Source organism: Carcharodon carcharias, chromosome 9 (assembly GCF_017639515.1).
Source record: "Carcharodon carcharias isolate sCarCar2 chromosome 9, sCarCar2.pri, whole genome shotgun sequence".
Lineage (NCBI taxonomy): Eukaryota > Metazoa > Chordata > Chondrichthyes > Lamniformes > Lamnidae > Carcharodon > Carcharodon carcharias.
Window position 1 is genome coordinate 145,505,477 of NC_054475.1, and position 144,179 is coordinate 145,649,655.

The window sequence follows — 144,179 nt, forward strand, 5'->3', positions numbered from 1 at the left end:
AATCTCCAGAAGAGATGAGACCAGACAGAGATGTGAGGGTATGTGTGAGAGAGTGAGTGGTGTCCCTTGAGCTGCCAGTGAATATGTGATGGGCTTGAGTGTGTGAGTTTAGAGTGATGAGATGGCTGCCATGCCCTGGCTGCACAGATGAGATCATTCATCCTCTATCTGCATTGGATGGCCAACCTCTTCTGTGCAGCACTGGCACTGATCATCACTGCCACCAAGCCGGAGTGGAGAGATTGCTGAGCCTCCTGCAGCAAGAGCGGGGGTTAGGGGACAATACTGTGTCCAAAAGGCATTCCAAGGATGTGTCACTGAATCAGGGGGCTGCAGTCTTCTTGCCTTTCGGGGTCATGTCTTCTGAGCAACAGTCATGGGCTGGAAGCACTGAGAGGTGTGTGCACAGCTGCACTTTAAATATGACACCCGGCGTGAGGAAGTGGCGAGGTGATGGCGTGGCGGGCAAATGAGAGCCCACCCACCATCAAAATGCCATGTTTCCCAGGAATGAATGATTAATGAAGTGGGATTGGGATAATACAGCGTGAAAAGCTGTCATTGTGGCTGGTGGGTAAAACACTCTTTTTCCCACCCACTACTGCACTTAGTGCAAATCTAGGACGATTCTGCCCGGTGAGTAAGTTCACTTTGCCATGGGTAGGAAATGGGATTTGAAGCGATGAAGGTACCGCTTTTTTGGTGGAAGCTAAATCATATGAATTTGGTCTTTTCAATGTTCAATTGGGGTCACCATCAGTACAATAACACAGAAAAATCAAGCTACATAATACTACATTTTTTTGTAAACAAAATAGAAAAGATTCGAGAGCTGAGGTCAGATCTCAGGATTCAGAATAAGATTAAAAACTGCTTAATATTTACTCATTTTTTATATGGAATCATTCCCCACATAGCATTATCCAGGACACAAGAAGCATTCTGGAGTTCCCACATGGAAGAGGATGCGCACTCCAAGCAGACTGCCTGTCATAGCTCTACTTATTAGACACACTTTATTTATTAGGGAGATTAACTGAAAGCTTTTAATGTTGAACAGACATTTGTGTTTCCAAAGCATTTTTTTATCTTGTATTTATCAGGACAATAGCAAAAATTCTAAATTTCAAACAACCACAAACATTTATACCACAGGAGAAAATGGGTACTGATTGGTTGGCAAGTTGACTCTGACTGGCCAAGGCATTGCATTGGTGAAAGCTAGCTGTAGGCTCCCCAAACTTCCAGGTAATTAAAAAAAGGCTTCAACATATTCCTTTTGATTGTGGAGAACATGTGCCTGCATATGAATGTATGTCACTGCTCTCAAGTGTAAATGAGCCAGGTTACCAGCTCGACTGATTATCTTATATTGGTTGCAGGAACTGTCATCAACTGCAGCGGTTCAAGTTTTGGGTCTTAGAGCTTGAACTGCAGCTAGCATCACTGCAGAGCATCTGTGAGGTTGAGAGCTTCATGGACAGCACAATCATAGAAATGGTCAACCCACAGCTTAAGGGCACACAGGGAGAGAGGGAATGGGTGACTGCCAGCCAGTCAAGAAGGGCCAGGCAGGTATTGCAGGAGCTACTTGAGTGCATCATACTCTCCAACCATTTTTCAGTTCTGAATACTAGTGAGAGTGATGGTTCATCTAGGAGCACCACCAGAGCCAAGTCAATGGCAGCATGGCTAGCTTAGCTGTTCAGGGAGCATGAATAAGATTGGAAAAGCAATAGTGATCGAGGATTTGATAGTTAAGGGAACATTTCTGCAGTCATTCTTGTGGCCTCAGGCGTGAATCCAGTATGGTATGCAGTTCTTAGCGCACTCAGGATTGTTCAACAAGTGTTACCCAAATTGCAGAATCACATCTAGCAGTAGACATTTTGTTTTGGATTTTTCAACTCAGTCTCTGGCTGCTCATAATAGGTAGAGAACAGACTGTACTCAAGCATCCGCCACTTGGATGAGGGAACAGACGGTATTGTAGCCAGCAGGTAGTCTGATAGTCTATTCATTCTATATCTTATTTGCAGAATGGTGAATAAGGGACAGGGGGAGAGATAAAAAGAAAAGCTATAAGTTAACCATCTAAAACTCATTAGCGTATAACTTTTGCGAACTTCCCATTATTTTTAATTCAAATATGGAAAGCTGCACGTACATAACCTGGAGGTTGTAGGGCACACGGGGAATGACAACTGCGCCTTTGGCCACACATCTGCAAATGTGACTGACGATGCCCAAGGTTTTTAGGGCGTATCCCATTTGTTAAGGAAAATTATTTGTTCGGCGGACTCCAAATATCATTTACTAACATGCAGCATGTTGCGAAACACTTGTTGCTAAATGAAATTGTTTTGCTGAGCTTCGCATCGGAACATGGGCTTTTTGGTGCAGAACGAAATGGCCCTTCTCCTTCCCTCAAATCCTGGAGACAAACTATTTAATGCTGCGCCATGCCACAATTAGTTGAACACAATCGTTTTATTTTATGCCATGACACAAATGAAGTGGCTTTGCTCCAAGACAGATAACTTTCGCAGCTTTCGAGTTTGGAAACTGCGAATTGTGCATACAGTGGGTTACGTGCGGAGGGCATATCCAGGGAGTTACTAATTGCAGTCTGTCCCGGGTACTGTTAGTTAAAGCTCCAAAAACCCAACCTGCATCTGTTCTCTTTGTCCTCTCAGCAAAAATCCTAATTATTTGATTAAAATATGTTTTTATTGCATTTTTTTTATTGAAAACTTAGATTTTGTTGGCATCTGATCATTAATTTCATTACCAGCTTCTTTAGTGGAAGACGAGCTCCATAACTTGCATTCCGCTGAATGCATGATTTTGTTCTCCAGGGTTCTATTGTGCTAATTTAGCGTTCTGACTGTAAGTATTGAGTTGCAGCAAGTTTGCCAAACGAGAGGAAGTTTGTGTTTTCACGGTTTGTGATGCGCCCTCACTCCGCTGAGAGTCTCCAGCGTTCGTCCAGGCGTCTTTTTTCAGGCGGACTTATGTTGGCTGTATGAAATCTTGCCATCAGATCACATGAGTGAAAGGGGGCTTGACATGGGTGGTGGGTGGGTGGGGGGAGGGGGGAGCTGGTGGGAGATTAAAAATCACCATCCGTTCCCCAATGATTGATCCGCCCCAACTGGTTGCCTTCTGACTGCGCTTTGCAGAGAGTGTGTGGACAGAGCTGAATCCCGGACAAGACTTGTGAAAGGGGCAGCAGCCCAGTGAGGGTCGCTGCTGAGTTACTGTTACCTGCTGCAGCTCACTGGAGCTCGGCCACCTGAGGGATTTCAGAAACGCTAAAGTTACATTTGGGAGAAAAAAAATGAAAGTGTGAACATCAAACACTGAGGCAGTGTCTCCTCATCAGGCTATCAGAGAGGGTTGGTCATATGAGGTTCATTGTCTAACTCCAGCACTCTGCTGCCCAGAAACACACACTCTCTCTCTTTCACACACACACACACACACACACAGTCCGAATTGAACTTCTCATCACAAGGTGCTTATGTTGTTTTCTCTTTTTGTTTTAAGGGGTGGATTTTGAAAAAAAAAACAATCGCTCATCTACCAAAGTCGGATTTGAACACGCCAACTGATTATTTGATCGGAACTTAGCCTCCGTGCTCCGGGGTTGTTCCTCACACTTGAGCACGTTTGAAAAGCTGAAGGATTTCATCATAAATCACCGAGAGCGCATCGTATTAACCCGCTCGGGATCCTAGCCGGGCTCCAGTGCAGTTAGGGGGACCGCATATTAATATTCATCCAAATCCTGCGGCCTTAACCGATCCTGGTAAGTCATCCCTTATTGTCAATGAGACGAGATGTGGCCGATTTAAGATCGCATTCTCTTTCCTTGGCTGTTAGCGCTGTTAACAGATCCACTCGGACGGAACCGATGTCATGTGTGAACTCTTCTGGTATGGTCAGGATTGAAGCCGCGAGTAGGTAAAGAGATAGAAGATTAAACTATTCAGTGGCCAATATTGTGATTCGGTTATTTTGTGACATTAATGTAAAATTCTACATTGCATTTGAGAACTATTCATGACATGTACCTTTCTATATATATATATATATATAAAGCACGGATGACAAGCATTTTACCAGTATGTCGCTTGCAGGTTTTAATATTCAGAAACTAGAATAAGAGCCGGTTATCTCAGACCTTGGTCAGCTTTCGCCAGCGACACACCAAGAAAATACTGGATGCCATCTCCGGTAACTCAGGCTAAGTTACAACACACCAGGAGCAAAAGGTCCTCAATCGTTCACCGAAAGGTCGGTGAGATAGGCTTCAGGACTAAAATACTGTTCTGGTCAGCCAGGCGAATCTGTACTTTCCCGCCCATGTCAGGTCGAGCGGAGGTGGAAATCGCTGTAATTTAGGTACTTGGAATGTGATATCACACCCGAAAAAGATAAATACAGGACTGTAGCAAATCAATTGTGCGCATAAGTTTTGAAAAACACAATGTGTTTTGATTTCAAACACAATTAACGTCAATTGATCCCGAAAGTCCTGTCTGAATATTATCTGGACAGTTGAACAGGGAACGTGTATACGGGTATGAAAATGATTCCCTGTCTCCCTTTAGTTTAGGTGGGATTATAGATCAACGCAGTAAGTCAGGAAAGTAATTTTGGGGAAATTACATAAATTCGTTATTTCAGGGCGCAACTGGACTGACAATTGAAGTGTGGAACACACGGACTGAACGGAGTCTATTCTGAGAGAGGTGCGATGCATTCGAGACTGTGAGGAATATTGGGATCTGCAGTGATGTTTTAAAAAGTCCAGTAAATGTATAAAGCCAACGTGTTAATATATCTTTAAACTTAAGAATCCAGGACGATATGCGTAATAGCCTTAAATATGCCATGCGTGCATTTAAGTCACTGTTCCAGCGATGAATGTGCGGCAGGATGTGTGTGGAATGTGTTTAAAAATACGCAGTGATTTATTTTGGAATGAAACTAACGCGTGTCTGTGGGATTTGTTGCGCAGCTTGGGTGTATCTCTTCCCCGACCAAATAAAAAAAAAGGGGGGCAGGAAGGGGCTGCACCTCAAGTTTTAACTCAGTGACGTTTCCTTTTCGTCCAAAGCACAGATACCCCGTTTGTATTTTTTTCCAGAGTATCTCTGTTGAACTTTCCCTAGTCGCGTGGAAGGATGAGAGCGATCTGGAGATTGGCGAGCAGAGAGGAACTTGGCCTCGTCCTTTACTGCGCTGTCATGTTCCTCAAGGTGGAGGCGGGCAAATCTGAGCAGAGCAGACGTAAGTCCGGATGAATACCGTTTGCGCTGGTTCTTTCACACTTTCCGCTGGGTGGCCAAGAAGCTCTTCACTCCAACATCAACAAAAGATGCAAGAGATACAGGCGTGTCCCCAAAGCAGGGTTCATGTCCGCACAGAGCTCACCCCCGAACTGCAAATAAGTTATTTGTTGTTTCAAAGATTACCTCCTGTTACTGTTTCATTCCGTCCTGAGACTGCACGGCGGCTGCAGGAGCCGGGGAGCCGGCTCCCAGTTGCTATGGCAGGATGGACACGGAGAAACCAAAGCTCATCACATTCTTCACCCTGGAGTGAGTCCATGGTCATGCTTCGTCTTAATTTTAGCCCCAAGTGCGAGCCCACCCGCTGTCCCCAAACCAACCCGGACCCCGCAATAAGACAATCCACTCTGCTGGGCCCAATCTCCAGGCAGTGCTCTCAGCCTTACCCGCTACCACACTGCAGGGCTAACGGGTTTCACTCGGGAACAGGTAGAAAGCTAACGGCTCGACCATTCCCATCTCAATCTACAAAGAATCCACCCCAATGGCCCGACAGAGAATTATCGCTTGTACGTGTCATAACTAACCCTTGACACACTAACCTTATGCCAAAGTGTAGGGCGATGTGTGCCTGAGAATCCCGGTTTGGGTCATCTTCATTGATGTTACGGTGAATGTACCACTTCGCCCTGTTCTAACTCACAGCAAAAAATGCAAAGTTACTGCTTCTGCTCCTGGGAGCCCAATCTCAAAGGACGGGTTCGGTTTCTAACTGGAACTAAGGCCCCAGCTCGAAATAATCCTACTTCTGCTTAAATTCGCACTCAATGTTAAATAGTCCCGCAGTTTCCCATAACCCTGGTCCGAAACCTCAATGAAGCGCTCCTTTCTACTGGTCCTAACCATGTATCTGATCCTAATCCGAAATAATGCTGCAATTTCTGCCAACTCGGATCATAATCCGAAATAACGGCTGCAGTTGCTACCCACTAAATCCCCAATCGCAGGTTTTTATGCGAACCCTAAACCTAAAGCAAACTATGTCAGTGATCCTTTGCAAGAATGACTGACGTTTGACGCCCAAGATGACTTGAGTTTTGAGTCAGGGGCTTGATTGAAATGTTCTCTTCTTTTCTAACAACAATTAAAACAGAATATAAACATGGAAGGGCGCGGGATTTGACATCTAGAGCACACTCTGTTTAGTCGCATACTTGTCTCGGGACGATGTTTTAACTGTACCAGTTTTGTGAGTTTGCCGGTGTGTGTCAAGCAGAATGACGGTATTCAGTGACACGAGTAAAACACTGAGGCTGCTGCAGCTGTCGGTGTTCAGGTAGTGTCTAGGTGTGCTGCTAAACCGATGCGCACTCTGTCAATAAACCGCAACCATGATTTGCTGACTGCTTTTGCCTGGCGAGTGAGTTGAGTGCATGTAAGCCTGTCTGCTTGTGGGTGTTTTGAGTATGTTTACTTGTTAGCTTAAAAAACCTCATTTTATTTAAAGGGTTATTCGGGGCAAAAGTTATTTTAACATTGTTCAATACCTCGGGAAACCGGGCGGGAAATGGAAGCGCCTGCCTGGGCATTGCGGAATGTTGTGAGTTGATGGTGCTGTCCATTGCTTCATTACACCTGACTGATGATGATCTCCCACATTTTACACTCAACAGTGCCTGACAATGTATGGTCAGATAGACTAGATCCGGCTCTGGGAATATCCCAGGTTGGTTTCTGTGCCTCTTCAAGGTCCTTGTGATTCTGTTCAGTGTTAATGAAATGTAGCCATCATCAGGTCGGTGTTTAAGTCGGTGTTTAACATGAAACAAGGCGTTGACTTGCCGGTTGTTACATTTCCCCCCAAACAGAATCCGACACATTTTGCGTGTTCCAAGATAAGAAGTACCGGATGGGAGAGAAATGGCACCCTTACCTGGAGCCCTATGGATTCGTCTATTGTATAAACTGTCTTTGCTCGGAGGTACATCGCCATCATCCTTTTCTTCTCTAGAACCGAAGGGTCTGGGAAGCTGGGAGGGGGTGGGGAGCCGTCAAAGGTAGCAAATAAATAACAAGTCAAGTTGAGAAAGTACCGGGTGGAGTGCTCAGACACTGCGATATGTGCAGCCAAACAGAAATAGCTCGAAGCCCAGTCACATTAGAAACCCCAGCCGTGTGGACTTTACAAGCTTGGCGATAGTTTAACCTTAGCCTCCTAACAGCTTGCAAATGCTATGTTATAAGTATAAAGGGTTTCCCCCTTTTCGTAGGCAAGCTGTGTTTACCAGTAAAATGATGTGGAGATGCAGCTTGAGCTAATCCTGGTAAAATCACTTTTAAAATGTAGTTTCCGGAGCCCAGACTTCCCTAATCCGAACCCTAACCCTCACCCCTTGATTGTGGTCGCTTTTGACGAAGTAAGAATTGATGAGACCAAGTGTCCAGACCACTTGAAAGTAACCCCCGGCATGTGCTGAGTCCGATTGTGTAAGTAGAGAGGTGCAGAGGAGCGTTCAGGCTCAGGGGTTTGAAACTTAATTCGCGAGCGCGCATCAGGAGCGCACCCGTACAACTGGGACGAACTTCACTTTGACAAAGGTTTTTTTAACAGATCACAACAGCAAAAGCGAATAAGTCGGAGATGAAAACATTAAAAGACAACGAGGCGAGTTGACAAACTAATAGTCAACTAATTCTGGAGGCTGCACACGAGACAGCTTCGTCTTTTAGATATGTTAGACGTTTATATGGCTTTTATGTTAAATTTTATGCATTAAGGTAATATTGCAGCAAAATAATGTTCTTAATGTGTGTTCTAAATGACTCCGGATGAACGCACCCTAAGCACATTTGTCACCCGTGACCCTTTAACTGGGAATCCTGGATGAGGTTGAATTGTAGATAACCCAATTCAAAGGCGCGTGAGCTTTTTTTTACGGTGCAGTCTCTGAATGTTAATGACTAACACGGGGTTTATGTTTCCAGAATGGGCACGTGGCCTGCAATCGAGTGAAATGTCCGAGTATCCACTGTTCCAGCCCTGTGACACTCCCACAGCAGTGTTGCCCTCACTGCTCACCAGGTAATAATAAGGACCCAATTCCCCTCTTTTCTTCCAGTCAGGGTTTATGCGATAGTGCGCGGAAGGGAGAAGCGGTTTGGAGTCCGATCCCCTGTTCGGTTTCATTTATATGGACCGGACGTTTGTGCGAGTTTATCAGTAATTTCTAGAAGATTGGCAGGAAACACTGCCTTTTAAAAACCTGCTGTACGCATCGATGTTTAGGACAATAGGATTAAGCTGTCATGTGAAGCAGTTTGCGGTGTGCTTCGATGTGAAAAATGGCAGTCTCCATCTTGGCCAATCCATGGCGCCAACACCCTCATCTCCAGATTCAGAATTTACATTACAAGTTTTGACTGATGAAAAAGTGTGTGGATACATTCTCCCACCACTTAGAATGTGCACGTATCCATTGAACAGCCCAGAAACTTAACACTTCGGATGGAAAGGTTCTCCTTTACTTTGTCACCAATTAGACAAGGTCAGTCTTCAGTATAATTCTAACCTGCAGCCTGCAAATTGGAACAGGTAGGGGCTAGTCCATATAGGTAGATGTAGTATAACTGTAACCTAATTACTAAATATACACACACATTTTATGGGGTACTTTTCCATTGTTGTAAAACTGCTGAAAATGATGGTTGACCGTGAAGTTTATCATACTTTAAGTGAAGATCTAATATTGTCACCTGAGCTTTACTGTCATAACTTTAACAAAAGACCCAGTTCATAGAGTTTTGTACCTTTAAGTATCCAGCCACAGGAGATATGATCATGCACAGACTGGACATTATTTTAGCAAATGTAGAAAGTACTGCCTACTATAGTATCACATTCATTAGGACTGTGGGAGGCCTGTTAAGGAATCAATACTTCATTTTGACTCACAATTATAGAGATCAGTATATTAAATAGCCACTATCAGAAGAATCACCATAGTCATAAGCAAATCATCTCTTTGCAAAATTCACATTCAGTTCTCTCCCAGTTGCAAGTAATAAGGAGAAATAAGATAATATTGACTGATGAGCCCAGATATATTTGGGTGAAAATCATTGCTGACAGCTCATTATTCTTTTGGAACAATATGTTTGAAGTGAGACCTGAATTATCTGTGCTAAGAGCTCTTTTACAATTATTTTAGTTAATCCATCAGGAGACATGCATTACATATGCACAGTGCACTGGACTCCAAGCACACAGCTTGGCACAAACAAACAGTAACACATGTACAGATAGATGCATATAAAAAGACACACATTTTAAAGGGTATAACTGGTGGATGTTGGCCTTTCGCCTCGATAGTCAGGATTCGAACTTAGCAGAATGACGGGATGAAAGTTGGTTCTGTATATTGTTTCACAGGCCCTACATTCAATGGGATTGGACAGTATCATTTTACCAGGTATGGGTCTGCAGCATAAAATCACCTCAGAATTCAGAAATCATGAACATTGGGTCAGGCGTTTTTCTGTGAAACTAATGATGTAGCGAACAGTACTCATTTTTACTTTTATATAAATTGGACAGCAATTTCTGGCAAGTGCACCTGGGAAGTTAGACGTGAAAATGCAGAAGTTGCTGTCTGAGATCAGCTCCTCCATAAGTTGTGCAAAAACAGCATCTCACTGCCAGGCTCACTATTCCAATGTATTAAACAACATGAAGTTACAGCATTGGCCTTGTAAATATGGATTAAACTCACCATGAAAAGATATGGTGGTAGAATCCAAAGTAAGTACCCTTTAACAGCATGTTAAGTTTTAATTAAACAACCTCTCGGACACTGATTGGAAACTTTACAAATGTGAAGTCTCATTGCTTGAGCTTTTAATTAATTAAAAACATCCATTTCTCTTATCTCTCTTGCTTAATACATTCTTTCTTTCCCTCCCTTGATTTCATTTTCTGTGCCTAATTTGATATTGAATTCACCATTCTAGCTTATATCTCCTGATTCTGACTCTGCGCTGTTCATTCAGTCTGGGGGAATATATATAAGCAAAACACTGGGCAATATTTTCCCCCTGTTGGGGGGGATGTGCAGGAGCGCGTGTGGGCGGGCAGGTTCCCGATCGGCGCCCCTGTTGGGGCGGGCACACTGCCATTTTATGTGGGTAGGCCAGTTAAGGCTCACCCAGCCTGACATCCGCTCGGAAGCACTGTGTGCTCCCTGTGTGGACAGGGGGGGATTCCCTGAGCTGGGAGTGCACTCTTTCGCGCAGCAGGATAGAGTGCATGGATCTCCCTGAGGTAAAGTGCCACCTCAGGGAGATCGCTGGAAGTTTCAAAAATTTTTAAAAATGTGAAAAAAAAATTCCTGGCATGTCCACTCATGTGTCACTGTCACATGAGCTGGGACATGTCAATTTCTCTTATTTCAACATTTTGTAAACATTTAAAATCCCTCATGAAACCTCATCTCGCCCGTGGATGTTTCATGTTTTTTTCAGAAGCCTGCCTGGGCTCCCGGCATGCCCGCCAACTTTAAGGTTGAACGGGTAGGTCCATTGATTACCTCAATTGCTTTATTAATGGCCTTAAGTGGCCTTTGACAGGTCGGCGGGCCCACAGCTGACTCGGCTCCGTGCGCCGACCTGAAAATGTAAATGACGTGCATTTTATGCATCAGTGAGCAGCACAACCCTCCCCCCCCTCCCGGCTTGCTGACAGGAAGATGCAGCCCTTTGGTTCTGGAAATGTGAAATAAAGACAGAAAAATGCTGGAATCATTCAGCAGGTCTGACAGCATTCGCAGAGAGGGAAACAGAGTTAACATTTCAGGTGGACGATCTTTCTGCATCAGCTTAGTGCAAAAATTTTTCTGAAGTATGGGGCAATTTGGTGGGCAGAAAGGTTCCCAAACATTTTTAAAAGTGCACAGGCTTGTGGATATTGTGGGCACCAGTGTACCTGGTCCATTACATATCACATCAAAAATCTGACAACTATACAAGACCTTTCTGCAACTTTACAGATGATTAAATGTTTTAGGAAGTGTTAAATACACTTTTCATATTTCATAGTTTATGAAAGAGCCTCAATAGTATATTATAACATGGGGTTTTCCATGCAATTTTCCTATTAGAGTAGCCATATCTGTGTGTTTCATGCCAGCGATTAAAGCACAGCAGACTGAGAAAATTAACACTGCCCAGAAGAAAAATATGTAAAATCAATCCTAAATGTGATGACATAAATGCGAGTGCAAGCTGGATGGACTGAATTTCCCCTGCTTATACCTAGGATCTTATATTCAAGCAGTTTTGAAAAATAGTCATTATTAACTTTGCAGTTTCAAGAATTTATGTTGCTTCCAAAGCTTTCTGGCCCAGTTTTGATAGCAGCTGATGACGTATCAAATGTCTTAAGGGGAATTGAAGGGCTCGACTGGGTTGGAACCTTGATTCTTGTGCTGACACAAAAATTAATCTCCTGTTCTCCATGTACAATTTAAATTAATAACCTTTCTCCACATGAAGAAATATAGTGACCCAATAGATGTTTGCAGATGACACCATGAAGTCAAGCTTTATGGTTCCTTTGGAGACAACAGAATGGTGCTAAGATGGAGGTAACATAATTGAAAGCTTTTGCTGCATTGTTGTAGACTTTTCAAATTAATTTCACATCCTGGCTAGGCTTGAGTACATACTCAGACATGCTGTTACAACATATATTACTTTTATCTTTGATGCAGAAGGTTGCTAATTATTGAATCGATTTTGAAGATTTTACATTGTAGTTAAATCACAAGGTACAGTAGCAGTGCACCCAAGCTGTAACCTCAGAAAACATCCACAACTGTAACATACCATACCAACCAGCCTTGTAGCTTTTGTGAGCCATATGGTGACAATTAGCATCAATTTAAAGAGTGATTTGTGGTGTAGGCCATTATAGATATTAGATAGTCAAGGCTTTCATGGTTTCTGTAGAGTGACGATTGCAAAATGTAATAATACCCAATTACTTTGTGTTGTTTAAGATAAAAATACTTCTGAATCATTAAGTACAATGATTAATAATGTATTAATTAGACATATAAACCGTATAGACAAAAGTGGCAGCATGTTTTGTAAGATTGCTACATATAGATAAAAATTAAATAGTTTTGGAATATCCTTCATCTAAAGAGGGAAAATTACTTGAAAACAATCTGGGTGTAGTAGGCTAGCATTATTAGTACAATACTAAATCAAAACATAGCATCTTATGAAATTGAATCAGTAAAATAAATAAATGCCTAACTAATTCAGAGGAAGAGAACGTGCTAGTTTAGCCTAGACATGAATGTGGTTACGCACTATCATGGTAAAATTGCACATGGGCAGGGCGCAAGAGGCAGAATCTCCTTTGCTGACTGCTATACAACATGCGTGATATTCAGTTCTAAGCATATGGGATGATTTCGTTTATTGGGTGAGGTGGAGAATACAAAAGCAGGGAAGTAATGATGGAACTGTTTAAAACACTGGTTAGGCCACAGCTGGAATTTTGTGTACAGTTCTGGTCACCACTTTATAGGAAGGAGATAATTGTTCTGGAGAGAGTACAGAGGAGATTTACATGAATGTTGCCAGGGTGTGAAAATTGCAGCAGTGAGGAAAGATTGGATAGGCTAGGGTTGTTAGAGCATAGGAGACTGAGGGGTGACCTAATTGAGGTGTACAAAATTATGAGGGGCCCAGATAAAGTAGACAGGAAAAACCTGTTTCCCCTAGCTGAGGGGTCAGTTACCAGGGGTTATGGATTTAAGGTGATTGGTAGAAGGGTTAAATGGGACATGAGGAAAAACTTGTTCACCCAGAGGGTGGTGGGGATCTGGAATTCACTGTTGAGGCTGAAACGTTCAACTCATTTAAAAGGTACCTAGATATGCACTTGAAGTGCTGTAACCTGAAAGGCTACAGACCAGGTGCTGGAAAGTGGGATTGAAACTGAGCAGCTAGTTTCTTTTTTCTCTTTTTATGACCAGGGCAGACACAATAGGCTGAATGGCTTCTTTCTGTGCTGTAACTTTTCCATGGTTCCACCAGTCTGCAATGGTTTGTAAGGGGCAATACGTGGTGTTGCAATGAATTAGGAATCCTATCCTAATTCAGAATCACTGAGTAAGGCAGTATCATCAGGGAGGAGCTACAGCTAGGATGGAAGTCAAGGAGGAAGAATATCTTTGTGAAGAGGGGTTAGAGTGGAAAAAGACTTCTCTGAAGGAGAAAACTGCCTCTTTGGAGGGGATAGGAGTTTGGGGAGAAAAAAAGTCCATGTGGGAACTGCAAGTAGACAACCCACATTGCAAGGCATATCTATTGCAGTACAAATGTCCAGTACCCACGATGGGTGTAGAATGCAGTGTGCAGAGGTGGCATTTCCTGGGACTGAACCTCTGTCCCTTTAATCGAGCTGCGACCAATGTCCTCACATGAAGATTAACCAGTGCTGTGGAGGAGGGTTTCAGGTCATTTAGTAGGGGGATGAGCAAAAGAGGAAACAATTTAGAGGAGAAACAAGGTGTACAGAGGACTAAGAAAGACAAATCATGCTAAGACAAATAAGAATTCAGAAATAGGAGGGTTCAGATGGGGCAAATGTATGTAGTCAAAGATGGATTCATGGGGTTACAGTTTCAGGATAAGGGGACCATCATTTAGGATTGAGATGAGGAGAAATGCCTTCACTCAAAGGGTTGTACGTTTGTAATTCTCTATCCCAGAGGGCTGTGGATACTCCATCACTAAATATAGTTATGGCTGGGGAACAGGCAGGAGAGTGGAGTTGATTCCAAGATCATATTGAATGGTGGAGCAGGCTCAATGAGCCATATGTTCTTCTCCTACTCATATTTCTTGTGTTTTGTAATTTTGTTTTTGGATTTGGAGTACATGGGCTGGATTTAACATTCCCCTGCTGTTGGATTTGAAGGGCAAGGGCCATGTTAAATACAGGAGGCAGCCTGCTGCTGCTTACCTGCCGCTCCTGTCCCCACTGCAATTATACCAGCGCTGGGTGTGGTGTCAGGTGACCTGCTGGCTAGTGGTCCAATTGAGACCTTTAAGTGGGCAATTAATGCACTTAACTGGTGGCAGAAAAGGCCCATGCCAAGCGACCAGCCTGGCTAGTTTCTCTGTGTGGGCTGGTGATGGGCAGGGGGAGTTTCCTTCCTTAACCAGCCCCCTGGGCTTATTGGAAGGTCCCCAAGTTGTAACACCTCCCCTCCAGGTTGCCCACCCATGGCCTCTCAATCCTGGGCTTCATAAGTAGAGACACAGAGTACAAAAGGAAGCTTTGATAAATCTTCATAAAACACTGGCTCAACCTCAACTGGAGTTTTTTTTAATCTAATTCTGGGCACTGCTCTTCAGGAAGGATGTGAATGCCCTTTAGAAAGGATGCAGAAATATTTATGAGAATGGTTTCAGGAGATGAGGGACTTCAGTTACGTGGTTAGACAGCAGGAGCTGAGGTGTTTCCCTTAGTGAAGAGAAGGTAGAGAAGAGATTTGATAGAGGCATTCAAAATCATGAGGAGTCTAGACAATGAAGATAGAGATAAACTGTTCTTACTGTTGGAAAGGTTGAGAACCAGAGGCCACTGATTTAAGGTGATTGGCAAAAAAACCAACGGCTGCATGATGAAAATTTTATTGATGCAGCAAGTGAATAGGATCCGGAATGCCCATCTAATATCAATACTATCTCCTCCCTTACTGCTTCATTGGCAGCACCTCTTCTCTGGTGAAGGCAGATGCAAGGTACTAACTTAATATGCAGAAAAAATGTGGAGGTAGATGCAATCGGCCTTTCGAAAGAAAATTAGATAAGCACTTTAAGGGGAAATAACTTGCAGGGCTTCGTGGAGAGGCAAGGGAGTGGAACTAGCTGAGCTGTACTTACAGAGGGCAAGCATGGTCTAGATGAGCTAAAAGGCCTCCTTTTGTGTTGTAACATTCTAAGATTCTAAGAGGGAGAAGATTTCCTGAAGTGTGTATTAGATGTATTCCCAATCCCATGAGGAAAGAAACAGCGCTGGATCTAATTATGGGAAATGAAGTGGGGCAAATGGGGCATGTTTCAATAGGCGACTATTTAGGGAACGATAATCACAATATCATCAGATTTTGAATACTTATGGAAGAGAACAGAGAATAATCAAATGTAAAAATATTTAACTGGAGAGGGATAATTACAGTGAATTAAAATGAGATCTAGTCCAGGTAGATTTGAATCAAACGTTGGTATGTAAAATAGTAACTGAACAATGGGAGGCCTTCAAAAAGGAGATAGTTCAGGTACAGAAATAAAATACTGCAGACGCTGGAAATCTGTAATTAAAAACATAAAATGCTGGAAATACTTATCAGGTGGAGAGAGAAATAGAGTTACTGTTTCAGGTTGAAGATGACCCTTCATCAGAATAGTTCTGCTTTTACTTTAGTTCTTGTACAGATTAGGCAAAAACCTACAAGTGGAGAAAGAATGACATCCAAATCTGGAGCTCCATGGATGGTTAAAGATATAGAGAATAACATGAAACAAAAAAGGTTTATGACAAATGTGAGGCTGCTAGAAAGTAGATAGCAAGTAGAGAACCAAGCTGAATAAAAAAAGTACAGAGTAGATCAAAAAAGTGTTATAAGAACGGCAGAGAGTATAAGAATAGATCAGCAGTAATATAACAGGGAATCCAAATGTCTTTTATATACATATAATTAGTAAAAGGATAATCAATGAATGGGCCAATTAGGAGCCAAAAAGGAGATGATCTTGTGGAGTCAGGGGACATGGCTGAGATACTAAATGAACTTTGCATCTAGCTTTACTAGTGAAGAGGATGTTGCCAATGTATCAGTAAAGAAAGAGGTGCTATTGATATTGGATAGGATAAAAATATTGAAGAGGAGGAACTTAAAAGGTTGGCAGCAATCAAACAGAAAAATCATCTACTCTAGCATCTAGGTTTCTGAAGGAGTAAAAGTCAAAATGGTGGAGGCTCTAACCACATCCTTCCAATCATTCTTAGATGTGGGAATGGCTTCAGAGGATGGCAGGATTGCAAATGTTACATCCTGGGTCAAAAGAGGGAGAGGGATATGTAATGTAGTGTAATGTAATGACATCCATCTGTCTCAGGAGACAATGGACTATGCCCAAGGCATATGTCACTTCTGGATTGAGCATTGTCTGCTGTGGCTAGAGAGGCCAATTCATGACTGGCAGTCCCTTCCGCATATGGCACAGATGAATAGCCTTGGCCCAAAGCCCACTGATGTTTTTCCTGCTGGTGGGCTCTCTTTTCCGTCATCTGGTTGTTTCCTTTACGTTTTCCTCTGCATTTTCCAAGCCCTTCCTCACTGCTTGCCTCCAGGCATTCCGGTCAGCAGCAAGGAGTTCCCATGCATCGACTCCAACCCTGGTCAACTTGAAGTCTCGCTTACAGACATGCTTGTATCGCAGACATGGGCGACCTGTTGGTCTTGTCATAGCAAGCTCGTCATAGAGCATGTCTTTGGGGATGTGGCTGTCACCCATTCAGCTCACATAGTGAGTCACTGCTGACTCAAGAGGGCAAACATGCTGGGGATCCCTGCACACTGGTGTACTTCCATATTCGGCACTGTGTCCTGTCAGGAGATTCCAAGTATTTTTCTGAAGCAGTGGCGGTGAAAGCTGTTCAGGAACTTTTCTTGACTTGCATAAGTTGTCCATGCCTTGCTTCTGTAAAGGAGGGTGCTGAGAACACAAGTCTGGTACACATGGAGCTTTGTATTTTCAGTTAGTTTGCTGTTGGCCCGCACTTGACTTCTCAACTTTGATGTGACAGCTGAGGCCTTGACAATTAAGTGCTGGTTTCAGCATCAAGGCGCAGGTTGCTGGTTATTGTTGATTCAAGGTATGAAAAGCTGTCGATGACCTCCAGAGTGGGTTGTCAATGTTGATGGAAGGTGGAATCTCTACATCCTGGTCCATAACTTTGGTCTTCCTGATGCTGATTGTCAGTGCAAACTCCTTGCAGGCCCAGGAGAACCAGTCTGAGTTGTTGCAAGTGATCTTCATTAGGGAGAGGGATAAATCCAGCAATTAAAGGCCTGTTAGCCTAATGTCGTTGGTGTGGAAAACTTTAGCGACAATAGTTCACAAAAGAATGAATTGACATTTGGAAAATTATTGGCACATTAATGAAAGTCAGTACAGATTTGTTAAAGGCAAATAATTTTTGACAAACTTGATTGAATTCTTTGGTGAAGAAAGGGCTGATGAGGGTAGCATAGTTGATGCTGTGTTTATAGATTTTCAATCAAGTATTTGATAAAGTACCACTGGATATCACTTAAGATTAACTTTATGCAAAATTAAAGCCTGTGGAATTAAAGGGACAGTGGAATGTATTTACAAATTGGCAAAGGGACAGCAATGCGGAGTGGTGCAAGTCGTTTTTCAGACTCGAGGAAAGTATACAGTGGTGTTCTACAGGGGCTGATATTAGGAATACCATTCTTTTGATATATATTAATGACCTGGACTTGAAATACAGGGTACAATTTCAAAGTCTGTAGATGCAAAACTCAGAAATGTTAGACGGGATTTTCTGGCCCTGACACCGGTGGACATCGTTACAGGCAGGACGGTAAAATTTGGACAGCCATTGACCTTTTATGGCTCTCCAAATTTTCCTGTCCTGCCTGTGCAATGTCCACTGGTGTCAGGGCTGGAACGTCCCGCCCCTAGTTCAAAAAAATGAGGTTATTAACCGACCTCAGGAGGACATAGCCCAATGAAATATGCAAAGGCAGATGAAATTGAATACAGAGAAGTGATGCATTTTGATAGGAAGAATGTCGAGGGACAATATAAACTAAATGATCTAAAAGGGAGTGCAACAACAGTGAGACCTGGGCATGTATGTACACAATTCTTCGAAGGTAACCCGTAAGCTGAAAAGACTGTTTAAGAATGCAAATTGAATTCTTGGCTTTATTATTAATGGCATGGAGTGCAAAACCATGGAGGTTACGCCAATACATTGATTACATCTCGGGTTGTGGGCAACACACTTTAAGAGTGGAGATTTTCTAAAATAGCACCAGGAACTAGGGACTTCAGTTACTTGGGGAGGCCGGAGAAGCTGAAGGTGCTCCTCTTGGAGTACAGAAGGTTAAGAGGTGCTGTGATACAGGTTTTCAAAATCCTTGGAATGGTTTTGATAGAGGAGAAACTTTCCAGTGGCAGAAGGGTTAGTAACCAGAGGACCTAGGGTTAAGAGAATAGGTAAAACAATCAGAGCGACAGGAAGAAGCTTTTTTTAACAGTGAGTTGTGATCTGGAATGTACTGTCTCAATGGACAGCAGAAGCAGATTCAATGGTCATATTTAAAAGAAAGAGGAATGGGAGTTTCACCAAAGAGCACAGGCAGGATGGGCCGAACGGCCTCTTTATGTGTATCCTTCTTTGAACCTGAACACTTTATCATTTATGTAACGCATGAAAAAATAACGTAGCAATTGCATTCAGACTAACACACAATTTATTCAACAGTCGTTTAAATTCTGCCACAGAGCTAGTAAAGCCGTCACAAAACGAATCGGATATAATAAATGTTGATTTTATAGGACTCTAATTTTTTGAGGAATGTGGGATGTGTTTAAATGTAGTATTCCTGCTCTCTGTTTAGTTGCCATCGAGAGCCGTATCCTGGCATCCGTGTTGGACGTTTCGCACCCGTTTCTAGCTGACTACACGTCGCACACCAATCGCGTTCGACTCTCATAACTCGTCTGATTAGAAACACATTGACGCTCACTCCCTCCAGGGAGAGGTACTTTAGAAAACATCTGTACCGCTCATTTAACAACGGCGCAGACGCTCGGTGCAGCGAAGACACGTGCACATAACATTGCAATGCGTCCTCACGCCCACCACCTTTTCGGAGCATTGCAACGTCTGGCGGCGAATCTAGACGAGTCTGCAAAATGCAGCAAATTCCGCTGAATGCGGCTGTTCCCTCCCCCATACACACACACACACACGCAGGGCGACCTCTTGAACGATTTGTGCGTGACATTTTTGCTTATATATAGCACCAATATATTCAATATCAATTCCGAGGTATATTCCAGTCCAACAGATAATGATTGGCCAATAAAACAGAGGCTGAATAATAAAATATAGGTATGTTGGAGAGCGTTATGCCAAGCAGCTAGACAGTGCATTTCGGGATTTGTAAGTATAACATACTTTGTAGTGTGGTGCACACTACTTATCATAAAGTAGGTGTAACATTGTAGCAGTGACTACACTTCCAAAGTAAATCGCTTTGGGAGAACTAAAATTGTGAAAGGCGCTATACAAATGCAAGTTCTTTCAATCTTTAGCACACACAGATACCACTGATGCAATGTGCAGGTGTATTTTTTGTGAAGACATATCTGAACCACATTGGATTAAGTGACTATTCATTGCTGGGTCTTGATTGATCCTAAATGATTTGATGTGGATATGTGCTATTTTTAATGTCATTTCCTCCCCTCTCCAATACAGAAGAGCATCATATTCCGGCAGCTGCTAAAATCATCGGGAAATCATGTGAATATAATGGCACCAGCTATCAACATGGAGAGATGTTCGTGGCTGATGGGCTATTTCTGTCCAGGCACCCAAACCAATGTGCACAGTGCAGCTGCTCGGTAGGTACCGATTCTGCCAAGGATCGCCACAGATGGATTGAAAACAAACCTTCATCCTGACCAGAGAACTCACACCATATTTTCGTTTACCAGCATTTTAACGCAATCTCAAGTAGTCTTTATACTTTTTATACATTTGCGCTTTTTGGAAAAAAAATCATTCATGGGATATGGTGTAGCTGGCTAGGCCTGATTGCCCTTGAGAAGGTGGTGGTGAGCTGCCTTCTTGAACCGCTGAAGTCTATTTGGTGTAGGTACAACCACTGTGCTGTTAGGGAGGGAGTTCAAGATTTTGACCCAGCAACAGTGAAGGAAGGACGATATATTTCCAAGTCAGGATGGTGAGTGGCTTGGGTGGGATCTTGCACGTGGCGGTGTTCCCATCTATCTGCTGCCCTTGTCCTTCTCGATAGTAGAGATGCTGGGTTGAAGTGCTTATGGAGGAGCCTTGACAGTAGGTAAAAAAAGGTAGAACACAAATCACCAGTCAGAATGATGATTTATCTTTACTGTGGTTCACAGTATCACGTTGAGTTTTGTTTGTAGTTAAAGCCTGTGTATCACAAATTAATTTGACTGCTGCTCTTTTAAATAATACCCGACCTTGTTCGCCATCGACATTACAATGGAAAGTAAGCATCTGAATCTTGAACAATTATATCTCTGTAGCTTGATTTAGTTTGAAATAACGGGATGTGGGTCTAGGTTTTTAAAAAACGAATAAAAACCTCAGAAACTGCTGAATAGTCATGTTGCACTTCCAGCCTGAGCAATCCCTTGCAGTTTTTACATGTTGAATTTTCGAGTCCCAGTACTACTCCCGCAATGAGGTGCCAAAACACACGTTGGCTTATGGAAATTTATTTGCGAGATTGTTTTTCACTCGCTAGAGTGTCGGGAATGCCAAATTGATGGCGCCAAATTAATAGAAACATGTCATGTTAGCCAAGCTATTAGGGCGGGCGTCGCACAGAGCTTTCTTTTTAGATTGACTTTTGCGCGAAAAAAAAAAATTGAGGGCATAAATTAACTCTGTTTACACCCGGACAAGCAATGGGAATCTAAAAGAAGCTGGTGGGAGTTGATTAGAAGTAAGTCGAACACAACGAGCAACTTTTACCTATTGGATTCACGTAACATTGAACGGTTTTCCTGCGTGGTAATACATTTTGTTGCAGGTGTGCTATTCTGTATAATGTCATCTATCAGGTACAATAGATTGCCTAAAACTTTAAAAATATGCTTGGCACAAATATTAAAAAAAAAGCTTATTCTTAAGAAAAACAAGACAAAAGAATGGAACATAGTTATGTTCAAATTGGCTCCAAGTCATATACACCACTGAGAATAACCTCTGCAGCAGACTCCACCTCTCTTCAGCCTGAGGTTAAATACTGCTTAACAACACAAAATAGAAGCCCAGTTTCTGCACAAAAGTATTACTCTTTCAACATTTTGAAGGTTTAATTACAATAATACATTTTCATGTGCAAGGCAAGCGATGATAATTCAGGCAATTGAAAGATTGTGGTCTCATTTTTTTGTGACCTAATGTGTACAATATTGTTCAATGAAATGACAGTCAACAGATACAAAGGGTTATGATTCTGACTCATATTTACTCAAAGAGATGCAGAATTTCTCATGCAGCAAAATCTAATCTATAACATTTTCTCTTAAATGGATATTTGAAGCAATACCTATGCAATATGTTGTGACCTGCAAAAGGATTACAGATAGCATTTTGGAGCCATACGCTGCTTTTTTGTTGTCCCCCAGTCTCTCCCTTCATCTTTTCTTGAAACCCCACTGACTCTTACTGGATACAGGCCCAGGCATGTGAGCATTTCTTTGATACCTTGCCCCAAAGGCAGTCATTGATGTGTGAGCAGACTATTTCGCTATATGGGGCCTCGTGCCAACTCTTATCCTGCCTTCATTTGGGTCACTTTTACACCTTTAGAAGCCAGTGATCTAATTGGTGATACTTTGCTTATTTTAACAGGAGGGAATGAAATTGCTAATTACTTTAGGTTTTTGTTTTGTGGCTGAGTTCATTCTATAAGCTCTTGTTAGGCCTGCCAGCAATAACCTGGCCAATCACAACCTGCTGGCAATAATGTTTTTTGCCTCTTGAGTGACTTAATGGCCACTTCACTAGAAGTAAGGATCAAGGATATTAGTCTAGCTCCAGAAAGTGGAAAGCTGTGGAAAAATTGACCGAGCAGTAAATTTGGACAGCTCAATTTCCTGACATGCCATTTTTAGATTTTGAAAGAATGATTTATGGATATATGGCAGTAGAACCAAAATATTTCCTGTTGTGCACACAATCAACTTCCATTGAATTTAGAAACAGAGAATCACCTATATTCAAGCTTTGAAGTGTTGTGCATGATCTGCATGTGCAGGTTGCATTGAAAATCATATTTAAAATAATTTATTAGTTAGTTCTGGCCGTTCTTGCACTTGTCTTAACTTAAAGACCCAAACTTTGAAGCATTTGAGTTCACACATGGGAATCTACGCTCCCAGACAACCTTCTCCCACCAACAGAAACAGTGAATATAACAATTGCAGCAACATTCATACTGAAAGGATACTCTGCCAGGGTAAATTAGCAGCTTCACTAAATTAACTCCAGCTCATTGGGTAACTTAATTGCTTACTACTTTTAAAATTCAATTACGGGATGTGGGTGCTGCTGGCTAGGCCAGCATTTATTGCCCATCCCAAATTGCCCTTGAAAAAATGGTGGTGAGCTGCCTTCTTAAACTGCTACAGTCCCTGTGGTGTAGGTACACCCACAGTGCTGTTAGGGAGGGAGTTTCAAGATTTTAACCCAGCGACAGTGAGGAACGGTGATATATTTCCAATTCAGGGTGGTAAGTGGCTTGGAGGGGAACTTCCAGGTAGTGGTGTTCCCATCTATCTACTGCCCTTGTCCTTCTAGATGGTAGCAGTCGTGAGTTTGGAAGATGCTGCTTAAGAAGCCTTGGTGAGTTTCTGCAGTGCATCTTGTAGCTGGTACACACTGCTACCGCTGTTTGTTGGTGGTGGAGGGAGTGAAGGTTTGTAGATACGGTGCCAATCAAGTGTGCTGCTTTGTTCTGGATGGTGTCAAGCTCCTTGAGTGTCATTGGAGCTGCATTCATCCAGGCAAGTGGGGAGTATTCCATTACACCCCTGACTTGTGCCTTGAGATGGTGGACAGGCTTTGGGAAGTCAGGAGGTGAGTTGTTCACTGCAGGATTCTGAGCCTCTGATCTGCTCTTGCAGCCACTACCTGGTTATTTTAAGTTCTTCAATAGACAACAAACATCTGGTTTTCTGAAAGCTCATTAATGAGATCTAAAAAGGGCTAGAAATAAAAAATAACCACCCAATTACACATTTTTAGATAAAAAACAGTTAATATTAAAACAGTAATGTTAAAAAATGTCAGCTTAGTAACTTTTTATGCCAATGACAATAAACAATTTCAGGAAATGTCTGCTCCCTCCAAGGTCAAGAATCCCTAAAATATGATCAGGAACAGGACCCCTAGCTGAGTTATTTTCTCTTCCATAGTTCCAGGAATATTAAGACCAATTGTAGGACCCGGACTCTTCTAGAGCAAAGATCAACTAAGTTAACAGAGAGCAGAATCAAATCTAGGATCTACTGTGTTTGTGTGGTTTAATACTAAAAGTGTTACCTTCACCCATGAGTCCATTTAAGGGATTTTTTATCATTTTGTTATTTATGATGTTTAGAAGACATTAACTGAGAAGAAAGACTCAAACATTCTGAATATTTTTTTCTCACAATAAAGCCGAGAGCTTGGAGGAAGCTCATGTGAAGCATAAACACCAGTATGGATCTGTTGGGCTGAATGGCCTGTTCCTGTGTTATAAATACTTTGTAATCGCTTTATAATTCAAGTGCTGACAAACAGTGATGATTTGATTGCTATTTCTAGATATGTGACTCTCTAATAGTTTATAAATAACTATGTTGAGTATTTAACACAGAATATTAAAACAAGTACTTTAAAACATAATATGATTTAAGAATAAGTGGCAAGTAAATTGATTGCAAACATTAATTTTTATAGTGAAGTATTAGAAAGTAGTTGCACTTGTCAACACATTGCATTGTATATTAAACATAGAATTCCAATATTTCAAAAATCACCACTAAATATTCTGTTTATATATATTTTACTTCTGCATAATATAAGATAAAAGATTCAGATATATAACATATTTGATTAATCCCTGTTGAGGAATAATGATGCCAGAATATCAGTTGGTTTAGAATCCTCATCAGATTGTGTGATGGTGCCTACCTCTCTCCCAAAAATGAATTTTGGCATCTTGAATTTTCTTTAGTGCAAATCAAAGACTGAAATCTATTATGTGGATTTTGAGGGGAGAAAATACATTGGATTCCAATATTATTAAACAATAATGTCTTATTGAATGATTTTATACTGTAAATTTAATCATAGTTTTTGCTGGCACTGAAGGATGCCATGTGGCCCATCAAAGCTAATAGCCCCCATTGTTGTCTTATCATGCATTGTTAACATAGACGTAAAATCCTGGTTTTATTACATGGGTTTTTATTGGTGTTTTGAGGATCACGTTCTACAAGTTTGTACACTAATAATTACGCCCAATTATTCAAGCACTATTTTTTCTTTACATTATATGGATCATGTGCTATGATTCTATTCAATTGTCTGTGAAAATCGTAATTCAGTGCATTTGCAGATGCAACAAAAAACTTCCATTTAAATATTGAAATCTGACTGGCTGAGTTCTAGTGAAACTGTACTTGTGATGTTCACTACTACTTTGACAGTGAGTCAGTGTTATAAAGTGTTTGTGCTGAAACTATTTTTCGTAACAGTGTAGGAATGCTCCTGTGGGCTTGAAAAGTTAATGGTTTCTTCTTTTCTTTGATGTGAAGGAAGGAAACGTGTACTGTGGCTTGAGGACGTGCCCAAAGCTGACCTGTCCATTCCCAATAACTGTTCCTGACTCTTGTTGCCAAGTTTGCAGAGGTAATTTCTAGAACTTTACATGTTTCTACTTATATATGCATATACATAAATTTTATTTAAGCATTTTGTCCATTTTGTACTCATTATGGAATGCAACATTTGTCCAACATTTGACACCTTGAGTCAGTGTCAAGCAATTTTGGATCAGGTATGACATGTACCAGATGTTGAGTAACATTCCTTCTACTTTGCCAGAACAGTGCTCAAAGTAAATCCTCAGACAATCTAAATCCTCAGATAAGCAACTCCAATTGTGCCTGTAAGCTCTCTGATTGAGATCACTAATTTAGTCTAAATTAGTAACAAATCATAGTGATTTTGTATTGTAGGTTCATGTCCACCAGGAACTGACCTAAGATTAACCTTACCTCATCTCATGTCTCCCTCCGGCCAGAATTTAAAGGGCCATCATTATCAAAAAGCATTTGAAAGTAAAGAAAATACTTTGATGAACAGAAAATGCAATGGAACTAATCAAAACAATGTACTCAAACATAAGAATCTTTGGAACTCTCTTTCCCACAGAGCAGTGGAGGCAGGGTTAATGAATATTTTTAAGGCAGAGATAGATAGATCCTTGACTAACAAGGGGTAGGTGGAATGTGGAATTGAGGCCACAATTAGATCAGACATGATCTTATTGAATGGTGGAGCAGGCTTGAGGGGCTGAATGGCTTATTCCCACTCCTAATTTGTATGTTTGTATAAAAAAATCAGAGCAGGAGTAAGCCATTTGGCCCCCCGAGTCAGCTCTGCCCGTCAATAAGATCAGTGCTGATCTGATTGTAGCCTAACTCCACTTTCCTGCCTGCCCACCATAATGCTCAACTTCCTTGTCAATCAAAAATCTGTCTAACTCAACCTTGAATACATTCAATGACCTAGTCTCACTGGGGAAGAGCATTCCAAACACAAATGACCCTCTGAGAGAAGGAATTCCTCCTTTTCTCTGTCTTAAATGGGAAACCCTTTTTTTTAAACTATGCCTCCAAGTTCTAGATTCCCCGACAAAAGGAAACATTCTCTCAGCTTCTACCCTGTCAATGTAATCACTTCTGCAAGCCCCTCTTAAAATGAAGAGAAAAGACTGGCTCATCTCCATCCTCAAAATGATTTGTCGCTCTTTCACAAAAAGACTAGATTTGTAGAAAATAAAGTAATATGTTTATTGACTAAATATGCAAACTCTGGGAGGTGGGAATTTACAATGTACATCATAATTGATCTCATAAATTACTGATGTCGAAAGTACTGATGAGTTTTCAGTCTGTTGGCACTTATTGCTTCTCCCTGTTGAATGCCTCCTAATGAGGCAGAGTATTTCCCAAAGAAATCTGTTAACTGGTGATTTACTCAAAGAGGCCAGTATGTTTCCTACCTCTGAAGATATGTACATTGTTGACAGGAGAAGGAGACTCTTCATGGGACACATCGGAGGCAGAGATATTCCGCCCAGCATCCAACAGGGAAGCGGTACGTATATGCTGTACACAGTTCCTAAGATGAAATTGGAGATGATGTTTCAAAACAATTAGCAGTCAAACTAACAAGCACCATTTCACACAAAACAGTAAAAAAACATATACAAGCCATACATACAAATATTTTTCTATTTAAGTATGCCACAGTATCACCTTCCAAGTCATTGATCTTAAGAATCAAGTGAAGTAAGCAGGTTACACTGATTCTCTTTGCATGGAGTCAATGTGTTGTGACCAATTTGCTATTGGCACACTTGTTTTGTCTAGTTTCGGTGTCTCAAAGGGACATAAAGATTTTCAGCACAGACGGAGACCATTTGGCCCAATGTGTCCATTCTGGATTGTCTCATTGACAACGTCTCTGGATTAACTGATGATCTAAGGTGGTTTAATTGTTGTTTAATCCACAAGATATTTTTCATCAAATATTGATACTGTGTTCATTAATCATTCAAAATGATTAAACTGGTATGTTCTTGTGTATACACTAGCAGCAATCATGGAAACTGGTCATTCAAACCAGTTCTCAGGGTTTCAATGATAGGCTTTAGGTTTGAACATTTCTTCAGAATCATTTCATGGCCTTGTTCCACCCTAGTTCAGTAATCTCTTCATACTGTTTGTACTCTCCACTCCTCTGAGACTTTATACCAACTCCCTTCACTCTGGGAAACTCTGAAGACCATGTTGCAGGTCAGGAAAAAATGTCAAGTCTTTTGATGCTAAAAACACTTTTTGTCAATAAACTTAGCTACATGTGGGTAGCTGGAACATAAATTTTAGAATTAATTTAAACTAACTGACAAGGAATGCAACTTTGGATCCTCCAATTGGCAGGTGCTAAAATTACCTTCAGTGCCCGTGGGGTAGAGAAAGGGAAAAAAATCAGTCCAGGTGCCTGATCATCATCCACTGATTCTTGGTGGAAAGTGTGCATGGATATGGTGAGCATATAAGTGGTCAAATTGACTCCTGGTATTATTGTCTAGAAACGGTTTTGGGCAATGTACCAATGTGCCATCTGTGAAACCTATCTCAGACTAATCGGTAATTTCAAAAAAGGAGGGATAAAAGACAAAATTGTCTAAAAAGGCAAGTAGGGTTATGATAGCTGTCATTCACTGCTAGAACAATGCAGATGTTCTACTGGTACTTACAGCAATCATGGCGGACTAACCTATGTTATTACGATCCCTGTAGACACTGCTAACTTTTAAAAGGATATATGAATTCCTAGTGACTGACTGAAAGGATCAAACAGAATTTAAAGTTTTAGGGCTTTTTATTATAACAAACAAACTAAAAAGAACATTGACCAAACACTATTTTTGTAGACAACTTTAGCTCTGAACTTAGAAAAGTCACCCATTTAAACTTTTAAAATGACCAGAAATCGGTGTCAATGGTTATACTTTACTCTGCCTCTTAGGTGGACATTTCATTCCCTAGGAACCAGTCCAAGGCTATTCTCAGCTCCCAATGGCTGCTTCCTTTTTCCTTTTCCAGTCAGGTAACTTATAATTCCTGACCTTCACGGCGATGGTTACCCTGGAAATTCCTCCCCCTAGCCAAAGCTAGGCAAATCCTCCAGCCTTATTTAAATACTCTCAAATTTGGCCTCTTCAATCCAAGTGCAAGCTCCAACCCACATTCTCTCGCTCTTGCTCTCTCTTTCTCCCCCCGCACCCCTCTACTCTCTCTCAGATTCTTGAAAACTGATCTGTCTGTGAGGTTCAGAGATACCTTAAGAAACCTGTAAGCTGATACTACAATGGCTTCTGATGGATTCTTGCTCTATCAAAGCCCATCTTCATGGCAATGTTAATGCCATGGGCCTTGTATCTAGGTAGAAATGCTAATTAGCTACCGTTTGACCCCCAACTCCATTCTAACTTGGAATTAGATAGACAGTTTAAAGTATAACCATTTACAAACCTAACATTCCTAACATCTCCCTGTGAGACTTGGAGACAGTCTACCCACAACTTGTTTACAATGTGAATGTCTAGCACCTTTTTCCCAGTAAGACAGCTTGCGCCCTGCTTTAACATTTAATAAACAAGCCAACCCAAAGCTTGTTGTTAGGCAGTGTTCAGAACAGATCACATGACCTCCTTCATTCCTTCATTTAACCCCAAATAAAAGAGACAGTCCAAAACATAATAGTTTTACCAATTTTATATTTGTAATAATATACCAGTTCCTTGCATTGTTACTGTTCTCCAAAGTTTAGATTGCTACTTCCTATTTGAATTATAAAAATACAAATATTAATACACATTGTTACAACTGTGGAAAATGTAAGTAATATCTCACCATCATGCTACATGAAAAAATGTTTTAATAGATTGCCTGTTGTACTGTCTACTTAATGATAGCCCACAAGATGAAATCCTATGTTATGCAATAACTTACGTTTCTACAGCACTCCTCAGATAAAGTCACCTCAAAGCATTTATAGTGAGAAGGAATGAAATAGACACTGAGCAGGTGGAGGAAAAGGGGAGGACCTGTGTGGTTGAGGCAACATGGCTGAAGTTTTTCCAAAGGCTTTTGAAAGCAAGACAGGAGATGATAGGGTTTTAGGGAAGGAATTCCAAAGGCTAGGCATAATGGTTAAAAGAGCAGCCACCAGCGGCAGAGTGAAGGGAATGGGCACAAAGTGTCAGAGTACTGGAAGGTACAAACAGCCTGAGGAAATTATTGAAATAGGGTGGAAAAAGGCTATGAAAGTGAAAATAAGGATAAAATATTCAATTACCGGTGGGACAGGTAAACAGTGGAAAGGACAAGGATGACAGTGGAACATGTGGGACTTTGTGCTGGTGAGGATTCTGCATAAGTTGTAACTTATGGTGGGTAGAAGTTGGTTAGAACAGTGTTTAAGGGTTAAACCACAATGCAATAAAGAATGAAATAGGAATTGCTGGCCATGGAGGGGAAGTGGCACAGGCAGGTAAATTGCAACGGTGAAAGAAAGTAGTTTTAGCAATGGATGAGGTGTAAGCTTAATTGCAAGCAGTATGCCATGGTTCCATATTTCCAGATTCAACCTGAGGTGGTAGCTGGGGAGATTAATGGACTTAAAGCTAGAGAGCTAGAGGCATATGTTTTCCAAAGAAAATTGGTTGGTTTTCTCACTAGGCTAGAGGATATTTTGACTTATCTTAAACACAGTTAATAAGAATAGCAGCAGCCTTGGGGTTGATGCAGAAAGCAGAGAGGTAAAGGTGGTGTTAGTGTAAATATGAAAGCTGACCTAATGCTTACAAATGATATCATTGAAGAATGGCACATAATAATCTTGAAGAGGAAACAAAAGTGATGAGATGAGGCACACCATGTACGCATAAGAAATGGAATGATTCAGAAACGTTGGCAGATATGATGGAATCAAGAGGATATAGGGCTATGAATAGATGTTGGAGGATGATAGAATTGCTGAAAGTCTCCAGGGCAGAAGATAAACCGTGGAGGCGAGGAGGCACAGAGAATTACTCACAAAAATTGCTTGAGAGAGAAAGCGTATGGGTGAGACAGGACAGGAAAAAGGGAGGCCAGGTGAAATAAGGTCAATAATGTCTAAGAGGTAGACTGAAGATGATTGTAAGTTTGAATGAGTGTGCGAGCCATGAGAGTAAGACCAGGGTGTAAATTAAATGCAGTGAGTGAACATGTTAAGAGTGAGTGAAAGATTAACAGATTGTAACATACAGTGAAAGTGAATTAAATAAAAATAGAAAATTATGGAAATATTAGACAGGTCAGGCAGCATCTGTGGGGAGAAACAGAGTTTTCACTGGAGCAAGTTAGCAAGAGGGCTATAAGGGGGTAGGCAGTGGGGCATGAGCTGATCCTGGGGCATGGAGGTGGCATGGGAAGTGGGTGGGGGAGTGACGAGGTGTGAGGAGTGAGGGCTAAAGGCCCTAAAAATTGACAACAAGTGTCGAAGTCCCAGAGGATAAGGCGGGCCTTTAAAAGACAGCCCTCCTCGGCACTTGGCCGCCCCTGTCTGCCTCTGACCTGTGTCCAGGGCGGGCGATGGGCCTGACTCGATCCCACCATTTGGGGGAGCTTCTGACGAGGATGTGGCAAGCTGGGAAATTTCCCGACTCGCTCTATCGGCCTCGCAAGCGAAAATCCGGGTCTGTTTCAGGTCGATGACCTTTCATCAGAACCCGACCTGAAATGTTAACTCTGTAGCTCCCCACAGTTGCTGCCTGACTGCTGAGTATTTCCAACAATGTTTTTATTTCAGATTTCCCAACATCTGCTGTATTTTGCTTTTTTATTAGTGAAAGTGAGTTGCAGCCCTCCTGTGCTTTCTCTCATTTACTTAACTTAAAATATGACCATCTGCATATTCTGTCATGTGAAAAATTAGATTACTTTTTTTTTCAACAATTATTATAATAGAAATCTCCAAGTGATAAAAAACAGCTAACATTTTAAATTTAATGGCACAAATCATATTTGAGTAGCTGGGTAATTTCACCTTGATTTTCAATTTCAAACAGAATCAAGCATTTGACTCAAAAGTGCAATAGTTGAAACTAATAAACAACAAAGAGAAGAAAAATGGAGACAGACAACGTCTAAACTTATTGAAGCTGAATTCAGACAGAGTTGCTAGTGCACCAAATTTAGAAGTAATGTAGGAGTTGCTTAAACAGAAAGTGTTCAAGCACAGGTCAGGATTTTATTAAATCAAACATATTTTTGGCAGAATACTGTACGAACAAAAAAAAGTCAAATCTTTCATAAGCAACACTATACACACACAAACTTTCTGGTAATACACCCCAGCACAAATCACTCGCAAAGCAGAGTTTTAAATTTATGTTTACAAAATGAACAAATGCTATTGAAAATAATTTAAACACTTGAAACTCCAGTTTTCTGGCACATTCTCAGTTTTGCACTGAGCAGTTGAAAGCTAAAAAGGGAAATCTCCAGTGAATGCACAATATTTTTTTTCATATGAACAAGCTTAGATAGTCACCAAGAAATAGGGAATTCAGAAGAAACTTTTTTATCCAGAGGGTGGTGAGAATGTGGGGCTTGCTGCCACAGGGAGTGGTTGAGATGAATTGCACAGATGTATTTAAGGGAAAGCTACATGGGCCTGAATTTCACATTTGCGTGCGCACCAAGTCAGCGGAGCGGAAGTGGATGTGGAATTCGCTCACAGCGTTGGTGGCATTATAAACGCAATTTCACGGCTGGATGGCGAATTAAGGTCCGCCCAGTGTGAAACGCATCTTCTCAGTGGTCGGGAAGGGCCGGGCGCTGTGTCCAATGGTTAAAACTGGTAGAGGCAGCTCCATGAAGGCTGCTAGGGGAGAATCTCTGGAGTCTGGCCAGGAAACCATTTCATTCGAATGATGACCTCACCAGCAGCTGGAGACGAAGGCAGGAGGGCCAGTCGGGTGGGCGTTCGGCCTCCCGTTTCTCGGACGAGTACCTTGCGGTCCTTGTGGAAGAGGTCGTTGTCAGGTGAGACATTCTAGTTCTCAGGGATGGCAGGAGGAGGACACTGAACCTGACCCAAAAATGCCCGGGAGGAAGTGGCATATGAGGTCAGTGGCCACGATGTTGTACACCGCACATGGGTGCAGTGCTGCAAAGGTTCAACGATCTGCTGGGCTTGGCAAAGGTGAGTACCGAGCTAGCATGGATCAGTGTGGAGAATTGTTAAGGGCTGGCCGTCCCCCCTCAGTGGAGCTCAGGGGGTAAGAGTCTGAGTGCAAACTGTCACTGACACCAACGCCGCACAAGGGGGTGAGCCTTGCCTGCTTGGCCTGAGTGCCTTGCGGGTCAAGGGCCACGACACGGATGTGCCCTGCAAGGTGTCCCAGAGCGGGGGGGTTTGTCAGGCTGCAATGGCGCTGCAGGTAGAAAGTGGACAAATCAATGCTCCTCTGTCATTTCAGGAGGAGAAGCCATAAGACCAATGAAAGAACTAAGGCAGGCAGATGACCCCAACCTCCTCATTTTGATGAGGTACAAGATGGATGCCTTGGAGCTGGCACTCCCCTCGATCAGCTGGTCTTGGAGAGGTAGGGGTCTCTGACGAAGGCACTCATACCTGTGCAGTGCACAGAGGTGAGAGTGTCAGATTGTGCAAACATTCTTGTGGAGTCTTATCATTAATGGGAGCCTCAAACCTTGAGGGCCAATGCAGTGCTCATGCTCCGCATGGACTCCTCCACAACAGAGACCATGGCACGCACACCCTCATGGATCTCCGTCAAATCCTCCCATACGTCCTGCTGGACATTCAGCATCCGCGTTTATTGATCATTGAAAGACAACAGTCCCAGGCTGGCAGATCTCCATTGTCTCACCAGGGTGCCTGGCATGCACAGTGACAATGTGATGACTTTAAATAATGACATGTCATTGTTCTCCCCTAGAATCGCCAGCTTGTCCATAAATGCAGGACTCTGACGAGCCACTCTTGACGCCAGAGAACCCACTGGACTTTAAATGCACTTGCGTCACACCAGCTCTCTGAACCAGGTACCAACGCGGATACCAGCACCTCGGTGGGCATTAGATCGTCAGCTAGAATGTCAGTGCAGAGCGGTGAGGGTATTTCAAACTCACTTGAGGTGCAGGCGGAGGCAGAGAGTGCCCAGGGGTTGGCAGATGGAGGGCTGCTGGAGATCAGGACGATACTGATTCAAAGGGAGATGATGAGCCTCTGGAGTTGTTCATTAGGTGGCATATGCTGGATCTGACTTCAATGTATATCACCAAGAGTGGCTGTGTAGCACCACTACTGACCGAGCTGGCTAAGTACTAACTGACATAGCTGCTAGACTGGGCCTGCAGCAGGTGGTGAGGGAACCAACAAGAGGGAAAAATCTCATCCTTCCCAACCTGCCTGTCGCAGATGCATCAGTCCATGACAGTATCAGTAGGAGTGACCACCGCACAGTCATTGTGGAGATGAAGTCACGCCTCCATCGTGTTGTGTGACACTACCACTGTGCTAAATAGGATAGATTTCCTAGCATCACAGTTGCCAGTCTTCAGCCAATTTGACTCATTCCTCGTGATATCAAGAAATGGTTGGAGGCACTGGATACTGCAAAGGCTATGGGCCATGACAATATTCCGGCAATAGTACTGGAGACTTGTGAACCAGAACTTGCCGCACCCCTAGCCAAGCTGTTCTAGTACAGATACAACACTGGGTTATGTGGAAAATTGCCCAGGTGTGTCCTGTACGCAAAAAGCAGGACAAATCCAACCCGGCCAATTACTGCCCCATCAGTCTACTCTCCATCTTCAGTAAAGTAATGGAAGGGGTCATCAACAGTGCTATCAAGTGGTACTTGCTTGGCAATATCCTGTTCACTGACACTCAGTTTGGGTTCCATTAGGGCTACTCAGCTTCTGACTTCATTACAGCCTTGGTTCAGACAAGGACAAAAAAGCTGAACTCCCAAGGCAAGGTGAGAGTGACTGCCCTTGAGATCAAGGTTGCATTTGACTGAGTGTGGCATCAAGGAGCCCTAGCAAAATTGGAGTCAAAGGGAATCAGGGAGGAAAATGTCCACTGATTGGAGTCATACCTAGCACAAAGGAAGATGGTTGTGGTTGTTGGAGGTCAGTCATCTCAGTTCCAGGACATCACCGCAGGAGTTCCTCAGGGTAGTGTCCTCAGCTCAACCATTTTCAACTGCTTCATCAATGACCTTCCTTCCATCATGAGGTCAGAAGTGGGGATGTTTGCTGATGATTGTGCGATGTTTAGCACCATTCGCGACTCCTCAGATACTGAAGCAGTACATATTCAAATGCAGCAAGACCTGGGCAATATCCAGGCTTCGGCTGACAAGTGACAAGTAACATTCATGCCACATAAGTGTCAGGCAATGACCATCTCCAACAAGAGAGGATCCAACCATCTCCCTTTGATGTTCAATGGCATTACCATCACTGAATCACCATTATCTACATTCTGGGGGTTACCATTGACCAGAAACTGAACTGGACTAGCCATATAAAACTGTGGCTGCAAGAGCAGGTCAGAGGCTAGGAATCATGTGACGATTAACCCACCCCCTGACTCCCCAAAGCCTGTCCACTATCTACAAGGCACATGTCAGGAGTGTGATGGAATACTTCCCACTTGCCTGGATGAGTACAGCTCCCACAACACTGAAGAAGCTTTACATCATCCAGGACAAAGCACCCACTTGATTGGCACCACATCCACATTCATTCCCTCCACCACTGACTCACATTGCCAGCAGTGTGTACCATCTACAAGATGCACTGCAGGAATTCATCAAGGCTCCTTCAACAGCATCTTCCAAACCCACGACCACAGAGCAGCAGATAGATGGGAACACCACCACCTGGAAGTTCGCCTCCAAGTCACTCACCATCCTGGCTTGGAAATATATTGCCATTTGCTAGATCAAAATCATGGAACTCCATTCCTAGCAGCACTGTGGGTGTACTTACACCACATGGACTGCGGTGGTTCAAGAAGGCAGCTCACCAACACCTTCTCAAGGGCAATTAGGGATGGATAATAAGTGCTGGCCAAGCCAGCAACGCCCACATCCCAGGAATGAATAAAATGAAAGTGTCATGGAAGCTGCCAGAGTACATTGCACAGATTTGCAGAATTTGCGACTTGTGGTCACAAACTATCTGGATGTTCAAGTGGAATCCCTTTCTGTTGACGAAGGCACGCAGCTGACCCGCTGGCACCTTGATGGCCACATGTGTGCAGTCAATTGCATCCTGGATGCTGGGGAACCCAGCAATTGCTGCAAACCCTCTGGGTCTCTCAGCCTGGCTGGCCTCGTCTGTACGGAAATGAATAATTACCTGTCTGAACAGAACATCAGTCACCAGCTTGATGCAACTGTGGACAGCTGATTGGGAGACTCCACAAGGATCCCCCACTCACCCCTGGAAAGAGCTGCAGGCATAGAAGTTGAGGGCCGCTGTGACCTTCAGAGCCACCGGCATGTGGTGTCCACCCACACCATTGGAGTTGATCTCAGACCCAATCGTCTGACAAACGGAAATCACAGTCTCCCTGGAGAGGCAGAGCCTCCTTCGGCATTGCACCTCAGACATAGTAAGGTGGCTGCATTGCTGCCTGTAAATGTTGGTCACAGGATAAAGGCATCTTTTGTGGTCCCTTCCGCCTTGGGCCACCTGCTAGCCCTGCACCTCTACTCCCACAGGTCGCTCCCATGGAAGCTGCATTGGGACACCCAGCCTCCTCTACCTTTAGCCACTCCTTCCTTCCTCAGAGCGAGAGCACATCCCCATTACCAGGGTAAGGGAAGGCTGTCTGGTGCCTGGAAGGATCCATATGGTCAAAATCCTCTGGGGGCCTTGGAGACATGATTGAATCCTGGAGAAGGAGGAGAGTGCGAGAGGAGGACTCTGGGACAGGCAGTCAGCAGCATCTAGAGGAGAAAGCAAGAGGAGGATTCTGGGACAGGCAGTCAGCAGCACCTAGCGGAGTCGGGAGTTGAAAAGCAGCGCGAGAGGAGCCGGGAGTTGAAGAGAAGCGTGAGAGGAGTCGGAAGTTGAAGAGAAGCTTGAAGAGCAGGGGTGACTGAGAGAGTTCGGTGAGGAGGGAACAAGGTGATACTTTGAGTACCATGAGTACAGCTGGGTAAGCATTTACTACTTTATTGCTGATAGTTTCTAAGGTCTTATTTTGTGGTTCATCGTTTGTAGGGAATATATTCTGTAACAACAAGGAGCAGGGAAGAAGGGCCCGAGAGTAATTGATGTTAAGTATCTTCCAAAAGGTTTAATGTAATTTAAAGGGGTAAGTCATGGCAGGAGAGCTCAAAGCTATGGTGTGCTCCTCCTGCTCTATGTGGGAAGCCGGGCACATTTCCAGTGCCCAGGGCCAGCATGTGTGCGGGAAGTGTCTCCAGCTACAGCTCCTGGAAGCCCGGGCTTTGAAGCTGGAGAGGCGGCTGGGGACACTGTGGACCATCTGCGAGGCGGAGAGTATCGTGGATAGCACGTATAGAGAGGTGGTCACACTGCAGGCTAAGGGTCCACAGGCAGGAAGGAAATGGGTGACCACCAGGCAAAGCAAGAGGATTAGGCAGGCAGCACAGGAATCTCCTTTGGCTATTCCCCTCCAAAACAGATATACTGCTTTGGATACTGTTGGGGGGAATGGCCTCTCAGGAGAAAGCAGCAACAGCCAAATTTGTTGCACTGCGGTTGGCTCTGTTGCACAGGGGAGGAGTAAAAAGTGAGAGATGCAATTGAGAATGTGTGAGAATAGGGGATTCAAATGTAAGGGGAATAGTTAGGCATTTCTGTGGCCGCAAACAAGACTCCAGGATGGTATGTTGCTTCCCAGGTGCTAGGGTCAAGGATGTCTCAGAGTGGCTCGAGGACATTCTGAAGGGGGAGGGTGAGCAGCCAGTGGTCGTGGTACACATTGGTACAAATGACATAGGTAAAAAAAGGGATGAGGACCTAAAAGCAGAATATAGGAAGTTAGGAAGTAAGTTGAAAAGTAGGGCCTCAAAGGTAGTGATCTCAGGATTACTACCAGTGCCACATGCCAGTCAGAGTAGAAATAGCAGGATATATCGGATGAATACATGTGAAGGGGAGAGTTTCAGATTCCTGGGGCATTGGGACCGGTTCTGGGGGTGGTGGGACCAGTACAAACTGGGCGGGTTACACCTGGGCAGGACTGGGACTGATGTCCTAGGGGGAATATTTGCTAGAGTGGTTGGGGAGGGTTTAAACTAAAGTGGCAGGGGGATGAGAACCTATGCAAGGAGTCAGAGGAAGGGGAATCAAAGACAAGAACAAAAGACAGAAAGCGGAATAAGAAAAGTGATAGTCAAAGAAATCAAGGGCAAGAATCAAACAGGGCCTCAGTGAAAAATAGTGGGAATGGGACAAGTAATGTTAAAAAGACAAGCCTTAAGGCTTTGTGCCTTAACGCGAGGAGCATTCACAATAAAGTGGATGAATTAACCGCGCAAATAGATGTAAACAGGTATGATATAGTCCGGATAACAGGGATGTGACTGCAGGGTGAGCAGAGATGGGAACTGAACATCCAGGGGTATTCAGTATTTAGGAACGACAGACAAAAAGGAAAAGGTGGTGGAGTTTCATTGCGGGTTAAAGAGCAAATTAACGCAATAGTGAGGAAAGATATTAGCTTCGATGATGTGGAATTTGTATAGGTAGAGCTGAGAAACACTAAGGGGCAAAAAATGTTAGTAGGGGTTGTATATAGACCCCCAAACTGTAGTGGTGATGTTGGGAATGGCATTAAACAGGAAATTAGAGACACATATAATAAAGGAACATCTGTAATTATGGGTGACTTTAATATGCATATAGATTGGGCAAATCAAATTAGTAACAATACCATAGAGGAGGCATTCCTGGAGTGTATACGGGATGTTTTTCTGGACCAATACATTGAGGAACCAATAAGAGATCCTCGACTGGGTATTGTGTAATGAGAAAGGAATAATTGGCAATCTAGTTGTGTGAGGCCCCTTGGGGATGAGCAACCATAATATGATAGAATTCTTCATCAAGATGGAGAGTGACGTAGTTGATTCTGAAACTAGGGTCCTGAATCTTAATAAAGGAAACTATGATGGTATGAGACATGAGTTGGCTATGATGGATTAGGAAACGTTACTTAATGGGATGAATGTGGATAGGCAATGGCAAACATTCAAAGAGCGCATGGGTGAACTGCAACAATTATTTATTCCTGTCTGGCGCAAAAGTAAAACAGGAAAGATGGCCAAACCTTGGCTTACAAGGGAAATTAGAGATAGTATTAGATGCAAGGAAGAGGCATACAAATTGGCTAGAAAAAACAACAGACCTGAGGATTGGGAGCAGTTTAGAATTCAGCAAAGGAGGACCAAGGGATTGATTAAGAAGGGGAAAGTAGAGTACGAGAATAAGCTTGCAGGGAATATAAAAACTGACTGTAAAAGTTTCTATAGGAATGTGAAGAGAAAAAGATTGGTGAAGACAAATGTAGGTCCCTTACAGTCAGAAACAGGGGAATTTATAATGTGGAACAAAGAAATTGTTGACCAACTAAATAAATACTTTGGTTCTGTCTTCATAAAGGAGGGCACTAATATCATACCAGAAATGTTGGGGAACACAGGGTTTAGTGGGAGGGAGGAACTGAAAGAAATCAGTATTAGTAGGGAAATGGTGCTGGGGACATTGATGGGATTGAAGGCCGATAAATCCCCGAGGCCTTATAATCTACATCCCAGAGTACTTAAGGAAGTGGACCTGGAAATAGTGGATGCATTGTTGGTCATCTTCTGAGATTCTATAGACCCTGGAACAGTTCCTACAGATTGGAGGGTAGCTAATGTAACCCCACTATTTAAAAAGGGAGGCAGAAAGAAGACAAGGAATTATAGACCAATCAGCCTGACGTCGGTAGTGGGGAAAAGTCTAGAGTCCACTATAAAAGATTTAATAGCTGAGCACGTGGAAAACAGTGGCAGAATTGGACAGAGTCAGCATGGATTTATGAAAGGGAAATCATGCTTGACAAATCTACTGGAATTTTTCGAGGATGTTACTAGTTGAGTTGATGAGGGGGAGCCAGTGGATGTGGTTTATCTGGACTTTCAGAAGGCTTTCAACAAAGTCCCACATAATTAAAGGAAATGGGATTGGAGGTAGTGTATTGAGATGGCTAGAAAACTGGTTAGCAGACAGGATACAAAGAGTAGGAATAAATGGGTCTTTTTCCAAATGGCAGGCAGTGACTTGTGGGGTACAGCAGGAATTAGTGCTGGGACCCCAGTTATTCAGAATATACTTTAATGATTTAGATGGGGGAATTAAATGTAATATCTCCAAATTTGCGAATGACACAAAGCTGGGTCGGAGGGGGAGCTGTGAAGAGGATGTAGAGATGCTTCAGTGTGATTTGGACAAGCTGAGTGAGTGGGCAAATGCATGGCAGATGCAGTATAATGTGGATAAATGTGAGGTTATCCATTTTGGTAGCAAAAACAGGAAGGCAGATTATTATCTGAATGGCTATAAATTGAGAGAGGGGAATGTGCAACGAGACCTGGGTGTCCTTGTTATCCAGTCGCTGAAGGTAAGCATGCAGGTGCAGCAGGGGGTAAAGAAGGCAAATGGTATGTTGGCCTTCATAGCCAGAGGATTTGAGTACAGGAGCAGGTCTTGCAGGGCCTTGGTGAGACCACACCTGGAATATTGTGTGCAGTTTTGGTCTCCTTATCTGAGGAAGGATGTAGTTGCTATAAAGAGAGTGCAGCGAAGGTTTACCCAACTGATTCCTGAGATGGCGGGACTGACATATGAGGAGAGATTGAGTAGGTTAGGATTAGATTCGCTGGAGTTCAGAACAATAAGGGGGGATCTCATAGAAACCTATAAAATTCTAACAGGACTAGACAGAGTAGATGCAGGAAGGATATTCCTGATGGTGGGGGAGTTTAGAACCAGGGGTCACAGTCTGAGGATATGGGGTAGACTATTTAGGACTGAGATGAGGAGAAATTTCTTCACCCAGAGAGTGGTGAGCCTGTGGAATTCGTTACCACAGAAAGTAGTTGAGACCAAAACATTGTATACTTTCAAGAAAGTGTTAGATATAGCTCTTGGGGCAAAAGGGATCAAAGGATGTGGGGAGAAAGTGGGACCAGGCTATTGAGTTGGATGATCAGCCATGATCATAATGAATGGCAGAGCAGTCTCGAAGGGCCGAATGGTCTAATCCTGCTCCTAGTTTCTATGTTTCTATGAATCCTGGAATGAAGCCTTGAAATGCTAAGAGTGAAGCTCAGAATGGAGATGAAGCTGTCAAGTTCAAATAAACAATCAGCAGCAAACTATCTCCTAAACTCCTCGCTACTCACAATAGTAATGCTGCTGACCCTTTTTATCCCACCCTTGGATGAGGTTTTGTTAAAAGTGGGCTTCTCTTCTGCCCGTTTTGCCCGTGTGACGAGCGCAAAATCACACATTGCGTAAAATTGAAATCAGTTGCTTTTTTAAATGACCTTAAGTGGTCCTTTAATTGTTGGCAGGCGTGGCTCCGACACCCACATGCGCCCACCGACGTGAAGATTTCTTGCATGCGGGATGATGTCGGGATGCCCTCCCGACGTCCTCTTGTGCTATTTCATGCCTATTCAGATTAGGCACATGCCCACCCGTGAGGTAAAATTCTGGCCGTTAGGAAGAAGGGAAGAGAGAGTTACGCGAAGCATTTGCTACAATCTTCAGCCAGAACTGCCGAGTGGTTGATCCATCTCGGCCTCCTCCGGAGGTCCCCAGCATCACAGATGCCAGTCTTCAGGCAATTCGAATCACTCCATGCGATATCAAGAAACAGCTAAAAGCAGTGGATAATGCAAAGACTGTGGGACCTGACAATATTCCAGCAATAGTACTGAAGACTTGTGCTCCAGAACCTGCCGTGCCCCTAGCCAAGCTGTCCCAGTATAGCTACAAAACTGGCATCTACCCGGCTATGTGAAAAATTGCCCATGTGTGTCCTGTACACCAAAAGCAGGACAAATCCAACCCGGCTAATTACCGCCCCATCGGTCTACTCTCCATCTTCAGTAAAGTAGTGGAAGGGGTCATCAACGGTGCTATCATGCGACACTTGCTTAGCAATAACCTGTTCACTGACACTCAGTTTGGGTTCCACCAGCGCTACTCAGCTCCTGACCTCATTACAGCCTTGGTTCAAACATGGACAAAAGAGCTGAACTCCTAAGGTGAGGTGAAAGGGACTGCCCTTGATATCAAAGCGGCATTTGACCAAATGTGGCATCAAGAAGCCCGAGCAAAACTGGAGTCAATGGGAATCAGGGGCAAAAGGGAAGGTTCACCTTCCGAATCCATGACCACTACTATCTAGAAGGACAAGGGCAGCAGATAGATGGGTGCTTGTTCCCCTCCAAATCATTCACCATCCTGACTTGGAAATATATCGCTGTTCCTTCACTGTCGCTGGGTCAAAATCCTGGAACTCTCTAACAGCACTGTGGGTGTACCTACACCACATGGACTGTAGCAGTTCAAGAAGGCAGCTTGGCACCTTCTCAAGGGCAATTAGGGATGGGCAATAAATGCTGGCCCAGCCAGCAAAGCCCACATCCTGTGAATGAATAAAAAGAAAGGTGAAGGGACAACACTCGATGCTGACCTCAAATAAAGCTTCCCAAAAAGATTTAGCCAAGCCTAGACGTTGATTTCCTATATTCTGATGTCACTTTGAATCTGGAACAATCTCTAGGGAATCTGTGATGCCCAGCAACAGTGAGATCAACATGCAGGCTGATCAGCAAATCAGACTTCAGAATTCTGAGTGCAAACCAGGCACTAAAAGGTAGAGGTTATGATTTACTTTTTAATGATTTCACAGAAAGTACAATAAAGATTGTGACTTACACATGGAATTATGGTAAAAGCTGAAATATCATAAGTAATGTTTAAAAATACTTAGTAGTTTGAAAAATCATATTATTTTTGAATGTTCCTCTGAGGGAATGAGACTCCACACTTCTAAAATCACTTTTTCAAGACTAGAGACATTGGTCAGCAATAATTATGACCTAGTATGCCATTAAAAACTCGTTCATCAATGCATAATATTTCCTGTAGTTTTTACAGCAAGAATAACGTGAGAAAAGTTTACGTGAAATTACTAATTCCCCATTGGCTTCATCTGCGAAGATTGTAACAGTGCAGCCAGTGTAGGAGCAGGGTATTACTGACCGCAGTCTCTGGATTTCTGGGCATGTGTGGAAGCCTGAAGTTTCTGTCAGTCTCATAGAGTAATGATGGCATGTACTGGCTGTCTTGCAAATTCCAGGCCATTATATTAACAAGGCCCAATTTTGTCATCCAAAAATGGTCCTAAAGGAATTTCTATGCTAATATATTTGACTTTGATTCACACTATTACCTTATGTAGTTGCAAACCAATTAAAAATGTTTTGTCAAACTTTCTCATGGAGGAAGTACCCTTCCAACTCAAAGCTATTGACATTCTTTTCTGCTTCTTCATTCACTGTAGTTCATACATGGCACTGAGCTTTTCTTTTATTTCAAAGGATGATTTTTATGAGCCCAATTGTCTTGTCAATGTTATGCCTATGCTGGTGGTTGTGGCACTATAAGCCTGCAATTTTTGCACTGTTGCCACATGACTTCAAAGCTATATTCAAGCAAAATCTGAAGATAAGTAGAAGCTAGAAAGCAGATCTGAAACTGTAACAGATGCCAGATAACACATACCCAGTCAATGGCCATCACAAATCCATTAATAAAATGCATCGTTCTGGGGGAATACTGAAAAGTTGAAAGCTTATTAACAAAAGCTGAAACAAAAAGTCACTTCTCACTTGCAGCAAGGCCTAATGCATAAATTCAGGACACATTATTTGTTGTTACGGTGCAACATGCACATTTGAATGAATGGCATTCTAACTTTGTTCAAACAGAGACATTCGTACCAGCGGACTCAGTATGAATCTCGGGGAGGCTTCGGGAGCACCATTGCCAATTTACCTAGAATGCCCAGCTCAAGGACTCATCGTGGTTTGCTAACTGACCCCCAGCAGGGATCTGGTACCATTGTGCAAATAGTAATCGACAAGCACAGGCATGGCAGAGGTAATGAAATTTTGCAAGTTAAGTGATAAGCTCACTTTCAATCAATTACTTTTGGATTACTGGTATTCCTTATACAATATGCATTACGGGAACTCACTAAGCCTCCTTAGACAGCACCATCCAAACCCATGACCACTACCATCTAGAAGAACATGGGAACACCACTATCTGGAAGTTCCCCTCCAAGCCACTCACCATGCTGACCTGGAAGTATATCGCCATTCCTTCACTGTGGCTGGGTCAAAATCCTAGAACTCTCTAACAGTACTGTGGGTGTACCTACACCACATGGACTGCAGCAGTTCAAGAAGGCAGCTCACCACCATCTTCTCAAGGGCAATTTGGGATGAGCAATAAATGCTGGCCTAACCAGGAATGACCACATCCCATGAATGAATAAAAAAAGTCAAATGTTCATAAAGAAGGGTGGGAAACAAATGGCAGGCCTATCAGTGCTCATCCTATTGATTATATGTTTCAATCCCGTGCACCTAACTATTAGTAATGCAAAATCCTGAGGAGGAAGAAAAGGGAAAAAATAACAGTGGCTGATTTCAGAAAAAAAGTGCAATAGTAAGCTCTGTAAGATAATTAGCAAGTTCCAAGAATCTGTTATGGATATCTAGCTTCCTTGAGCATTAACCTTGTTATGGGACAGTGGTACGTAACATGCCTGTCACTGGCCTGTTTAAAGGCAACTTTCTGAGAGAGGAGATACTTTCTGGCATCTAATGTGACTTTGACTATATATTTTATACAAATAGAATCCCGCTTCATTATTTATTTTGAATATTGTATATAAATCAACTATATTCAGTCCCTTCATAATTTAAAAAACATTAATCATATTCATCGAGTCTATGTTTCTGCAAAGCAAACAAGCCTAACTTTCTAGCCCTATTCCTTTTTAACTGTCAACCCACTTTCCCTCCTCTTCAAGCACTTTGAGATTTGCAAAAGGCCAGAATTGGGAGGCTTGATCCATTTTTAGGTTTAGGTTGAATTTTCATTTTTACAGTGAGCTATGGGTGCCAAACAGGCACTCTGCTGCAGATCATTAGCTTTTGGAACATAAAGCTGGATTTTATGGGGCACTATAACCTCTGTACCCTTGATCAAAAAGTCAGTCATTCGCCCACCCACCTAAAACCTGACAGCCCTGCAATGCTATTATGCTGGGAGCAGCCTTATTTGTTTCAGAGTGGGACTTCTGCCCCCATCTGAGAGGAAATCCCACCCTAGAGAGCTGCTGACCAATCTGATTGGCCAGCAGCTTTGTAGTCCCAGCAGCACCAGCTTTGAGCGGTGGCCACTGCTGTGACTACAGGCAGTTCCTGTGGACGATGGAGCCTGGACTTAAAGGTCCAGACCCCAGCAAAGGAAGGAATCAGGTGGGGTCTGGGTTTGAGAAGCCACTGGGGCAGGATTAAAGGAGAGCCCCTAAAGGAGATACCTCCCTTTCTGCCTGACAGCAGCCCACACAGTAAAAGTTGCCAGGCTACCCATCTTGCCTCCACCTTCCACTGGCGCACGTAAAATAGCAGCAGTGGCAGAATGAGTCTCTTAAGTGACCATTAGTTTGCTAATAAGGCTTCAGTAGACCTAAGGCTGGGCAGGCTGCCTGATGCTTTCCCCACTCACCATACAATGAGAGACAGGTCAGGGGTGGGGAGGAAGGCAATGAGAAGGCCATCCACTTTTCTTTATGAGCACCGCTCCTCCCCCCATCCCCCCCCCCAACCCTGTATTCAAGTACACTGGAGGCCATAAAAATCCAGTTCACAGGAATATAGAAAGGGGAGTAGGCTGTTTAGCCCTCTAACTTGTTCTGCCATTTAATGAGATTATGAACCAACTCCATGTACCCACCTTTGTTCCATATCCCTTATACCATTAGCTAACAAAAATCTATCAATCTCAGTTTCAAATTTAACAAGTGATCTGGCATCAATTGTCATTTGCAGTAGAGAGTTCCAAGCCTCTACCACTCTTTATCAGTGAAGTGTTTCCTAATTTCACTCCTGAAAGGCCTGGCTCTAATTTTTAGTCTACACCTCCTAATCTTAGATCCCTGACTAACAGGGGCTCTAGCTACCCTATCAATTCTCCCTAATATCTTGAAAACCTTGATTAAATCCCTTAGCCTTCTAAATTCCTGGAAATACAACCTTAGTTTGTGCAATCTCTCCTCGTAATTAACCCCTGGAGTCCAGTTATCATTCAGATAAAATTTACCACTAATGCAGGTTATCAAGCCCATGTCTCACACTCTGTTCTATTATACTTCATACTCCAAACACTTATTTATCTGATACTATAATCTCATGGCCCCAACTGAAGTTACACGTTAGACAATTTAGAGGAATTTGGATACTGATAGGATGTTGCAGTCCAATTCTTTGATCTTGCTCCCATGAAGTGTGCTCTTAGCACACGATTGTGGAATCATCTCCATGGGACAACTTTTGTTTTTTTTTCCACAAATAAAATCTTAATTATCCTTGTTATCAGCTGTTAATGTATTCATATATGTTTAAATGAATGAAATTATGGCTGATTTGTCAGCTATCAATTCATTCATTTGGGAGCAAGAATATTTTATTTATTCTATTCATATTTCAAAAAAAACTAATGCTTGTCATTGGTTCTCTATATGTGTCAATCCTTTCTACCTGTTAACAATGATGGTCATATAATTTTCAAATCTATTCATTGGAATAGGTTCACTGAGTCAAGAGTTAGGTCAGCTACCACCTGGGCTCAGGTTATGTCAGAACTATATTGGATGTTGAGTAGGGTACAGACTGCCAACTACTTATGGATTGGCAGCCACGTTACTCTAAAATGCCACTGCTTCTGTCATCTTAACACAATGTCCTTCATTTGCAAAGCTAATTCAGAGATTATTTTAAAAGCAAAAAAACTGTGAAAGCTGGAAATCCAAAACAAAAATAAAAATACCTGGAAAAACTCAGCAGGTCTGACAGCATCTGCAGAGAGGAACATCTGCTGAGTTTTTCCAGGTGTTTTTATTTTTAATTTTGTTTCAGAGATTATTTTCATTTGTTTATGGTTTATGTGCATCTCTGGTGAGTCCAGCATTAATTCTCCATCGTAGTTGCCCTTGAGAAAGTGGTGGTGTGCTGCTTTCTTGAACCATTGCAGTTCGTGTGGTTTGAGTGCACTCACAGTGCTGTTAGGATTGTGTCTATGAGTTCAGTCCTTGTAATTATCCTGTTCTGGGCAAAACTGCATGATTTGTTTTTGGCCAGCCAGATGTCTGACATGCACAGAAACACATTAGCATGTTTAATAGTGTCCAAACCAAACTACTGAAAAATCTACATAAGTGGAATTTCCTCTTGCTCGATAATGCTCCCTTCCCTATAGTGACACATTTATTGGGACTTAGATGCAGGTTGGCATGGAACCAAGGTATGTGCGAAAACGTTACTGGAATTTAACTGGCTAAAACCATGCAACTTACTGGCACAATTTATTCATACTGAGCACAAGCTAACTTTTACATTATTTGGCCAGCTAAATCTACATTACCAGTTATAGCACTGGCTAACTGAATCCTATTAATGAGTCAGACAGGCTGGAGTAATGCGGAACCCAGCCATTTTGACCTGTATTGGCTCAAAATTAAAACTCTTATCCTTCTGTTTACTCCCATTTTGACTTTGGCAATAATTGTCAATGAAAAGACAGGGGGGAGTTGCAGTAATAATAATCCCTACAAGTTATTAGCAATCAGATTCCCAAAATGAGGGATAAAATGTACTTGAATAACTGAATCATAATAGTCATAGTGTGAATATTTTCTACAATTGCACAAGTAACAGGAAATGTGGACAAAGCCTGGCAATTATGCAGACATCAAAGTTTATCATAGTTCAAGCAAAATAATAGTTTGTTAGAAACTTACATAGTACCATGTAAAAATGGTAGACAAACAATGAGTTGCTTTTCAAAAGATTGAGCTGCTCTTTCTTGTGTCCTCAGTTTGTGTCTCAAATGGGAAGACCTACTCACATGGAGAATCATGGCATCCAGTCTTGCGCCCGTTTGGACTAATGGAGTGTGTGCTGTGTACGTGTAACATAACCAAACAAGAGTGCAAGAAGATCCATTGTCCAGATCCCTACCCATGTAATTACCCACAGAAAATCAATGGAAAATGTTGTAAAGTTTGTCCAGGTAGAAATGATTTTATTTAATGCAATTTAGTTCTAATTAAACACTAATCATGTTTAGAACTTGTGGAGGATCAGATTTGAGACCCTTGTATTTTGCAATGGGACAAATACACAAATAGTTGCTCTGAATTTTGCATATTGTCTCTTACATTTGTTCGCCCCCAAAAATTGAAATTAACATTTTCATTTTATTTGATGGTTACATTCCCAGTTTTCTTCCTTCCCCTACAGCTCTGCCTCATGCTAGTATATAGTTCTATGGATGCCTCTAATAGTTGATGTTGTTTTGTGAATGTGTGCAGAAAAGCAATTTCTAAGGATGGCATTGCAACCATTCTGCCCTTAACTGACATTTTTGCATGTGTACTCTCCAAAGAATTCATTGGATGTTCATTGGGAGTGGAAACCCTGAATGATTTTCACACCCCCTCACCCAGGGGCACTGAGACTAACTATAGCACCCTTACTAATGGAGATTTCTAGGATATCGCTGATCTGTTGGCTCCATGTTTCACAAGCTACTTAACAACTGAACAATGTTACTTATCAACCGAACAACCAAGGACCTACTGTAACTAATGGAGTACTACAGGGCTCAGTGCTGGGGCCTCAATTATTTATGGTCTATATTAATGGTTTGGATGAAGGGACTGATTGTATTATAGCCAAGTTTGCATATGACATGAAGATAGATAGGAAAGCAAATGGAGGAGGATGCAAACGATCTGCAAAGGGATATAGATAGGTTAAGTGAGTTGGCAAAAAATTGGCAGATGGAGTATAAAGTGGGATAATGTGACGTTGTTCACTTTGGCAGGAAGAATAGAAAAGCAGAATAATATTTAAATGAAGAGAGACTGCAGAATGCCAGAGTACAGAAGGATCTGGGTGTCCTTGTATACATGAATCATAAAAAGTTAGCATGCAGGCGCAGCAAGTAATTAGGAAGGCAAATGGAATGTTGGCCTTTATTACAAGGGGGCTGGAATGTAAAAGTAGGGAAGTCTTGCAACATCTATACAGGCATTGGTGAGATTGCACCTGGAATGCTGCATACAGTTTTGGTCTCCTTACTTAAGGAAAGATATACTTGCATTGGAAGCAGTTCAGAGAAGGTTCACTTGGCTGATTACTGGGGTGAAGGTGTTGTCTTAAGGGCTTGTGGAAAGGTTGAACAGGTTGGGCCTATACTTATTGAAGTTTAGAAGTATGGGAGGTGATCTTATTGAAATATATAAGATTCTGAGGAGGCTTGACAGGGTAGATGCTGAGAGGATATTTCCCCTTTTGGAGAAATCTAGAACCAGGGGGCACAGTTCAAAGATAAGGGTTCTTATCCATTTAAGATGGAGATAAGAGGAATTTCTTCCCTCAGAGGGTCTTTAGTCTTTGGAATTCTCTTCCACAGAGACCACTGGAGGCTGGGTCATTGAATATATTCAAGGCTAAGTTATGCAGACATTTGATTGACAAGGGAGTCAAGGGTTATGGGGGATAAGCAAGTAAGTGGAGTTAAGGCCACAGTCAGATCAGCCATGATCTTATTGAAAGGCAGAGCAGGCTCAATGGGCCGAAAAGCCTACTTCTCCTTATTTCTTATCATTTTATGATTTAATCTTACTTAAGCAACGATGGTAGTTTCAATCCAGCAGTCTCTAGGAATTAGATAGCAGATAATGTTCAAGGAAAAAGAAACTAGAACCTACTGCTAATAAATAAAGATGCATTTGCGTTAAGAGTTTAGTTCTCCGTTTTTCTTCCACAGCACCAGGGATACCAGGGTTTTCGCAAGATGACAGTAAGGAAGTAGAATGCGATGAAGAGACTGTTCTGGTTTATGAATCACTCCTGGTCCAGGAAACTGATTCTCAAAAATACAGCAAGAAAATTGCCATAGAGATTGACAATCTTCCAGAAGTAGAAGTCCATGTCTGGACTCTAGTAAAAGGTGAGTTTTATACACCACAAAATTAAAGCTAATAATTGTGAAAAAGCCAAAATGTTGTCTTCACTATCAATCCATTTATTTTACCTAGTTAACAATCTACTTATCTATCTAAAAATGTATCCATTCTATCTTTATCTTTATATAATAGTTCCTGTGAAATGAATAAAAATAGAAATTCAAAGCATTAACCTGTTTTCCTCTTTCAGATGTTGACTGGCTTGTCATTTTTGGTTTAATGTTAGATTATCAGTGATTTTATTTTTAATTATCCTGTGAAGTGAATAACCTGCTTCCTCATTAAAAGGAGAAAATTACTGCTGGTGTGTTACCCTACAAATGTTTAACATGCCTGTACAAAATCACCGTCATTACTGTTTTAATGGCATCTTTAACCTTTTTATAACAAACGAGTTAACACCTCTCTAAAATGAGGGTGAAATTGCAATTTTCTAATTCAAAACAATTACACTAATATCTCTGACATTTTGTTTATCCACATAGCTTAGCACAGAAGCAACAAGAAGCGTTGAGCTGTGAGTAACAAAAAGAAGTCCTAACATATGATTGCTAGGGCTTAATTGCAAAAATCAGACTGGTGTCTACACTTTGCCAAGTCATAAAATCATTATGGCACAGAAGGAGATCATTCGTCCTGTCGAGTTCATCCCTATAGAGTAATCTAATTATTCCCATTCCCCCACTCTAGCTCCATAGCCCTGCAGGTTTAATTCGATCATGTGCCCATCCAATTTATTTTTGAAATCATTATTCGTCTCTGCTTCCACCGTCCTCATGGGCATAGAATTCCAGGTCATTGACACTCGCTGAGTACAAATATCCTTCCTCATATTTTCCCTGCATCTCTTGCCTAAAATTTTCAAATTGTATTTCCTAGTCCTTATACCATAAGCTAATGGAAACAGCTTTTCTTTGTCTACCTTATCTAAACTTGTCATCATCTTGTACACCTCTATCAAATCTCCCCTCAATCCCTTTTGCTCCAAGGAAAACAATCCCAGCTTCTTCAACATTACCTTGTAGCTAAAATCCCTCAACCCTGGAGCCATTCTGGTAAATCTCATCTACCCTTTCCAGGTCCTCACACCCTTCCTAAAATGTGGTGACTGGAACTGGACACAATATGTGGCCTAACAAGAGCTTTATAAAAGTTCAGCATAACTTCCTTGTTGTTTATGAAGCCCAGGATCCCACCTGATTTACTTTCCCGCAAACTATTTTTGTTTCAAATTTGTAGCAAACTCAGCAAGTCCCACTGAGAATAATTGTGACGTGACTCTTTGTTCTGCCCACAAGTGCTTTAGATTGAAAGCCATCTTTAAGACAGTTGGATTCTAGATTCATTTGTGGATTCCTCTTACTGTTTTTCTACTATGTATGGGTATGGAATACCACTGGATGTCACCTGGAATATTGCAGATTCCTGCTGGTTGGCTAGACCAGAAGAAAAAAATGTTGTTACCGGGGAAAGCATTGAGATTGGATGCCGGATAGGCATGATATTGGTGATGTGCCTGCCCAACACAGCAGGGAGGCCCAAACTACTTGCTAATGCAGGGTTCATTTAACATTTTTCGGCGAGCTGTGGATGCCAAACAGGCATTCCTTTGCCACTCAGTGTGCTTTTTAGGAAGTAAATTGGCTATCTATTGCACACAGCCAACCTGTAAGCAAGGCTGGGGAGAGAGCAGACGTTGAGGGGGAAGAACAGGCTGGAAGATTTTCGTGGGGCCTGAAGGGGCACTTCTCTTTCTCCAGGCCTCAGCAAAATCTTAAAAATTCCTGAAAACACAACAGGCAGGATTTTTGGGTTGTCGGGCGGGTGTGCCCAGGAGCAGCCAGGAAACTGTCCGCCACCTGCGATAGGCTCCCGACCACGATTTCACACCGAATGGCCAATTAATAGCCAGCCAGCATGGAAGGCTGAGAAACTCAGTGCTGCCGGGGTGCGGGAGGACTGTGAATGCAAAAGTCTGTGTATGCGGGGAGGAGCGCGGACTGAAAGCTCCCTGAAGCCCCCAAAAATAAAGATTCTGAAAATGTGAAAGACATGTCCCCACATTGGACCGCTCACATGAACATAAACATAATGAAAATTAGGTCAAAACGTTTTTTTAAAATTAATGTCGGAAACCTCATCCCTCATCGTGGATGAGGATTCCTAAAAAATCCAAAGGCCCCCTGGCCGATTCGCCTGCCCGCCAACCATAAGGTTGGAAAGGCTGTGAAAAATAGCTTTAAATTCATAAATTAATGGCCTTAATAGGTCTCTTAATTGTCGGTAGCTCGCTGCCGACGCTCGCGCACGCCTGCTGACCGAAATATCGCGCAAGTGCACGATGACGTTGGGACACTCGCCTGACGTCATCGTGCACTATTTTACGCCTGATCTGGTCGGGCATGTGCCCGCCCGCAGGAGGTAAAATCCTGCCCATCTTTTGGAAGAAGACTCCAAAAGTGTCTGTACCGATTAAGCTGCTCAATGACTGTAGAAAGTCAGACTTGCGCACATCTTGCATGTTTCACCCATTTTTGTTTGAAAGTTGCAATTGGAATTCTACATCAGGTTCAGTCCCCTAACATGCAAATTTCAGTAGTGTTTTTGGCTGTTCTGGATCAGAGTGTTGGATAACCAATGAAAGACCTGTCAGACAGCTGATTCAGGTTCCGATGAGTAAATGGAAACACATTGCTTTCAAAGAGAAAAGGCCAGAGCATGTATGGCACATGTCAGTGCCATTTGTCCAGGCTTTGGGAATTCCAACTGGCAATCCTTAAAAGGATGATCACCAGAAGCTTCACTGTCTTTGGGATACAAAGCAAAGTGTAGGAATAAAATATACTTATTCAGAGTGGCAGAAGGTGGGAAGTGGTGTTCCATGAGGACCAGTGTTGGTTTAGTTTACAATTTATGTAACATTTTAGTCTTTGGAATCAAAAACATAGGGCAGGATTTTACCCCCTTCGAGGGTGATGTTGAAGTGTGGGCGCACGGAGGTGGGCCTCCGATCAGTGGCCCCAATTGGGCCCATTTCACGTGGGCGGTCCAATTAAGGCCCGCCCAGCGTGACATCCGCACAGAAGCGCTATGTGCTCCCTGTGCGGGCAGGGGGGAATGCCTAAACCTGAGAGTGCGCTCTTTCGCACATGCGCACGAAAGAGCACACTCATTTCCCTGAGGTTAAGTGCTGCCTCAGAGAGTTCGCCTCTACTGTCAAAAATTAAAAATAGAGAAAAGAAAATCCCTGACATGTCCCCTCATGTGACACTGTCACATGAGTTGGGACATGTCCATAATTTTTTTAAAAACTTTAATTACATTTTTTAAAACCTACATGAAACCTCATCCCACCCATGGATGAGGTTTCATGCTTTTCATAATGCCCGCTAGGGCTCCTGGCCTGCCCGCCAACCTTAAGGTTGGACGGGCAGGTCCATTAATTAGTTTAATGACTCTGTCAACGGCCTCAATTGGCCATTGACAGGTCGGCGGGCGCACAGCTGCTTTTGCCGAGCCCCCACCTACCTGAAAATGTAAATGGGGCACAGTGACTTCAGGAGTTCCGCCCAACATCACCACGCGTCATTTTATGCGTCAGCGAGCAGGCCCCGCCCCCACTTGCTGACAGGAAAATCTTGCCCATAATTTCTAACTTTGAAGATGACACCAAATTTTTTTGGAGGGAGGGAAATAGTTAATACTGAGGTCAACTGTGACAAATTACAAGAAGATATTAAGAAGCTTGCAGACTGTGCATATAATTGGCAAATAAATTTCAACATAAATGAATGTGAGGTGTTACATTTTAGCAAGAAAATTAAGGTTACATATACTTAGAAAATAATAATCTAAATAGGGTACAAGAGCAAAGAAATCTGAGGGTATAAATAGACAAATCACTAAAAATGACACAGGTTAACAAGGTCATAAAAAAACAAACCAAGCACTAGGATTCATTTCTAGAGGGGTAAAATTGAAAATTAAAGAAGCTATGCTGCACTTGTAATGAGCCTTAATTAGGGCACACCTGGAGTAGTGCCTACAATTCTAGTTGCCATATTTTAAATAAGATACAGGGGCACTGGGGAAGATGGAATAAAGGTTTACAAAGATAACACCCGAAATGTGGGAGTATACCTATCAGAAGAGGATGAATAGGTTGGGTCTCTTTTCTTTTGAAAAGAGAAAGCTGCGGGGTGACCTTAACAGAGGTCTTTAAAAATATGAAATAGGATAGACACAGAGTGAATATTTCCACTTGTGGGGCAGAGCAAACAAAAAGGCCATCAGCAAAAGATTTTGAACCAGAAGTCAAAAAGGGCATTTGTGGGAGAGTCTAGGACCAGAGGGCATATTCACAGAGATGAGGAGGAATTTCTTCTTTCAGCGGGTTGTTAATCTGTGAATTCTTTACCGCAGAGGGCTGCTGAGGCTGGGTCGTTAAATATATTCAAGGCTGAGATAGACAGATTTTTAATCAGTAAGGGAATCAAGGGCAGGATCCTGCCCCCCCCCCCCACCCCCCCGTTAGGGGCGAAGTTAAAGTGCGGGCGCGCAGAGGCGCCAACTGGAGGCACGCCGCCTTTTTACGTGGGCGGGCCAATTAAGGCCCACCCAGCGTGATGTCCGCACAGAATTGCTGTGCACTCCCTGTGTGGGTGGCGGTGAATCCCTAAAGCTGAGGGTGCACTCTTTCGCACTAAGGGCTGCCTCAGGGAGATCGGCTCTACTGTCAAAAATATTAAAAATAGAAAAAAAAAATCCCTGACATGTCCCCTTATGTGACACTATCACATGAGTTGGGACGTGTCCATAATTTTTTCTAAAAACTTTAATCACATTTTTTAAAACCTACATGAAACCTCATCCCGCCCGTGAATGAGGTTTCATGTTTTTTCTAATTCTCGCAAGGCTCCTGGCCTGCCCGCCACCCATAACCCTAACCCTAAGGTTGGACGGGCAGGTCCAATAATTAGGTTAATTACTCTGTCAATGAGCTCAATTGGCCATTGGCAGGTTGGCGGGCGCGCAGCTGATTTTACTGAGTCCCCGCCTACCTGAAAATTTAAATGGGGAGCGGTGACGTCAGGAGTTCCACCCAATGTCACCACGTGTCATTTTACGCATCGGTGAATGGGCCCCACCCCCCGACTGGAAAATCCTGCCCTAAGAGTTATGGGGAAAAAGCAGGAAATTGGAGTTGAGGATTATCAGATCATCCATGATCTCATTGAATGGCGGAGCAGACTCAATGGTCTATATGGCTCCTATGTCTTATAGTCTTATGGTCCCTTTACCCAGAGAATGGTGAGAATGTGGAACTCTCTACCACAGGGAATGGTTAAAGTGAATAGCAGAGATGCATTTAAGGAGAAACTAGATAAACATTTGAGGGAAAAGAAAACAGAGAATTATGATGATAGAGTCAGATGAGGAAAGACAGGAGGGGGCTCAAGTGGAGCATAAATGCCGGCATGGGCTGCTCGGGCCAAATGGCCTGTTTCTGTGCTGTACATCCTGTATAATCCTTTACAAAAAATGGAAGGCTTTCTTTGTTGCTGTGTTGCTATCTTTGAGCCTCACATAATTGTCTGACTTGCTGTTGGCCAGTTCTTGAGCCTGTCAGCGCCTGCTACCCCAGCTCTCTTCTGAAAAACCTTACATGCTGCCACAAGACAATTTTCTTCATGTAGTAGGGTGCCCGTTTGGCGCTGGCAAAACGTTAATGAGGCCTGAACTTAAAAATGATTTGGGAAACCCAACTGGCACGTTGGTCGGGCTCCATGGAAGCACCGCTCCTAGTCTTCCTGTTTGGCACCCCAACTGGAATTCTCCCCCCCAATAAGAGTGAAACATTCAGAGGTGAACTGACCATTGTATAATAGACAAAATAAAGAATGACAAGGAAGTTTGTGATGGGAAAAGAGAGATTTGAGGCTAGAGATTGTCGGGTGACAATCATCTTATATCCTTAAGTACGAGAACATTTTTTGGAAAGCCTCTCCTAATAGGCGAGTTATAGTAAAAAGTTTAATCACTTGAGCTTTATAGAGAATTATTGGTTAATGAGAGAAGACAAATTTGATATGAGTGAGTAAACTAAGCTTCCCATAGATAGCTTTAACCAATGAAAGAGATATGGCAGTTCCGTTGTGACAATAGTGACGGCAAAAGTGTGATCAGATAAAGGAAGACTAAGTTGTGAACCATCAAAGCTAAGAATTGGCAGGAGCTGGTTAGGCACAAAGGAAATGTGTCTTTGCAAAATTGAAAGAAGTAAAATGTTGCCGTATTGAAGGGAATGGAGACAACCAAGATATAGTGATTCAGTTGTTACTTTCAGAAGACTACAGGTTGTGAGAACTGGGACTGTGATCAGAAGAAAATTGGCTATATAGACTGGAATCAATAGAATGAACAGGGATGGATGATCAGAGAAGGTAATAAAAAGAAAACTACAAAATGGGAGAGAGGATAGATCACAGAAGATTTCCCCCACACTCCCCAACCCACCCCCGAGCTCCCAGAGGAAATACAGCAAGTTATTTGAGAATGATTTAGATAGACATGAGCATTATCTTGATAGATGACCATGGTTACTCACAGAATACTAAACAATGCCAAATCCTTTAAAATACCTCATATGCCTTTGAGACAATTACAGATGATTCACCAAAAAGAGCAAAGCGGTGTAATGAGGTAATCTGTGGAACTGCTCTGCTGAAAGCTGTACCGATGATAGTGGATTAGAACAGAACTTTCAAAGTGATGGATAAGTTGAAAATTAACAGCAGCATCCGTAACTTGAAGAAGTATTGATGTTGTGGCAATGTGATAGTTTGGAAGGCGGGAAGAAATGTTTTTCTTAGAGATAGTATGAACAAGAGCAAACTTACAATGAGGAAAAACATTAACTGGGAGTAAGAGAGATTGAAGAGACGCTATAGCACAAGGAGAAGTTCAAAAGATCAATTTTTGAAAATTATAGGAGGTTACTCTCTGATTAAGAGGTCTTGTGGCACAGACAGCTGAGTACCTGCCTCTGAGTCGAAAGCTCCAGGTTCAAGTCCTACCCCAGGACTTGCTGGCCAGGGAAGGTGTGTTCGTAACGCGGCCAAACAGGTGGAGTATCAACCTGCAAATCCTTGCAACACTTGCCAATGGTAGACAGTGAGAGTGGGTGAAACTCCTGTCGTGGAAAGGAAGTTGGAGCCTCTACCATCACTATCAATAGCTTCAGATTACAACACACATGTCAAAATGCATGTTGCCACAGCAACTCAGGCTCCTTCAGTGAACTTTAACACATCACCACCATTCTAATTAATTGCACAGGCTTCTTTGATTGAAAATAAATCCCATAGCAACACTGGACACCATGGGCTAGATTTCCACTACTGAGGTGGGTAGCTTGAGTCAGGAAATTTCCCAACTCGGAGGATCTACCTAGGTTTAAAGAGCCCCATTATAACCAATTTTCATTCCAGGAAGGCGGGGAGATATAGAATTGGGCACATTGACTCCAGAAGCAGATCCTAGATGGCCAAGGGGGTGGGCAGGTGCCAAGGCAGTCTGGTTAGAGGGCCAACCTGGTTCTCTAGGACTTTGATAAGCTATTAGGACTGCTAGCCCTCACCCCTTGCATACCCTTCACCCACCACCCATTCCCCATCCCCCACCATGTCAACTAAAGTGCCCCATGCCCCTCACATGTCTCCATGCCACCTCCATAGACCATGGGCAGATCTCAGGAGCCATGTGCAGATGAAAAAAATAAACTTCTAACAATTTAATAGAGTTCTTCCTCATATTTGATAAAGAAAAAAACTCATTCATGAAACTCATGCAAAGAATAGAAATCTCCTCAATTGTTATAAAAACAAACAAACCTCTATTTAGTAACAACATCAAAGGCAGTTAATCCTTTAACAGCTTCTTTAAACTGTCAGTCAAAATGTGAACTCAGCCCCCTGCTAAGGTAAGTGCTTTTACAACTTTTGAAACTCAGCCAAGAATATATAATTACCTCAGCTGTAATGATAGTCATTTGGAAATGTCTGCAATGAACTCTATTGAAACTGCAGAAACATGTGAGTTTTTTTTCTAACCTACACCAGCAGTCCAGCAGCCAGTGATTTTTAACTCTAACTAACAGTTCAGCCTGATTTGATTTCATTTTTAAAGGGCTGGTGATTTAAATAACTTCAGATCATGATACTTGAACAGACCTTTTCCACCCTTCAACAGCATTTACATCCACTCCATAAATTTGTAACTCTCACGCTGCAGGTTTAAGTCCTTGAAACAGTGAAAATGTGGTCCGTTTGAACTCAGCACTAATTTCAGTTGGCCCTGCTAATTTCGGGTTTCTTGCCTGTGTGATTCATTCCCTGCCCTCTTCCCCCTGCCAGCAAAAATAGGACCTGTCAGAAATGGGGTGGGACTTCCACATCAGGGTCCTGTCCACTATTTTTAAAGGTCCCTGGAGTCTGGTGTCAGGTTGGGACCAGATTCCCAAGTTTACTGACACTTTACACATTAATGCACACTGAAAACCATTCACATTGACTTGAGAGTTGCAGTCTAACTGTAACATGGCAATTTTCTCTCGTGTGATAAATTGGCATTATCAGTTTAATGCTTAAACTATGGGAAGTGTGTAAAAATCTTACATGCCATACATTCTTAATATTGATACGCAGCCATTTTATTCCTCTAATTATAGCCAGATTGTAAGAAACAGCTGACTAGAACAGTCAGAGAAAGCAATGCAATGCTCCTAGTGCAACAAATATGTGCTTAAATTATTTTTATGACCCCTCGATCAGCATCTCTGCAAACAAAATGGGTTTGAAACCAAATCCTTCAACACACATAAATTTGTTTTACAATCTTGTAAAACCCTGGTAGTGAAAGACGGTGACATGCAGTAAAGATATCATTCCACATGGTACCACCCTTTGGATATGTTGCCAGATTAGTAGTGTGAGTAGCTGCACAGAAGCAAACTTTGACATGTATCCTTAAAATAGATTTATATCTAAATGGAATCTAAATGGAATTAAGATTATTTGATTCTGTATAATTTCCAATTGGCTTAAAATAAAACAGAAGATTATATCCATGCAGCATGCAAAAGTAGGAGCTATTTGCATCTGTACTATACACCTTCTGTACTAAAAGATTTATAAAGCAAGTCACCAAAACCATAAACTGACACAGTATGCCCATTATCAAAGCACTGTGCTACAGAGCTACAGAATGGGGTCGTTCTGCGCATTGTTTGCCAGGAGTTAAGTTTGGCTGTGCCTAGGGTCTTGTGAAGGCAGTAGTCAAAAGTGCAACACTTCACCACTATGAAAGGAGCATAATTGGATGAACTGAGTCATGCTGATTGAGTTCTCTCTGCTCTTCCGAGCAACTGGTTGCAGAGCAGGCATGGATCAAGAGCTTGCCTACCAGTCTGGTGTCAGGATGGGAATGATGCTTAGTGTTGAACACTTAGAATAAAGAAGAAAACATAACTAAATTAACTGTGCAAGAAAAACATGTAGCTTCTTGTTTATAGTAATTGTTGTCTTCTACACCCTGACACACTGATGTATTGATTCACCTCTATAATCATCACACTTTCTTAAAAAAAAATCTCCTTTGTTGTGGAATGAACCTTTTCAGTTAGCCTGCTCTCCCCGGTTTCCTCGCATGGTGAAGAGTCTATCATACTGTGCAGTCACTGCTCCTGCTGTTCTTTCAGCCACTGCCGGCTTTCCATGTTTGATAAACTGTGGTTGGAATGTACAATAGAAAATAGCGTGTGATACATTTATGTAACATGTACCTGATCACACAACATACTAATTTGAAATTGCAGTAGGTTTTGTCCATTGAGTCATAAGAGATGTATTAAAAGTTTTTTTGACACTTATTTATAGAACAAAAATGTAGAGATGCGCCAAAAATCAATTTTTTTTTCTCTCTGCATTTTGTTTTGGATATTTAGGTGAAAACACAGTGATAACTGACACTGCACTGTTATGTGCCTTGAAGTTAAGATTCTTTATAACCCCATGAACCTGATATCAGAAAGTTATGGGGATATTTTCATTTTTAAAAGGTGTTTCACAATATTTTGAACTTTAAGGCAGAACTTAGACTTAATAGATTACCCATATCTAGAGATGCATGCTTACATCTGTTTTCGTAGCTTGATTTTCCTGCAACAAATGACTAACATGAAGCCAAAGGCTATCACTTGATGGACGCCACTCTGCATCAAGAATGACCAGGGGTCCCTCCTGTTGTTACCACCTACTATAAGTTTGTTGGGAGGATTTGCAGATTGACAATCAACCTGTTTAGCAGCGTTATGAACGCACCTTCCGTGGCCATCATGTCTTGGAGTCGGACTCAAACCCAGAGCTTCTGGCTCAGAGGTGGGAACACTAACCATTGCACCACAAGATCTCTCATGTATAGCTTAAAGTAAGTTATCAAGTGTGTTGAAAGGCGTGTATTTATAATTGACACTCTGAATTCCAACTCCACAGCTAAATCAGAAGGAACTGCTTTTGAAAAATGAATTTGTTTTACAACAAGCTGGTATATTAACTTGGAAATTAGAATCCTTAATATAGCTGTCACTGTTTGCACGGCAGGTGTTCTACGCCACTTTCACATGGAGAAAATGTCAAGAAGAGACTTTGAAAAACAGGTTACCCTTGGATCTTTTAAACCACTGACACGGACCACTCAGAGTAAGTAGCAGCTCAGGGCCTGCAAAGCACAACAGTAATGGAATAAACTAGCAGGAACACATTATTCTTTGAAGAGAGTAATTTTATAAAATGTTGCAGGGATGTGCATACTGATTTTACCACTGTAATAACCCAATCCCAGCACACAGCCATGTTAGGTATAATGTGGATTAGGTGCTGTAAAACTCTACTCTGCTCCAAAAATATAGCTTAAGCCAACCCTTAGAATAAAGTGTTGAACTGCATGGTGATAGGATTATATTTCCGTTTCCCATACCAGTCATCCCCATGACTAATGGTAAGATTGTCAGTTTGTTGCCACATCGTGATAAATTAAGGAGCAACTGTACATTGTTGACGTAAAGCCACTCTGGAAACTTATATTTGATTCTTGGATTCTTAGTTTCTGTTAAGTTGCCTTTCAAGAAAGGTGGCTGGAGGGAGATCACAAGTTAAAATAGATAATGAAATAATCTATTCTATCGAGTGGCATAGTAATATTTAGCATTTTTTAAAAGAAATTTAAGCAGTCGGAGGAATTTTACCTCAAGGACGGGCAGGGAAGAGTTGGGTGATGGGTGATTAAATTGACAAAAATATGGAGCCGGACCCGAATATGCTGTAAATGCATTTGTTTTAACTACGTGGGTTTGGGAATGTTCAAGTAACCTGTTCTGGAGAGTTGGGTCCATGATTATAATGTGTTAGTGAGACGCTATTCCTCAAGTTTTGACAGTTATTTTAATTTAATGCTTGCCTTTTGGCATTCTGAAGGTTCAGGGAGCAACTAGACCCGACAGTTAAATGTTTTTTAGAACATTGCTTGTGGGCCAGGAGCAGGGGAGTTGCTTCTTCTGGTAGTTCAGGAAAATCATCTGCTCTGATTGGCCAACACAGTCCCGTCCCGTCCCGTCCGACTCCCCCCCGCCCCCCCCCCCCCGCCCAACGGATCACCTCCAGTGATCTGTCAGAGCTCCATAATCTGGCAATTCCTCCTCCAAGATAGTGAACTCGAGCCTCCCTCCACATGATCTTGCCCTCCCTCTCTCTCAATCGTTGGTTCAAAACCTCTCCCTTCTGACCCATGGTCTTTGCCTCTCCCCGCAATTTGCCAACCAACTGCACCGAGTCCAATCTTCTCATCCCTCTCTCCACACTGCCACACCCAAGCATCCCTACCATTCCTTGATCCTTTCTGATTGCCAGGGACCGTCTCCAGTAGTCTCCTGCTTCTACAGCTGGTTTCCTGGGGCTCATTTCTGGGTGGGAAATTAAGTTAAAAATGAGAATGATGTCCTGCCATTAAATTTATCAAGACCTCTGCATTCCCAGTATCTCACCAACATTCCCCCATACTCTCACCAACGTGTTCCCCTGCTCCACGCACCCTGTTTCCCATTGATTAAGTTCTTTCACACAAGTCCGAAGATAATATGACCCAGAAATTGCTGAAAAGATAATTACAAATGCACGGGGCTGAATTTAACAGCAGGGGCGGGGGGTGTTGGTGTGGGTGTGGCATATTGCTGGCAAACCAACTGACTTTAAAAAAGGCTACCTTGCATCAATATTACACTGTGGGCTGCCTTAACAAGCAAGAGAGTGGGACTTCCGTCCTTCAGTGAAAGGAAGTGTCATCCTCAAAAGCTGCCAGCCAATCAGATTGGCCAGCAGCTCTTGCAGTTCCTACACCATCAGAACTCAGTAGTGGGTTTCAAGCATCTCCACAAAGAAGACTGATGGGCTTGTTGGGTGGGGAGGATTTAGGCACTTTAGGGAGGGTTCATGTGGGGGCTGGAATATTGGAAGCCAGGCAGGGTCAAAGAGGTGTTGGGGGGGGATGTATGACATTAGTGAGCTGCCCTCAATGCGCACAGCATATTCCCCCCTCATAAGATTTTACCTCCCCACTCTTTCACCAACTTCAGTGAAGAAAACAGCCTTCCCACTCTTGCCCGCTTTCCATTGTCGACAATATTATGGCAATGGAGACAGATTGAGGACCTCAGTAGGCTGAAGGGCGGGTGGCTACTGGGTGCCTTACCAACCCCTGTATTATGGGGACCGGGTCAGAGAAGGCTAGCAACCCATCATATTAAATGTGCCCAACAGCCAAAAACTTATCTGGTACAGTGCCATAAGATCCACCCCACGGTGCCTGCCCTTATTAACGTGCCAAAAACCCATCGATTTGCGACCAGAAGGAAATACATGGTGATTTGTGAATCATCATTAGCACTGCAAAAACAGGAGATTGCCACCAATTTCCCCATGACAATCGAGAAATTGCTGGATTTGCGCTGTAATATGAATGATTCTCGCTGAATGAATTTAGCGCTTGCATCCTTAAAGTAGATTGGGTTTGGGAGCTGTTGTTGAAGAAGCCTTGGCAAGTTGCTGCAACACACCTTACATATGGGACACACTGCAGCCACATTGTTGAAGCAGTGAAGGGAGTGAATGTTTAATGTGGTGGATGGAGTGCCAATCAAGATGGCTGCTTTGTTCCAGATGGGGTCAAGCTTTTTTATTGTTGTCGGAGGTGCACTCATCCAAGAAAGATGGACAATATTCCATTGCACTCCTGACTTTGTGTCCTTTGGTGCTTTGATAGATTAAATTTGGAGAAGGTGGGCAGGATTCTTAATCGCATATGGGGTGAGCATTGGTGGGTCAACAGGCAGCAAGTAGCCAATTAAAGACATTGTATGGCCACTTAAGGCCTATTTTCAGGGGCCGATTGGAATTCTCAGCTCTTGGAAGGAACTCCTTCTCTAGAGGGGCTGCTGATTTTTATCTTTTAATTTAAAAGTTTAACTCTTAGGAACTTAGCTGAACGGTGGGCTTCAGCTTCTTCTGAGCTGGAGGGCTCCCTATTGGCTCTCCAGCTTTGAGACCCCATCATTAATTGGATGGCAAGCCTGCCCTCTAGCCACTGATGGGCCAATTGGGGGAAAATCACTGCTATGTGGCTGTTTCCCCCACAGTGCAGGGTTATGATCCCCATTTCCCCTTACTAAAGGGTCCCAAACCAAAGGACAAAATCTTGCCTCATATTTCCAATTGTAAGGAGTCCAAAACTAGACGCCTTAAGTATGAGATGGTCGCTCAATGAATCCAGTAAAGAATTCAGGAGAAACCTCTTTGCTCAGAGTGGTAAGACTGCGGAATGCATTACCACAATGAGCAGTTGAGGTAAATAGCATAGAAGTATTTAATGGGAAGAGAGATAAACACGCAGGGGTGGAAGGATTCGAAGATTATGTAGATGGGGTTAGATAAAGAGGGATGGGAGGAAACTTGTGGAGAGTTTTAAAACTGGCAATCACCATTTAGGTCAAATGGCTTATTTCTGTGCAGTAAGCTCTGTGCAACCACGGGCAGAATCTTTTCATCTCACAGGCGGGCGGTCGCCCAACCCAAACGAGAGTGAAATAGTGCGCAATGACGTTGGGTGAGCGTGCCAACGTCATGGCGCGCACTCGCAATCTTTCGATTGGTGGGCTCACGCGGGAGGCGGCAGCATGCCCGCCGCCAATTAAGAGACCTATTAAGGACCTTAAATAATTAATTTGTATTTTTCGCTGCCTGTTCAACTGTCCAGTTAGCAGGCGGATGAATAGGCAAGGCAGCCTCTGCATTTTTTACAAAACCTCATCCACGGGCGGGGTGGGGTTACCAACGGTTACTAAAAAAAAAACAAAAAAAAATTGTTTAACATCATTTTTTAACATGTCCCTCTTCATGTGACTGAGTCACATGTAGGAACATGTTTATCTCGTTCGTAAAATGTTTATTTTTCATTTTAAAATCCTTCAGCTCCCTGAGGCAGCGCTGTGCCTCCGCCCCGGCAGTGCTGAGGATCTTAGCACGCCTTTCACGCTGGCTGGTGGTTAATAGGCCAGCCAACATGAAATCGCGGTCGGAGCCCGATCGCGGGCGGCGGTCCATCTCGTGGCCGTTCCCAGGCCCGTCCAACGGGCGCGGCAGACGAGGGGAAAATCCTTCCCCATGTAAAGGGTTGGATGATATAAAAAATGTTCGAGTATTATTCTTTTGACTTATGATTTCATTTAAATCCTTTGATTTAATTCTCGCCTTGTACCTCACTAGCAGCTGTCTAGGCTGTATTCATTGAATGGCACAGGAAAATGCTGCACCTTATTAAATTTCATAAACGTTACATTATTTTTTTCCCTGTGTGCCTAGACCGATGGAAAATTTTCAAAGAGGGAGAAGCACAGATCAGCCCACTATGTATGAACCGAGGATGCAAAACAGAGTTGGAAGACTTGCTTAAAGTTTTACAGCTGAACAAAGCAGAAAAGGAACACTGCTGAAGTAGGAAGGGTGGTGGGGTGGGGTGCTGGGAGGAGGCGGGGGTTGGGGCACCATAATGTGAGAAGGGAAAATTCAGTTCATAAAAAGCTGGCCTGTAGCTGGACTGCAGTGGGACTCTGATGATAATCAAGAGCACCCCGAAAACCAAAATGTATACAACAGAAAAATGAACAAAGAAAAATCACTGTGTTAGCTTTCTTTATTACAAGGAAGAAAAAGTGCCTTTGGAGGCGTAAAAGAATGGAGTGGTCCTAATGTGTATTTATTTGTATTATAAAACACTATTGAAATTACTTATGTGATCTTAATTCTTAGAATACAATTAGCTTGTCAACATATGCATATTAATATTCAAGTCACATGTAATGCATATCTTGGTTTTATGTAAAGTTTCTTTCTTCATTGTATAAGCCTGCGGAATATGTTGACATTATCCTCGAAGGTATTTGTACTTTATTTATGTACTGACGGTGTTTCATCCCATTTTTCTTGAAACTAATAAACTATAGCCAGTTGAATAACATTTTGTTCTTTTGTCATTTCTTTTCTAGTGCCTCTGAATTAATAGGAAACTATATTCATCTAAATCTCCATAGAAACTGAACTGAGCCAACCATATAAATACCGTGGCTACAAGTGCAAGTCAGAGGCTAGGAATCCTTCAGTGAGTAATTCACCTCCTGACTGCCCAAAGCCTGTCCACCATCTACAAGGCGCAAGTCAGGGGTGTGATGGAATAATCCCCACTTGCCTGGATGAGTGCAGCTCCAACAAGAAACTTGACACCATCTAGGACAAAGCAGACTGCTTGATGGGCACCTCATCCACCATCTTCAACAGTCACTCCCTCCTCCACTGACACACAGTGACAGCAGTGTATAGCATCTACAAGATGCACTGCAGCAACTCACCAAAGCTTCTTCGACAGCACCTTCCAAACCCGCAAACTCTACCACCTAGAAAGACAAGGGCAACAGATGCACGGGAGCATTATCACCTGCAAATTCCTCTCTAAGCCACACACCATCCTGACTTGGAATGATTACACCATTGCTTTACTGTCACTGGGTCAAAATCCTGGAACCCCCTCTATAACAGCACTATGGGTGTTCCTACAACACATGGACTGCAGCGGTTCAAGAAGGCAGCTCACCACCACCTTCTCAAGGGCAACTAGGTTTGGTCAATAAATGCTGGTCTAGCCAGCGACGCCCACATCCCATGAACAAATTTTTAAAAAATTGTTAGCAGCATGAGTCTTTCACGTATCCCTTATTTTATCCTTTCAAAAGTGTTTAACAGTGACAATTTAGGATAGGTGCTTCAAGAAGCATTTCCCTCGCAATGACATTATATTTTATTCCTATGATGTCATGTGGGCTGTGGCAGTGCCCCTACCTCTGGGTTGAAGTCCCATTTCAGGACTTGAAGGCTATAGAAGGTACATTCATAATGTGGCTGAGCAGGTTGATCATCAGGCTGTAAATCCTTTTAATACGCCTGCTGGCAGGCGGTAAGAGCAGGAGAGTTTCCTGGTCAGCCATTACGCAGAAGGCAGTGGAAAACCACTGCAGTATTTCACCAAGCATAATCATGGATCAACACAATGAAAGTCCATTGTTGCCAATGCCTTCTTAAGGAATTTAGCTGTTCTCCAACTACATGCATCACAATGACAGGCCATCCAACAAAGTATTCCATTGTATTGGTGTGTGTTAACTTATCAATACTGACCAGTTTCTATCAAAGAATGAAAGAAGGTTATTCACAAAAACAGCCCTAGTGTCATACACAAACTTAGCAATATCTCTTTCTATCAACTCATCTGAGTATTTAATATGTGGTTAAAAACCTGAGGTCTCAGGACACATTCTTTGGGAAATTCCTGAACTGACAAAAAAAATCCATGATTTCCGCCTGGAGAAAGTTGGCAGAGTTGACTGCTAGAGTAAATCAAGAATGTTAGATGGGAGCCTGATAAGATCTCTTAGGGCAGCAGATTATCCACTGCAATGTGAAGTTGTAACACTATAGTCAATTTTCTACCCAAGGTGAAAAAATACCCAATTGCATACAATGTGTATGCCTGCACATACCAAATCTTGAGAAATTCACATAGTTCAATGGAGGTGAGCAATGACACAGAACATTGGAAGCAGGAGACAATTGAAGCAATACAGGTAAATTGGATGGAATCAGAATCAGGTCGAATGGGATGTTAAAATTTTTAAAAATCTCAAACCCAAACCCAACCCATCAAAAACAGGCATTCTTCTGGTTTTAATGAGGGTGTTGGGGAGGTTGGGAGTTGGGGGCGGGTGGGATGGGGGTGGGGCGGGGAGGGGGTGAAGTCAACTCGCTCCCAAGAAACGGATCACTGAGCTAAAATATTTATGAGGCTGCATGCCTCAGAGTTTCACCTCTCATTCAGCTTTAACACTGGACAGTCAGAATTCTTAAGCCTCAGGAAACAGCTAAATAAATATGCAAACTGCTGCATGCAACATCTAAGTGCTTTTCCAGCACTGCTTCTGGTCAGGGGGAGCAAGAATGTTCCTTCCAGAGGCACAGTATAACCTGCTTCCCTCCCACAATCAGAGGCCCCACCCAATTATCAATCCCCCATCATCACCGGTCACATAGGAACATAGAAGCAGGAATAGGCCATTCAACCTCAAAAGCCTGCTCTGCCATTTAACTGGATCATGGCTGATCCTCTACCTCAACACCATCTTCTTACACCACCCCAGGATCTCTTGATGTTATTGGTATCTAGAAATCTATTGACCTCTGCTTTGAACATACTGGGTCTCTGCTTTGAACGTAATGCCTGAGCCCTCATCTCTACTACCATTCTCTGCCCTTGATCTCTCTCCAATGTCTTTGTGATCAACTCCAAACCAACCTGCTTCATGATCCCCACCTCAGGGAGCAAGAAATCTACCTGCCCCTGGACTGTGGTTGCTTCTTCCTCCCTTCCAACAGGGAGCCAAGCTTGTCAACCAGGCTGATTTCTGGGTGGGGAAATTATTAAAACACTTAAACAGAAGGTTTAAAGCTCCTCAGCATTCGGGGAAACCCTGACAGAACTCCACTCAACGCCCGGAACTTCTGCCTGTAAACATCAGCAACCAGCAACAGCTCTCTTCCATTGTGTGCAGTTCCCCTTGTAGAGGGACAGACTGCCTTTAAGAGGAACATGCTGACTGCACCATGTACTATCAGCAGACTTTGTCTTGTTCCCCGATAAGCTCTCAGGCAGTCGGCAGCATGGGTCCCATTAGACTAAAGCTATGATCAGCTAAAATGAGGACATAAAATCAAGTTTGTGTGCTGGCTGCTGCAACAGTCAGAGATGTGAGCAGGTTGAGAACCATGATCCTCACACCCAAAAACTGGCCATAATGAATTTTTAGCCTGCATGTTTGAAAATACTATTCTCTGGATGGTATACAAAGGATTGGAGCATGGTAAGGTGCTGATGATGGCAATATAAAGTACATTGCCATCATTATTATTCACTAGCCTTTGGTCAGGAACAAATTGAGCTGGAATTTTGCCCACCACCAGAGCAAGATTCAGAGGCCAGCAAGAGTTAAAAATAGCACCAGTGGCCAGAAGCCAATTCCCCAGCTTCATCCTACTTCCAGGCCATTTTATCATTAAAACCTAATTGAAGTCAATTAATGTGGGGTGCCTGGAATTTTCCAGTCTACCTTTAGTTCCCACAGGCAGCAGGGGACAGTTTAGGTGCTTGGAGGTGGCCACCCATGGCAGGCGGGTACTCCAGGAAGGCTTGGAAGCTCACCATGCCTGCCTGGGTGCAGGAGCAATCACAGAACGCTCACCTCCCAACGCCCACACAATGGTGGCAATGAAAGGATTGCCAGGCTGTTGAGCTGTCTGCAGCCTCAATAGTCCTTTCATGGCCATAACCATCTTTATATGAGCTGATTGGGTGGCTAGTTCTGTAACAGGGTTTTATGGACATCCAGAAACCACAATACAGAAGTATTCCATTGGATGTTAGCAAAGAATTTAGAGCTGGAGCTCCAGTCTCCAATCACCAGCACTGTCTGGATTCAGGTTTGAACTCTGCACCTCTGACTCAGAGACAGGAATGCTGCTATTAAGCTAAATGATTGCTCTATTATGTTGGCTAATCAAAGGAACATATTGACTGCTGTTTCGTTGCTACTTATTATAACATTGCTTATTAGCATTTCTTGATGTACAGTTAGGGCTGATAAAGCCTCTCATCTGAATGACTTTGTCACTATAATATCTGGGTTTCTTTGAAAACGTTCAGAAGCGGTAGTCCAGGGAAATTACCAAGTTACATTTAGTAGCATCGCAGTATATTTCTAAGAGTTATCTCAAAGTGCTTCAGGCTACCTTTGAAGTCCATTGACTGGTGTTATGTAGATAAAGAAGGTAACACTTTTGTACACAGCAAGAGTTGAATAATTGGTTCATTTGCTTTGGGTTGAGGGAGAAATTTATACCAAGGCACCTTCTGCTCCTAATTCGTATATTCAAAATGTTGACATGAATCACTCAAACATGTAAATAGGGCCTTGATTTTATGGACTGTGATATGCTGTCAAAATAGCACCAAGGCTAACAGAATTATTGGATGAGAGAGGGTTGCATGGTTAAATTAGAAACCCAAAGGTTGCTATCGAAGATGGGCTGCTTCACTATTAGCTTTGTGAAAACACCTTCTTGCTGTCTGGTTAACCACTCACATTCAATGAATGGTATGAAATTGCTGTATTTATGGAGGAACTAAATTTGACACGAGAAGTTAAGTCCTGTCATTTAAAGCATAAATACCTTTTTAACAATGTGTGTTAATTACTGCCAGTCAGCACCTCTGGCACTGAAAATTAATCAATAAAAGTGTGACGTCTTATTCCTTCAGGTTTTTTTAATTGTTGCTGGAAATTTTAAAAATGCAAAATTTGAATTTTTTTTAACTTTGCCTTTTCCATCTCATTTTTCTTTCTTTCTTAATCTGCCTTTTCTTTCCCTCTGTTTATTTCACTTTCTGATTTGGCATTGAATTAACCCACTGTAATTTACACTTCTTTTTCTTTTTCAATCCTTGTGCTGTTAGTTTCGCAACCCTTGATTGGGTAAGAAGATGCACATTTGCTTGCCCTGTTCATTCGGGTCTCTGATGCTCAAAAACTCAAGCTGTGATGTTATCAATTCATACTTTCAGCACCTTGCCACACAAAAAATCTGAAGAGCTAAACGTTCAACAGCAAGTTTAACTAATGACAGATACCATTGGATCCCCTGCCACAGCAAATTATGGCCCAATGTCTTATCCGATGAACTGCATCTCCAACACCATAACATGCTTTTAGTACTGTAGTAGAGTGCCAGATTAGTGTATGTGTTTAAGTCCTGGAGTGAAGCTTGCACCCATTAGCTTCTAACTGCAAGATGAAATATTGAATATTCGGCCCCTGCTGAGCCTGTGGTTGGAGGTGGGTGGGAGCTAAATATAGCCCTGCTGGCCTATCCCCTGATCTATCTCACCTCCAGGCCATGGTTGAAGAGGCAGGATTTGGCTTCTGCTATGAGCCTGCGTGCAGTGGGTCACCAATCAGTCTCATTAAGAGCTTAACTGAGGCCAAATAAATAAAGCTAAGTGCAATTTTCCAGTTTGCCTGCCTGAGTGCAGCAGCAGCCATGGACTGCCCTGTAGAGCAACTTTCCTCCCCACAGTGTTAGCCTGACTGCAGAATCTATTTTTTAATTAAAGATTTAAAAAAGTTGGAGAGGTTGCCTCCATCTTGATGCGCCCTGTCTTGTACTTACCTTTCATTGCAGGTCTCTGTTCCTTTCAGGCTTGAAGGCCTCTGATGGGACTTCCAACTTTGAGAGGACACCCACTGTTCTTAATGGGCCAGCGAAATGACCATCTGGCCATTAATAGGCCGTCCCGGGGAAAAACACAGGAGAGTGACTGTTTCCCCGAGGGGGTGGGGTGGGGATTGGGGGTGGTTCATTCAGGGCCTTGAAATAATCTCAACTCCACAGGAAATTTTATTTTTATCAGTGGAGAAATAACTTTAAATACTGTTTTAATCTGGAAGAAAGCCGGCATTCACCTTGTGTAACTTGTTAACACAGAAAATGTTGGGATCGATTTTCCCATCCCCTTATATCTGGGCACCTGTCAGACACCATCCTTACTTGGAAATATGTCGCCATTCCTTCACTGTTGCTGGGTCAAAATCCTGGATCTCCCTCCCTAACAGCACTGTGGATGTACCTACACCACATGGACTGCAGCGGTTTAAGAAGGCAGCTCACCACCACCTTCTGAAAGGCAATTAAGGATGGGCAATAAATGCTGGCCTAGCCAGCGATGCTCACGTCCCGTGAATGAATAATAAAAAAAGTGCACTGATTTCGCCTGAACCCACTCGGACATAATGGTTTAGATCATTGACCTAGGCCCAAGAGCAAACCTTCCCTATGGCACCTGTGAAAAGATGTTGTAACACAAATGTCATTGCAGACTTGAGAAGCTTGAAAAAACAGGAATGATTACTGTTATGGAGGCTTCTGATTACTGAGGAAAACAGCAATCAGAAGGTATCCAGTGCTGATGCTTCTCCCAAACAGAGAAGGAAATTTGGCCCTCATTACCTTCATGTGAAAGTGTTGGGTCAAATCCTTGATTTTATTTGCTGCAATGATGTAAATCAATCATCACCCAAATAAATATAATGGCATTGTCATGAAAATAACAAGTGTACTCTTTTTTCTTCCATTTCAAATAATAAATGAACATATTTTCCAGATAAAAGTTCCTCTTTAATGAGAAGGTTTGAAGGGATGGAATGTCCAGCTTGCCTAGCTGTCTCATATATGATCTTATTGGTTAGAGGCTCTTAAAAATGATCTTTTTGTTGCCACCCATTGTACTTACTTTCTGCTACTTTGACCCTTAAGCTCTTTCTTCGGGAGTTACAACACCTCTGGAAAGGAACTTTAATATTTCCAACATGTTCACGTGGTCAGCCAGTTAATCAAATGTAAATGAGGTTTAAAAGTTAAAATAGCCCAGGTCTCAAATTGATGATACGGGGTCTGCTTGCTGCTCACTCCACTGTCTGCCTGCCTGAAAGGTACTCCTAGTTATATCTTCACCAGATCCTTTGCTTTTCCCTCATAGTTCCATCAGCTATTTTAAAGGATGAGTTTTGTGCTTTTTGCTTCACCACTTTCAGGACTTGAATGTCCTTGTGGCCATGAGCGAACTTATATGGGTTCATTTTCATGCCCCTCGCTCCCTTCTTCCACCACCACCACAGTAGTGGTGCACAACAGAAATCCATTCTGTCCAAAAGGCCAGTGAAGAGGCCATGTTTCTTGTACAGGCAACTTTAAAGGAAGGAGATGATCTGCCACTGAGCAGCGTGGAGCACTATTGGGCGCAGTTACATGATGTACAGATCACAGAGCTATTCAAAGTTCTGCTGGAGCTTAGAGGTGCTATGCTTTCGTGGAAGCTTTCTCTCCCTTCTTTTTTTCACCTGGTGGTTACAGATAACCAGAAACATGGAGCCCAACATTTAAAAGAAGCATGCTTTCAGAATGAAACATATTGTTGCAATCATTAGCGGAATGCGCACTGCAGTTTTTGGCACATGACAGTAAGTGTGGAGGAAACCACAACTCACAGCCACAGCACTGAAAGCAGACAGCATTGGAACACATGGTGGAATCATTAAACAGAAGAAAAAGACCAGAATGATATTAGGAGACTGGGTGATCTCAGCTTCTATGAAAAAGCCCAACTGAAAACAAGAGCTTACTGTGTGGGAAATCACATGGAAAATCTGTATAATTTATTCTTTCATGAGATGTGGGCGTCGCAAGCAAGGCCAGCATTTATTGCCCATCCCTGATTGCCTTTGAACTGAGTGGCTTGCTAGGCCAGTTCAGATGGCAGCTAAGAGTCAACCACATTGCTGTGGGTCTGGAGTTACGTGTAGGCCAGGCCAGGTATTGGGCACAGATTTCTGTCCCCAAAGAACATTAGTGAACAAGACGGGCATTTACAACAATCAATGATGGTTTCACGGGGCAGAATTTTACATTCAGCGTGTGGGCGCGCAACCGACATGCCAGAACATAATATAACTCGCGATGACATCAGGCATGTGCCCTGATGTCATTGCGTTGTCTCGTGATATTTCATTTGGTGGGCGTGCGCCGGAGTCAGCTGCGCGCCCGCCGATAATTGAAAGGCCTTTTAAGGCCATTAATGAACTAATTAATTTCAAATTTACACCTGCCCACACAGGTGGCGCTCTCGCTCATGACCCACACTACTTGGGCCTTAATTGGCCCACCCGCGTAAAATCGTGGTGGGGAGCCGATTGCGGGAGCCACTGAGCCCACCTGGCCAATGTAAAATCCTGGCCATGGTCACCTTTACTGAGACTTGCTTAATATGACAGATTTTATTAATTGAATGTAAATTCCACTAGCTGCCATGATGGGATATTAACCCATGTCCCAGAGCATTAGCTAGGGTCTCTGAACTGCTAGTCTGGTAACATTACCACTGTCTCTTCACATTCATACATACATGCGAACATATGAATTAGGAGCAAGAGTAGGCCACTCACTCTTCAAACCTGTTCCACCATTCAATAAGATCATGGCTGATTTGATTGTAACCTCCTAACTACCCCTGATAACCTTTCATCCCTATGTTTATCAAGAATCTATTAGCTCTGCCTTAAAAATATTCAAAGGCTCTGCTTCCATCATCTTTTGAGGAAGGGAGTTCCAAAGACTCACAACCCTCTGAGAGAAAAAAATTCTCCTCATCCCTGTTTTAAATGGGCAACCCTTATATTTAGACAGTGACCCCTAGTTCTAGGTTTTCCCACAAGAGGAAACATCCTCTCCACATCCACTATGTCAATATCCCTCAGTATCTTAAAGATTTCAACCAAGTCACCTCTTACTCTTATAAACTGCAGTGGATACAAGCCTAGCCTGTCCAGCCTTTCCTCATAAGACAACCAATCCATTCCTGGTATTAGTCTAGTAAACCTTCTCTGAATGGCTTCCAATGCATTTACATCCTTCCTGAAATAAGGAGACCAATACTGTACACACACTCCAGATGTGGCCCCACCAGTGTCCTGTACAATTGAAGCATAACATCCCTACTTTTATATTCAACTCCCTTCACAATAAACAATAGCATTCTATTAGCTTTCCTAATTACTTGCTGCACCTGCATATTAGCTATTTGTGTTTTGTGGACTAGCACACCCAGATCCCTCTGAATCTCAGAGCTCTGCTTCTTTTTTAAATTTCTTTTTTATTCTTTCTGCCAAAATGCGCAATTTCACATTTGCCCACACTATACTCCATTTGCCAGATATTTGCCCACTCACCTAACCTATAAGTCCCTTTGTAGCCTCCTAATGTCCTCTTCACAACTTACTATCCTGCCTATCTTTGTGTCACCAGCAAGTTTACCAATCATATCTTTGGTCCCTTCGGCCAATGCATTTTATAAATTGTAAAAAATTAAGGCTCCACCACTGATCCCTGTGGCACACCACTCGTTACATCTTGCCAACCAGAAAAAGACCCATTTTACCCGCTCTGTTTCCTGTTAGGCAGCCAATCCTCTACCCATATCAATATGTTAACCCCTGCACCATAAGCTTTCATTTTCCTCAATAACCTTTGATGTAGTACCTTATCAAATGCCTTCTGGAAATCTATATACCAGTTCCCCTTCATCAGTGGCACAAGTGACTCCTTCAAAGAACTCCAATAAATTGTTTAAACATGATTTTCCTTTTACCAAAACCATGGCCAGAAATTTACCTGTGTCGGACGGGCTGGGCGGGAGCGGGTGGGGATGGGCATGGAGCTGATCGCCACCCGCAATTGGCTGCATGCCACCATTTAATGTGGCCCGACCAATAAGGCCCGCCCAGTGTGACGCAGGGCCGGTAGCACTCTGCAGGGAGAGTCGAGGCCTGCCTCAGGGAGATTAAGTTACTTAAAAAATTTAGTTATAAATAAAGTACAAAATTATTTAAATATGTCCCTTCATGTGACAGTGTCACATGAGCTGGGACATGTGCTTATATTTAGGAAAATTTAATCATTTAATTAATAAAAGCTTTAGGAAACCTCATCTCGCTCGCAAAGGCCACTTGGGCTCTTTGCCTACCCGCCAACCTTAAGGTTGGATGGGCAGCATTGCAAACAACTTTAATTGGTTTCTTAAAGGCCTTAATAGGCCGTTGACAGTTCGGCAGGTGTGCGCCCGCCAAATGAAAGATCTAAATGGTGCGCGATGACGTTGGGACGCACGCCTGACATCATCTCGCTTCATTTTGCGTGTCGGTGTATCGGACCTGCTCCCTACATGCCAACAGCAATATTCAGGCCCATGTTGATTCTGCCTGATTATCTTGAATTTTTCTAAGTGTCCGGTCATGACATCTTTAATAATAGCTTCTAACATTTTCCCTATGACAGATGTTAAGCTAACTGGCCTTTCCGTCACACCACAGTGCAGCATATTGAGGTGAAAAACAGAGGTTGAGATCATTTCTGTGTTCCAAACCAGCCCCCAGGGGGAATAGTGATTAATAAGCAGAGGGCAGGTTTGCCATCCAAATTAAGGACAATGGGTAGTGAGTTCATAAAGCCTTCCAACTTGAAAGGCTACAATGGAAGATAAGTAAGAGAGGGAGAGAGAAAGAGAGAGCACTTCAAGATGGCGGTGCCCTCCCTCCAACTTTTAAAAATCTTTAATTACAAACAGATTCAGCAGCAAAACAACTCTGTGGGGAAGAGAGTCACTCTGCAAGGCAGCCTTTGGCTACTGCTGCATTCATGCAGGAAGACTTGAAAATTGTAGCCCACTTCCTTTAATTGGCCTTAATTAGCTTCTTAATGAGCTTAAAATATATACTGGTAGAAGGGGGTGGGACAGGAGAGCTCGATGGAGGGCTAGTGATAGGTGGAGGCCAAGAAGAGACTGCCAAAGATGTCACAGGCAAAAGGACAAAGGGGTGTTGATTGTGGTGATATTATAGGAAAGATGTGCTAATGGGGATCTAAATGGGTTAAAAGGTGGAGATGAAACAATAGATCTAAACATATTTAAAAATAGGAAGGAAAAAAATATATAGTGTAAAAAAATTATAAATTATTGGAAAAAGGGGATCAGAAAGGGGGTGGGGATAGAGGAGGGAGTTCATGATCTGAAATTGTTGAACTCAATATTAAATCCAGAAGGCTGTATAGTGCCTAGTTGGAAGATGAGATGCTTTGAGCTTCACTGGAACATTGCAGCAGGCCAAGGACAGACGTGGGCATGAGAGCAGGGTGGTGTGTTGAAATGGCAAGTGACAGGGAGGTCTGGGTCATGCTTGCGGACAGACCAAAGGTGTTCCGCAAGGCAGTCACCCAGTCTGTGTTTGGTCTCTCCAATGTAGAGGAGATTGCATTGGGAGCAGTGAGTGCAGTAGACTAAATTGAGGGAAGTGCAAGTGAAATGCAGCTTCACTTAAATGGAGTATTTGGGCCCTTGGACGGTGAGGAGGAGGGAAGTAAAGGGGCAGGTGTTGCACCTTCTGCAGTTGCATGGGAAGGTGCCGTGGGAGGGGGTTGAAGTGTAGGGGGTGATGGAGGAGTGGACCAAGGTGTCCCGGAGGGAACGGTCCCTGTGGAAAGCTGCCGGGGTGGGGGTGAAGGGAAGATGTGTTTGGTACTGAGATCATGCTGGAGTTGGCGGAAATGGCGGAGGATGATCCCTTGAACACGGAGGCTGGTGGGGTGAGGACAAGGGGGGCCCTATCATGTTTCTGGGAGGGAGAGGAAGGTGTGAGGGCGGATGAATGGGAGATGGGCCGGACACGGTTGAGGGACCTGTCAACCACCGTGTGTGGAAAACCTCGGTTAAAGAAGAAGGAACACATGTCAGAGGAATTGTTTTGGAAAGTGGCATCATCAGAACAGATGCAACGGAGGCGAAGGAACTGAAAGAATGGGATGGAGTCCTTACAGGAAGCGGGGTGTGAGGAGCTGTAGTTGAAGTAGCTGTGGGAGTTGCTAGGCTTGTAATGAATATTGGTGGACAGTCTATCACCAGAAGTTGAGACTGAGAGGTCGAGGAAGAGAAGGGAATGTCAGTGATGGACCACATGAAAATGATGGAGGGGTGGAAATTAGAAGCAAAATTAATAAATTTTTCCAGATCCAGACGAGAGCATGAAGTGGCACCAAAGCTGTCATCGATGTACCGGAGGAAGAGTTGTGGGAGGGGGCCTGAGTAGGACTGGAACAAGGAATGTTCCACATACCCCCTAAAGAGACAGGCATAACTGGGGCCTATGCGGGTACCCATAGCCACACCTTTTATTTGGAGGAAGTGAGACGAGTTTAAGGAGAAATTGTTCAGTGAGAGAACAAGTTCAGCCAGATGGAGGAGAGTAGTGGTGGATGGGGATTGTTCGGGCCTCTGTTCGAGGAAGAAGCGGAGAGCCCTCAGACCATCTCGGTGGGGGACGGAGGTGTACAGGGATTGGTGTCCATGGTGAAGAGGAGACAGTTGGGGCCCGGGAACTGGAAATTGTTGATATGATGTAGGGTGTCAGAGGAATCATGGATGTAGGTGGGAAGGGACTGGACAAGGGGAGAGAGAATGGAGTCATGATAGCAAGACATAAGTTCCGTGGGGCAAGAATAGGCTAACTGATCGGTTTGCCCATCCTGGACCCTCCACCCCTGCCTGTCCCTCTGTCCCCATCCTGTCTTCCAATCCCAGCCCCGGGCTCGTATTTGCCATACCCTCTGACCCTCCCCTCTCTGATACTGAACGTTCAGTGCTCAGCAAAGCTCTCAGTTTCATACCCTTATGCCCTCACCTCAATGAATTTTGGGCTCGGCACGATGCTGAACTCTTCTTCCGCCACCTTCGTCTCCATGCTAACTTCTTTGGGCAGGAGTCCTCTCCCAGCTCAACGGATCCTTTTACCCAATATTCTCCCTCCACCTGGACCCGTCCCTCTTGATCTTTTCATTGAGAATTGTCGGCGTGACATCAGTCATCTCAATTCCTCTGCTCCTCTCACCCACTTTAACCTGTCTCTCTGTGAACTTGCTGCACTCTGTTCTCTCAAGTCCAACCCTGACTTTGACATCAAACCTGCTGACAAGGGTGGTGCTGTTGTTGTCTGGCACACTGACTTTCACCTTGCAGAGGCTGAGTGTCAACTCAGACACTTCCTCCTACCTCCCCCTGGACCATGACCCCACCACTGAACATCAAGCCATTGTTTCCAGGACTGTCACTGTCCTCATCTCCTCTGGAGATCTTCCCTCCACAGCTTCTAACATCATAGTCTCCCAACCTCGGACGGCCCGCTTCTACCTCCTACCCAAAATCCACAAACAGGACTGTCCCGGGAGACCGATTGTGTCAGCTTGATCCTGCCCCACGGAACTCATTTCTTGCTATCTTGACTCCATTCTCCATCCTTGTCCAGTCTCTCCCCACCTACATCCGTGATTTCTCTGACACCCTACATCATATCAACAATTTCCAGTTCCCTGGCTCCAACCACCTCCTCTTTACCATGGACGTCTAATCCCTCTACACCTCCATCCCCCCAATGGGGTGGTCTGAGGGCTCTCCGCTTCTTCCTCGAACAGAGGCCTGAACAATCCCCATCCACCACTACTCTCCTCCATCTGGCTGAACTTGTTCTCTCACTGAACAATTTCTCCTTAAACTCGTCTCACTTCCTCCAAATAAAAGGTGTGGCTATGGGTACCCGCATAGGTCCCAGTTATGCCTGTCTCTTTTTGGGTATGTGGAACATTCCTTGTTCCAGTCCTACTCAGCCCCCCTCCCACAACTCTTTCTCCAGTACATCGATGACAACTTTGGTGCCGCTTCATGTTCTCGTCTAGATCTGGAAAAATTTATTAATTTTGCTTCCAATTTCCACCCCTCCATCATTTTCACGTGGTCCATTACTGACACTTCCCTTCCTTTCCTTGACCTCTCAGTCTCAATTTCTGGTGATCGACTGTCCACCAATATTCATTTCAAGCCTACCTCGACTACAGCTCCTCACACCCCGCTTCCTGTAAGGACTCCATCCCATTCTCTCAGTTCCTTCGCCTCCATCGCATCTGTTCTGATGATGCCACTTTCCAAAACAGTTATTCGGACATATCTTCCTTCTTCCTTAACCGAGGTTTTCCACCCACAGTGGTTGACAGGGCCCTCAACCATGTCCGGCCCATCTCCCGCACATCCGCCCTCACACCTTCCTCTCCCTCCCAGAACCATGATAGGGCCCCCTTGTCCTCACTTATCATCCCACCAGCCTCCGCATTCAAAGGATCATCCTCCGCCATTTCTGCCAACTTCAGCATGATGCCACTACCAAAAACATCTTCCCTTCACCCCCACCCCGGCGGCTTAACGCAGGGATCATTCCCTCCCTGGTCCACCCCTCATCACCCCCCAATACCTCAACCCTCTCCCACGGCACCTTCTCATATAACCGCAGAAAGTGTAACACCTGCCCCTTTACTTCCCCCCTCCTCACCGTCCAAGGGCCCAAACACTCCTTTCAAGTGAAGCAGCACTTCACTTGCACTTCCCTCAATTTAGTCTACAGCATTCACTGCTCCCAATGCAGTCTCCTCTACATTGGAGAGACGAAACACAGACTGGGTGACCGCTTTGCGGAACACCTTTAGTCTGTCTGCAAGCATGACCCAGACCTCCCTGTCACTTGCCATTTTAACACTCCATCCTGCTCTCATGCCCACATGTCTGTCCTTGGCCTGCTGCAATGTTCCAGTGAAGCTCAACAAATACTGGAGGAACAGCATATCATCTTCCAACTAGGCACTTTACAGCTTTCCGGACTTAATACTGAGTTCAACAATTTCAGATCATGAACTCTCTCCTCCATCCCCACCCCCTTTCTGATCCCCCTTTCTCCAATGAATTATATATTTTATTACACAGTATTTTTTCTTTTCATTCCTATTTTTAAATGTATTTTGATCAATAGTTTCATCTCCCCCTTTTAGCCCATTTAGATCCCTTCCCCCCACCCCACCCACACTAGGGCCATCGGCCACTAGCTTGCTTCCCTGAATGTCCCCGTTTGCACATCTTTTAGATAAATGCACCACCATCTACACCCCTTTGTTCTTTTGTCTATGACATCTTTGGCAGTCTCTTCTTGGCCTCCACCAATCACTGGCCCCCTATCGAGCTCTCCTGTCCCACCCCCTTCTTCCAGCATATATTTCATCTCATTTCTATATGTCTTAATTCTGATGTAGGGTCATACGGACTCGAAACGTCAACTGTATCCCTCTCCACAGATGCTGTTAGACCTGCTGAGTTTTTCCAGGTATTTTTGTTTTTGTTCTAGTTTTCCAGCATCTGCAGTATTTTGCTTTCTTCTTAATGAGTTTGATCGGCTACCCGCTGCATGCGGACTGGTAGCCCTGCCAAATCCTGATCCCACCTGTGTAAAATGTGGGCTGGAGGCAGGATGCAGGCTGATGGGGCCATTTTTAGTCCTGGCCCACTTCCCGTCCCAGCCCCAGTGAGGACCAAAAACCCAGTCACTTGCCTTGGAGTCAGAAGCTAATGGGTTGCAAGCTTCACTCCAGGACTTAAGCACATACACTAGACTAGGACTCCAGTACTGAGGGTATGTTACACTGTTGGAGGTGCAGTTCATTGGATGAGACATTGGGGGGCCATAATGTTCTGTGACATTGGATCCAGTGGTGTATGCTACTAGTTAAGCTTGCCCTTGACTGTAACTCTTTACATTTTTTTTTGTGGCAAGGTGCTGAAAGTATGAATTGATAATGTTGCAGCTTGAGAAACCGGGTATCGAGGACGTGAATGAACAGCTCAAGCAACTGTGTATCTCCTTAACCAATCAATGACTGAGAAACTAACAGCACCAGGACTGAAAAAGGAGTGTAAATTAGAGTGGGCTAATGCCAGGTCAGAAGAAGAAATAAACAGAAGGAAAGAAAGATCAGACTAAGTGAGAAAGAAAAATGAGGTAGAAAGTAAAAAAAAGGTTTCATTTTAGATTTAGCATTTCTAAATTGCCAGCAACAATTAAAACCTTTAGGAAATAAACTTCACACTTTTACTGATTAATTTTATGTGCCAGGGGCATTGATTAACAGTAATTCACACTTATCACATTGTAATGCTTGAAATGACAAGATTCAACCTTCCATGTTGAGTTGAATTCCTATCTGCTGTATAACGACAGCAACTTCACACCATTCAACGCAGGTCAATGGTTAACAAGACAGTAAGATGCCATTTGCTCAAAACTAATGGTGAAGCAGTCCATCTTGAACAGCAGCCTTTGTATTTTTACATTTAACCATTCATCTACTGCCACTCATCATATGCGTTGGTGTTATTTGGACAGCAAATCTGGTCCATAAATTCAAGGTCCAGTTTACATGTTTGAATGGTTCAAGTCGGCATGACAGTATTTTAAATAGTACAAGGAGGTATCCTGCTAGAAATTCTTTCCTCAACCAAAAGAAAGTGGAACGATTATTCAGCCCTCTTACTGTGTACAGAAGTGCTACTTTCTTTATCTGCATAATATCAATCAATGGACTTCAAAGGTAATGTGAAGCACTTTGAGATATTTCTTAGAAATATCCTGTGATGTTACTAAATGTAACTTGGTAATTTCCCTGGGCTATCACTTTTGAACGTTTTCAAAGAAACCCAGAAGTTATAGTGACAGTCATTTGGTTGAGAGGCTTTATCAGCCCTAACCGTACATCAAGAAATGCTAATAAGCAACGTTAACAAAAGGAGTAACTAAACAGCAGTCAATATGTCCCTTTGGTTTGTCAACATAATAGAGCAATCATTTAGCTTAATATCAGCATTCCTGTCCCTGAGTCAGAGGTGCAGAGTTCAAACCTGAATCCAGACAGTGCTGGTGATTGGAGACTGGAGCTCCAGCTCTAAATTCTGTGCTAACATCCAGTGGGATACTTCTGTATTGTGGTTTCTTGATGCCCATAAAACCCTGTTACAGAACTAGCCACCCAATCAGCTAGTATAAAGATAGTTATGGCCATGGAAGGGCTGTTGATGTTGCAGACAGCTCATCAGCCTGGCAATCCTTTCATTGCCTTGCAATGTTCTTCAAGGGAAGGTGTGAAAATCTGGAAAGCAAACAAGCCATATAATATGAGAGTGCTGGGGCATGTGATGTGCAATTATTCTGCCATACAACTTTTGTATGTGTATATAAAAGGAGAGGTGGTAAGTTCCAAATCAATTTGGCCTAGACAGCATTTTGCTTCAGAGATCGAAGCCAAATTCTTGACTCAGCTCAAGGCTCGACTTGACCTTGAAAATATCTGGCTCTTCCACCTCTAGTGATGACATCACCAAAATGTCAAAGGCATGTTTTTGGCAGTGGAGTCACTGCTAGCTGCTATGAAAACAAGTTAATAGTTTAGAGTGTTACCACAGAATGTCATGCAATTACTTTATTCACAACACATGTGTCAATTTAAAACAGTTGGAATAGAATCATTAATTACAGTGAATTGCTGTTATATGACTAATCCCAATTTGCCAAGAATTATATTAGTTTGAAGTTGAATTTAGGATAGATTTCAGTAGTTATGCCAGTTACACATGCTAATTTTGTAGATTTTAAAGTGACATTTCTAGACAACTGCTTTTAGACCTTTTATCAAATTTGCGATGAAAAGAAACAACATGGCACAAAATGTAGTGATATTCCAATTTGTTGTGCAACAGAAAGACAGGATATATCTTGTTGTGTGGTTTGTGCCTGCGCTCAATGCAGCTAGCCTCCAACTGTCGGCATATTGTCAGGGAAATGGCAGACAGTAAAAGCTAAACACTTTTTAAAAATGTATGACTTTAGACATCTCCTAATTAACAGCCTCAAGAATGATTAAAAAAAACCCTCTGAAAATGGCTGTCTGGCTATCTTCTTGCTGAGGGAGAGATACTGACAATGCTACAGAGCAATGCAAAAGAAATTATTCTTCAAATATCAGTTTTTATAGACATCATTGACCATTACCAGGCTAGGTTTGTTCTTGATCTGTTTTGAATAGTCTAATCTTAACTATAGCAAATGCTATAGTGCTATGTCTGTTATTGTTGTTTTGGTTTTAGAAGAGGCAGTCATGGTACTGGACTTACAGACCATGCTGGAGGCGATACTGTTAGCAAACTCCATCTTATATTGAACATTATACTAACTATTTACAAAGTAGACTCTGCAAGGGGCGCTACACAGAGCTATCTCACTCCATGTTCTATTATCATGTGATCTCACATCACTGATCTTGTAGACCATATATTTACACATTGAACATTAACCCTTTATACTACAATAACTAGCCTCAGTGACTTGGGCTAGGCAGGGGAATAACCTATACCCAATTGCTGTTCTGTGTCTCTTGCTGTAAAGTGTGTGCGCTTGGATGTAGGAACAGGCTTAGTTGTGATACCCTCAAGAACCAGAAGGCTCCTGAATTCACTGTCTAAGTGCATGCATGGAAAGTGGTCCCTAGGCTGAGATATGGTCCCCACTATCTTCTGACAATTGCCATTGCAGCAGTGGTGATTTTTCTGGGAAAGGATAAGTTTACTTAGTGATTATTTGCCTCGATATGTTGCCATATAACTCCAATTCTTTTCGCAGCTAAAGATCTGCCAAGCTTCTTTTATTTACACAAGTTCTCGCACACTGGCAAGAGACAGGAGAAAAGGTCAGAATGTTTTATTAAAAAATATAAACAAAAAGCAAAAAGAAAAAAAAGATTAAAATGAAGCAAATGTAATTTTTAATTGACAATTAGTTAATCTCTAATGGAATATTTAGAAAGGCAGCTGTTAAACTTTAAAAAGAAGCATTTTCGCATGCATTTCCTTTGTTCCTGTGGTGAGCTCCCGTGTCATGGTGCGATGCACCTGGATCCAGTGTCACAAGCGCTTCAATGACTTGTTGCGCTCTGGAAGGGTGAGGACAATGTTGGCATTGGGCACTTAACCCAGAAGGACAGCTTTCCCCGCCTGCTGACCTCCACCCACCCCCCCCACCCTGCCACCCCCCAACCCCCCGACTCCCAAGTCTGAGTTTAGTGACTGCATTGAATCATTGACGGCATATGTCCTTTGCTGCGTGGGCCAGCAGATATTGCCCATTCCGAGGTCAGCCTGAGAGGATGGTGAAGAGATGTGTTTTTCCTCCGCAGCATGTGTTACACTGAGACCCACATGGCTGGTTTGGGGGCAACCTGGAGGAGCTGCGACCAGGCGCTGTGCTTGAACTGCAGGACATGTCCAAGTCAGGGTGATGACATGCTGGGAGAGGACCTTCAAGGTGCATTGGAAACGAACCATCCGCTACCCCCTGTGCCCTATGTGCTTGCGCCTCCTTGCTATGAAAGGATATACCGTGTGGTGCCTAATGTGATGTAGGCAGCATGTGGCCGAGGATGGAGTGGTGGGGAACAGGCCTAGCATCTTTGTGTGAGTGTTTGGCAGTAGCAGGGTGAGGAGGCACTGGGGCCCTGATATGTCTCACTCTGTTTGGGGTGGGCAGTGCGTGAAGAGAGCCCATGTGCAATTTGCACAAATCAATGCTCTTCTCTCATTTTCAGGAAAAGAATGCTCATAATGCTGCAAAGTGTGTGAGGACTGGTGGTGGTCAGGCGCAGTTAGCCATTCTCATCTGGTTTGAGCAGGAGGCCCTGGATTTGGAGAGACACCATGCACCCACGTCCACCCACGGCCAGGTATGTATACCCAGCAGTGAGGTCAGCATTGTCCTCCCAACAGCCAAAGCATTGCTGAATGTTAAGTAATTTAATTTTGCAACATGGCTTGACCATTGCTTATGGAAGGATGAGTGGATGGAATTTGGCAGATGGAATTTAAGCCTGAAAACTGTGAGGTGATACACTTTGGAAGGAGTAATTTGACAAGGAAGTATTCAATGAATGGCATGACACTAGGAAGTTCTCAGGAACAAAGGGACCTTGGCGTGTGTGTCCATAGATTTCTGAAGGCGGAGGGGCATGTTAGTGGGGTGGTGAAAAAGGCATATGGGACACTTGCCTTTATCAATCGAAGCATAGATTACAAAAGTAGGGAGGTCATGTTGGAGTTGTATAGAACCTTGGTGAGGCCATAGCTGGAGTGTGCACTGTGTGCAGTTCTGGTCGCCACATTATAGGATTGCACTGGAGGGGGTGCAGAGGAGATTCACCAGGGTGTTGCCTGGGATGAAACATTTAAGTTATGAAGAGAGGTTGGATAGACTTGGGTTCTTTTTGTTGGAGCAGAAAAGACTGAGGGGTGACCTGATCAAGGTGTACAAGATTATGAGGGGCATGGACAGGTTTCTTGGACTCACTCAAGTTCTGTCGAAGGGTCATGAGGACTCGAAACGTCAAATCTTTTCTTCTCCACCGATGCTGCTAGACCTGCTGAGTTTTTCCAGGTAATTCTGTTTTTGTTTTGGATAGGGAGCAGCTGTTCCCCTTAGTTGAAGGGTCAATCACAAGGGGACATAAGTTCAAGGTGAGGGGCAGGAGTTTTAGGGAGGATGTGAGGAAAATCTTTTTCCCCAGAGGGTGGTGACGGTCTGGAATGCGCTGCCTGGGAGAGTGGTGGAGGCGGATTGCCTCACATCCTTTAAAAAGTACCTGGATGAGCACTTGGCATGTCATAACATTCAAGGCTATAGGCCAAGTACTAGTAAATGGGTTTAGGTAGGTAGGTCAGGTGTTTCTCACGTGTCGGTGCAGACTCGATGGGCCGAAGGGCCTCTTCTGCACTCTGTGATTCTGTGAGTGCACAATGATCCGGGGGACAGGGATGCATTTTGTCTTTGCCTCCACGTTAGCTGATCCAATGTCCTTGTTCTTCCTTTCAGCATCAGCGATGCAGGGCCTGAAGGACCCTGAGGGGCCTAAAGTCTCACCAGCGTCACACCATCTCTGCCAGGCAGGCATCAGCACAGATAATAGCCCTTCAGCGGGAATTAGAACATTGGCTAGTGTCTTGGGGTACAGCGGTGAGGGCACTTCACAGTTGCTGGCAGAGTCAAAGAGTCCTCATGGCGCCAGAAGACTGAAGACTACAGGGGACGAGGCACATGCTCAGTCGGTGCCTGACGATGTGCCACTGGAGTCGTCCGCGACGCAGCAGGGGCACGAAATGCAGCCGGATGTTTGGGAGCATCTGGGGGAGATACATGAGGCTATGCTTGGCTTGGTCTCTGTGGTGGAGGAGTCCATGTGGACGATCACCGAAAAAATGAGCCACATGTCCAACGGCCATGCATCCTCCGTGGAGAGAGTGGTGACTCTTGTGGAGAGGCTCCTCCAGGAGACTCATCAGGGCTTCCTGGGGATGCGGTCTGACCAGCAAGCCCTCACATTGGCATTGACCTCAGCTGGTCAGTGCCAGTGTAGGGGATGGTCTGTTTCCCAGCTCGGTGCCCATCCATCCACGGTGAGCAGGAAGGTCCGAAGCGACTTCACCTTGGTGCAGCAGCTGCCTGTCATCTCTGCGGGCACCTCTCAGGGCACTCCGAATGAGAGCGGCAGCTCCTCCGCCCATCTCTCAGTGACATCTGGTGAGGCTGCGACAACTGGGGAGATGCCAGCTGTGGAACTGGCAGCTCCCTCCCAGGTGGGGCCAGCACAGGATCCATGGGCCAGAGGACGCCCGCCAAGGTCATCAAGGCCAACAGGACAGCAGAGTCAGCAGGCTGTCTCAGATGGGGCAGCACCAAAACGTGGCACCCGGAAACAAAAACATAAGGCACCTTAGGTACACTACGGGTTTATCACTGGTGCTTTTGTGTTGGCCCAAGATGAGGTCCTTGTGATTTGCTTTGAATTGGGACACCATTGTTATTTTTTTTGCTTAAATTTCTTTGCTTGTGATATTAAATTCAGACATGTGACCATGGCTGAGTGTGCCTCTTTTCTTCTGCATGAGTATGCTTTCCAAAAATTTTTTGAATGCTTTGTTGGACATTCAGCTTTATTAACCTGGCCCTTGGTTACTGTTCCTAACCTGGCAGATATTGCACTTAGGTATCGAGTATGGAGCCGACAGCCCAGGCTTGTCCTGGAGGTCCATCTGTGGTGAGCTAGCTGAAGGCTCATTGGATTAAAGCCTCCCGGGTGTCCCTGCCTCCCAGGAGTATGCCTGGGTCAGTGTATACCCCCTCAGCATTTCCCTGTGCATGCTCATCCTCAGACTCACTGCTGGACTCATCGTGCGCAGCCGCAGCCACTGCGTCGACATCTTCATCGACCACTGTGTCCCCCCTTTCCAGTGCAAGATTGTGGAGAGCGCAGCATGAAACCACAATCGCTGAGACACGATCTGGGGGTTACTGGAGTGCGCCCCTGAGCGGTCCAGGCATCGGAAGCGCATCTTGAGAAGACCAATGGTTCTCTCCACCACAGCCCTTGTGGAGGTGTGGCTCCTATTGTACCGCTGCTCAGCTTCTGTTCTTGGATGGCGGAGAGGCGTCATGAGCCACCTTCTGAGGGGATAGCATTTGTCACCCAGCAGCCAACCATCCAGTCAGGCTGGAGCACTGAACAGACTCAGCACCTGGGAGTGTCTGAGGATGTAGGCGTCATGGGAGCTGCCTGGGTATCTTGCACAGGCTTGCAGAATCAGTATCTTGTGATCACACACTATCTGCACGTTCATGGAGTGGAAGCCCTTCCTGTTGACGAAGGCACCGGGCTCACCTGCTGGCGCCTTGATGGCTACATGTGTACAGTCTATTGCACCCTGGACATGGGGGAAGCCAGCAATCGCCACAAAGCCTCTGGCTCACTGTATCTGGCTTACCTGGTCCCAACGGCAGTGGGTGAAGTTCAATGCGTGCCTAAACAGAATGTCTGTAACCTGGTTGACATTAGTGTGGATAGCTGATGGGGAGACACTGCAAAGATCACCCACTGACCCCTAGAAGGAGCCAGAGGCATAGAAGTTGAGGGCAGTTGTGACCTTCAGAGACACTGGCATGGGGCTAGCAGAGATCTCGGGCCCAATCAACTGACAGATATAGTTGACTGTTTCCCTTGAGAGTTGGACCCTCCTTCGGCACTGTACCTCAGACATATTGAGGTAGCTGCTTCGCTGCCTGTATACCCTGGCAGCAGGATAGTGGCATCTTCTGCAGCCCCTTCCGCCTTGGTCTACCTCTTGGCCCTGCGCGCTTTGTGCCTGTCCTCCCAAAGGTGGCTCCCCTGGAGGCTGAATGTGCACTCCTGGCCTCCTCCCCCTTCTGGCCCTCCCTTCCTCCTCAGAGGAGGTGCATCCAAGTGGAGAGTTCAGCTCCCATTCCCAGGCTGAGGGAAGTCTTCCTGAAACCGGCAGGCCCAAAAAAAGATTCCTCACTGCAGAGTGCTGACCTGAAGGTTGAGTCCAGACTAAGCAGCTGGTTGTGCGTTTTGAAGTCTTGCAGATCACACAGGCAAGTATCAGAAACTTTGAAAAATCAATACTTGAGAGAACACACTCACGACCCCAGTGAGCCCTCTTACCCCACCCGTGGATGAGGTTTATACAAATGTGTCCTACCCGCCTGCCCGTTACGCCCATGTGCCGACCTGAAGATTGCACGGGCGCTGAAAAATCGTGGTTGATTGGAGCGTCAATGTCCTTAAGTGGCCCATTAATTAATGGTGGGCATGAATTGGAAAGCATCACGTGCCCGCCCAATGAAATATTGCGATGGCGCACGTTGACATCAGGACGCTCACCCGATGTCACCACGCGTCATTTTACGTGCGTGCAAGAGGGACCCGCCCCCGCATGCCAACAGGAAAATTCTACCCACTATTTTTACCATTTGTGATACCTCTTTTTAGTATCAAGCAATCCTAAATGAGGAACGACATTGGTGAAATTCTTTACTCTGCCTCCCATACCAAACACTGTGGTGTGGTGTCAACTACTAAATAGTACTTAATAGTGCTTTGGTACAATTTTAAAAGTATTAACCAATTTTCTGGGACCTAAAATCTTATTAGAAATTACTCTCCTTAGCAGCTGCTACAAATATCCTCAGAAAATGAAAAAAACACATTTTATAAAATACTAAAATAATATCAAATCTAATTGACAGTTTACAGTTAAGGTAAATCATGAGAACAGAAGCTATTCACACCCAATCAGTATGCAAATACTAATGTGTAATTTGTCTTTTTGAGCAGTTTTCTGTTCCTTTCACAGTGAACACAAGATTTGAAGTTGCAGTAATTAAATGTGAGGGACTAAGGCCTCACATTGTACATTTTTATAAAATATCTATATATATGCTCTTTGCTATTTCTAAAATTTTAAAATTGAACTGAGGCCGTCAAAATGGCTGAAGCTCCGTGACTCCTGAACAACAGAAGCTACCTGGCAGTTTCGGAAAACTCGTACCTCGTTTTCTCTGATCACCTGTGGACTGCACAACTCAAATTCAAAGAGAGCTATACAAAGGCCATCTGCATTTAATAACCCAGGATGGCGAACAGGAGATAGATTGTCTGCTAAGACAAAGGACCCGTAACCTTCTTTTCAATACCTAATGGCTGAGACATTTAACAGTCTTTTGAATCCAGATGATGGATACATCTTTGTCAAAGACTGGGTGGAGAGGTGGGAGTCACGTGATATGGGCCTCTGACTTGTGGAACAAGTAACATTGCCTTGCTGAACTGCATAGCTCAGTCTGCTGCTTACCATATAACTATCAGCCTCACAGATGAGGAACACTGTCCAGGTCTACACTGCTTCTGCTGGAAATTCTGCACTATCACCTACAAGACTGATTCATCTCTGCATGCACATCTCATTGTGTGAAGTCAACACCACCGGAAAAGTGAATTATCCAGCATAGATTTACAGCCCACTGACCTCCGTTAAGGAATACCTCAATGGGCTTTGATTCTGGAACTCATGTGAATCAATATTTACTTTTTTCTGTGGTCTCTGTACTGTAAAACCTTCTTTTCTCTATCCCTCTCTTTTCTGTCTGAGTGTGGAGGTGACATTGCCACCCTTCTTTTGCATTTTTGAGTGTGTGCAAATAAACTAACCATTTGAGTTCATCCTATCGTGAGTTTTCTGTGGGGTTATAGATAGAAAATTGGATCACACAAAAACCGAGGGGCTGGGAAATACACCACCGCTTATAAATTAAAATACCTTTCTGTTTAATAGCAGGTGGTGAGAGGAGATATTAGTGCTGTTTAAATTAATTCCCCTCTTGTCCATAACATAAAGCAGCTTAATATGTTGCCAATACACCATTTGATTTGTATAATCTGTTCACAGCAATTAGAGTGTACTAGCACCCTTTGGTATGATACTGATGCTAATGTAATTCATAGATTTGACAAGAGGGAACAGTAGAGCCCAGGGAATTATAGACCAGTCAGCTTAACATCAGTGGTAGGAAAAACAATGGAATCATTAGAAAGAAGAGAATAGAAGAACATCTAGAAAAGAGAAATATAATTAATGAATAATCAGCATGGACTTCAAAAAGGAAAATCTTGCTTTACCAACCTTATTGAATTTTTGAGGAGGTAACAGGAATAATAGACATTGGTAATGCAGTAGACGTAATTTTTCTAGATTTTTAAAAGGCCTTTGATAAGGTGCTCCTTAATAGACTAACAAATAAGGTTAGGGAAGCAAACTCGGGGTGACAAGTGGCAGAATGGATTGCTATCTGGCTTCAAGATAGAAAGCAGAAAGTGGAAGTAAAGGGTAGTTATTCAAAGTGACAGAAGGTGGGAAGTGATGTTACACAGAGATCAGTGCTGGGACCACTGCAGTTCATAATTTGCATTAACAATTTAGACTTTGGAATCAATAGGACAATTTCTAAATTTGTGGATGACACAAATTGGAGGGGTGGTTACTAAATCCTTAGGAGGACTGCAAGATATTAAAGGAGAACATTAATATACTTGCAGAATGGGCAAATAATTGGCAAATGAAGTTTGACACAGATAAATATAAATGTGAGGTAGGAAGCACAGGGAGGTCACATTATCTGAAAGGTATGAGTCTAGGTGAGGTAGAGGAACAAAAGGATCTCAGAGTACAAATACATCAATCACCAGAAGTTGAACAGCAGGTTAGCAATTGGATATAAAAAAGCAAACCAAGGACTAGGCTTTATTTCTAGATGGATAGAAATGAAAAGTAGGGATGTTATGCTAGACCTGTTTGGAAAATTGGCTAGACTATACTTAGAGTATTGTGTACAGTTCTGGTTGCCATGTTACAAAAAGGATATAGAGGTACCGAAGAAATTGCACAGAAGATTTACAAGGATTATACCAAAAATTCTTATCACAAAAGGATAAATAGGCTGGGTATTCATTCTCTTGATAAAAGAAAGCAAAGCAGTGATAGGTTTTGATAGAGGAGATACAGAGAGAATGTTTTCACTTGTGGGAAGAGCATAACTAGAGGCCTTCAACATGAGATAATCACCAAAATATCCAATAGAAAATTCAGAGAAACATTTTTACTCAAAGATTGGTGAGAATGTGGAACTCCCCAGGACAGGAAATGGTTGAAGTGAGTAAGGGGAAGCTAGACAAGTATAGGACAGAGAAGGGAATAAAGGAATAAGGGAATAAAATAATAAATTGAGATGAGGAAAGATGGAAGGTGGTTTCTTATGTAATTGGAACCTTTAAACTACCTTTCATGATTGAATTCCCACTCTTGGCTGGTTTCCTGCATGCTACCCTCCATAAACATGTGGTCATCTAAAACTTTATTGCCTCAATCTCAATTTGCAGAAAGACTCGCTATGTTCACTCACTTTCATTAGCTCCTAGTCAAGCATTATCTTGATTTTAAAATTTCATCCTTGTTTTCAACCCCTCCCTTTCTCTGTAATTTCCTCCAGCCTCACAATCCTCCAAGATACTGTGTTCCTCTAATTCTGGCCTCTTGAACATCCCCAATTATAATTGCTTCATCATTGGTGGCCATGCCTTCAATTGCCCAGGCCCCAAGCTCTGGAATTCCCTCCCTACCCCTTTCCACCTCCTTTAAGACACTCCTTAAAATTGAACATTTTCACCAAGCTTCTGGTCATCTGGTTTAATATCTCCATATGTGGTTTAGTGCCGGAATTTTCTGGCCATGTTGGCGTGAGAATCATGGCGGCGGGAGGGGGGAGTAATATGGCATGAAGGCCAAAAATTGGTTTCACGCTGGCGTGAAAGCATAGCAGGATCATCTGATAGTGTCCACCATAGCAGAATGTCAATCCTGCTGAAGGCCCGTGTGAACCCGTTTTGTATCCCACTGGCCAGACTGTCTGGACAAGTGTGACGTGCAGGAATCGGGACTTAGCATTGGGACCTTGCTCAGGTCGCGGACATCCGAGGAGCATAAAATGCTGGAGCCCTACAGCTACCGGACCGTAGGGGAACACGTGCATTGCATGCTGAGTGTATTCTCCTGGACATGGCTCTACTGCAAAGCAGCCCTTGGAAGGCGGGAGGTCTCCGCTGATGTCTCGGGTCTGCTTCGGAACATCATGCTCTTGGCCATGGGCTACCGCAGATGATTGATGAGGTGGGGGAGAGAGGAAGGTCCAGCTGTGAGTGGGAGAGGGAGGTGTACCGGGGGGAGGGGAGGTGTGCAGGTGGGGTTAAGGTTGGGGTCGGGGGATGAAGATTTTGGCGGAGGCGAGATGTGGGGGGACAAAGGAGGTAAAGTTTGGAGGGAGGGAGGGTGTAACGGGGAGAATGCTGCAAGTGGGGAGGTGTAAGGGGGAAGGAAGGTGTAAGGGAAGGAGTTCAGAAGGGGGGAATGAATTCGGATTTTTTGGGCCCCGTATCTCAGGAAGGATGTGCTGGCCCTGGAGAGGGTCCAGAGGAGGTTCCCAGGAATGAAAGACTTAACATATGAGGAATTTTTGAGGACTCTGGGTCTATACTCGATGGAGTTTAGAAGGATGAGGGGAGACCTGATTGAAACTTACAGAATAATGAAAGGACTGGATAGAGTGGACATGGGGAAGATGTTTCCATTAGCAGGAGAGACTAGGGCACTGTCTCAGAGTAAAGGGAAGACCTTTTAGAACAGAGATGAGGAGAAACTTCTTTAGCCAGAGAGTGGTGAATCTATGGAATTCATTGCTGCAGAAGGCTGTGGAGGCCAGGTCATTGAGTGTATTTAAGACCGAGATAGATAGGTTCTTGATTGGTAAGGCGATCAAAGGTTATGAGGAGAAGGCGGGTGAATGGGGTTGAGAAACCTATCAGCCATGATTGAATAGCGGAGCAGACTAGATAGGTCGAATGGCCTAATTTCTGCTCCTATGTCTTATGGTCTTATGGATAGGAGAACGATTTTGGGGGGAAGAAGGAATTTGGAGCGGGTTGGAGTCCAGGGGAGGAAGGAGTTTGGATGGGGAAAGGAATCCAGGGGGAGGAAGGAGTTCGGGGGGAGGAAGGAGTTTGGAGGGGGTGAAGGAATTCAGAGGGTGGAGGGAGTTCGGAGGGGGAAGGGGTTTGGAGGGGGGAGGGAGTTCGGAGGGAGGAAGGAGTTCAGAGGTGGGAAGGAGTAAGAGTGGAGGGGGGAATAGGGGGGGAATGCCCAGGTGAACGTGCAAGGGAGGTGTCGCTGGAGTCAATGTCTGCCACCTGGTGAGTAAACTGAGAGTGAGTGTGGTCGGAGGGAATGGTGGGTATGAAAGAGTGAGCCAAAAGGGGCGAGGGTTAGGGTGCGCCAGTAGGGATAGAAGGGGTGGTGGGGGTGGTTGGTGGGGATTCGGGGCAAACCCTGGGCGTGGGAAAGAGGAGGTTGAGGAGGTCAATGTGGATGGGGGTTAGATACCAGGAAGGTACACGACGTGCACGTTCACCTGGACATCTTGGATAGAAAAGGGTTCTGGTTGGTAGTTGATGGTGGGCAAGTGGAAGGGGTCCACAGTGATGGGAGAAAGGACTTGGGTGACTGAGGGAGAGGAAAGGAAGGGGAAGCTAAGCAGAAATGTGACGACTACCATTTTTCTCAAATCTAAAGTGAGTGGAGCCTTGTGTTGGACGGGCACAGAGGATGTATGGGAGTGCGATCAGTGGGTGAGTGGAGATGCAGGTCAGTTCAGATGGACAACTGAAAGAGAACCCCAGCAGGCAGCTGTTTGGGACATTGAAGTGAGTGTGATGGAGGAAGGCTCCGCGTGAGTGGGAAGTGCTTGCATGAAGCACCGAAAGGCCCTGCCACACGCAGGTTTCTCCCTCCAGAATCAATCTTAGTCCAGCTGCGTGCAGCTGAAATGTTAGAGGAGGGGGATGCAGCGGGAGGACTTGCAAAGCCTGCAAGTGAAGAAAGGCACCATAGTCAGAATTTAATGTCATCAGAGTGGGCGCAGGCCCAACCCGACAAAGGATGAAGTTGCACAAGAAGACGTTGGGCACGTGTCCTGACGTCACCAAGCATTCACACGATATTTCGCTCAGCGGGTGCATGTGGCAGTTGGAAGCGTGCCCACCAACAATCAAGTGGGCTATTAAGCCCATTAAGGAGCCAACTGAAAGCAATTTTATGTCACCCATCCACTTTTATGGTTGGCAGTCGGGCTAATCGGCCTGGTGGGACCCACATTTTTGCTACAACCTCGATGCAGGGCGGGATGAAATGTCTAGGGTGAAATATAGGGTGGAATGATCCCAGATTTGCACTAAGTGCGGTAGTGCATGGGTAGAATGACTTTCTACCCACAATAGCAGCTTTTCACGCTGTATCTTCCCAAAACCGCAGTGTTAATTTTGCATTCCTGGGAAACACGCTGTCTTCTTGGCGGGTGGGCTCTCATTACCCACCAGGCCATCACCTTGCTGCTTCATCACGTCGGATGCCATGTTTAAAGACCAGCCACGCTCACACCTCTCAATGCTTCCAGCCTACGACTGCTGCAAAGAAGACATGGCCCTGAAAGGCAAAAAGACTGCAGCCACCAGGTTTGATGATGCGTCCCTCGAGCGCCTTTTGGATGCAGTGGAGGCCATAGGATGGGCAGGAACCTCACCAATCAGGCTGGGGAGGCAGTGGTCAGCACCAATGACCTGCAAAAGAGGACAGCCACCCAGTTCAGCTACAGGATAAATAGTCTCATCCGTTCCGCCAGGGTAACTCACTCTTCCCATCACTCTCAACTCACACACTCACAAACACATCACACATCCACAGTGATCTCACACCTCAAGGGACAACACCACTAACTCTCACACACACCCTCACATCTCCCTCAGGCTCATACCCTCTCAAGCGTGCGTCTTCAACCTGTCCCTGGCTCCACTCACCGCATAAACATTCCATGCAGTGCCATGTGTCCGCTCACACTCTCTCTATCTGTTTACATGCTACTCACATTAGCAGGAAGAGGTCCTAGACCAGGGGTGGACTGGCCCACGTTAGGCCCCTCACTCACTTTGAGGAGTGTGCCATTGCACTGACTACAGAGGACATGTAAATGTCTGCAGTGACAGTGATGTCAACAGCTAACAACCTCGTAAGGACCCTGCACCATCCCTCTCTCAACCCAAATGTGAGTGCTTTGTCTCCTACTTTTGACTCTGCTACCATGCACTACTTATCTCTGCTTTGGTTCACAGGGAGCTCTGCAAAGCACCCTTGGCCAGCCAGTCCCTCAGCTCCATCCATGTTCTTACCTCCAGCCAAGAGGACATCTCTTCCATTGAAGAGCTGTAAATGAGTAGCCTGGAAGATCCATCACAGCGCTTACCCACACCCTGCACCAACACAGAAACACACGCCTCAGTGGGACCTAGATCTAGAGCAGGCTCCGGTTCACAATCTGGTGGTCAATGCACAGACAAGTGGCCACAGCAGGAAGAGGCAAGTTTAGCCGAGCTTGGAGAACTGCTAGAGTTCAGGCATCTGTGAGATCTGAGACAGATGATGAGATTCTAGATTTGGCCTTCCATCTCATCCTGAAGGGTCAGCAGAAAGCGTGGGAACATCACGCAGAGCTGTTGGAAGCCCTCAGCAGAGTGACATGCAAATCGGAGGAGTGCATCCGCCAGCCCTCTGATGGAGTGGTGCCCGGATGGAGGTCTCCACGGGGAGGATGGCGGATGCCACGGAGGCCCTGGTCGAGCAGAACCAGATGTGTGCAGATCTGCACTCTGTTGTGGGGGCCATGGGTAAGTTCCTGAAGTGGCAACGTGAGAGGGAAACGGGGCACTTCGATGTCTCTCCGGGTGCTCCTTCCCCTCAAGGAATCAGGCCAGGGTCCTCCAGCACCCGAAGGGAGGAGGAGCAGCAGCTGGACACTCCCTGGTCATTCACTCAGGAATCTCAGAGGCTGTCCTCTCCCTCTGAGTTCCCTTTGCCTGTGAGCTCCTCAGCCTCATCCTCTGTCACCGCAGAGGGAGCAGCTGGCCAACGAGTGATTCTGGAGGGAGAAGAGTGTGTGTGTGGCAGGGCCTTTTGGAGCCTCGTGTAAGCACTCTCCCACGCATGCAGATCCTTCATATATCACACTCACCTCAGTGTCCTGAGCATTTTGAATGCTGCTTGCTGGGGTTCGCTTTCAGTTGCCATCTGAGCTGACCTGCATCTCCACCCATCCACTGATCACACTCCCATGCAGCATCTGCTCTCGCCCACCACGAATGTCATTTCATTTTCGATTTAGACAACATGGCATGGATTTGGTTTCTCATGCGCTCCCCTGCCCTTTCCTCTCCCCCACTCACTCATTTCTTTTCCCCCATCACAGTTGACCCCCTCGACATCACCTTCCACCTCCTCTCCATGATCTACTGGCCATAACCCTTTTCCTTCGGCGATGTCCAGGAAAACATGCACATTCCCTTCCTTCCCAAAAATCCCGGCCCCCATCCACATTCACCTCCCCGACCTCCTGCTTCCCACCCCCAGGGTGCGTACCTGCCTCTGAGTCCCCAGAAACCACCCTCGCTGCCCCTTCAAAGCTACTGTCTAACCATCACATTCCCACCCTATCGTCTCACTCTGCCCCCTTTCATTCTCACCATTCCCTCATACCATATCCACCCACAGTTTGCACTCAGGGTGCAGTTATGGACCCATCAGACCCCTCCCTTATACATTCACCTAGACATCTCCCCACCTCCAGACCACAGCCCCCCCTGTGGAACTCCTTCCCTCAGGAATCCCTTCTCCCCTCCAGACCCTTTTCCCCCAGAACCCCTTGCCCCTTGGAATCTCTTCCCCACTCACTTAGTCCTTCCACCACCCCCCCTCCAAACCTGGACTCCACCCCCGGACTCCCCCCCACTTAGTCCCTCCTCCTTCCTCACTCCCTCAGAGACCCTTACTTCTTCTGCCATCCTTAGTCCTTCCCCCTCTCGATTCCTTCCTCCAGCCTCACCTCTTGCTTCAGTCTCACTTCTTCCTCCAGCCTTACTCCTTCCCCCTTCCTGACTCCCTCAGACACCCTCACTTCTTCCTCCAGCTTTAATCCTTCCACCTTCCTGACTCCTTCCTCCACCCTTCTTCCTCCACACTTACTTCCTCTGCTCTCTGCACTCCTTCCTCCCCATGGACTCCCACCCCTTCTGCACTCCTTCCTCCCCATGGACTCCCTCACCCCTCTGCACTCCTTCCTCCCCATGGACTCCCACCCCTCTCTGCACTTCTTCCTTCCCCCTGGACTCCCTCCCCCCTCTGCACTCCTTCCTCCCCATGGACTCCCACCCCTCTCTGCACTCCTTCCTCCCCATGGACTCCCTCCCCCTTCTGCACTCCTTCCTCCCCATGGACTCCCACCCCTTTCTGCACTCCTTCCTTCCCCCTGGACTCCCTCCCCCCTCTGCACTCCTTCCTCCCCCTGGATTCTCAACCATCTCTGCACTCCTTCCTCCCCTGGACCCCCTCACTTCTCCGGACTCCTTCCTCCCCCGGACTCCTTCCCCTTTCCTTCCCCCCCTCCAAACTTCTTCCCTTACACCTTCTGCTCCCTTGTACACCTACCCCACCAGTTGCCATCTTCTCCCCCTTTACCCCCTCCTCCCCTGTATTCCATCCCCCCTCCCAACCTCACTTATCCCCGACACCTTCATTCCCCCTTTCCCAACCTCACCCTGACACCTTCATTCCCCCCACCTGACTTCACCCCCCAACACATTCAATCACCTCCTTCCAACCTCACCCCCCCCCCCGCCGACATCTTCATTCCCTGCTACAACCTCACCACACACTCCCCCCCCCACCGAAACCTTCATTCCCCCCTCCCAAACTCATCCCTGGTTGGCCCCATTGCCTCTGATGACTTCGGTGTGGGTCCTCTGGAGAGCCTTGAGGGCCCTGGCTTGCTTTGGTTGCCCTCCTGTGGGCCAGCTGCTTCCTCAGCGGTGACAGACAATGAGATTGAGGGCAAAGGAGTCTCAAAGGGAAAGGACAGCCTCTGAGATCTCTGAATAAATGACCCAGGGGGGTCCAGTGGCTGCTCCTCCTCCCTGCGAGTGCCTGAGAACCCCAACCTGACTCTTTGACGGAAAGGAGCACCTGGAGGGATATCAAGGAGCCCTGTTTCCCTCTCCCGTTGTCACTGCAGGAACTCAGCCATGGCTCCCACAATGGAGTGCAGATCTGTGTGCATCTCTGCATTCTGCTGGACCAGGGGCTCCGTGGCATCTGCCATCTTTCCCATGGAGACGTCCATGCGTACATATGTGGGCACCCCTTCATCAGAGAGCAGGTGGGTGCACACGTCCGACTTGCGTGCCACTCTGTTAAAGACTTCCAATAAACTCTGCACTATGTCCCCCTGCCTTCTGCTGACTCTCCACAATGAGTTGGAAGGCCGAATCCAGAAGCTCATCATCTGACTTGCACCTCACACTTGCCCCTTCCCCAGCAGTCCTCCCAGTGCTGCGGAGCTCAGCTGAACTTGCCTCCTCCTGCTGTGGACATGTGTCCGTGTGGTGACCACCAGATTGTGAACCCGAGCCTGCTCTAGATCTAGGTCCCACTGAGGTGTGTGTCTCTGCGCTGGTGGAGGGTGTGGGTAAGCGCTGTGATGGATCTTCCAGACTGCTTATTTCCAGCTCTTCAATGGAGAAGGTGTCCTCTTGGCTGGGGGTGAGGACCTGGATGGAGCTGAGGGACTGGCTGGCTGAGGGTGTCGTTTGGCAGAGCTTCCTGTGAATTATCTTTAAGCGATAATTAGTGCATGGGTGCACAGTCAAAAGCAGAGGAGAGAGCACTCACTGTTGCGTTGAGAGAGGGATGATGTGGTGCAGGATCCACATGTGACCTCACTGTCACTGCAGGTATAGTCCACATCCTTACCAGTCAGCGCGATGGCACGCTTCTCAAAGTGAGTGAGGGGCCTAATGTGGGACACTCCATCCCCGGTCTGGGACCTCGCCCAGCTGTTGTGAGCCAGCTTCTCCTGCATGAATACAGATGGATAGAGTGTGAGCAGGACAAATGGCACTGCTTTGAATGTTTGTGTGGTGAGTGGAGCCATGGATGGAATGAGGACATGAGCTCGAGAGGATATGAGCCTGAGGAAGATGCGAGGGAATGTGTGAGAGTCAGTAGTGTCACCCCTTGAGGTGTGAGATCCCTCTGGATGTGTGATGGGTTTGTGAATTGAGAGTGATGAGGTGGTTGAGACCATTCATTCTCTTCCTGCACTGGATGGCTGACCTCCTCTGTGCTCTGATGACGCTGACCGCCGCTGCCACTGGCACTGCCTCCCAGGCCGGATTGGTGGACATCCTGCGTCCAGAGCCAGGGTAGAGGACATCATGGTGGCCTTCCACTGCATTCAGTAGGCAACCCAGAGAGGCGTCACTAAATTTGGGGACTGCGGCTGCCATCTTCTTTGCTTTCGGGGCCATCTGTTGCTGGAGCAGTCTTGGTCTGAAGATATTAAGTAGATTGTGCTCTGATGCACTTTAAATATGGCGTCTGGAGCGAGGAAGCGCTGAATGGGACGATACGGCACAAAAAGCCGCCATTTCAGCCTTCAGCGTCAAGACATCCTTATTCCCGTCTGCTACCAAACTCTGTGCAAATCTGGGATGATTCCGTCCTCTGTCATATTTTCTTCTGTAATCTCCTGTGAAGTGCATTTGGGTCTTTTTATTATGTTAAAAATGCTTTATAAATAGAGGCAAGTCATTGTTGTTGGGTGGTTTGCAATTCTTTCTTTTTATTCATTATTCACACTCTCATGAAACTAGCCAAGAGCTTTAAGTATGTGATCCCAGCATATTTGAGGCTTCCAGCCCTTCTCTCTGAACAACATGTAGTCCAGTGAGTGTCATCCTCCTGCTTCAGCCTGATACTGATATTGCCACCCTCAGCATGAAATTACTGTACAATTAATAACTTTCACCGCCTGCTAACTGAGCCTTCTCTCCCATCTGCTACCGCTGCTAATCTCATTCAGGTTAAGCATTAGCAGAGAAATTTCCCTTTAAAAAAATGTTTAAAATGAGGCAAGATTTTGATACAAATGTGCAGAATCAAATGGAGAAGACTGTAAACTTTTTACACGATCAATTGTAGTGAGGAAAATATAATGCATCACACCATTGTAGAATAATGGGTGATGGAAAAACTCCAATTCAAGCCAACACTTTTTGATTGCATATCCTTAAGATAGGCAACATTCCATCTATTTTTCTCTTACTGCTTTCAAACATTTTAGAAACCTGCAAAATATTGACTTACTGCACTAATTTTACCATGTTAGGAAATATTTTGAATATTTTGGGATTTAAATTTTTATGGGTTCTCTTTACTACAAGGACAAGTTGTGCTGGCAAACAACCTTTTTAGCCAATCCTTTAAACACAGCACAAAGTAAAACTGATTGATGTGTGAAATCAAAGATCAACAGCTCGTTAAAAATGTTGCCTCTTGGAGTTAATTCACGAACTGTTAGTAAAACTAATAATAAATCTGCATTCATGTATTATGGATGATCACAACAGTAGTATAGTGGTTGTGTTACTGGACTTGTAATTTTGGGAACAAGTTCAAGTCCCATCATGGAAGCTTAAGAATTAGACTTTAATTAATGGGAATAAAAAGATGGTAGCAGTTAAAGAAACCATGTTCGATTCTCCTAAAAGCCCAACTGGTTTACTAATGTCCTTTATGGAAGGAAAGCTGCCATCCCTGCCACAGTCTTGATGAGATCAAGTCCTATCTTCACATTGAGGATACCCTCCATCATGTCATGTGTAACATTGCCACTGTGCTAAGTGGCAGAGATTAGGAACAGCTCTAGTATCTCAAAATAGGGCCTCTATGACGTGCTGTGGGTTATCAGCATCAGCAGAATTGTATACAACCACAAAAGCCCATGGTTCAGCAGATTCCTCATTCCATCGTTACCATTAAGCCAGGTGCCCAACCCTGTAAGGAGTGTGGAAGAGCATGCCAGAAGCAGCACCAGGCATGTCTGAAAATAAGGGGAAGAGTCATGCATGTTAAACAGGGGAAACAGGAGGCTATAGACAGACAAAGTGATCCCAATTGATCAGGTCAAAGCACTGCAGTTCTGGCACAGCCTGGTTGAATGATGATGGACAATTAAGCAACTAATAAAAGGAGGAGGCCCCTTGGCCATCCTCATCAAATGTTGGTAGAGCCCAACATGCAAATGTAAAAGACAGGACTAAAGTGATCATAACCATCTTCAGCTAGAAACATAAATAGAAAAGTTTAAGAACATAGGAACATGGAAAGTCATTCAGCCCTTTGAACCTTAGGTAATGATTATTCTGTACTTTAACTTCATTGCCTTCCTTTGATCCATATCCCTTAATACCCTTACCTAATAAAAATATGTCAATCTCAGTTAAAAAAAATTGGCCCAGAATCCACAGCATTTTGGGGAAAGAGTTCCAATTATCATTATCCTTTATGTGAATAAAATGTTTCCTGATTTCATTCTTCAATGGCCAGCTCTAATTTTAGGATAATATCTCCTTGTTCTGGAATACCCCACTAGAAGAAATAGCTCTTTTATATATACTGTATTGAATCCTTTTATAACTTAAATACATAAATTAGATCAAAAATCAACCCAAAGTTATGCAATCTGTCCTCATCATCTAACCCTGTAAGCCACTTCACCATTTTGGTAAATCTGTATTGCACCCAGTATATGCTAATAATCATTATGCCAATAGGAGGCAATTGATAACATGTTCCCCAGGAAACCTGTTACAAAAATTCTGATATATATTGTAGGGAAAATTGCAAAGAAAGTTGGTTGATGAACAGGAAGCAAAGGGTTAGAGTTACTTGGGTCTTGTTTGGATGGGAGATGGATTGGAATTGATGTACCTCATGGGTCAATGGTGGATTGTCTTTTGTTCTTGACATATAAAGATGGTTTGAATTGGGGGACATGGAGCATGTTATCAGGTATTACTAACAGCACAAAAGGAGTGGTTTTGACAAACAATGAGGTATAAGAGGCTTCAGGAGGGCAGGGAGAATTTTACAGAATATGGGGTAAATGCAATTTAATGTAGAGAAGTGTGAAATAAAGTATTTTGGAAGGAAAAGTAAGAAATAGGAGAATGCATTTAATAGAAAGATATGGAAGGGTGTGAATCAAATACAGATTCCCTGAAAATTTCACTGCAGGCTGCTAAAGCCATTTTAAGCATTTGGGGGCATAGAGTATAAAAGGAAAGAGCTAATAATAAATCTGCTCACGGCAATGTTTATGTTCCGGTTAAGATCATTCTGTGCAATTTTGTACTCCCCATCATAGAAAGGATATTATAGCATAAAATGTAAATTCATCAAGTTTATGTCAGGGATGTGAAACTATAGTTATGAGGGTAAACTTGCGATATTGGTACTACTTCCTTTACACATGCAACATATGCTGAAAACAGAGTCCTCTACACTGCCAGCCATGTTGTTGAAGCACCTTGACAGGTTTTCCAATTCCTGATGCAACTGCTTGTGTAAAGCTAGAACCCTGAAGTCCACATCTCTGTCATCCTCAGCAGAGTTGGGGCAGGAAATTTCCTTCTGGCAAGCTGTCTCCTGAATTGTCCCTGCTATCGGTACCTGCTGCTATTCAGTAGTGCCGGATGTTTCATCATGTGCAGTCCCCTGTGCCTCAACTAACCTAGCCAAATGATGGATGCTCCTACCTCTGAGCTGGAAGACCCTGTGTTCAAGTCCCACTTCAGGACTTGTTGACCTCAAAAGGAGAAACCACAGAGCTCAAAACAGGCTATTAATCAGTTTGCTAGATCCTTCTAGCACTTGAACCCTACTTCCCAAAGGGAAAAAGTGCATGTGAATAAATGAAACAAAGAAATCCTAGCCGGGGAGGCAAACTCCATATTGCTTCATGGAAATGGTTGTTTGGAATTTAATGCCCTCCCTGAAAGTGATTTTGGGGGTGGGCATTTAAATGCCTGGTATGTGTTGTGTGGGGACCCCACCATTTTCCCTGACTAAGTCTGCCCTGATTAAGTCTGGTGCGGGCAGGCTTCTGGATTGCCTCTCCACCATGCCGCCATTGAGACGCCTAAGTGAGCAATTAGCACCCACTTAAGAGCCTCAGCCTTCCACCACTGGTATGCAACCAGCGGCAGACAGGGCAGTTATTTTTTATTCTTTCATGGGATGTTGGCATCACTGCTAGGCCAGCATTTATTGCCCATCCCTAATTGCCCTTGAGAAGATGGGGGTGAGCTGCCTTCTTGAACTGCTGTAGTCCATTTGGTGTAGATGCTATTAGGGGGGGAAATCCAGGATTTTGACCCAGTGACAGTGAAGGAACAGCGATATAGTTCCAAGTCAGGATGGTGAGTGGTTTGGAGGGGAACTTGCAGGTGGGTGGTGTTCCCATGCATCTGCTGTCCTTGTCCTTCCAGGCGGTAGAGATCATGGGTTTGCAAGGTGCTGTCAAAGGAGCCTTGCTGAGTTGCTGCAGTGCATCTTGTACTCAAGAGCTGTCTTCAGTAAGCCTGAAAAAAAATTACTGTCAGGTTTGCTTGCAGACTCTGGGGGTCAGGGGTGGGGGAGGGTTCTCATTCAAAGGCATACAGTGCCATCCCACACTCACATCTGTGACATGCTTCCGGGTATGCATTGCCAGCAGCTTCCACCTCTTCTGCTGGCACTGCCTGCAATGGGCAGTTGCCAGCCTCTGATTGCCTGGCAGCTCTTGGGGCAGTGGGAATTCCAACCCAGGAATCCTTACTCCTGGGGAAAGCCTGTCACTGTCCACTTAATACCAGTAGGTCTTCCCCAAAGGAGACGATGCAGGGTTCCCATCTGCTCTCACCCCCATTGCCTCAATTAAATACTGCCATGGAGTGCATGACTCTCCTCATTGCTTCCATATTCATTCTTTGCAGATCAGCTCAGCCATCTATTTGGCTGCTTGAAAGCTTTGACAGATATATAAGCTTTTGGCTTCCTTCAAAAGCATTAATGGGTTCTGAAGTACATTGTTTGTTTATTCAGCTATCCTGGAGAATGTGAGTTTCATGACTTTGAATGATTTTATCAGATTCTGATGAGGCTAATGGCTTTTCAAATGCCTAATCAAGTGATGTTTGTTTATTGTGACAGATTTATGAGCTTTTCAGTGACTTCCAAATGTTATTATAGGGCTTGTTTATAAAGTGGATACTAGATGAGTGGGGATGAAGAGAGGATGAGAGGAGGGGGTTAAGAGAGGATGAGGAGATGAAGGTGCAATGAAGCAAAGGACGTGAGGGGGGTGAAGAGGTATTTGGGGGTAGGGGGTTGAGGAGGTGAGGTGAGGTGGGGTGGCTTTATAGTGATTTGCAGGTTTAACTTTATTTGGAGAAGCTGCTGATGGTAATAAAGAATTGAGCCAATGTTGCTGGGACTGGACACAGGCCACTTAACCTGAATGCTTTGCCATTGCCCCACTCCCGTTATTGCTGGCAGCAGGCCCAACTCCAGGCTGTCCTGCTCTCTAAGACATGAAAATCCCACATGTTGGCACTGCAGAGACAGAGGTGGGATGGTGACATGGGGATTAATCCAGACACCTGCTTCTTGCCTCCAAAATGAATATTCTGGCCCTTGTTTATATTGCTTGGCTTTTGTGTACCTGGAACTCTAATTGTTCTGGCCTATAGAATCTGCATCTGTATGGATATGCACGGGCCGAGACCTCTCCCAATAGTTTAAATGTTTATGGAATCTAAAGGAGAGAGTGCCACGCTCTTAGAATTTAAATTAAGTTCAGGTAGGTTTAAAAAATGACCCGTGCATCTGCCAATATCAAATTCAAGAGGTGTGAAAGTGTCTCCTCTAACCAGACTCACTGCACTTTGTTCTGATTTACACTGCAAATTTAGCATTTCTGCATTATTGAAAAGGGTTTGTACTAAAGCTAAACTTGCAGTCTAAATGCACTCTTATACATTATAGAATATGGCACTGCTGGGTTTACTTATGCAGATTGAAGCAAAAGACTGTTCTAAACTCTGTGGAAAAAACAGTGGCTGATATCTGCAGACCACTACATGGGTTCTATTGAAAGTTAAAGCACCTCAAAAAGTTACAAAGCAAAACATGTTTATGTGTAATTGGATCCAAGACAATCACATAGGGATAATGTTAGAAAATATTATTCTAATAAGGATATCAAGCTAGAATAATTCAATTTAGAAGAACCTTTACCCAGCTGAAGAATTTATGGTCATTATCTAGACATAAAACACAGAACTGACTGAATAGAACTAAAAAAACAGCAAAAAAAAACTTAGTTCATCATATCAGTGGTTAAATTTGACCACTATGTAAATATTGGCTAAATAACACCATGCTAAATGTTTGCTTATAGAAAATGTTATAAACTGCACACGCTTCCCAAAATATTTTTATGATTCAATGAATTTGAAATACAAGCTACCCGACGAGACTGTTTTATTGTGACATTAAAAGACTCGGTAGGCATTATGTTGCAATTACTGAATCTATAAATGTTCCATAAATACAAGACAGATTTATTAATATGGAATGACTGCAGCACTGTTGGCACCAGGCCATCTAAAACTATTTCTAAAGCAGCTATGTTGTCCAGAAGTGATACTGACTTTCCAAAAATCATTTTCCAGGTTACTGGAATATATGGCCAGTGGCAAATTATAAAAGCATGCTTGATTCTTCCACCTTTAGAAACTAGATTCGTAATATAAAATAGAAGATGGTTTTTCTGTTTAGGAGATGCTGTCTAAGGAACCTTTGCAAGTCACTGCAGTGCACCTTGTAGATGGTCCATGCTGCAGCAATGGTGCATCAATGGTGGAGGGACTGAATGTTTAAGGTGGTGGATGAGGTACCAATCAAGCGGCTGCTTTGTTCTGGATAGGGTGGGAGGTCTTGAGTGTTGTTGAAGGTGTACTCATCCAGGCAAATGGAAGGTATTCCATCACATTCCTTACTTATGCCTTGTAGATGGTGGAAAGGCTTTGGGGAGGTCAGGAGGTGAGTTTCTTGCTGTAGAATACCCAGCATCTGACCTGCTTTTGTAACCAGTGTGTATTTTAATGTGTTTCAATTGAGTATCTAGTCAATGGTGACCCCAGAATGTTGAGCGGTCTTAATGAAATGCCTGGCACTTGTGTAGCATGAATGGTAAATACCACAAATCAGCCCAAGCCTGGATGTTGTCCAAGTCTTTTTGCATGCAGACACAGACTGTTTCATTGGGAGCAACTTTAATATCAGTGATGTGTGTCCAGGCAGCAGTATCAGGAGTGAGTGGCATTGCTGCTTGGGGTAGAAGCAGCCAGCTGAACACAAACAAGTGGCAGCCAGTCAATTAATGAGGTAGAGGTACAAGCTTGTCCAATTAAGTGACGGACACAGGTAGAAAGGCAGTGATCTTGGCATCAGCTGATGGTAGCACAGGTGCTGGCACCATTTTAAAATGGCAGCCAGACTGCATGAAGTGGTTCCAAGGTCTCTGACTGTTTTTGTATCTGCACTTAGGAGAAATCACCATGCAGCTCAGAACACCAGCCTTCAGCTCCAAGCCAGAAAATGTTGATAAGGAGGATCTGCATACATCAGCAAACGCAACAGCATCCTGGATCTTCAATGTCTACAGCCTACGGTGGAGAAGGTGAGGCAAAAGGCTGATAAAAGGGGTATGGGGCAGGCCAGAGAAAGAATGGCCCCACAATTCAGCGATGGCTCTCTGCAGGTTCTCCAGGTGGCTGTGGAATGTTGAGAGGCCTTGTTCCCAAATGACAGCAAGAAGAGGAGCTCCTGCCTTCTCCTTCCCATCCCCAGGGTCCGTGTCTGCCTCTGAGTCCCCACTAACCACTCTCACTGCCCCTTCTATCGTTACCAATGCGCCCTTACCCTCCCACCCTACAGGCTCCCTCTGCTCCCTCCCATACTCACCATTCTTTCCTATCATGCCAACCCTCAGTTTGCTCCCCAGGAGGCAGTCATTAACTCCACAGACCCTCCCTTGTACCTTTCCCTCTCCACTTCCCCCATTGCTTCCTCCAGCCACTTTCCCCTCTCTGGTTCCCCCACCCCTCCTTGCTCTGCCCGGACACCTTCCTCCCTCTGCTCCCCATCCCTGCTCCCCCTGGACACCTTCTCCTCTCCACTCACCTCCACTTGCTCCCTCCGGACAATGACCCCTCTTTGCTCCCCCTCCCCCCTTGCTCCCCCCGGACATCTTCCCCTCCCCACTCGCCTTCCCCTTGCTCCCCACAGACATCTTCCCCTCTCCACTTGCCTTCCCCTTGCTCCCGCTGGACACATTCCCCTCTCCACTTGTCTTCCCACCTTGCTCCCCACAGACACCTTCCCCTCTCCACTCCCTTCCCCTTGCTCCCGCTGGACACATTCCCCTCTCCGCTACCACCCCCTTGATCTCCCCAGACACCTTCCCCTCTCCACACTTAACCCGGGCACCATCCCCCCTCTGAACTCCCTCTCTTACACCGAACTCCCCACTTGCAACATTCTCCCCCATTGCACCCTCTTCCCCGGTACTCCATCCTCCACCCCCGACACCTTCATTCCCCCTCCCGACACCTTCAGCCCGCCCCCTTCCAACACTTATGTACCCCCAGCCCACCGGTACACCTTCTCTCTCCCACTCACACCTAGACCTTTCCCTCCCCCTACCTTCTATGAAGACCCACCCACCATGCGATGCATGTGTTCTTCCAGGGTCCAGTAGCTGTAGGGCTCCTGCATTTTCTGCTTCTCGGATGTCCGTGATCTGAGCAAGGCCCTAAAGGTAAGTCCTGATTTCTGCACATCACATTTATCTGGACATGTTTTGGGCCAGTGTTTTTCCTGCCTGTGTAACGGTAAATCGGGCGTGGGGGAACGATTCTGGTCGGGTCTTACTTTACATCCATTAGCGAGATGCAAATTGTGTTCACGTCAGCCTCCAGCGAGATTCACATTTTACCATGGCAGATGCCATTGGGTGATGTGATCCCACTGTGATCTCACGCCGGCGTGAAACCAATTCCTGCCCCTCAAGCCGAATTGTACCCACCCCCAGCCCATGCATGACACCCACCACCTACGGGACCGGATGATTCCTGCCCATGATGTCTGGTGAGATATGGGGAAGACGTGGCCTGCTGGTAGCATGCAGCAGCCAGCTCAGGTACCTGCTGCCTGCTGGAAGCAGCTGTGAATCAGGTTATCATGAGCCTTCCTGGGATGTACCTCCAAGGCTCTGGCTTCTAGTGCTAGTGGTTGATGCTGCTGCCATACCTCCACATCACACATGTCTTCTGGGTGCAAGGCCTCACTTCCCTGCCATGCTAGATTGTGCAGAGTGCAGCAGCCAACAATGATTCTGGAACTCTTTGCTGGGTCATATTGCAGAGCTCCTACAGACCTATCCAGGCAGTAAAATTGCATCCTGAGCAGGCCTGCTCTTTATTCGATTGTGGCTCAGGTTGAGCTATTTAAGTGAGTGGCCACCTCCCACAAGTAGGTGGGTTTGAGGCAGTTTGGGTTCAGGTTTGAGATTTTTTTTGCACTTCGACTTCCGACCTGATTTTGAGGGTTAAAATTCTGCCCAGTGTTTACACTGTTTTTACAGAGTTTCTGAGTCATTCCACCACAGCTATGATGGTGAGTTGGAAAACCTTCAAAGAAATTCACCCCACCCTTTATTTTTGGACCAGTTTCTTTTTGTTTTCTCCATTGTCTGTGGAAGTTATCTGGTTTGATTTTCTTTGAAGACTTTAGATGGATTCACCTACTTCAATAAAACATACCTTCAAAAGGTATCTGGGGCCAAGCAGTAACTGTCTATTAAACACATATCTGTTAAATGAAAAAGGTCTGTCAATTTGAGCACATAAAATATCTAATAAAACTTCACCTTCTAAAGAATAATAAAACTGGGTATTTTCTGACTTCAGACTTTGGCGGGCAATATTCTGTATTTGAAGCACATGCCAAACATTTGGGCTTATTCCAGTGCATTTTTAAAATTTATAGCTACACAATTGAACATGGTGAATGCCTCCAATATGTGCACCAGGTGGATGAGACATCTTGCCAGGAGTGTTAAGTGGGGGAATTACCCTTACTAAGTGGGCATGGTCATGAAGTTATACCATCACCCCACCATTTCTAGCATTTTGCACTGGAGAAGTATCAGGTATGTAATACATCTGCCCAAACATAGGCAGTTAAATTATAATTACACGCAAATAATGGGAATTTGACTATTTGTGCCTTAACAACACTGAGTTGTTGATTGCACAGACTGGCTCTTTTTGGGAGGAGCTTTCATTTCAATTTTTTTGACTTAAAAATTTCTACTGCTTGGCCTGTCACAACTGATCTTGGCATCCTCTGCAGATGGGTGGCAAGCTCACCTGGAAATTGGAAAAGACTCTGACCCTGGAAAATTAGCTGGGATCTGGAATGCATCACTGTGAGGAGTGGAACTTCTGCTATGCCAGTGATAGTGGAACGTCTTGGCCATTAGTTTTAGGGCATCACCTACAGGCCCTTTACTTTGCAGACGTGCTGCTGACAGCCACTTTGAGCATAGCAGATACGCAATATAATGCTGCTCCCTGGGTGATGCTGAGATCTAAAGGAAGGGATGATACCTCTAAGGATAGCAATATCCCAGCAGGGGTACCAAATTCGGGCTGTTTCGAGATGAAGAGGTCACTATTTATTCTGGCTGCAGCTTTTTCCATTATTAGTTTACACACATGTTCTCCATCACTGAAGGAGGTCTGCTAGCCAGAAATAAAGCTGCAACAAAATGATTTTCAAACACATGCAAGGTGCTGATATGAAAACTGTTTGTTCCTCCGGAATCCATACTGCAACTTCAACAGGGCAAGCGCAAGGCGTTACAGCACAAGAAACCTTGCTTAGTACAGAGTTGATTTTTGTTGAAACAGTTTGATAGCATTAAGATATATTTAAAGTGTTATCTGTTTGAGTTTCAAGATATCTAAGTTGCATAGGAGAAATGTAAGTTGCTACCCTCATGAAAACTCATATCACTAGGCATGTGTCTGAGGCAGCATCAGGCTGAGGATTAATTCTGAGGTTGCTCAGCTTTATGTTGGTGGTGAGTTGTAACTAGCAATTTGTAGTGACAGCTGCAGCTCACATTGTAGCTTGTTTGGGTCCATTTGGTTTGTCACGATAAATAGCATTGTAATTCTCTAAGATCATCCAACCATGTTATCCAACCATCCATATCATTTCATTCTGTCTCTCTTCAATGCCATTACATTTTTGATACAGGATCTTTCATGTAATTTGGTGTTAAATCCAAAAAATTTGAATGCTACAGATTCATAGGAGGATCTTCTTTTGTTTCTCAAAATAAGTGACTAACTCTGTGGAGACAAATGTTTATTATAATTATCATCTTTTTTATTCTTTCCCAACTTCTAAAATGATGATAGAAGCTTTGCACTCCCAGCCAAAAGGAGCTCAAAAATCATTATAGTAGATGATCCAATAAAAGTAATCAGATACTTTAGAACAGTCTTTTCAAGTAAAAAGCATTATTTTCAGTCACAACTGGCAAAAGGGAAGTCATAAGTCTTTGAAGTTGACTCAAAATCACTTTATTGGTTTTAAGTATTAAAATACTGATCCGAGTAGTGCATTTTTAAAGTTAAGTGACTCGCCAACAGCCAGCTAGTAGTCAAATAATTTACCTTTGCGTCCTGGTATGAGTAAGGCACAAATATGTTGCATTTGGGAGTGGGGTTTCTGGAACAAAAAAAATGCCCATGAACGCTTGCTCAGTTCCTTTGCACATTCCAGAATAATATTTTCCATCAAATTGTTAAGATATAAGTATGGCACTGACAAAGAAAATCAGGAAAGTGAACAATGTAGGTTCTAGTCTATTGTTCCAAATCCAAGTCAAGATAGAGGGGTTAATGTTGCAAATGTCCTTTATGCAATTGAGAATTTTTTTCAGGTGGAATCTTCTTGGGGTTGCTGCTCTTTGGGTGCTGCATGCCCAGCACAAAGCTGACATTTTTTGTCAGTTCATTTACACAAGCTTGGGCCTTTCTGGTGCACCACACACTGGGAGCTTGCTGGGGTTCAGGGTGAAGTATGAGGCACCAACAGCTTTTAAGGAAAATGTGTCAAATGTCTCTTATTTACCAGATTGCCCACTAGGGAATAAAATAGGACCATTGAATCAAATGTCACAACAGTTAGTCAGTTTGCCTGAACAGTTTGAAAGAATAAACACATGGAAGACACAGTGATCTGCTCCAATGTACAAAGGAGTTCCATTGTTACATTCCTAAAGGGCAGAGGTGGTCAACTTGCATAAAAAGCAGGCAGCCCAAATAGTTAAAGGAGCACTGGCACTACTGAGGCCATAGCCAGAATTTTATTGATGTGCTGTGGGTCCCACCGCCAGGATCAATTGCAGGTCCTGACCCTGCGTGGGTGAATGGTGGGATCACAGAGGGGATTGTACTGGAGGCAGCCAATTAAGAGGGCTGCTGTTGTCTCCTTTGGAAATATTCCATGGCAGCGAGAAGACATCGGACTTCATCCCACCATTTTAACACGCCTGCCTCCCAGCCCAAATCCAACATGGTAACATGAGACAGTGCGCTGGATGGGAAGGGAAAGAGCATCAAGGCAAAGGGAAGGAGGTGTGGCAATGGCATATCCTTTTAGAGGCCTGCCTGCCTATGAGAGAGAGGTGGCCATCTGTCCTTGCTACCCCACACCCCCCACCGCCCCCCAGGTCCTTGGAGAGTGGACATATGGAGGAGGATTTAGGAACCCCCATCAAATACCATTGGGCTGCCACCTGCATAAGTGTTGTGCTAGTCTTCATGGGGAAACAGACATTATTCCACCTTGCAAGAGAAATGGCCCCATAACAATAAAATACAGGGCCAAGACTGGTGGAGGCCTCCCAGACATCCGTGTCCTGACCCCAGCAGAGGAGGTGGCCCTGGAACTGGCTGGGCCACAGGGAAGCAGGCCGATTGTTGATGGAGAAACAGAAGTGTTAACCCAAGAGAGTGAGCGAATGAGTGCAGAGGCACAAGGGTGCATCTGGATCACAAGTGAAATATAGTGCTCATAGTGCCACCACTGGACACATGGGGCTCCACATCAGGCAATGTTAGGATGAGGAGATGTGAAGCCCTTAAGCCTTGAATATTTGTGTTCTCTTATTCCGGTCTCGGTAATCGCGAAGAATGCTCAGGGCCATCCATCCAACTCTGAGGAGGAGGGGAGGGATATCCTCAGAAGGTGCATTATCACACCATTCCTCAGCAGCTTGCACCAGTGTAGATACTCTCACATTGGTTGGTATGTGTTCATGTGTAGATGCAGGGTCACAAGCTGGTGAGAACATCACAGCCAAGCAGCTGACCACTGACAGTTGTAGGACTGTGGGAGGCCAGGCCCACACTGTACCCAGGCTGGAGTTGTCAGCAACAGGGAACCTGCTGGAGCTGCAGTGAGAGCTGAGGGAATATCTGGCGGAGCTGCCAGATGCTTTGCACACCCATACATGGATGATGGAGGGGTCCATTCAGGTCATGAGTGCAGTCTTGTCTCAGGCATGTATACACATGGCTTCCTCCACTGAGAGGTTGGTGACCGACACAGAGAGGCAGATCCAGCAGACCTGTTATGCTGGAGATGAACACAGACCTGCTGCCATTGCCTTGTTCATGAGCTCAATGGAGCAGTGCAAAGCATGAGGGGCTGTGAAGCACATCCCTACCTGAAAAATCTGTAAGCAATCACTGCTGATCTGACTTCAAATGGTGTAATTTGGAATGAGAATTGAAGTGCTCGAGAACATGATCGTGCACTACAGGATTCATTAAAAGCACTCAAAAACACTCAAAAGCCATCGCAGCTTGTCAAAGTTGTGGAAACGATCTTCTGTGTTCGGAGGTGATCATTAGTAATTGGAAGCACTTGAGAATTCAAGGGATTATAAACCTTCGGGGAAAACAAGGGATGCTTCGCCAGGGTTGGGGCGGGTGGTACGGTAAAGAAATAGTTAACAATATGAGTAACAAAGAAAATGTGGCACCATTGAGAAGTAACAGTGCAGTGGAATTAAATTTGAAAGTATATAACAAAATAAAAAGGCTACCAACTCACCAAGGCTCCACGACATCACCTTCCAAACACATGACCTCTGCCATCTAGAAGGACAAGGTGGCAGCAGATTCATGGAAACGCCACCACATGTAAGCCCTTCTCCAAGCCATACAACATCCTAACTCGCTGTTCCTTCACTGTAGTTGAGTCAAAACCCTGGAACTCCCTTCCTAACAGCCCTGTCTACTTGGCCGCTGTTCTTGAGTATCTGATCGCCAAGATCCAGGAGCTGGCGGGCAATGTGGCCCAGGGCAACAAGATGACCTGCATCAGCCTCCAACACCTGCAGCTCACCATCAGCAATGACAAGGGGCACAGCAAGCAGCCTGGAGGAGTGACCATAGCCCAGGGCAAGGGTCCATCCCCAACATCCAGGCTGTGTCTGTAGAAGAAAGCCGCACATCCCAGCGAGGTTTATGCCTATGGTGAAAGGTCAGAAAAAGGTAAAAAGATAAGGTGAATAAAAAATGTTAAAAGAAGATAATATATCGCCCAATGCATGGCAACAATCTTGCAGTACACGCAACCTGCCTCAGTTCTTTCCAGATCCCACTTACTCTGCCACAAGCCAGCAACACCCGGCAGCCAACTCTGATGGCCCGGACCCTTTCCCTTCCCCTCGGGCCTGCTGGGTATGTACCTATACGGGACAGTGTGTCAGCCCACAGCCCTCTCTCCCCCACTCTCTATCTACCTCTCCCTCCACTGCTTGCTCTCTACTCCTTGCTCCCCCACTCTCTCTCTACCCGTCCTTCCCCCTCCCTTCACCCCTCTCTCTCCCCTCTCCACCTCTCCTCCTCCCACTCTACCCCTCCCCATCTACAACCACCCCTCCAGCCACCCAGCCAACGCCCCATCTAGAGGGGTTTGGGGGCTGGAGGGGTGTAGAAGGGGGTATAGAGGAGGTGGGAGCTGGGGGGGTCTAGCGGGGGTGTAGAAGGGGTGTGGGGTGCTGGGGGTATATAGGACACATAGAGGGGGTGGGGCTTGGAGGGTCTAGAGGGGATGTGGAAGGGGTTTGCAGGTGGGGGTTTAAAGAGGGGGTGTGAGGGTTGGGGGGTGTAGAGGGGTGGGGTGGGGTAGAGAGGGTGAGGGGGCTGGGGGGTGTAGAAGGGGTGGGGAGGCTGGGGAGTGCAAAGGAAATGGTGTAGTGTAGAGGAGGTGTGGGGGCTGTGGGTGGGTGTAGAGGGGGTGGGTGGTTGCAGAGGGGGTGGGTGGTTGAGGGGGTGGGTAGGGGTTTGGGGGGGTGATTGTGGGGGAGGATGGGTGGGGGCTGGAGGGGTGGTTATGGTGGGGTGGTTGTGGGGCTGGAGGGGTGGTTTTAGAGATGGTGGAGTAGGGGTGGTGTAGAGGGGTTGCAGTTGGGGCTGGGGTGTGTAGAGAGAGTGCGGGGCTGGTTGATGTAGAGCCGGTATAGGGTGTTGGGGGCTTACAGGGGTTGGGGGTTGTAGAGGGGATGTAGGGGGTGGGGGGGCTGGGGGGTGTAGAGGAGGTGGGTCGTTGTAGGGGGGTGGGTGGGTGGGGTGGTTGTGGGGGGGTAGATGGGGGGCTGGAGGGGTGGTAGTAGAGTGGGTGGGGGCCTGGGGGGCTGGTTGTGGAAGCAATGTGTGTGTGTGTGTGTGTGTGTGTGTGTGTGTGTGTGTGTGTGTGTGTGTGTGTGTGTGTGTGTGTGTGTGTGTACAAGTGTGTTTAGCCCTGTTCTGCCTGTTAACAAATTGTATGCATTTATTCAATTCTAAAGTATAAGCTCTGAATTATGAATGAATTCTATCTAATATCTATATTCCGCCTATCTTTACACTCTGTGATACTGAAAATTGGGAGGAGGTCTACCGCCCTGGCACATTCTGGTACATTCATTTAACAAAGACAAATTTCCAAGTCTGGGCTGCATGAGGGATTTAGTTAATTTCAAACAACATTCTATCTGTGAGCGCTTAAACAGGCCAGCACTTGCTGTGATCACACTTTAGAGCTAGCTGATTACTGATCCATGAGGGTTTAACACCAGTGATGTCAGGTGAACAGTTGCTGTTCACAATTGATGTGGTTTCTACAGTTGCAAACAACTTAATGTTCGCAACTGATGTGGTTTCAGGTCAGTTGCTTCATTTCATTACTTTCAGATTTCAATTGATCATTTAAAATTCGCTTTCTAATGCACAATTTCACAAATGAGTGCAAGTCAACACTGTTGTATGCAGAATTCTGTCAAAGTTTCCCGGTATGGCTAGAGACTCCAGCAGATGCTTGCAGTTCTCAGGTTAGCAGGGAGGTATAAGAGTACCTTGTGAGAGGAGTGGTGGCTGCCATCTGTTTCTGGGGGCTCCTCTCAGGACACTCCAAGCGTGGACAGCGGCTCCTCAACCAGTCTTTCAGTGACCTCAGCTCCCATAGCTGCAACCACTGAGCAGGGTCCTGTATGTGCACAGGAGTCCCTCAGTGTATTGGAGCCCACAAGGCCTCAGACAGCCAAAGGATGGCCACTGAGGTCATCATAAGCCACAGGGAAGCTGAATCAGTAGCCTGCCTCCATGTCAGCTGCAAGCACACGTAAGCATGTTAAGAAGAGCACCTAGCTGCACTAGGGGTTCATGAGCATTTATACATTGCAATTGTTCATTCTTTTATACTGCAGGGCCAATAAATCAATGTTAAATTCACTGTTGTTAGTCCTCCATGCATTTCTTGCTGCCTTGTCAGATGTCATCTGCATCCTTGCTCCGTCAATGGGCTGCTGGTATAAAGGTAGGCCCCATTTGATCAGCTCCTCAGCCTAGTCAGTGCGTGCTGTGAACCTGGGCAACGGAGTGCGAGATGAAGGAAGAGACAGTATGAAGGGAAGTCTTTATTGCACTGATAGTGAAAGCACATCAGGGTCACAGGAAGTGGGCATGTATGAGATTGTCCCACGGCTTCCTTGCACGTCTTTCATTTCCCCTCGCCCAAAGGGTTCCTCTTCCTGTGCTGCCTGGTCAACAACGTCCTCCACATCTCCATCATCAAAATGGTGATCCATAATGTCCTTGTTATTCAAGGCCTCTCCCCTCTGCAGCCCCAGGCTGTTCAGAGCACAGCAGACCACCACAATCCACAAGACCCTCATTGGGTCATACTGAAGGGCTTCATCGGAGTGACCTCGACACCTGAGTTGCATCCTCAACAGTCCAATGGCCTGGTCAATGGTCACTCAGATGCATCCGTGACAGGTATTGTACGTTTCCTCTGCTGCAGTGCAAGAGTTCCTCACATATGTGAGAAACCACATCTATAATGGATATCCCTTGTTCCCGATTATCCATCGCTGAAGGCAAGCGGTGGGACCAGAAAAGCTGTGGCAGCTGGGGCTGCCTAAGTGTGTAGGTATTGTGTATGCATCAGGGATCTGCTTTCGATGCTCACAGAGTTGTTTATTTGGATGGAATAGAAGTCCTTTCTGTTGATGAAGGCCACTGGCTGATCCATGGGAGCCTTGATGGCCACATACATGCAGTCGATGACCTTGAACCTGGGGGAATCCAACAATGACCCTGAAGCCAATGGACCTCTCTGCCTAACTGTCTGGGTTAGTGCAGTATCACATACTCACTGGCCCTCTTGAACATGGTAATGGTCACCTCTTAGATGTACCAATGGGCCTCAGCCTTGGAGATCCCACACATGACCCAGTGGATCCCTGGAAATATCCAGATGTGTAGAAGTTGAGAGCTATGGTGATCTTCAGTGCCACTGGCATTGATTGTCCACAAATCCCCATGAGTCTGTTTATTCTGCAGGATGGCACCTAGATCAGTGACTGCCTCCCTGGAGAGGCACAGTCTGCACTGACACTCGGACATCTGCAGGTAGTTAAGCCTTGTACTGGAGGCTCTCCTGGGGGTTGGCCCTGATTTGTGCGGCAGGCTGCTGGCGCACTCTTCTGTGCCCTTCTCTGGCATGCCCGACAGGATAGTGGTCCTCTTGTTTCTCCTGCCGTTCCTGCTGTGCCCCATTGGTGCCTGGATCTCCCTCTCTCAGGACTGCTCTTACCTCTCAGCTGGGCCACAAAGACTGAGAGGATCAGCCCCATCCCTCTTATTCTTTCACCTTCTCCTGTGTATTTTTGGCAGACCACCTGCCTACAGCACATGGTTCGTACACCACATGGGCTGCAGCAATTCAAGAAGGCAGCTCACCACCACCTTCTCAAGGGCAATTAGGGATGAGCAATAAATGCTGGCCTAGCCGGCAATGCCCACATCCCATGAACGAAGGAAAAAAAAAAATCTTTTGATTCCCTTGGGAGCAGGTGCCACTGGTCCTCTGTGCCCCTTGCCCGTCCGTGCTGTTACCTTCACACACCACCCTTGCCCCTCAATTATGGTTTCCACTTTTACAATAGCTGCCCCCACCGTCCCGCACCCCCCCACCCCCCCCAACCCTTCTGCTGTGATCCATCAATTCCCCACCCTTTCCTTTCCACCACACGTTGGCTCTCAGTATCACTTCCTGTGATTTGGATGAGGGAACCAAATGTAATATTTCCATGTTTGCTGATGATGCAAAACTCGGTGGAAATGTAAGTGGTGAGGAGAATGTTAAGAGGCTTCGAGGCAATTTAGGCAAGTTGAATGGGTGGGCAAACACATGGCAGATGCAATATAACGTGGATAGATGTGAAGTTATCCACTTTGTTAGAAAAAACAGAATGACAGAGTATTATTTAAATGGTAGTAGATTGGGATATGTTGATGTACAAAGAGACCTAGGTGTCCTTGTACTCTAATCATTGAAATCAAGCACGCACGTGCAGCAAGCAGTTAAGAAGGCAAATAGTATGTTGGTCTTCACTGCAAGAGGACTTGAGTACAGGACAAGGATGTCTTACTGCAGCTATACAGAGCTTTGTTGAGACCACACCTGGAGTATTGTGTGCGGTTTTGGTCCCCTTACCTAAGAAAGGATATACTTGCCATTGAGGCAGTGCAGCAATGGTTCACCAGACAGATTCCTGGGATGGCAGGATTGTTGTATGGGGAGAGATGGGTTGACTAGGCCTGTATTCACTGGAGTTTAGAAGAATGAGAGGGGATCTCATTGAAACGTATAAAATTCTGACAGGGCTGGGTAGTCTGGATGCAGGGATGATGTTTCCTCTGGCTGGGGGGTCTAGAATAAGGGGTCACAATCTCAGGATACAGGGTAGGCCATTTAGGATTGAAATGAGGAGAAACTTCTTCACTCAGAGGGTGGTGAACCTGTGGAATTCTGTAACACAGAGTGCAGTGGAGGTCAAGTCACTGAATATATTTAAGAAGGAAATAGCTTTCTAGACTCTCAAGGTGTCAAGGGGTATGGGGAGAGAGCGGGGGCATGGCTTTGAGATAGAGGATCAGCCATGATCATACTGAATGGTGGAGCACCCTCGAAGGGCTGAATGACCTACTCTTGCTCCTATTTTCTATGTTTCCTTGTAGTTTCTTTAACTAGGTGGGGCTCTGAACCCCTGTGTTTCCTGTGTGTTATTCATAAAACCCAGTATTCTCTGTTAAATTCAAGTTAATTGGAATGTAAACTACCTTAATTGATGTCCGGCCACATTGTAGTGTGAAGTCCGGTCTTCCGTTCATGTGTGTCCTGACTGCAATTTGCTGCCCCCAACCACCAGTGAACCTACTCCTACAGGCCCAGAAATATTCTGGCCATACTCTTTCTTTCTCTCCTTCCCTCAGGCCACCTCTTCCATTTGTTCTTCTGATTCTAAGTTTATTCTTTTTCATTCTCTCTTTCAGTTAATCATCTCTCTCTGCCTCCTACTCATTTTCTTTGTCTATATATCTCTTTCATTTCTCCACCTTACCTTTCTCCCATGCACTAACTCCTTCTCTCATCACTCTCTGCTTCTTATCCTTATTTTTCCCATCCCTTTTTTCTTTCTGTCAGAACCTCTCTCCTTTTATCTCTTATTCTATCACTCTTACAATTACTGGACAGCTCTTTAGTTTACGAACATGATCATTGGCTCTAATCTAGGCAAGGTCACCTGGCATCTTTTCTGCTACAAAGGCTAATAATGCTGAAGCAATACTGCTTGTTGCATTAATAGATGTGCCACGTATGAATTCAAAGGAAGCCTTTGCAATCAATATTCTCCATAGGGTTGACTAAGGGCATCTTACAGCAATCCTGGATCATTTCCATTTCCAATTGTTTGCTAAAAGTCAGCTTGGGTTGCCTTAATTTGATGCACTTCAAGCATGTCCGAATGAATTGTAAAACTATCAGGCAACAAAAAAAGTCAACATATCGTTGTTTATCAATCAAAAATTGCATCTTTCATAGCAAGAATTCAATCTAAGCTTTAATCAGAGTTATAACAAGTGAACATAATAACATTATATCATGGAACTCACACTTTGAGCTTTCATGGTAAGATTCTTATTTTGCCATCTAATGAGTACTAACAGATGTGCAACATCAAATTTTTGATTGAAAAAATTGTTGGGAAATATTTTAAACTCAAATACACTAAACCACAGCTATGTATTAATAATAAAAACAAAGAAAGTGGTAATAGAACAGCCAAAAAAACAGTTACTTAAACTGTTGGCTTTAAACTCATGCCAGCACTTAACTCAGCCCTAAACACAGCTATGAGTGAACTGGAAGCCAATGCATAGTGATGGTCAGTTTTTATATTTAAATATGTCACACTTAAGAAATATGAAACTACAACATACACACTTCAAAGACTTGAATACACTGAAGCTTAATGGCAGTGATTTTATTCTCTGATGTGGTAAGACAATATGGCCAGTGCTTTCCCAATTTAAGCATGTATCATCATATTTCTTGTTGTCAAAATTAACTTTTCACAATAATCTTTTTTTAATCGTTGAACAAGGGGTCCACGCATCTAATGTTTGTAGAAATAGGAGCTATTATTTATTTAAAATGTGTTTAGATAGACATTCAGATAGTTATCTTTTCTGTACCCGATTAAACACTCTGGATAATTTTAAATTCATCATGGATTGCCCTCATGGTTCATAATTTTAACTTTAACTTTCACAAGCACTTTGGTATTATATGCTAAAGGTAAAGAACACAAGCGCAATACTTGCTTCCATTTTGCCACAGAATGAGTGAGCACAATTTAAATATGCAATTTTATGTAAATAGGGTTACAATGCAACCACAAGTGAAACCCAAATGTTTGCAGAATTTGTTCAACTTGCCAATCTATCTAACCTCTCAGGAACTGTTTCCTTAAAGATGGAGCAGGTAATTGTAATCTAAACTACCCAGTGTGAAATTGAAAGGTTGAGATCAATTGCTTATTTTACAGCCTGCTCAATATTACTGTCCATTTAAGGAGTCCCTTCAAATAAAGGGCTTAATTGTCCTTAGCCATGGCTAATCCAATCCCTTAAGTTTCCTACTAGATCGGAAAACTATTCTTTGATTGGCGACGTCAGCAAGGAGGGTAACGAGCAGGACAGTTCTTTTGAAGACACAGCAGTGACAAATAAATTATTTTTAAGTAGTGTTAGATTAATAATTGTCCTATTAAATTCAGCCATAATACATAAGGGGTCAAGTTCTTCTTACTTGATGCTTTGTAGCTATAACTCTTTCCTGTCTGCCCAACTTACGTAGCGCTAACTCAACTGAATTTCCTAGAATCAGTCTCATTAGAATTTTTCAAATGCTTCCCAGTGATAATCTGGCATTGGCAGGAAGCATCCATGTCTACTCCAGGCTACTCCTTGGCGCTTCCAAAACATTTCCTCTGATGTATCAGAGCAGATTTCATCTGGTGCTCCAGACCCCTTTGGCAGCATTCTGAACATTTGGGCTAGGCTCAGGAACCTGTGCTACTGGGAGCTCTGCTTTAATAAACCTGCGCTGATTTTCCTTCATTAATCCAGATTTATCAAAGTGACTGATAATTTTGTCCTGGATCTTTGTTTCTAAAAGCTTTCGCACCACTGGGTGAAACTTGACTGACCTATAGTAGCTGAGTTATCTGCATATCTTCTTTGAAAAAGACTGTAACATTTGAAATTTTCCAGTTCTCTGGTACCATCCTTATATCTAAAGAGGATTGGAAGATTACAGCCAGCGCCTCTACAATTTCCTCCCTTACTTCCCTCAGTATCTTCGGATGCATCACATCCAGTCCTGGTGACTTATTAACTTTAAATACAGCCAACCTTTATAATGCCTTACTTTATTTTTAGCCCTTCAAATGTCTCATCTACCTCCCCTTTCAATATGGCTTTGGCAGTAGCTCCTTCCTTGGTAAAGTCAGAGGGCCGAATCATCGCAGATTTGCACGAAGTGCGGGTGGGGAAAAGAACATTTTACTCACAGGCCGCAATGGCCGCTTTTCATGCCGTATCGTCCCAGTTCCCCCCTCATTAAATATGCATTTCCGGGCAACACACGGTTTCAATGATGGGAGGGCTTTCATTCGCCCGTCACACCATCACCTCGCTGCTTCCTCACACCACGTGCCATATTTAAAGTGCAGCCATGTGCACACCTCTCAGTGCTTCCAGCCCAGGACTACTGCATAGAAGACATGGTCCAAAAGCAAGAAGACTACAGCCCCCTTCTTATTATTTTAAATTATTTTTAAAATAGTGTTAAATTAGTAGTTGTTCTATTAAATCCAGCCATAATACATATGGGGCCAAATTATCCTTACTTGGTGCTTTGTGGCTATAACTGTTTCCTGATGCATCCCACAAGCACCTTTTGGATGCCATGGACACCTGCTGGGATGTCCTTTACCTCCACTCTGGGCGAAGACTAGCAAGTAAGGTCACCAATCCAGCATGAGAGGCGGTGGCAGTGGTGGTTAACATCAATGCCCTGCAAAAGAGGCCAGTCACCCAGTGCCACAACAGGATGAATGGTCTAATCTATTCCCCCAGGGTAACTCATTCTTTTAATCACTCTCAACTCACACACTCACAGGGATCTCACACCTCAAAGGACAGCACCACCAACTCCATGCGTCACGTTCCTGCTCATACTCTCTCCATCTGTTTTCATACAGGAGAAGCTGGCTCACATCAGCAGGAAGAGATCCCAGACTGGGGTGGAGTGCCCCAAAATAGGCCCCTCACTCATTTTGAGGAGTGTGCCATCGCACTGACAGGTGAGGACATGGACCGTGCCTGCAGCAACAGTGAGGTCGGCGGCGAACACCCAAGTGAGGATCATGTACCACATTAGCCCTCCCTCAGTGCAGCTGTGAGTTCTCTCTCTCCTGCTTTTGACTCTGCTGCCATGCACTAATTATCTCCATTTTGGTTCACAGGGAGCTCTGCCAAGTGACTGACACCATCAGCCAACCAGTGTCTCAGCTCCATCCAGGTCCTCACCTCCAGCCAAGAGGACACCTCCTCCATTGAAGAGCTGGAAGACCCGTCACAGCACTTACACACACCTGCCACCAGCGCAGAGACACACACCTCAGTGGGACCTAGATCTAGAGCAGGCTCAGGTTCACAGTCTGGTGGTCACCATACAGGCACGTGTCCGCAGCAGAAGGAGATAAATTCAGCCAAGCTCCCTGGCACTCAGCAGACTGCTGGGGAAGAGGCACCTGTGAGCTCCGAGTCAGACGATGAGCCTCTGGATTCGGCCTTCCAACTCATCGTGCAGAATCAGCAGAAGGCAGGGCAATATCACACAAAGCTGTTGGAAGCCCTCAACAGAGTGGCTCACGAGTTGGAGGAGTGTGTCTGTCCGCTCTCTGATGAAGTGGTGCCCACATATGCATGCATTGAGGTGTTCATGGGAAGAATGGCAGACGCCATGGAGATCCTGGTCCAGCAGAACACAGACATGCATACAGATCTGCTCTCCATGGCAATAGTGATTCGTGAGTTCTTGCAGTGGCAACGCAAGAGGGAAACAGGGCACCTCCAGGTGCTCCTTCCCCTCAAGGTGTCAGACTGGAGCCCTTGGGTACCTGAAAGGAGGCTGGACCTCCCCCCCACCCCCCAGGTCATCCACTCAGGAATCTCAGAGGCTGTCAACTCCCTCCAAGTCCCCTTTGCCAATGACCCCCTCAACCTCATCCTCTGTCACTGCAGGGGGAGCAGCTGGCCCACAGGAGGGCAGCCAAAGCAAGCCGGACCCCCAAGGTCTCTGGTCTCCAGGTGACCCACGCCAAAGTCATCAGAGGCAATGGGGCCAACCATTGCACAGGCTGTCTCCACTCCTGCTGTGGATGTCAGGGCAGCACCTAGAAGTCTAAGGCCTAGAAAACTAAAGAAATTCTGATCACAGTTGAATGTCATCTAAGGATCGCTGGCTTTCTTTGTCCTACCTTTCCCCCTCGTGGGAATGCATTGCTAAAGGCAGCCCATTGTTCAATTACAGTTTTACTTGCTAATCTTTGGTTCCAATTTACCTTTTCCAGATCTGTTCTCACCCTACTGAAATTGGCAATGCCCCAGTTAAGTATTTTTACTCTAGGTTGCTCGTTTTCATTTTCCATTGCTAACCTAAATCTTATAATCCTGTAATCACTGTTCCTAAATGTTTCTCGACTGACACTTGATTCACATGATGCACCTCATTCCTCAGAACCAGAACCTTCCTTGTTGGGCCGGAATCATACTGTTCAAGAATGTTCTTCAGAATACACATCAGAAACTTTCCCCTTTTTCGCTTTACACTGTTACTGTTTCAATTCATATAAGAATTAAATTCCCCCATTATCACTGCTCAATATTTCTTGCACCTCTCTGTAATTTCAGTGCAAATTTCCACTCGTTGATGGCCATAGAATCTACATGGTAGTGTAATGGTACCTCTATGTTTCTTAATAACCCAGTTGTACTTCAGTAGATCCAAGAAAATCCAAGATGGTATTTTTTCCAGCTGAGATGCTTCTAGTTGATTGTTCTAATTATTTCACTGTGCAATGTCCTTGATACATTCTAGCAACTTATGAGTAATGCAATGGATGGTGCAATTTACTGTCGTGTGGCCTACTGGATTACATGGATTTGGTAGCACCTATGATACTGGACTCTTTAAAGAATCTGCAACAAATTCTCTCGTTGTTGTCCAAAGCAGCCTATAAAATTAATGGAAGTTCGGATTCATTCCATCTACATTTTTGGTTTGGACAGATCAACATGAAGGCATAGCTTGGAATGCTTAAGTTGTGAGTGGAGTGTAACATATGGGTTGGCATATTTCCCTAGTGCAGCCAGGTGCAGCATATTTGCACTAAGTATCAGTACATTGTTACTATCCCTGTGGGAAAACATCAACCAACATAATGAAATTACCAACAAGATTCCATGGTTTGTCACTTTTATTTTAACACAAACTAGAACCGATGAAGATTACACATGAATTAACAGGCAAATGATACTTTAAATAAAAATGTTAATTTCGCTTTAAATAATCAATACAACAAAAATGTCTTACAAAACCACAAGCACCCGCATCACACCCTATACAAATGTAGCTACATGTGCAATCTCACAGCCTTTCTAACTTGGCCCCTGAGATGTGGGATATCTCACTTTCCTACTCAATCATTTTGGCCCTTGAATCAGGTTTGCCAGCAGCTGTGTCCCACCTGAGGTCCTCTGGTATGGTTAGCACTGACAAGGTGCACTTGTACAAACCCTCTCTCACTCAGGCTACATCAGTCATAATGGGCGTAGGCTTCCAGAGTTCCTTTCCAACTAACCAATCAACAATATCCTGGTTCACAATCTGATCCTCTGATACAAACTCTCAGCTCTTCCACATGCCTGAGCTATTCACATTACATTTAGGATTCAGTCTCTTTTAGCTCAGTCATACATCGCTTCTCAAAGAGCTTCGGGAATTCTATTTTTCTTCTTACTGCGAAACAGAAAAATGATTTTTTTTTTGTAGAGCTTGGCTTGCTCCCAAACACACGAGGCAATTGACAACTTTGTCCTACCGCATCACTTCTTTGTGCCTGCATCTGTGTGCTGATTGCCTTCTGACTCCAGCTCTCCTTTGTGCCCACGAACCGTAAAGTTTCTTTCTTAACTTCCTTCCTATTGGTACTGCTTCCAGGTCAAGGGTTGTCAGGTCACATGGGCCAACATTTTTTATTATCCAAGAAAATTACAATTGATCCTTTTACAATTAATGCAAACTTTTAAAAGTCCTTTTCAAACATTCTTAAAAATAATTATAGATTCCACAGATATTTTAAAGAACTTAAAAATTTTTCTTACTGTACTGCTTCCTAGTTGAAGGTTATCGCCAAATTGAGTACCTGAAGCAAAATGTACCTCCGTTCAATAGTTGGCCAAACTTTGGCAGTATTAGAAGTTTATGGGTTGTAGTCTCTTAAATCTGGTAGGGCAGTGCTAGACAGTTAAGGGACAAAGGATAATGTAGAAAAAGAGAAGTTTCTAGAACTAGGGGTCACTGTTTAAAAATAAGCGGTCATTCATTTAAGACAGCGATGAGGAGACATTTTTTTCTCTCAGACGGTTGTGAGTCTTTGGAACACTCTTCCTCAAAGGCAGTGGAAGCAGAGTCTTTGAATATTTTTAAGGCAGAGCTAGATAGATTCTTGATTAACAAGTGGGTGAAAGATTATCGGGTGTCGACAGGAATGAGAAGCTGAGGTTACAATCAGACCAGCCATGATCTTATTGAATGGCAGATCAGGTCTGAGGGGCCGAGTGGCCTACTCCTGTTCCTAATTCATATGTTTGTACGTTTCTGAATGCCAGACCATTTCTTGGAATGGCAGAATCGATAAAATTAATCATGTGAGTATCCATTGTTGCATTGATTTGAAGGAATATCCTGCTTGTGTGGTTTGCGGAGTGCCAAAAAGCTTTTTTAGTATTAAAGATAAATCTGAGCTGAACACCTCTGGATTACAGATGATAGTTTAGTGTGTTTGATTCACCAGCTTTGGATGTAGGAACAGGTATGGTTCAACCTTTGCTGCCACCCCACCTCTCAATACCCTTCCCAACATCACTTACCTGTGGCTTGGGATCCAGCGATGATTCTAGGTCTCGGGAGGCTGTTGTACCAGCAGCAGCCACCACCTCCCCAGTGGCTCCACCATTCAATTGAGATTCTGGCCTCTGATTGGCCAGCAGCTCATGGCAGGTGGAAATTTCGTCCCTGAGGCCCTTGATCCCAGGAAAAGCTTGCTGCTGGCCTGTCACGTGCCTGACTGGAACAAGATGCAGTGGGTCTTCCCGAAAGGAGGCGATGCAGACTCTCGCCAGCTCTCTAGCCAGTGGGTAAGACATCTGTCACCTCCACAAGATTCTGCCCCATTTCTTCAGGTTTCCCTCTATTTCACACTGCTGGAAAGGATAAGATGCCAATGGATGCAGTATTCCCAAAAATAGTGGATATAGAAGAGGGTATAGACCTTCTACCTGAGCATTGATTCATCTAGTCCAGATTCAACAGTTTCAGATCTGGAAAGTTTGAAGCTAAGAACTTAGTGATCAGACTTAAGAGAAGAGCACCTTTGACAGGTCAGCTAATATGTAGCAAACATAGCTCTAATGCTCCAAGCAGACATTATATATTATCACTCTGAGTACTACAAACACCTTGGAGTGGTAGGCGTCTGAAAAGATTTGAATTACTGACCCAGAGTGATTCCATGGATGGACACCTCCATATCACCAAAGTGATGCTGTCATCCCATCAGTGAGCTTACAGGCTCAAATTTAGTGGTGAATTTTAAATGCTGGATGACAACTTGGCCTGGTCCATCTAGGCCCAGCAGTGGAAAGGCCTGAAGGATTTTAATAGTCGGGTCTAATTAGCATGTTGTTGGTAGACTTTCTTAGCAAGACAAGCTGGAAGTTGCTAGGTAGCAGCTTCCCAACCATTAAAATCTAGTAGCTGGAGGCTGCTATTAGGGATCAGAGGGATCTTAGGAAGGATCCAAAAGTTATTGCAGGTGGGGAAGGGAAAGAGGAAGGGAAACCCAAGGTATGGGGGTTCTCTTGTTGGGCCCAGAGCATTCCTGCTCCAACTGGTCCACAAGAAAATATAAATAATTTTTTAACTTGCCTTTCTCGGTCTCTTCTGGACCCAGGTGCACTTGCCATGACCTTTGGCTTGGCAGGAATTTCATTACTTCTCACCTGCTCACATTAATATTGGCTCCCACCTTGCACCCCCTGTCAATTTGAGCTCATCCAAAACTCTGCTACCTGTACCTTAACTCACATCAAATCCTGTTCATTCGCTCAGCCCTGTACTCACTGACCTACCCTTCCCTTCCCTTCCTTGACCTCGCTATCTCAATCTCTGGTGATAGACGGTCCACCAATATCCATTACAAGCCTACCGACTCCCATAGCTACCTTGACTACAGCTCCTCACACCCCACTTCCCGTAAGGACTCCATCCCATTCTGTCAGTTCCTTCGCCTCTGTCGCATCTGTTCCGATGATGCTACCTTCAAAAACAGTTCCTCTGACATGTCCTCCTTCTTCCTTAACCGAGGTTTTCCACCCACGGTCGTTGACAGGGCCCTGAACCGTGTCCGGCCCATCTCCCGCGCATCCGCCCTCACGCCTTCTCCTCCCTCCCAGAAACATGATAGGGTCCCCCTTGTCCTCACTTATCACCCCACCAGCCTCCGCATTCAAAGGATCATCCTCTACTATTTCCGCCAACTCCAGCATGATGCCACTACCAAATACATCTTCCCTTCGCCCCCACTGTCGGCATTCCGTAGGGATCGTTCCCTCTGGGACGCCCTGGTCCACTCCTCCATCACCCCCTACTCCCCAACCCCCACCTATGGCACCACCCCATGCCCACACAAAAGATGTAACACCTGTCCCTTCACTTCCTCTCTCCTCACCATCCAAGGGCCCAAACACTCCTTTCAAGTGAAGCAACATTTCACTTGCATTTCCCCCAACTTAGTCTACTGCATTCGTTGCTCCCAATGCGGTCTCCTCTACATTGGAGAGACCAAACGTAAACTGGGCGACCGCTTTGCAGAACACCTGCGGTCTGTCCGCAAGAATGACCCAAACCTCCCTGTCGCTTGCCATTTCAACACTCCACCCTGCTCTCTTGCCCACATGTCTGTCCTTGGCTTGCTGCATTGTTCCAGTGAAGCCCAACGCAAACTGGAGGAACAACACCTCATCTTCAGACTAGGCACTTAACAGCCTTCCGGACTGAATATTGAATTCAACAACTTTAGGTCTTGACCTCCCTCCTCCATCCCCACCCCCTTTCTGTTTCTTCCCCCTTCCTTTTGTTTTCTTTCCAATAAATTATATAGATTTTTTTTTTTCCCACCTATTTCCATTATTTTAAAATATTTTTAAATCTTTTATGCTCCCCCCACCCCCAATAGAGCTATACCTTGAGTGCCCTACCATCCATTTTTATGTAGCACATTCGTTTAGATAATATCACCAACTTCGACACCTATGTGTTCTTTTGTTCTGCTGTCTGTGACATCTTTTGATGATCTGCTTCTATCACTGCTTTTGCCTACAACCACACCACCCTCCTCCACTTCTCTCCCCCCACCCAACACCACCACCCCCCCCACCCCCACCTTAAACCAGCTTATATTTCACCCCTTCCTGGGATTCACCTAGTTTTGTCGAAGGGTCATGAGGACTCGAAACGTCAACTCTTTTCTTCTCCGCTGATGCTGCCAGACCTGCTGAGTTTTTCCAGGTAATTCTGTTTTTGTTTTGGATTTCCAGCATCCGCAGTTTTTTGTTTTTATATTTAGACCTACATTGACTACTAGCCTAACAATGTCTCAATTTTAAAATTCTCAACCTTGTCTTCAAACTCCTCCTTGTCCTTGTCTGTCCCTATCCCTGTAACCTCCCCCAAACCTAAAACTCCCAGAGATCTCTGCACTCCTCCAGATCTTTGAATTGTTCCATCATTGGTTGCTGTGCCTTCACTTAGCTAGTGCCTAAACTTTGGAATTCCTTCCGTAAATCCCTTTCCCTCTCCATCTCTGTCCCCTCCTTTAAGACTTTCCTTATAACTCACCTGACATAATGTCCTGGATTTTCACCAAGTTGGGTTGACTCCGGAGCCCTTTAAAAATGGTGGGCAGGTCCTGATTCTGTGATTCCTGACCCTATTCCTGGGCTGTCTGATTTCTGAGAATGCCTTTAAAGGGTGTGGGCTGCTTCCTGTCAAAAGCCCGCATTCGGCACTCCTGAACTAGCCGGCTGCATTGCGGAGATAGGTATCTCCTACTCCTCCACAGTATTCATGGGGTGGAATCATCCCAGATTTTCACTAAGAGCAGCAGCAGGCAGGTGAAATGACGTTTTACCTGCCGGCCACAATGACAGCTTTTCACACTGTATTGTCCCAAATGGCTGCATTAATTATGCATTCCCAGGAAACACGCCATTTCCAAGGCAGCTGGGCTTTCATTAGCCCGCCACGCCATCATCTCGCTGCTTCTTCATGCCAGGTGCCACACTTAAGGTGCAGCTGTGCGCACACCTCTCAGTGCTTCCAGCCCAGGACTGTCACACAGAAGAAAGGATGGACCCAAAAGGAAAACAGACTGTAGCCCCCCACTTCAGTGACATGACCCTTTTGAATGCCATGGAGGCTCTCTGTGATGGTCCTCTATACCTACTCTGGCTGCAGGAGGGGCAGCTGTATCACCAATCCCGGATGGGAGGCAGTGGCAGTGGTGCTCAGCGCCAATGCCCTGTGAAAGAGGACAGCCAACCAATGCTGCTTTGGGATGAATGGTCTCATCTGATCTGCCAGGATAGCTCTCTTCTCATCACTCTTTATTCACACACTCACAAATCCATCACACATCCACAGGGATCTCACACCTCAAGGGATAACACCACTAACTCTCACACACACCCTCACATCTCCATCAGGCTCATATCCTCATGAGCTCACGTCCTCATCCTGTCCATGGCTCCACTCACCACACAAACATTCCATGCAGTCTCATGTGTCCTGCTCACACTCTCCCCATCTGGTTTCATGCAGGAGAAGCCTGGAATCAGCAGGAAGATGTCCCAGACCGGGATGGGCTGGCCCACATTAGGCCCTTCACTCATTTTGAGGAGTGTGCCATTGCACTGACTGGTGAGGGCATGGACCGTGCCGCGGTGATGGTGAGGTCGGCGGCGAACATCCTCGTGAGGATCCTGCACCACATCCTCCCTCCCTCAACGCAAATGTGAGTGCTCTCTCTCCTGCTCTTGACTCTGCTGCCATGCACTAATTATCTCTACTTTGGCTCACAGGGAGCTCTGCCAAGCAACCGACACTGTCAGCCAGCATTCCCTCAGTTCCATCCATATCCTCACCTCCAGCCAAGAGGACACCTCCTCATTGAAGAGCTGGAAGTAAGCAGGAAGACCTGTTCCAGCTCTTAACCCCACCCTGCACCAGCACAGAGACACACACTTCGGTTCACAATCTAGTGATCACCACATGGACACATGTCCGCAGCAGCAGGACGCAGGTCCGGCCAAGCTCCCTGGAGGACTGCTGGGGATCAGGCATGTGTGGTCCGAGTCAGATGACGAGCCTCTGGATTCAGCCTTCCAACTCATCCAGGAGAGTCACCCCCTCCTCCCCCCATACTCTCTCCCCAACTCCCAACCGCCCCTGAAACAGCTTCATTTCCCCCCTCCCAACCTCACATCATCCTAATACCTCTTCCTCTCCCAGTCGATCCTCGATCTTCCTCTCTCACCTCTTGGTACATCTTCCTCTCCCAAACACAGCTGGACCTCCCTCTCCACACTCCATTGTGAGCAGACCCTCAACCGTGACTTTCCAACTTCCATGGGCAGTTTCACAGCAGAGCCATGTCCATGAGAATCCACCCAGCATGCCATGGATGTTCCTCCAGTGTGCTGTTAACGTTGGGCTGCAGCATCTTCTGCTCCTCGGCTGTCCGTGATGTGAGCAAGGCCCCGGCATTAAGTCCCAACTTCTGCATGTCACACTTGTCAAGACCTGTTCTGCACCGGCGTGCAATCACATCGACGTGGACGGACAATCCAGCACTGGGGGGTTAATGAGTCCGGTGGGCTGGCCTTTTAATGATATGCAAATGTATTACAATGAGGCTCCCTATGTCCAATGGTGGGGAACGCGGCCCGACATCGGGCTGAGCGGACAATCGCTAACTGGTTTCACAACGCTGTGAAACCGATTTTTGGCCTTCTCACCATATTGTCCACTCACATCACTGAACACGCCTGATGCCAATGGGCATAGATGATTCTGCCCATGGAATCAGGCTAGGTTTTTAAAGATTGGTGATTCATGTTCCCTTAGAGGAGTCATGAACCTTAGTGTGCATGATGGTCCTTTTAAAAGGTAAATTCAAAAGGTCCATTTTATGCCATCTATGCCAGGCTCAGGCACTTCCACGCCCATCGACCCATTGCACACTTTATAGAACCAATGAACATCACAGTGTAACGTGGCATGTGTTAAAAAAATGTAATCTATTGATAAACATCTCCTATGGGAAAAAGGTCTGGACAGAAAGTTAATAAAATGTCGGTCATTCAGGCCCTTTGACGTTTCAAAAACCACAAACCACAAGCACTGGAATCCAATTAACTTGTGAATAAGCATTGTGAAATTGATAGCAGAGATCAGAGAGCCTGAGCTGTCAATCAAACAATGTTTCCACTGGGGTGTAGGTGTTGTGTTATTCAAATAGATGTCTGGGCTATCAGCCAATTCTCATTATGTATGTTTAGCTTGTGGTTTTATTTGAAACTTCAAAGGACCTGGATGATTGACATTTCTATTAGCTCTCAGTCCAGAACTTTTTTCCATTGGAGAAATGTATCAATGGAGTACATGTTTTCAAAGCTTTTTTTTTACACATACCACTTTACACTGTGATGTTCATTGGTTCTAGAAAGTGTATCATGGGTCAATGGACATGGAATTGCCAGAGGCATAGAGGACATAGGGGGTGGATGGGGGCAGAGCTCAGCAAAGGGGCCATGAGTGAAGGGGTGGGTGGAGTCATGAGGTAGCATGGATGAGGCATGGGGAGTGGTTTGGAGTGTGAAGAGTTGTGAGGGGTGAGGGCTGGAGGGCCTTTGTGTTATTTTTTTCCACTGGGACAAAGTCCTATGGCACCCAACAGCCCCTGTGGCTGCCTCTACACTTTTTTCAGGGTCAGTATGATGAATATCTCATCAAGGCGGGCACTACAGAAGCGGGCAGGGGTGCCAAGCTGGGAATTTTCCTGACTTCTCCTACCCGCCTCGAGGATGAAAATCCAGGCCAATATTTCCTCAGGTCAAATTTTGTTTGGTAACATTCCTAAGAAGCGGCTTGGGATATTTTACTGCATTGAAAGCTCTATATATACTCAAGTTGTTGTTAGTGGGCTCCAATGATGTCATCAGAGCTCATCAGCATATTTAAAGAAGGAGCAGTGTTGCCAACTTCAATTTAAGATACAATTTGCCAGCTTTGAAAGGTAAGTCAGTGGGTAAGTACCACTGCACCATTTTATCCGACACCTACCTAGTTTCCATCGTGGATTTAGGTGGGAGGGGAGTTAAAATTCTCCCAATAAATTCAAGTGTCAAAATGATCATTGCAGTCTCCAAAAAAATCAATGCTTGTGTATAGTTCTGTGGGAGCACCTGGGGCAGACTTTATTTGCCTCTCCTTTGAGAAGACTACTAACAGACTGCTGATAGTTGTTGGTATTCATTGACTTCCCTTCCAAATAAGAAGCAATATATTCCCTTAGGCTTGTAACATGGCGCAGAAAATGACGAAGAAACATTTTCCAGGCTTTGGGGCTCCAATTTACTCTTTAATTTTGGTGGCTGTGGAGCTGGGGTGGATGGGAAAGATCAATGACGGAACTGGAGTGAAGCCTGGGCCTTTCTAACCCCCAGGCCTCATTACCCTCTTCCAAGATGGACTCCCAGTGAGAACCCAGTGGGAATGACGAGGCTGGTGGGGAGGAAGGATTGTTGCTTCCTATATACTGAAACACAATGATATGTTTCAGAACTTAAGGTGCATTAACTTGCCAATGGAAGCTAACACTTGCATTGGGTGCTGGGAATAAACCTGAATTGCAAGAGTCTGCCATTTTCCCAATGGCACTATAACCAGTTTCTTTTAACATAACCAGAATATGTCAACAATGTTGCTACACATAGCAACCAAAAAATTCTTACTGTATAATTGTTCTGCAAAATAAATCTCTGTAGCAAAGTGGCACGGTTTCAAACTTGTATCAGATTTAGGTTGCCATACTTAGGATGACATGATTATGAATCAGAGTACAGACAGTGCTTAGCTGCAGTCTACCAGGAATTGCTCAGAAACAGCACTCAGGCAGCAAACTGAAAGAAGCAGATACTGCGAGTCACTGTTAATCATGGGCTTATTCCCTTGCCAAATCTATGCAACTGTCAGTATCTTTTATTTAATTGCCACTCAACATGGGTATGCAAAAGAGCCAAAGTCTTAAACTGAAGGCAAAAATTAGTGAATTGTAGACCACCAAAATTAAATAATGGAGGCAGTACAACAGCTGCCCTCTGATTACTGTCTGAAAACGCAATCCTAAAACTCAAACAAGACGTGTTTCCTACTAAGCTGTTAATTTTAGCCATGAATCCTTCTTTTGTCCTTTTCACTTTGAGAGCTGCTAACCTCAGAGCACTGAGGGGAGCAATGAGGCCGCTGACTCCCCTGTGACTTTAATACCTATGATGCTTTTACGGCTCAGCCAACAGGAAACACACTTTAGTATATGGCAAGGCATATGGTGTTACTTTTCCTCTGGCTGCAAAATATCACCTGGCAGCCCAGCTGGTAACTAAAGGGACTTACCACACACATGCAGCTCACTAGGTTCAAACATCAGCTATCGACATCTTTCTAAGCCCAATAACAATGTGAGGGAATGCTCTCATTCATGTTGTACAGGCTTGTTGTTCCCTATAGCAATGAGTGACAAATTACAGTTGTGTGAAGCAAGCCTTTATTCTCAGGAGCCGTATGATGCAGGTCTCTCACTATTGCAGCTTAATGAAGACTTCTCATTCACCGGAATAGGGTATACATGTGAACCTAGAAAACATTTCAAGAAAGTTGGCATAGCTTCAGTAAAGCTAACAAGTCAAAAACACTCCTGAATACAGACCTTATGATATGGAAAGGTCATGGGACTGCACTGTGTCATGGGAAAACAAAGCTGGAGCAGCTGGGTTTCCGGAAGGTGCATTCGTGGAAGAATATTATTAGAGCAGACCACCAAGGTAAACTTCAGTAGTCAACCAGAATGCCTGGAAACTCCACCAGGTCCCAGCAACAGGGCAAAGATTCCAGGGTGGTCCTTTGGGGATGAAGTCTCCACATTCACTACAAGGCGGTAGGGACACAAGAATTTCCAAAGTTCCTGTGCTAGGTCCTCAGGTGGGAGCCAATGTAAGGTCAGTGCAGGTACCCCTGGTATCATCATAATGTACCTTGCCAACAGTAGGTACCTACTGGGGTGTGCAGGGCAGGAGTGATGCCCAAGCTCTCAAAGATGAGGCACACATTTTTTAAAGCTTAATCTGGACAGCAGCACAGTGATGCACCACTGCCATTGAAAACGTACAATTTCTGATCCCTCTCAATGATCAGCAGCAGTGCCTGTGTGATTATGACAAGAGGTGCTCCACCCAGTGTGGGTTTTCTAGGTCAACTGCTTTGGGCAGCAACCACTAAATCAGCACATTTATTACTACAGAAATTCAAACGAAACAAAGCTGAAAATGTCAGAATTCTGAAATAAAACAGAAAATGCTGGAAGTATAGTACTAGTGACCTCTCATTTTCTACAGTAGTGTAAGACAAACCATTTATTCACGACAACAGCGTAAGGAAGGTCACTGATTAACTAAAGGATTCTGATACTGGTCTCTCAATCAATAATTGTTGGGGTATTGCAGGCTTCATTCAGTTCAGCGGCATGAACAAAACTCTCATTTTCTACAGGAGCAAATACCTTAACGGTGTCAGAAAGGCTTTTCAGTTACTATAACGGCTTGAGGTTTCTCATTAACTATAGAGGTTTGATATAGGCCTGTCATTCAGTGCAGCAGTGCAAAACAAACGTCTTATTCACTATAGCAATATAAGACAAACCTCTCATTCACTATAACACTGAATCATAGAATTTTGCAGCACAGGAACAGGCTTTTTGGCAGAACACATCTACATTGGATTTTTTGAACTAAAGCCACCCAGTCTATTTCATTCTTCTGCCCATTCCCCCTTTAATATTCTTCTTTCTAAAATATTTAATTCTCTTATGGTCTCTGGCTCAACAATGGTTTGTGATGCACAATTCCACAATCACTCACTTGGTAAAGAAATAGTTCTAACCTCTTATTTTTTTGTTATTAATTAAAACTTGTGGCCCCCACGTCACCAACCATCTATCACTAATTACACCTTCATAACTCTCCATGATGTTAAAGAACTCCATGAGATCATCCCTTAACCTTCTCAGTGAAAAAATCTAGCGCATGGTCACCAATTGCCCACATTTGGATTGGACAGCCTGGTGTTTTGACCCCTGTCCGCTATGTTTATATAGAGAATTGTTAAGGCAGCATTTTTGGCAGCAACAGACTCTTGCTCCAGAAAAATCATAATCTTCTGTGAACGTGCAAGCTAGCATGCAGGACAGGAGAGGCAAATCACAATTTTTTTTGTAGTAAGTCAGTCAGGGATGCTGATTTGGAGGCTTTGATGTTGAAAAGGAGATAGGGAACAAACAAAGGCTAAAAACAAGGGAAAGGGAATAAAGTGAGATTTGAGGTAGGTCAATTCCAAAATGAGAGGGGGGTGTGGGGTGGTCCTATCCCACGTTGTGTCCCACGTTCTGAGGTGTGGGGGCTGTCATTATCAAAACCATCGGCCTAACTGTAATCAGTATTGATGAGAAACCAGATTAACAAGATTGCTAATCCTGCATCTTGGCTTTGTCTGTTACACAGACCTGAAATTTCCGCTCAGGTTTTGTTTTGGCAAGAACGCAGAATCTTAAGCACAAATTATGTTCGGTGTGAATGAGGTTTCTGTAATTTTTGGACTAGTTTGAAAAACAACGTGCCAGAAGCTGGTACCACCACAGAACTGGCGATGTTCTCAGGATGAATTAATCACCATCAGGAGTTTCTGTTAAATATGCTTGTTCGCCAGCCTTCGAGAAAGCTGTCAAAATTAAGCTGGTTCCTTTGGGCACAAGAACACCAATAAGAACTTTTAAAAACTATTGAATCTATTTTTTTTTATTTATTAAGAAATTAGGCTATTGTACCCAATTTAACTAACAGATATTTTTTAGGGTTACTCACAGGGTGAATTGACGTTGTGACTAAAAATGCTTATTTTTTGTGATAAACCCATTTTCAGCTAAATTAATCAAATTGCACCAAGTTATCACTTGAATATATCAAGGAATATTTTTAAAACAATTCCATATTAAACTACATTTTAAAATGTTACTTAATTGTTTTTGTGCTTCTCGACAGATTTTATGTTCAGTCATACCACCACACCCCATCCCTAACACCTCTGGGGGTATAACTCAGCGGTACAACATTTGACTAGAGATCAGGCGGTCCCTCTTTTAAATCTGAGTGCCCCCTCCTAGTTCTGGGTGTCGGGAGCTGAATGGTCTAGGTTGCCAAATTCAAGGAGTAAAATCTTTTTTGATAAATCAGACAGTCTGGTTCCCAAATGGAGGCAGGAGTTCAAATCCCACTTCTGACATGTAATTTCCTGGCATGGGAAAAATGTGTCTTCTGTGCTGTAATGACTCTATGATATGCTAAAGAGTTTGAGTGGAAGCTTCTCAAAATTGGTGCACTTTTGGGCATAGTTTGCATCTAGATTGTTTATTGTATTCAAAGCAGAAACTATCCGGTTGTTCATCCTTACATGTTGCTTCACTATGACTTGCTCCTTTGAACTGGTATGTGATATGTTGTGCACAGGCCTGTTTGCTGCCACTATGTTCCGTATTCATTCTTCATCCACATCTGCACGTAGCTGTAACTATCAATGCAAACAAATAACCAATTTCTTGCCTAAGGCCGGGAAAGTGCATGAAAAATCAAAAATCTATTTGAAATAGGGAAAATGCCACAAACAAGTGAATAGCAAAGGAAGAAAATAATTTCTCCACGCTTTGATATAATGGAAAGTGCACCAGAAAGTGAAACATTAATTTTCTTGCTAGCACACACCCCAACAAGAGCTCACATCCCCCTTCACAAATGTCTAAATCTATCATTGTATATTTTAGCTTTTCCCCTGATGGGTTATTGAGTACAATTGTAGCTGCAGTTTCTTGCAACTATGGGGCAATTTTAACGCCAAATTACGGGTCAGTATGGTGAGAGGTTGAAGTGTCAAAAGTCTAAATCCTAACTGTGGGAGATAGTTGGCAATTAAATTATAATGAAGTTGGCAACCTCTTCTTGATCCATGATTCAAATTTAATCTTGTAGCTAAAGGAAAGCAAGGACTGCTGGACCCAGGAATAAGTGTCTTTCCACTTAACTGCTGGATCCAGCATACCAGCCTCATTAGTTCCCTTCAATTGGACATCCCCTCTTTGACACTTCCAATCTCTGTCTGACCTCCCCCACCAGGTCTCCGATCTCACAACCCCTTTGCTGTTTCTGATCTCCCTCCCCTTCCCCGAATCTGAACCACCCCCACTCTGGTTTCCCACAACAAACCCCCCTAGCTCCCATCAATCCCTACTCTACCCTACCTCTGTTCTGCCAGACCCTTCCCCAGCCTCTGATCCACCCCTGGCCTCTGACTGTCCCCCTACTTCAGCCACCACCCCCCCATCCCTGCAAACCCTGTCCAGCCTCCCACCCCTACCTTAATCAGACGACTACCCACCACCTACACTGATTAGCCACCCTGCAAGCCTCTGGACCATTCCCCTCATCGTTTCTGAACCTATCCCCTCCACCTTCCAACTCCCAACACCACCTCAGCCTCAAACCACCTACTTGCTCTCTGATCTGCAATCCCCCAAACTTGGTCTCCTGTTCCCCCCTCTACCCTCCAACCACATGGACCCCCGAAAGCTCCATTCCTGTAGCCTGTGATCTATGACATGCCAATGCCATACCTTCCCTTCCCTCTGTTCCTAAAAGGCCTACCCATCTGACAAGCAGCAAAGTTCTCAATGTGGCTCGCTGTGACCAGGGAATGGTGAAAAGAATTGTTAATCATATCCTACCATTATTCAGCAAGACCTTCATGAAAGCTGCTCTTCCATGTTTTCCAACTCAATCCTGCTAACCTCCTCACCCCTGCTTGCTTCCCATCTCTGGATAAAGATCCAGCTTATTACTGTTTGTACATTATACCCAGGTTCAAGTTTGCACCAATAAAAATCCGGAAATCCAAGCAATAACAATAAATGATATTTATGTGACCTTGGCCATGTGGCGATATTCAGGGCTATTCTGCGCACGTATGTTGTTTCTCGAGGTTCCAGCTTTGTGAGGCTGTGTCAGCTTTTCTTTGAAGCTGTTTACCAGCTTTTATGAGTTTGCAGGGTGGACGTATGCTAAAGCTCTAAGGGCAGGATTTTATGTCCCACAGCTGGGCATGCGCCCGACCCGATTGGGCATAAAATAGTGTGCGATACATAGGTCGGCAGGCGTGCACGGAAGTTGGCAGTGCGCCCGTCGACAATTAAGGCCATCAAAGTGTCAGTTAGCAGGGACTTTTCACGACTTGTCCAACCCTACGGTTGGCTGGTGGGTGAATCGGCCAGGCGGCCTTTGCATTTTTCAGGAAACCTCATCCAAGGGTGAGATGAGGTTTCTGTAATTAAATTTAAAAAAAATAAAAACCTCTGCACAGATTTTTTATAACGTCCATCCACAGGTGACTCATTCTGATGTGTGGGCATTTTTTCTGGATTTTAAATTCTGTCTTTATTGATTTTAAATTCGTCAGCTCCATGAGGCAGCTCTTTGCCTTCAGGGAGCTTGCCTTCCGCCTGCAAAGACTTCAGCACTCACCCTCTTCCTGCCCCCACCCCTGCAGTGCTGAGCATCTCAGCGCACATTTCGCACAGGCTGGCTGTTAATTGGCCAGCCAGCGTGAAATTGTAGTCGGGGCTGATCGCGGCACTCCCCCCCACCCCCCGCTGACCCAAAAATTCTACCCTAAGTGTTTCATCGGAATTCCAGCTCCTCACCCTCAGCAACAACCCACTGAATTGAATGTAACGGTTAGAAACAGGAATAAAAACAGAAAATGCTGGAAAAGCTCAGCAGGTCCAAACAGCATCTGTGGAGAGAGAAACAGAGTTAACATTTCGAGTCTGTGTGACTCTTCTTCAGAGCTGAAGAGAAGTGGAAATGTGATGAAAATTTATACTGTTTAAGGGTGGGGGGTGGTGGAGCTGGTGAAGCTGGATACAAGGCCAGTGATAAGTGGGGGCTAAGGAGAGATTGACAAAGATGTCATGGGCAAAAAGACAAAGGGAATGCTAGTGGTGGTGGTAAGGGCTAAAGGAGGTGCTGATAGTTGCATAAGGGTAAAAAAGCAGAATGTGTTAATAGCAGAACAAGGTCAAGCACTCTGTGAAAGAACAACATGGAACAAGTAACAGGTGGCTCTTTTGGGGGTGGGGTGGAGGGAGGGGTCAGTGGTTATGGAAAAAGAATAGAAAAAGGGATAAAACAATGAATAAATGAATAAAAATAAAAATGAAAATAAGTGGATAAAAAGTAAAAATACATTTTAAAAAGGGGATTAAAAAAGGGGTGAAGATACAGCAGAGAGTTCATGGTCTGAAGTTGTTGAACCCCAATGTTAATTCCAGAAGGCTGTAAAGCACCTAATCGGAATATGAGGTGCTGTTCCTCCAGTTTGCGTTGGGCTTCACTGGAACATTGCAGCAGGCCAAGGATGAACATGTGGGCCTAAGGTGGACGGGCTAGCAGGCATATTACTCACCCACCTATGGGAAATGGGTTGGGATTGGGTAGGAAGTTGGTGGGCTATCCATTATCATCATTGTGGGTTGTAGCTTAGTTTGTCCTTGGTCAGGATCAATAGAGACTGCTGGAGTCAAGGCTGTTGGTAGACTTTATCTTTCATTAAACATTCTTCCAATTATATTCAGGAAAAGGCTTAGCACGAGGCTTCACATAGAACCATCCCTCAATATACTCTGTTCTTATGTAATCTTACATCACTGATGATGTAGGCTGTCTATTTACATATTTAACAGTAACCTTTAACATTAACCTACAGGCCAGCTGCTTGTCATATTTTACATGCCCCCCTGCCACAAACATGCCTTGTATGTTTGTGGGGTGGTGGGGAGTGGGGGGAAGGCGTAAAATTCACCCCACTGAGTTGTTATTCCTAAATCCAATCATTGATATAAATACAAACATATGAAATATGATGATCTTTGTGGAACACCATTTCTACCTTCCTCCATTCTGAATAATTACCTTTTACCCCTATTCTCTACTTTCTATTTTTAGCCAATTTGCAGTCCATTTAGCTACTTGTCCCGAATCCATCTGCCCTAACTTTTATCATGAAACTACCGTGCGGTGCCACGTTGAAGGCCTTTTGAAAATTCAAGTTGAAGGGACTTAAAGGGTGGATATCAGGAGGATGTTTCTTCTTGAGGGGGGGGGAGGAGACTTGAATTAGGGGACACAGTTTAAGAATAAGAGGTCTTCCTTTTAAGATGGAGATGAGGAGAATTTAATGAGGGTCATTAGTCTAAGGAATTCTCTTCCCCAGAAAGCAGTAGAGGCTGGGCCATTGAATTTATTCAAGGCAGAGTTAGATAGATTCTTGATAGACAAGGGAGTCAGGGGTTATAGGTGCAGACAGGAAAGCAGTGTTGAGACTGCAACCAGGTCAGCCACGACCTTATCGAATGGTGGAGCAGGCGTGAAGGGCCGAATGGCTACTCCTGCTCCTAAGTCCTATGTTTCTATCTACAGCATTACCCTAGTCTACTCTTTCCATCACCTTTTCAAAGAATTCTATCTGTTTTGTTAAGAATGACAGTTTTTCAGAACCCACGGTGACTGTTTTTTGTTACATTTTTGATCTCTATATGCTCTTCTGTCACTTCTTTTCATATAGATTCCAGTATCTTTCCTATCACTAATGTGAATCTGACTGCCCTATAGTTCCCAGGTTTCATTACATCATCATATTTATATATAGAAACAACATTAGCTGTCCGTCAGTCCTCTGGCACTATCGCCCCTTTCATGAAAGTCTTGTATATATTGTATATATAAGCTAGTGCCTCTGCCGTCTCCTCTCCAGCTTCCTTGGGAATGCATAGTCATACTATATGGTAGATTTTACAAGTCAATTCTCCTGAAGCAAAATTTCCCATGATGTGAGTGCATGACCTGGAGGAGTTTCCAACCATAATTGTTTTTTTAAATTCACTTACGGATGTGGGTGCCACTGTTTAGGCCAGCATTTATCGCCCACCCCTAATTGCCCTTCAGAAGTTGGTGGTTGGCTACCTTCTTGAACAGCTGCAGTTTTATCCATTAACTCTTATGGGAGGAAAATACTATAAGTAATCTGACTTTAGCATTGGGTTTCCTGACATTCACTTCAGTCAAGTGAAACTGTGCCATAAATCAGGAAATTTGCCCCATGTCATGAATATCATATCACACTGGAAGATGGTAGCACTTATTTATATGACATAATTCATCAAAATAGATATAATACAAACAGCAAATACCATATATACTCATGTAAAAGTTGAATTGCTGTGACGAGTTTTTTAGGCCAAAGGTTGATTTTTACACGGGTAATGTTTCCGAGGGGTTGATTTGGACCCAAGTGAGATCCAAAAAAGACCATTGCAATGTGATAGAGTAAAAACCAACAACACTAAAAGAATTCATATTAATTATCATTCATGGTCTGATCACTTTAGTCATTTGAATGAATAAAAACAAAACTTAGTCGTATAAATGTTTTGAGTATTTAATTATTGATGCTCATTTTCAATAGTATTTATACATTAACAATGACATTAAATCATTACATCTCCAGGATTATATCTTGGTTCTGAAATTTTTGAATGACAAGGGAGTCAAAGGTTATGGGAGGCAGGCAAAAAAGTGCTGTTAAGGCTACAATCAGATCAACCATGACCTTATGGCAGAGCAGGCTCGATGGGCCAAATGGCTTACTCCTGCTCCTATTTCTTATGCTCTTATGACCTGTGCAATCCCTAGTACAAACAGCTTTGCCAACTGAGGGGATTTTATGTATATTCCCAGTCATATTGAAAAGCTACCTATCATACTTTGGTGTATGGATCCCATGATCAGTAGTCCTTCTGGTATTTTGCCTAGATGCTTTATCTGACATCCTAGGCAGTTTAATATAATTAACTAGGTAGTTTAATTGAGCTTGGAGGCATCATGGGCAGCCTTCTCCTGTCCTTACCTGACACCCGTATATAGAATTATGGCAGGAATTGTTGAATAGAAACCAGGAGAGTATTTTTCCCTTTCTGACCCAAAGGCACAAGAGTCTCATGTATTATCCCTACTATCATCCTACCTTAGATTTGCTAATTCTGGTCATATTCTGATTAAGATGTCTAAAATCAGAGACCCAGGGTGGAATTTTCCATTCGTCAGGCAGACGTGGAGCCAATCACCATCAGCGATTGGGGCCACGCCGCCATTTTATGTGGATGGGCCAATTAAGGCCCGCCTAGCGTGACATCCACAAGGAAGAGCTTTGCACTCCGTGCGGGTGGGTGGAAATCCCTAAAATTGAGAGTGTGCTCTTTCACGCATGCGCACGAGAGATCACACTCATCTCCCTGAGGCTAAGTGCAGCCTCAGGGAGATCACCTCGACTTTTAAAAATATTAAAAATAGAGAAAAGAAAAATCCCTTACATGTCCTCTCATGTGATAATGTCACATGAGTTGGGACATCTTCATAATTTCCATAACAACTTTATTACAATTTTTAAAACCCTACATGAAACCTCATCCCGCTGGTGGATGAGGTTTCTCTATTGCTTGCCGGAGCTCCTGGCCTGCCCACCAACCTTAAGGCTGGACAGGCAGGTCCTTTAATTGCTTAATTGACCCTGTCAATGGCCTCAAATGACCATTGACAGGTCGGCGGGCCCATAGCTGATTTTGCTCCCCCCCTCCTCCACCTTCCTGAAAATTTAAATGGGGTGGGGTGATGTTGGGGGTTCCGCCTGATGTCATCCCGCGTCATTTTACACTTCGGGAAGCGGGCCCGCCCCCCGCTGGTAAAATTCTGCCCCCAAAGTTCACTTTGAATTGTACCCACAAAAATGTTATTTATTAATTAGTGTATACTCTTTTGTTGATGGACCAATTTCACTGAGATTATGATCTGTTTCATTTTGTTGGCTGTGAAACGTCATATTGAAGATTGTTGAACAAAATAGCCCCCACAGTCCATATAAGATGATGTTCAAATTGAATGATTAATGTCTTTGGCTTAATCTTTGCATGTTTGTTAAGTAATAATTAACAGTTGATTACCAGAAAGCAAAACAACTTGCTGAAAATATGTCCAGATAATTCACAAAAGTGAAAAATATGCCCTCTCTGCTGGAAGCAAGATGAGGCAGCAGCATCAAAATGTCTCAGACAGAGATACCTGAAATTACGTCCAGGTTCCCCATGTGATATCGAACTTCTCCACTCCCAATGAGCCTCACAATTAATATCAGAGCCATTATATTGATATCTGCTCCTT

The 144,179-nt window shown here is 44.4% G+C and overlaps 1 protein-coding gene across 4 annotated transcripts; it reads left to right on the forward strand.

Annotated features, from left to right (window-relative positions):
• Positions 1-3,171: 3,171 nt before the first annotated feature.
• On the forward strand, positions 3,172-65,058 carry chrdl2 (chordin-like 2). 4 transcript variants are annotated; one of them, XM_041194799.1, is made up of 13 exons: positions 3,172-3,398; positions 3,550-3,811; positions 5,156-5,298; positions 7,169-7,281; positions 8,286-8,382; positions 19,903-20,048; positions 25,005-25,098; positions 26,504-26,571; positions 43,100-43,271; positions 47,280-47,474; positions 49,239-49,421; positions 60,096-60,194; positions 64,404-65,058. In XM_041194799.1, the coding sequence occupies exons 3-13, from the start codon at positions 5,193-5,195 to the stop codon at positions 64,532-64,534; spliced, it is 1,404 nt and encodes a 467-aa protein (XP_041050733.1). In that variant the 5' UTR covers positions 3,172-3,398; positions 3,550-3,811; positions 5,156-5,192; the 3' UTR covers positions 64,535-65,058. The 4 variants fall into 4 exon arrangements, with proteins under 4 accessions (XP_041050733.1, XP_041050732.1, XP_041050735.1 ...); XM_041194798.1 differs by lacking the exon at positions 3,172-3,398 and having other exon boundaries at positions 3,451-3,811; XM_041194801.1 differs by lacking the exons at positions 3,172-3,398; positions 3,550-3,811 and adding an exon at positions 3,932-3,966.
• Positions 65,059-144,179: the final 79,121 nt, after the last annotated feature.

What these genes read in the sequence shown, in the direction of transcription:
- chrdl2 (XM_041194799.1), top strand. Translation starts at nt 5,193, where the DNA reads ATGAGAGCGATCTGGAGATTGGCGAGCAGAGAGGAACTTGGCCTCGTC. An exon ending in TAAACTGTCTTTGCTCGGAG is followed by an intron (nt 7,282 to 8,285) that starts GTACATCGCCAT and finishes TTATGTTTCCAG; the next exon opens with AATGGGCACGTGGCCTGCAA. An exon ending in CAGCATCCAACAGGGAAGCG is followed by an intron (nt 26,572 to 43,099) that starts GTACGTATATGC and finishes TTGTTCAAACAG; the next exon opens with AGACATTCGTACCAGCGGAC.